Consider the following 121,896-nt stretch of genomic DNA (forward strand, 5'->3'; position numbering starts at 1 on the left):
AAATTAAAAAAAGAGTCAAAGAGAGAAATAATAAATAAAACAGTAATAAATAAATAAAAGAGTAAAATAGCAGTTATTGTGTTCATCAGTCTAACAGCCTCAGGGAAGAAGCTGGACCTCAGCCGTGAGGATCTGGTTTTAATGCTCCTCAGACTTCTCCCCGAGGGCAGGGGAACAAACAGTCCATGGCAGGGTGGGAGGGGTCTTTTATAATCCCAGAAGCCCTGCTCCTGCAGCGATTGTTGTAGATCTCACCAACAGATGTGAGACTACATCCAATGATTTTTCCAGCCGATTTGACAATGCGTTGCAGGGCTTCCTGTCCTGGACAGAGCAGTTGCCATACCACACCATGATGGACTGTGTCAAAACACTCTCCACCCCACATCTATAAAAAGAGATGAGGGCTTGGAGGCCAAGTCCGGCAACCTTGAGTTTCCTCAAGAAGTAGAGGCGTTGGTGGGCCTTTTTAATAACGCTGGCTGTGTTTGTAGACCAGGTGAGGCTGTCTGTAATATGTAAACCGAGGTATTTGAGGCTAGACACCATCTCCACGGCTAAGCCCTTAATGTAAGGTGGGGGAGGAGGGTGGCTGCCCTTCCTAAAGTCCACGATCAGCTCCTTCGTCTTTGCCACATTTAAACAAAGGTTGTTTTTCTTACACCATGCCTCCAGATGTTGTACCTCCTGTCTGTATTCTGACTCGTCATCATGGGAGATTAAACCCACTACAGCCGTGTCATCTGCAAACTTCACAATATGACAACCTGGGCGAGTAGCCGAGCAGTCATACGTCAGCAGCGTGTACAGCAGGGGGCTCAGGACACATCCCTGAGGAGAGCCCGTATGGAGAGTCACTGGTGAGGAGGAGATCCTTACAGACTGACCGTCTTCAGTTGGTTCAGAACGCTGCTGCAAGGCTGATAACTAAATCCCCCAAATTCACCCATGTCACTCCTCTACTAATCCAGCTGCACTGGCTGCCCATTTATTACAGGGTGCATTTTAAAATTCTGGCTTTAACCTATCAAGCCCTACATGACCAGGCACCTGAATACATCAGGGATCTCCTACAGCTCTACGTGCCCAGCAGGTTCCTGAGATCGAGTCATCAAGATCTGCTGGTTGTTAAACCAACACGGCTGAAAACTAAGGGGGACAGAGCCTTTGCAGCAGAGGCTCCTGTCCTCTGGAACTCCTTCCTCTAAGCCTGAGATCTGTGGACTCCATGACCTCTTTTAAAAAGCAGCTAAAAACACATCTTTTTAAACTTGCTTTTACTTAGTTTTATTTGTTTTTATTCTCTCTGTATTACTGTTATTTAGTGTTTTATCTTATTGTTAAGCACTTTGTGATTTTTATCTTGAAAGGTGCTATATAAATAAACATTTACTTTACATACAGACTGTTTCCTGTTTGTGAGGAAATCCAGTATCCAGTTACACAGTGATGGTTTCAGTCCAAGCAGAGCCAGTTTGTTTACAAGAGTTTGTGGCATGATGGTATTAAAAGCCGAGCTAAAGTCCAGAAAGAGGAGCCTGGCATACGTGTCCTGCTTCTCCAGGTGGGTGAGAGCCTGATGAATGATAGTTGCTACTGCATCAGACGTAGTCCTGTTATTCCTGTACACATACTGGTGTGGGTCCACACTAGTACTGATGGTGTCCCTGATGTGTGTCATTACCAGTCTCTCAAAGCATTTCATAACTATGGGTGTTAACGCCACAGGGCGGTAGTCATTAATGCAGGTCACAGTATGAGTCTTGGGTACAGGAATAATGGTGGCTGTCTTGAGGCATGATGGTACTGCAGCCTGGAGGAGGGAGATGTTAAACATGTCTGTCAGCGCAGGTGTCAGCTGGTATGCTGCGTCCCTTAAGACTAGCCCAGAAACACCATCAGGACCAGCTGCTTTCCGTGGGTCTATCCGCAGCAGAAGCTTTCTCACCTCATCAGGAGACACGCTGAGTGGAGATTCACCCGGTGGTAGGGTGAGCCTGGTGCAGGGGGGGTGTTAGGATCCTCAAAGCGTGCATAAAAAGTGTTCAGGGAATCAGGTAAGGAAGGGTCTGCTGAGGACACCTTCACCTTCTGCGCTGTGTTCAAGATGGATTTTATACCCTTCCACATGCTCCTTGCGTTGTTAGAGGAGATGGTTCCCTGTACATCCCTTGCAAAGTTGGCTTTGGCTTTTGTAATTCCCGCATCCAGATCCCTTCTGGCAGCCTTCAATGCATTTTTGTCCCCTGACCGAACAGCAGCATCCTGCGCCTTCAGGAGTACACGAACATTTTTATCCAGCCACGGTTTTTGGTTGGGGTAGGTGGTAACAGTTCTGGTAACAGAAACATCATCAGCACATTTACTGATAAAGCTCATAACAGTAGATGCATATTCCTCCAGATTAACTGCTCCATTGTATGTTGCTGCATCTTTAAAAAGCTGCCAGTTTGTGCGTTCAAAACAATCCTGTAACATGTCAGCTGCGTCCCTGGGCCACCCTGTGATCTCTTCTCCTGCAGCTTTTAGGTGCATCCCTTCTCCAGCACACCTGAATGACATGAATGCCCCGTTACCAGGCCTCTGCATAGATGAATAACATGTGGAGGAGGGGATTCAGGTAGCTCCGTGAAGAACGGGAGCCCCCATTCATTTGACCACAAATCATCCACATCCACAAGTACACTGCCGGCTAGGAGGAGCGTATGAAGGCCTTTAGTTCAGCAGGTCCAGTTCCCACGTTGCCCTCTCCTCCGCCACGCCTCCGCCACCCAACAGATGTGCTGAAGCAACCCAGCATCCAGCAGACATGGGAACACGCTCACGGTAATCAGCTGATAGGTAAAAATGACGGGTTGTCGCTCTCTCTGCGTCCTCCCCAGTATGATTATAAACACACTAACTTCATGACCTTTCATGCTACAGCTAACGTGGTTAGCATGTAGACTCTTTTAAACCGCTGTGCAACATGTGAAATCATTATTAGAAAGTTTTCAGTGCGCGTGCATTGTATGGTAAAAAAAAAGAGTTGCTGTTGAGAACTTGTTTATCAATTCAACACAGAAGGCTGCAGTTTGTTTTGCCTAAGTTTTGAATTTATCACAAATACCAAACTTTTCCTTTTTGTGTAAAAGCGGGAAAACTGAAATGTCGTTGGAAAACCGTGGCTGGTCATCAGTGTTAAGGTCAAGACTTAGAATGACTCATTTTTCTCCCAATAATTTCAAATAATTTCAAATAATAATTTGAACACTTTTAGAGTGAAAACATGGAGATGCCCAGGCCAACTACCAGCAACGTAAGTCCTTTTTTCATAGCTATTTACTACGTATCACCTGACCAGGGACCAAAGTTTGTACAGCAAACTGCCACAATATGACGGTGAGGTTACGGTTCTTCAGTCATTGCATGCCTCTACGGGTCCACTTTGGGGTCCTGGCGCTGTCCTGGTGACCATTCGTGACCTCCACTGGGGTCTACCGGTCATGGCCACCTGACCAGGAGCATTCAGCACCGCATACCTCAACAGCTGACCCTGATGATACTTTAAAAGATTTCGACTGCAGACTTTAAACCCTGTCGGTGATAAGGTTTAAAGTTAACCGTTAACAGGTGGTTAACAGTTTGACTGTTAACCACCTGTTAACCAAACTGCTGGCTCCTTGTCTGACCCCAGGCATATGTCTTGTCCCGATCTGTTCGTTTTCATGAAAAATGCCACCAGTTGAAGTTTTCCTTGCCCCCCTGGCTCTGGGGGCTCATGTGAATCGTCTTTAAACAACCGTGTTGTTATTGACACTATAATAAACTTGAATTTACTCCAGCACATGAAGGTGTTTACTCCAACACATGAAGGTGTTTACTCCAACAAATGATGGTGTTTACTCCAACACATGAAGGTGTTTACTCCAGCACATGAAGGTGTTTACTCCAACACATGAAGGTGTTTACGCCAACACATGATGGTGTTTACTCCAGCACATGAAGGTGTTTACTCCAACACATGAAGGTGTTTACTCCAACACATGAAGGTGTTTACTCCAACACATGATGGTGTTTACTCCAACACATGAAGGTGTTTACTCCAACACATGATGGTGTTTACTCCAGCACATGAAGGTGTTTACTCCAACACATGATGGTGTTTACTCCAGCACATGATGGTGTTTACTCCAACACATGAAGGTGTTTACTCCAGCACATGAAGGTGTTTACTCCAGCACATGAAGGTGTTTACTCCAGCACATGAAGGTGTTTACTCCAACAAATGATGGTGTTTACTCCAACACATGAAGGTGTTTACTCCAGCACATGAAGGTGTTTACTCCAACACATGAAGGTGTTTACTCCAACACATGATGGTGTTTACTCCAGCACATGATGATGTTTACTCCAGCACATGATGGTGTTTACTCCAGCACATGAAGGTGTTTACTCCAACACATGATGATGTTTACTCCAGCACATGATGATGTTTACTCCAGCACATGATGATGTTTACTCCAGCACATGATGATGTTTACTCCAGCACATGATGATGTTTACTCCAGCACATGATGGTGTTTACTCCAGCACATGAAGGTGTTTACTCCAACACATGATGGTGTTTACTAAGCACATGAAGGTGTTTACTCCAGCACATGATGGTGTTTACTCCAACAGATGAAGGTGTTTACTCCAGCACATGATGATGTTTACTCCAGCACATGATGGTGTTTACTCCAGAGGGATATTGCACGAAACCAGTGGTGTAGTCTAGTTTTTTCTAGTGGGTATACTCTGATCTTTCCTCACCCGGCTTCGCATGCACCCCCAACCTGAACCAACATCTGCCCCACACCACCCCTCCCAGAGCAACAGCTGCTCTAAAACAGCCCCACACAAGAACCACCATGGTCATTAATGCATAAAGTAAACAAATCACTAAGATTCTGAAAGACTGGTTATGAATTATCGAAATGTAGATAAGTAACACAAGACGTTGTAATGGTCATTAGCAGTTGGACTTTATTTAACCATTTAACAACCAGTGACAAGACAAGTTTCAGATAAAGAAAGTGAATAAATAAACAATACACTTGTACAAAAAGGTTTCAGCAATTAATTGCAAAAGATGGTGCAAAAAACACAAATAAACTTCTCTGAAGAAACCATGTTCTCCTCCCAAATCCCTTTACTATTCCTCCCTCTGTCCACTTCAGTAAAGGCAAGTCTGTTAGATAAAGAGTAACAGACACACTCTGTAGAAACACTGCTGCTAAAAAACCCAAAAGTAACAGCTCATTTTCAGCTAACTTTGTATCACTACAAACAGTAGTATTATAAAAATGTAAACAGTCTTTAAATAAAATAAACAATACTCATACAAAGTTTCAGCAATTAAGTGCATAAAAAATGGGTACATTCTGGGATCCTAAAGGGACACGTCTGCAACACCAATCAAGTGTGGGGCTTAATTCAGATGGCACTAGGGGTCTTGCAATGTGTCAAAACAACATGTCGAACACCAATAAAACATTAAACCAACATCAACACTTTTTTCTCTGTTTAAAGCATCAAACCCATCAGGTTCCTGCCATGACATTTGCTTTAACGTTCAGTTTGATAAAGTGGCCTGTGAGAAAAATGCTGCAAAGTCAAACTCCTCCCAAATCCCTTTAACATTCTTAACTGCTGTAAACCTCAGTAAAAGGAGCAGTCTGTTAAGATATCCCACATAACAGACATTCTGTCGAAGCATTGCTGTTGCTGTTAAAAAAACAAGAATAACAGCAAATTTTTAACTAGCTATTTTGTTGCACTGCAAACGGCACAACCTGGAGGCAAACAAAAACATTGATAATTAATTTAACACAAATAATTTAACACATTAAAACGTATCTATATTAATGTTAGGACCTGCTTAACAGGCCATAATCTACTAATGAACTGTTCACTATCTTCAAACATGGGTTTTAAAAAATGCCTGAAAAGTTGACTAAAGGAGACAAAAATCCCACTATTTCAATAGCTTAATGTCACAATACATCAAACATATGAGTCATTTAATGGTTTACACCATATCTTAATTAATGGACCTTTATGATGTCAACAAATTCTTTTATGTTTCAATAGCATTTCTCTGAATGGGATATTAACATTTTAATATAACATTAACTTTGCAACTCAACTCAACTTTATTTATAAAGCGTTTTAAAACAACTACAGCTGCAACAAAGTGCTGTACACATCCGCTAAATGGTATCAAATAAAATAAATAAATAAAACACATTTTAACAGCCTAAAATCTAGGTTAAAATTAACCTAACTTTCCGTTTCTCCATTCTAACCAAGCATGTCTGTTTTTAAATTCTCTTGCCTGACTCTCACTCCACAGGGCTGGCCAGGTTGAGTTCTCGTCTACAACACACATGAACGTAGGTTTACATTAGCAGCCGCACCTCGTAACTTCAGCTAAACCTGCCAGTTAGCTAGTTTTACATGAATTCAAATGTGTCAATCATTTGTTGTAAGAATAGTGGTACTGATAACTATTAATATTATATGCACGGGTTGGTTTTCACTTACCAAGTAAGACGCTGTCAGCAGGCTCCGCTTCTCCGATATCAGATGAAGTTGTGGCTCCAACCTCCTCACGTTCAGACTCCTTTTCCAAAGAGTTAGCATTAGCTGCTGCAGCTGTAGTGTCCCCAGAAGCGGCAGTATTATTAGAGCACACACCCGACTTGCTGAAACACTGAAGTAGTGTTGTTTGGCTTTGTTTTCTTTTCATTTTTTTTTCTCTCCTTCTCCACTAGCATTGGTTCAACATTTATTAACAAACGGTATGGCGCCTGTCATACAATTTCCCTCCTTCCATTAGTGTCGAGTCCGCTTCGTCACGCTTGACGGAAGCCCCTATGGTCCAAACTTGTTCACTTCGTAAAGCAGTGACAGCAGGAAGGAAAGTGAACGTTATGTGACAAATACCCGCTGATACGTATCTTTGCGCATTTTTCAGCGGTTATATGGAAATTTGTGACATTTTCTAGTGGGTATACGGCGTATACCTGCGTATCACGTAGACTACACCACTGCACGAAACCAAGATAAGGGATTAAGCCGGGATATGTTGGTTATCCTGGCTGAATTTAGCCCTAAATCAGTTGCATGAAAGCAGCTCAAACTAATCCCGGCCAAGTTACTGTGGTGATTTATCCGCTGCAGCTAGCCTGCTCCAGACCAGGCTAACTGCTCAGGCTAAGATTAATCCTAGTGAGTCACCTGCATGTCCAACGTCAATTCTATGAGGAATTAATGTGTTTTACAGCATGTCCATGTTCTTCCTAAGTATGGCGCGTCATTTTAATCATCCAGTATTAAAATATTACATATAAAGTCACTGTACATTTAATCGAAATCTGTTCGTAATCGCAACAGCCTTTTTATATGGATTCGAGTTGTAGTATTATTATTCTATTCTGTTCTACAGTCATTTAGCAGACGCTTATCCAAAGTGACTTACATTTGAGAGTAAGAACAACACAAGCATGAATTCAAACAAGATGGGACGTCATAATTAAGTGTTAGACCGCTTTTGAGTCCAGTTGGACCCAGGTGCTGTCGTGTAGTGCTAGTGCAGTGCATATAATTTTTTTTTTAGTCATTTTATTTAAATACAGGATCACGATTTCATCACACAATATCAACTTGGTCATAAGTGCATGATTTCATCAGGCCAAGTGTTATATGGCTATGCTAATGAAGACTGCTCGTCAAAGTGCTGTCAGAGGTTTTATAAATATGTGTTTTATTGCATTAATTGAGATTACAAAACACAGCGGATGAGGTTACAAAGGTGTATTCAAAGAAATCCGTGACGAGGGCAATGTAGAATATTCAGGTCCAACTCCCCTTCACCTGTTCCCTCTTCATAATGGCTTGCCCTTTTTCGGAGGATGTGCTGGACGAGGAAGCCCGCATCCTCAGAAGAGCATTCAGACGTGAACGAGTCTTCAGGGACAGCTCACATCCCCTGGCCTTTGGAGATGACTATGTCATTGAGAGATACAGATTTTCGGTTACTGGATTTCCAGGTCCAGTTTTCTGAGTGTCCGGTGTGTAATCTCAAGATCCAGCTCCATTTCTTGGAGCTTGCTCTTTTTGAGTCAGCTTTTAACATCTGCCAGCTCTCTCTCTCTCTCCAGGTGCCCTGAATAAAGCGTTCTGACAGTTTGTGAGGTCTGTAAAGGAAATGTCAATTAGCATAGCAGGATTTGTGCATAACGTAGATGTACTTTAGCCAATACTCACAATGTTACCAGGCCGCTTAGGAGACTGTGCAGCATCCGGGTCCTGCTACACATTTTCTATTAGCACCACATCACTGACTTCATATCCTTCATGGAATAAATAAGCATGCCAATCCCATAAAATTGACATGCCTCAAGCCTTCTGGACTCCACTGACACAGCCTCCTCATCTGCAGATGTGCATTCTGCAGCTGCAGATGTGCCTTCCCCCTGCCGTATACATGTAGCGAGAGGACTTGGATTAAGATTTCACAGAACATACCAAGCCTGTGATTTCGAGACACTGTACTAACTGGATCATCTTCTGGTGGCTCCAAAAGCGTAATTGTGTTCCCAGACACTGCAAGGTTATCCAAAGTCAGACACTATATTATATTTGATTGTGTTCCATGTGCAGTAGAATTGCAGTACTTTGTGTACCTTGTATGAAGCGGACAGTTTCTGTGGCTGGGACAGAGTCAGTTATTGTCCCTCCCTGGATCCCCTCCATCACTGGCCTCCCTTTATTTAAATGGAGTGCCAGTTCCTCTGCTGGAGTCCCATCCTGGCTTGGTGGGCCGCCCCCTGTGCCAGTTTATAGGCCTTTTTTTAACTGCTACAATCATACAGACATTGAACATGTCAGCAGACACCTCATCTATTCACCTCATTTGTTCACGGTTATCTACTTTGGAGTCACTTACCAGCCTACAAAATGTTCTTATATTTAATTTTTTCTTGCTGCCAGGTCCTTTTATGGCCAGACAGGTTTGTCCTTTATGAAGGACAGAAAGATAAAATAGATAAAAACATTACATGAGGAAAATAGATTAAATGACACATTGTGGATAATTGTTTGCACCTAATCATACTCTACATTTCCTGAGTAACATGCACCTGCTTGTCACTCTTAAAGTATACAACAGTTAGTGGATTTGAAAAGTAACTCCTTTAATTGTAGCCTAATTATGACAGTTCCAGTGGAGCACTGTTTATTAATTGTACAGTTTTTGACTACTTGCGCATTGAGCCGGTCGGCTATTGTCTGCCAGACTCTCTCGCGTTCTTTACTTATGGCATTGGTATTGCTTTTTTTTCTCATAATATCCTTAACTTCGTCAGAGAACTCCGTCAGGAGCTCTTGTTCAGCGGCCGTGACGTAGGACGCGCGACTTTTATCCATTTCCCCATCGGTGATTCTGTGAGCGATCACGAGGTCTGCTTCAGTAAGCTGTGCACACGCACTTATCCCAACTATCTTCACCTGGCTTAACCTAGCCGTACCTTCTCATCCTGGCTCAGCAAACGTGCAATCAATTAAGCCAGGATAGGCCGCGCAAGCTAGGTCAAGCTGGGCTTGTTTAATTATCCTGGATTTCTTTATTCTGGTTTCGTGCAATACCCCTCTGTTGTGGGAAAGTGCTTCTCACTACCTGCTGCCATTCTTCTAGTGGATTGAGGGTTGGTATGATTTGGTAGTGACCCACAGAAAGGGCCTGGTCTTTAAAGACGGTTTTTATTTTCTTTTTTATTAAAGATATTTTAAATTAAGGCAGTGTGATTTAGTTGGTGTGCTGCCTTATTTTATTGTTCTAACATAATTTTATTTCTTTCTTTTAGTGGCCTGAGAGCTGGGGGTGGTGGTGCCTCCTCGGTGTTGGTCTCCTTCCTGGTGGGACTTCCTCCCTCCTCCTCTGAATGCTGCTCAGTGTGCCTGTGTGGTGTGATTATAGTGTTGTGTGGTAGTGTGCATGCTTTGCTTGGGGTGGCTTTTCCTTGGATTCTCGCACCTCGTTTCAGCCCACCTGTCCCTGGTAAGCCTCAGCTCTATTTTTATTTGTTTTTAACAGTTTGTTTTGTTTAAATAAAGATTGTGTTAATTTCACTGGATGCTTGTCTCTCACCTCATTAGTGTAACGAACCTGATTGCCTTGTTGGAATAAATATTAATAATCTCTGGGTGACAGTCCCAGGCAGCGTTGTCAGACTTTTTTAGTTTAACTGAAGTTCACTACTCCCCCAGTCTTGCCACACCTTGAATGTTGAAGAATTATTGTAAGATTTTTTTATATTAAAGAGACAATAAATTTTACACTTGCTACATATTTATTAAAGAAAACAGTTTGTTAGCATGACCTTTATGGGCTAAAAGTATATGAACCTTGTGGATTGCAGGTTAATTTTAAAATGAGTGACATGTTCTCCATCACATCACAATCAGATGTGAGTGGATGTCTTTTTTTTTTCTCCTTTTTAAAAATTAAACAAGGGAGCTCAAAGTTTCACAAGACATGTAGAAGTAGCTCATAAATCCTAGATCATAAATCAGGGCAATTTCTGAAGACCTGAGCAAACTTATCACATTTACACAGGCTGATGAAGGAAATTTATGATCATTTATTGTCCTTAGGAGTATTTGATGAATAAAAATTCCTCCTATAAGAAGGTCTGTAACACAAAGCTACTAAAGGATTTGGGGTTACTGCCACATCTAATGGCCTCTCCCTGTTGGCTAACACTAAAGTTCACGAGTCCCTTGAACAACAACAGTGCACATTGGCAACTCCAATAATTAATAATTAAATAATAAATAATATGTTGCTTAATCAGTTCTGTTTGCCGGATGTTTTGCTTTTATTTGGCATTGTCTTGACTTTAATTTCTTTTCCTTAAGAGACCCGTTTACTGTAGAGGACTGATAGTCATACGTGGGTCATCATGAAACTGTGTCTCACTTGAAATGTATATAAATGGTTTTATTATAATCAAAATATGTACATATTGAACCAGAAGCTGCTTTGTTGTCTTTTTTTCATGTGTAATCGTGTAAATGTTGCACAATGAGACTTATAAGCAGCTGTAAGAAGAGGACGGTGGTTGTGGTTATGCTAATTAACGTAATGCAACAAGTCTTCTTGCTCAAAGTGAGCTGCAAACATGAAATATGATCCACTGCCTTCAAAGGTAAACCACGTTAACCACTCATCCCTCTCATTGTTTGTTTATCTCATTTCCGATAAATGTCTTCTAAAACTTTTCGAAGCTAAAAGACTTTGTAATACATTTGAATATAAAACCTAGCTTTTCCTTACTTGTACAGGGACATAAATTCTCTAACTTGAACACGTTTTTAAAAACTTGTATCTCCATGTGTGTAAGTGCATCAACAATTACAGGTAAAAGTTAAAAGTATGGATTCGTTCTGAAAAAAACGTTCAGGTTGACAAGAACCAAACTTTTGTCCTACATTTTAAAGGTTGTTCAGTTTATGGATAAATAAAATGTTAAAGAACTCTTGGCAGAATGAGTGAATAGTAGAGACACGATCTTCCATCTCGGGACGGAAACCTTTGAGTAACCGTAAACAGACTCATCTTTAGGGAGTCACGCTGGCCTTGGTCAGGAAGGTCGTAGCGGTACTTTTTACAACAGTACAGGTGATATAAAAATAGAACACACACAATAAGTAATATATATAGTATCTGGTCTGACAGGGTGAGTATGTAAACATGTAAAGACAGTTTCCTTGTGTTCATTGTAAAGTCTGACAGCAGACTGCGGTATCTCCTTCATACAGCGAGGATGCATCAGACTCACTGAAGCTGCTCTCCAGAGCAGACAGGGAGTCCTGCAGGGGTGGGACTCATGGTCCAGCATGGAGGTTCATTCACTACGTCCTGCACTCCAGAGAACAGCCCAGGACAGAGCTGGACTTCCTGATGATTTTGTCCAGCTTCTTCCTGTCTGATGCTGCTGCTCCAGCAGACCTCACATCTCAGGATGGCTGATGCCACCACAGAGAGAAGGTCCTCAGGAGACCCCCCCTTCACTCCAAAAGACCGCTGACTCCTCAGAAGATAGACCTGCTCTGACCCTTCCTGTACAGTGCATGCATGTTGTGAGTCCAGTGTTTTGTTGAGGGGAACACCACGTATTCTTTCAATGTCCGTTCCCATGTTCACTGGTGAGGGACAGCAGACCAGCGTCTCCAAAAATTCACCTTGGTTTTCCCTGCATTTATCAGAAGGTGGTTTTGCTCACATCAGTCCACAAAGTTCTGTGTCAGACCTCTACTACATGGTCTCCTCAGTGATCGGTCATCTGAGACATGTTACGTTGAGGTAAACCCACCACTGCTGCCAAAGATAGTTTCAATTAGTGGTTTGAGATGAAGGAATTACCATTGCATGATATCTGAACGTTTACCATCATCTGGAGTTGTTTTAAGGGAATTTGTGTAGTTTTTCTTTAAACCATGTCCAGATGAAGAAAATAAGACTTCAAGTGATGTTCATCTACCTACAGAGTTGACTGACCAATCAGAGGTTAGGAGGTACCAAACAAAATGTTTTCAACCTGATGGTGGTGCTTGAATTTGTTTTAGTGTGAATGTATTTGTTAAGACGAAATAGGCAGAAACTTCCGGGGAGCGTCTCACCACGTGGCTCGAGTAGCTTCACCTGTTGGACTTCTGGTACTGACATAGACCATTGTTTCTTATTCTGATAACTGCTGATATCCAAAGTGTACGTGGCTACAAATAAATTGGCTCAATCAATAAAGCCTTGAATGTTGAATTAAAGTAAGATTTCCATATTAAATGAGACAATAAATTTTACACTTGCTACATGTTTATTAAAGAAAACAGTTTGTTAGCATGACCTTTATGGGCTAAAAGTATATGAACCTCGTGGATTGCAGGTTAATTTTAAAATGAGTGACATGTTCTCCATCACATCACAATCAGATGTGAGTGGATGTCTTTTTTTTCTCCTTTTTAAAAAATTAAACAAGGGAGCTCCAAAAGCTTCACAAGACATGTAGAATTAACTCATAAATCCTAGATCATAAATCGGGGCAATTTCTGAAGACCTGAGCAAACTTCTCACATTTACACAGGCTGTTTGCAGATGAAGGAAATTCATGATCATTTATTGTCCTAATGAGTATTTGATGAATAAAAATCCCTCCTATAGGAAGGTCTGTAACACAAGGCTACTAAAGGATTTGGGGTTACTGCTACATCTAATGGCCTCTCCCTGTTGGCTAACACTAATGTTCACAAGTCCCTTGAACAACAACAGTGCACATTGGCAGCGCTGTGAGTATAAACTTATCTTTATTTTCTAAAGATGATGTTTAGAAGCCAAAATAATTCTGGAAAAGTTGAATGTATACATGTCTGGAGAAGTTAATACACTGCCGTTCAGCACAACAGTCTCCTATTGGTTCAGCATGGTGGTGGTAATATCATGGTGTGGGCCAACTTTTTAAAATGATAATAAAAAAGTACACAACTAGTACCTCTAATATTTTCTATTTTTAGCCTATTTTAGGTCTGTCTTTTATATTTGCTGACTTCAAAATTTTGTACAGAGGCAGCAGAAACAACACCTTTGGGCCAACCACAAGCGCATTTCCTCTGGAGTCTACCCGAGTGGAAAGTTTCTTACTGGTGGGTTGAAAGATCCACTACCTTTGCAACCACAGCCACACTGCCTCTTTCACACCATTGACACCTCTTTTTTTTATTTTTTTATCTTGATAAAACGTGACACAGTACCTCCGTCTGTTTAGAAGCCTCTTATCGTGATTTGAGGAGCAGCTGTGGTGAACCTCCAATATCATTGTCTCCAGGGGAATATCGAGTCACCATGAGGACCGCTCACATCCTTCTGCTCTGCATCCTGGGAGCTGCACTGTTGGCTGCAATCAACTGCCACAGTAAGATTATTTTGGATTATGTAGTTTAGATGGAGGAGGCACCTTTTAAACCAGCCTAACGATGATCAATGCTCTTTTATTCAGCTGGAAGTGGTCCTGATAATTGTTGCTTCCAGTTCTACCCGAGAAGATTGAACAAAACCCTCATCAAATCCTATTACCTGACTCATTACAGCTGCTTCAAGCCTGGAGTCATGTAAGCTCTTCAGACTGGGTTTACCTCAGTCTCATCTTGTCCAATTCAATGATTCAATAAGTCTAATAAGTACTACTAAGTATGACTTAATGCATCACAATTCATGAACATATTTAATTGTTTTGTAGCTGTATTTTATTTTAAAATGAAAATATAAAGTCTGATAATGAGTTTAATGTTTGACTTTGTGTCTCTGTCTCAGTTTTGTTACAAAGAAATCAGGTTGTCACATCTGTGTGGATCCGACTCTGTCCTGGGTCGAGAACATCATGAAGTTCGTGGATGAGAGCTCCTTTTAAACGGGTGACCTGCTCATCCTGAAGACGTCTTCATCAGTAAAAATTAAACCAGAATGTTGTTTCCTTTCTTTTTAATTTTGCTTTAATATGTTTTTTTATGCTCATTATCCAACAGTATAAACCTTGTTGCAATAAAGTTTGTAGTTTTAAATGTTTGATTTATTTCATCTGAAATTCTGTAAATGTCAAAATATAATTAATTTTGAGATTTGAGTTTGAATAAAAACAATGTCTATATTTGTTGTGGCTTAGGTTTTTTCCTTTTTCTTTCATAAGGAAAATTTTATTTTTTAAAAAAATGGAGCTAATTATAAAAACATTTAATACAAAGATAAATTCTAATTTAAATTAACTTTTTAGTCATGACTTTCAATGAGGTGCAAAGGTTTTAATTCATCCCTCTTCTTTATATTTTGCCAAGAAAACTGGAAAACGTTACAGAAATGATTGAAAAATGTTCAATCTTTTTTTTGTTCTCAGTCCAGATTATTACACTCTGCTTCAGTTGTGTGGAGTTCCCAGCTCTAGGACGATTCCTCCCTCCATCAGAGGGATGAATCAGATTATTTGTATAAAACAAATTGATTATTATAATGCTGATTAGATGTAGATCAGGACATTATTTCACACATACAAAAAAAAAACAAAAATCTTGCTGCCCCCTGGTGGTCACATGACTGCATTACATAACCATCTGAATTTCAGGGATTTCCTGCATTGGCCTACAGTGAATGGTAAAACAGGTGAATCTGGTGGAATCCAGTAAAAGTGTCAATAACTGTATATCTATTTTTTTTCCAAATGAAATCCTGACATTGGAGAAAACAGCATTTTAAACTATAACAACAAAGAGATTAAAGAATGCATTTTTAATGGGAGTAAAGGGAACATTTTTGGCCATGAAGGTCACCACAGGGAGTTTCTGAAATTATATGAATGCATTGAAATCAGTTTGTTGTTAGTATTTGACAGATGCAATCACCACCAAAACCTCATCCCTGTCAAATTAATTATATAGAAAATAATTCATGTTTCTTATTTGTTTTTTAAATGAATAATCAAGTAAACTGGCATTTAAAGGTTAAAATAGCTGAAAACTAATAAACGTTTAAGTAGGTCTGAAGTTGTTCAAGGGATTTATAAAAGAAAAACAGAAGAAAATAAAGAGGTTTGAAGCAGAAGGTTATTTGTAACTTGAAGTCATGCAGTTTCTGTATTGTGGTGTGATCTTAATCCAGGTTGAAACACTTCATACAAACTACAAATGGGATTTAAAACCACTTTTTCAAGGATTTATGACAGCAAGCCTAAAAGTTTTTGGTTTATAGCAAGTTGATAAAGACAGATGAATGTGGTTAAATACAGAGGTGTTGATAAGGTCGTGGTTGAGCGCCTTGCATGGCAGCTTCCGCTATCAGTGTGTGAATGTGTGTGTGAATGTGTGTGTGTGAATGTGTGTGTGAATGTGATGCATGATGTAAAGCACTTTGGGTATCATTTCCAGGTACAGTAAAGCGCTATATAAATAAGGACCATTTACCATAAGAGGTAGAACATGGTAAAATAAAATAGTCACCGTTAAGCTTTACAAGCTGAACTATGGTGTAAAGTCTGGTGTTCATTGTGAGGTTTGGAAGTTTGGATAAAAACAAGTAAGACTGAACAAACCTGAAAACATTTAATCAAATGACATGTTTGAAATGGTAAAATCTTTTTTCTACAAAAATAGTCATGTCTAAAATGTGATTTTGATCATTTAACTATCTCTGTGAGAACAGTGTGGATTCTGTTTATGTGACACATTCTGTAGACGTCCTAGTTTGTGGTTAAAAGGTAATTTTTTACATCTCTGCAGAATGCATCCGGAGGTGTGATCAGATTCATCTATTTTTAAAATATTAGAGATGTGACGGTTTATTCTGCAGCACTCGTGCATGTCACACAGTCTGTCTTCAGCAGCGACAGAGTGAAGGACCAGATCATGCTGTGGCTTTTCCATGTGGGTGTGGTTCTGCTGAACATTGCGTGGATCTCCTTCTTTCTGACACCAGGTCCTCTCTCAGGTGAGAACAAATGAAGGAGCTTTGGTGTTTTCATTTCAGTGACACAAAATGTCTCGGTAACACTTTACAATACTGGACGCAAAATTTGCTTCGTTACTAGGGAACACCTTGGGGCTGAATCAGGAAGTAATGGGTAGTTAACCAGTACTTACTGGTACCCACAAAAACCAGACTTATTAAGGCACAAAAGAGAAATTCTTCATGTGAGTACTGGATTACTCTGCCTCGTTGAGTGAACAGCTCATTAAGTCAAAAACCTGTTTCCTGGTGGTTTTGGAAGCCCTTGTAAGGATGAAAAGCAGTACCATTTATTCTTGTACTGCTGTGTCATCTTACCTTTACTTGTTCATCACTTACTAATAAGTCATTACTTAATCACTGACTGGTCATTATCTGTTATACTGTTTGCCTTCATAAAAAAGTCAAACATAATACCAAGTACTTAGTGAGGAACGCATCATGAACTAATTAGTACCTGACCAGTAACTACTACTTTTGTGGCATTTTTTCTATATTGAAAATAAAAATTTGATCTCTTTCTAACCAAAAGGTATTATACCTATGTTAGATACCATTTTTATCATAAGGCTTTATGCATATAGCTACCTAACATGTGCAAACCATTCAAAATGATAACTGCAGAAGAAGAGACAGTATTTATTACACAAAATGTACCTTAAAGTTAGACACAAACACACAAGCAAGCATTTCCCCCAATAAATGGAAACTATCGTTTCCATATATTTTAAACTTTGTACTGTTTTTGCATATCTCGTGAAGCATATGTCCAAGTGCACCATTCTTGTGAGATTTGGCCACCCAATGTGTCCACTCTATTGAGGCAAGCTGTTTCTTCAAGCTGTTCTCTGTTCGATTGCCAGGCAGTCTCCAGACCTGGGATTTGTAGGTAGACCACTCACAGTCAATGTTCTTTGTATGGGCACCTGTTTCTGCGTTTACAAATGACCGGCTGTGGTTTACTGAATAGTGAACATATCCACTATTAGCCAGTGCCGTCATCTAAACCCTCCATTGATCTGAGATGATAGTGGTCCCTTGGCAATCATAACACCTTATGACTGGGATCAAGTGCCACCAGGACTGTTTTCTGACTAGCCTCAGAATGGGCCGCCTTCTCATGCCTGTTATGCCTAGCATTCCAAAGACCCATGTTCGCCTCCTCTTACACTGATTTGCAACGACATTAGAACATGACATCTGAAATAACATTATCTGGTTACAATAGTGTTGAGGAATCTGACCTCTGATGCTGATTTTTTTGCCTAATTGACCACTGCAGAGCTTCGGTCTGAAAGCACTTAAGCTATCAGTAAAGTGTGTGTGTAAGTCTTGTAAATTAAATACAGTGTCCTAAAGAAACACTTCACGGTAAATAAAATACATCATATCAGCATAAATCAACTAGTATTCATCAGTGCTGCTATAACACTTAAACTTATAGCATGCACATGTTAGCTTAAAGTAATCTGAAGTTAACAGTCATACGGTTAGCTGCTAAATCGCGATCATGCTAACGGGTAGAAATGGGCATTTTAAAGAGTGCAAACATACACATGAGCGGGACAACACTAGCAGAAAGAGTAAGTTACATTTAAAAATTAATCTTGTCTCAGGATAAACACAACTTACATCGTCAGTGGCAGCTGTACCGCTGGAAACATGTCGAAGGTAGAACGTGAAGAAAAGGAAGAGGACGTGCATAAGCCGTCTTCAAAATAAAATGCCTACTTCAAATTAAAGGTATGAATACATGAACATTTATAATTGGAAGAATTCATAACAAATTGCATAAAGCTGTTTAATACTTTAAGCAATAAGATTTTTTTTTTTGTAAGATCTTAAGCCTCATGTCTTGTAAAGAGGCAACCATAGGAAAACGTAATGGAACCATTCAAGAAAGTGGGTTAAACTCAGGTTTTTTATTTTAGAAAGAGATTAAGTCATTTTTAGGCTACATTCACACAGTGCAATTTGTTTCAGTCGTCTTTCATATTATTTACATGTGGCCTCTATTAGACTTCAGTATGAACCGTACACTGTCCTGAAGCTACCCACATACACAGAGGAACATGTGACGTCACATGCAGCACACTGTGTCCATCGAAATCCTACATCACACACTGTGGACAAGTAGTAACATCACATCACATTTCTATACTTGGTAAATTTGTAAATGACTATTTTTTGGGACGTTTTGATCATGATCATTCAGAATGTTAAAACTGAAAAGTTAATTTTTCAAAAGTGATGTGTTTGATTTACTGTTAAGGGATATTTCTATTGAAATACATATTCCAAAGATTAATAAAACAGCTGGTAGAGTCCTGACTAATTACAGGTGAGAACTTTGATAGTGGTCATGGGTGTAATGGCAACCACTGAAAGATTATGGAAGAAAGAATTTATTTGAGTGGTCAACATGACTGGAAAAGTGCTATACATGTATAGTATATTTACCAAAAAGTATTTTTAATTGAGGGGAAAAAAGCTAACTTTTTAAATAATTGACCATATTGGGTGGAAAAAGAAAATATCTTAAGAAATGGGCTTGTAAAAATGTTGGAATTCTTAAGTGCCCTGTAGCTAATGATCATGAAGGTGCACAAAAGTAGTAGGTACTGGTCAGGTACTGATTAGTTAATGCTTCGTTCCTCAGTAAGTACTTGGTATGATGTTTAACTTTACAATAATGTACACAAAAGTAGTAGGTACTGGTCAGGTACTGATTAGTTAATGCTTCGTTCCTCAGTAAGTACTTGGTATGATGTTTAACTTTACAATAATGTACACAAAAGTAGTAGGTACTGGTCAGGTAATGATTAGTTAATGCTTCGTTCCTCAGTAAGTACTTGGTATGATGTTTAACTTTACAATAATGTACACAAAAGTAGTAGGTACTGGTCAGGTACTGATTAGTTAATGATACGTTCCTCACTAAGTACTTGGTATTATGTTTGACTTTTTTATGAAGGTAAACAGTATAACAGATAATGACCAGTCAATGATTAAGTAATGACTTATTACTTAGTAAGCGATGAACAAGTAAAGTTAAGATGACACAGCAGTACAAGAATATATAAATGGTACTGCTTTTCATCCTTACAAAGGCTTCCAAAACCACCAGGAAACAAGTTTTTGACTAAATGAGCTGTTCACTCAACGAGTCAGAGTAATCCAGTACTCACATGAAGACTTTCTCTTTTGTTCCTTAATAAGCCTGGTTTTTGTGGGTACCAGTAAGTACTGGTTAACTACCCATTACTTCCTGATTTGCCTGTAAGGCGTTCACTAGTAACGAAGCAAATAATTAACCAGTAGTTCCCTAATAAGCCTGGTCGTTGTGGGAACCAGTAAGTACTGGTTAACTACCCATTACTTCCTGATTCGCCCCCAAGGCGTTCCCTAGTAACGAAGCAAATTTTGAGTCCAGTATTGTATCGAGATTCCTTGTTTCTCTGTTGCAATTTGTTGATGTGAAATGTGACAAAAACTATAATAAAAATAAATGAATGTAGCAGCTTCCTGATGGTGAGGTCATGTCTTTCCGTTTACAGTACTTGTAACGAGAAGAAGCCGCAGCTCTGATGAGGAAACGCTGTTAGCTGAATTTTGCATTAATTCTCCATCTGATAAGAACCGGACACCAACCGATTCTCCATCTGATAAGACCAGGACACCAACCGATTCTCCATCTGATAAGACCAGGACACCAACCGATTCTCCATCTGATAAGAACAGGACACCAACCGATTCTCCATCTGATAAGAACAGGACACCAACCGATTCTCCATCTGATAAGACCAGGACACCAACCGATTCTCCATCTGATAAGAACAGGACACCAACCGATTCTCCATCTGATAAGACCAGGACACCAACCGATTCTCCATCTGATATGACCAGGACACCAACCGATTCTCCATCTGATAAAAACAGGACACCAACCTCAAAGACCATCAAAATATTTAACTGTAAACTTTGTTTTATTAATTTATTTCTCCTGTGAACAGAGATTTCATGAACTTATTTTCTTATAAAAGCTAAAATTCTTATCAAATGTGGAATTACTGTAAATGAGAGGAAACTAGATTAAGATTAATGTTATATCAATATTATTTCATTAAGCATTAATGTAACAGTTATCATTAGTACTACTACTGATAACAGTTTAGACTTTATTTTTCTTCTTCTATGTTCCTTCTGTCAGAAAATTGATCAACTATAAAAATTCGCAAAACTCTAAAAATGAGTCTTTAGTATTTATAGCAGTAAGATTATCTTGGATTATGTAGTTTAGATGGAGGAGGCACCTTTTAAACCAGCCTAACGATGATCAATGCTCTTTTATTCAGATGGAAGTGGTTCAGTTGGTCCTGACAAAATATAATTAATTTTGAGATTTGATCTTGAATAAAAACTATGTTTATGTTTCTTGTGGCTTAAGTTTTTTCCTTTTTCTTTTTTAAGGAAAATTAGTTTTCTTTTTAAAAAAAACAAACTGATTTGAAGCTAATTATAAAAACGTTTGACATAAAGATAAATTCTAATTTAAATGAACTTTTTAGTCATGACTTTCAATGAGGTGCAAAGGTTTTAATCCATCCCTCTTCTTTATGTTTTGCCAGGAAAACTGGAAAAGTTACAGAAATGATTGAAAAATGAAAATGAATATGGGATAAATGGCAAAAACAAATGGTGTAATTTTGTGTTTTATTAATCTTTTTTTTTGTTCTCCGTCCAGATTATTACACTCTGCTTCAGTTGTGTGGAGTTCCCAGCTCTAGGAGGATTCCTCCCTCCATCAGAGGGATGAATCAGATTATTTGTATGTAACAAATAAATTAATATAATGCTGATTAGATGTAGATCAGGACATTATTTCACACATACAAAAAAAAAAAACAAGAATCTTGTTGCCCCCTGGTGGTCACATGACTGCATTACATAACCATCTGAATTTCAGGGATTTCCTGCATCGGCCTACAGTGAATGGTAAAACAGTTGAATCTGGTGGAATCCAATAAAAGTTTCAATAACTGTATGTCTATTTTTTTTCCAAATGAAATCCTGACATTAGAGAAAACAGCATTTTAAACTATAACAACAAGGAGATTAAAGTATGCATTTTTAATGAGAGTCAGTGGAACATTTTTGGCCATGAAGGTCACCACAGGGAGTATCTGAAATTATATGAATGCATTAAAATCAGTTTGTTGTTAATATTTGACAGATGCAATCACCACCAAAACCTCATCCCTGTCAAATTAATTATATAGAAAATAATTCATGTTTCTTATGTGTTTTTTAAATGAATAATCAAGTAAACTGGCATTTAAAGGTTAAAATAGCTGAAAACTAATAAATGTATAAGTAGGTCTGAAGTTGTTCAAGAGATTTATAAAAGAAAAACAGAAGAAAATAAAGAGGTTTGAAGCAGAAGGTCGTTTGTAACATGAAGTCATGCAGTTTCCGTATTGTGGTGTGATCTTAATCCAGGTTGAAACACTTCATACAAACTACAAATGGTGATTTAAAACCACTTTTTCAAGGATTTATGACAGCAAGCCTGAAAGTTTTTGGTTTATAACAAGTTGATAAAAACAGATGAATGTGGTTAAACACAGAGGTGTTGATACGAGGTAGAATATGGTAAAATAAAATAGTCACCTTTAAGCTTTAGAAGCTGAACTTAGAAGATGTCCTGGTAGTTTGTAGCTAAAAGGTCATTTTTACATCACTGCCTGATGCAGCCGGAGGTTTGATCAGATTAATCTATTTTTTTTTAAAATGTAGACATGTGATGTTTTTTTCCTGCAGCTCTCATACAAGTCACACAGTCCGTCTTCTATTTAAATGAGCAGTTGTACCAAATTGATAATAATATATGTATATACCATACCATGGTCACTTACGAAAGAAATAAATATTAAATAAATTATTAATGCGTTAATGTTGTTTTTTACCATTAAAATCATATGTTTTCACAAGAAGCAGCTGAGTGGACAATTTCGTTGTGACGTGTTGCCAAGGTAACCGGCTCTGACACAGAACCTGGAGCTCAGTCGGCTGCAAACGTGACACAAACATTTAAGAGGGCGGCTGCAGCTCTTACAGCTTGTGTGTGTTCAGAGAATGATGCGACATTTTGTTTCAAACAGTCAAAGTCCACAGATAGTTTCCTAAATCATTTTTAATTGCAAGAAATATTATCCATCATTTACTCTGATCATTAAATGTGTATCAAACAAGTAAGTCTATCCTAAATCGTTTTTATAATGTTATCCACCATTCACTCTGTATCAAGTATGTAAGTAAGGTAATCAAGACAGAAAGACAGGTGACAACCTGTTTAAAATTAAATACAACATTGCAGTTGATGATGACATTTCATAAAGATACTGGCACGTCCATCATAGTGTTTGAAGGACAGAGATTTAACGTTTGTGGACCCTGACCACTGCTGGTTGGGACATTACAGGACGACAAAGTCTTGCTCCATTCTTGTCTCTCCTGGACTGACGGAGTCCAATAAGACTGCAAGTTGCTTTCACAGCGATGCGCATCACAGACATGATCTGGCGTGTCTGCAGCCTGGTGTCTGAGTTTCTGTTGCCATGGTTACCAACCACCGTTTAGTCAGGGCAATAATTTGAAACAATAAGTCTATTTGACCAGAACTTCTTTCATAGGTGTCCATTATCACTTTTTAATGGACACCTTTCAGCTAATCAGTATCGAGTATTCAGCCAGACCATGGTATAACGCACTTTAAAAGAAAGTGTCTTCCATCAGGCTTTTGTGTCCCTGATGGTGTATCCACACTGTCCTTAATGTGTCACTCACCCTGACCAGAGGTGGGCGGGCCTGTATTTACATCTCTGTAGAAGAGAGACTACACAAAGTCTTTCTTTATAATCATATTTTGCAAATGTTCCCATAAAGGGATTATTTTCTGTTTTTTAAAGCCCATTTTATCAGCTGAAGTTGATGAAAATGAATCAGAAGATGAGCCGTGTGGAGCTGTCGTGTTTTTTTGCTCGTGAAGTTGCTTCCTCGTGTGTTGTGCTGCTGACTGCGTGAGGTGGAGTTTTTCTTCATCCATGGCTTGTGGGCACGTTTTCTGTTTGTATGGGACGTTTATGATGTTTATTATTTCTTTAGGGGAATAAATCGGACGGCGTTCAACAACATAGCCGTCCTACAGGCGGCTGATATTGGCTGCTGCGGTGCTTGTTGCTGGATGAGCTCCAGCTGATTACCACGCCTGCTGACCGTCTTCCTGATTGCTGCTGCTTTGCTTTCTGTTGATTGTTTTATTTCCGGGCTGTCTCGCTGTTGTTCCCAATGGATGCTGGGCCATTTAGCCTTTTGTTTTGATGCAGAGTTTCCTGTTAGAGGACTATAGCTGCTGTGTGTTTAGGGCCACAAAGATCTGAGGGGTATTGCACAAAACCAAGATAAGGGATTAAGCCGGGATATGTTGGTTATCCTGGCTGAATTTAGCCCTAAGTCGGTTGCATGAAAGCAGCTCAAACTAAACCCGGCCAAGTTACTGTGGTGATTTATCCGCTGCAGCTAGCCTGCTCCAGACCAGGCTAACTGCTCAGGCTAAGATTAATCCTAGCGAGTCACCTGCATGTCCAACGTCAATTCTGTGAGGAATTAATGTGTTTTACAGCATGTCCATGGTCTTCCTAAGTATGGCGCGTCATTTTAATCATCCAGTATTAAAATATTACATATACAGTCACTGTACATTTAATCGAAATCTGTTCGTAATAGCAACAGCCTTTTTATATGGATTCGAGTTGCAGTATTATTACTCAGGCCAAGTGTTATATGGCTATGCTAATGAAGACTGCTCATCAAAGTGCTGTCAGAGGTTTTATAAATATGTGTTTTATTGCATTAATTGAGATTACAAAACACAGCGGATGAGGTTACAAAGGTGTATTCAAAGAAATCCGTGACGAGGGCAATGTAGAATATATAGGTCCAACTCCCCTTCACCTGTTCCCTCTTCATAATGGCTTGCCCTTTTTCGGAGGATGTGCTGGACGAGGAAGCCCGCATCCTCAGAAGAGCATTCAGACGTGAACGAGTCTTCAGGGACAGGTCACATCCCCCGGCCTTTGGAGATGACTATGTCATTGAGAGATACAGATTTTCGGTTACTGGATTTCCTGGTCCAGTTTTCTGAGTGTCCGCCGTTTAATCTCAAGATCCAGCTCCATTTCTTGGAGCTTGCTCTTTTTGAGTCAGCTTTATACATTTGCCAGCTCTCTCTCTCTCTCCAGGTGCCCTGAATAAAGCGTTCTGACAGTTTGTGAGGTCTGTAAAGGAAATGTCAATTAGCACAGCAGGATTTGTGCATAACGTAGATGTACTTTAGCCAATACTCACAATGTTACCAGGTCGCTTAGGAGACTGTGCAGCATCCGGGTCCTGCTACACATTTTCTAGTAGCACCACATCACTGACTTCATATCCTTCATGGAATAAATAAGCAGGTCAGTCCCATAAAATTGACATGCCTCTAGCCTTCTGGACTCCACTGACACAGTCTCCTCATCTGCAGACGTGCATTCTGCAGCTGCAGATGTGCCTTCCCCCTGCCGTATACATGCAGCGAGAGGACTTGGATTAAGATTTCACAGAACATACCAAGCCTGTGATTTCGAGACACTGTACTAACCGGATCATCTTCTGGTGGCTCCAAAAGTGTAATTGTGTTCCCAGACACTGCAAGGTTATCCAAAGTCAGACACTATATTATATTTGATTGTGTTCCATGTGCAGTAGAATTGCAGTACGTGATGTACCTTGTATGAAGCAGACATTAGGCTACAATTAAAGGAGTTACTTTTCAAATCCACTAACTGTTGTATACTTTAAGAGTGACAAGCAGGTGCGTGTTACTCAGGAAATGTAGAGTATGATTAGGTGCAAACAATTATCCACAATGTGTCATTTAATCTATTTTCCTCATGTAACGTTTTTATCTATTTGATCTTTCTGTCCTTCATAAAGGACAAACCTGTCTGGCCATAAAGGGACCTGGCAGCAAGAAAAAATTAAATATAAGAACATTTTGTAGGCTGGTAAGTGACTCCAAAGTAGATAACCGTGAACAAATGAGGTGAATAGATGAGGTGTCTGCTGACATGTTCAATGTCTGTATGATTGTAGCAGTTGAAAAAAAGGCCTATAAACTGGCACAGGAGGCGGCCCACCAAGCCAGGATGTGACTCCAGCAGAGGAACTGGCCTCCATTTAAATAAAGGGAGGCCAGTGATGGAGGGGATCCAGGGAGGGACAATAACTGACTCTGTCCCAGCCACAGAAACTGTGTGTGTGTGTGTGTGTGTGTGTGTGTGTGTGTGTGTGTGTGTGTGTGTGTGTGTGTGTGTGTGTGCGTGTCCGAGACTCTGTGTGTGTGTGTGTGTGTGTGTGTGTGAAATAATGTCCTGATCTACATCTAATCAGCATTATAATAATCATTTGTTACATACAAATAATCTGATTCATCCCTCTGATGGAGGGAGGAATCCTCCTAGAGCTGGGAACTCCACACAACTGAAGCAGAGTGTAATAATCTGGACGGAGAAAAAAAAAAAGATGAATAAAACAATAAATTACACCATCTGTTTTTGCCATTTATCCCATATTCATTTTCATTTTTCAATCATTTCTGTGACTTTTTCCAGTTTTCCTGGCAAAATATAAAGAAGAGGGATGGATTAAAACCTTTCCACCTCATTGAAAGTCATGACTAAAAAGTTCATTTAAATTAGAATTTATCTTTATATTAAACGTTTTTATAATTAGCTTCACATCTTTTTTTTTTTTTTTTTAGAAAAGTTTTTTCCTTGTAAAAGAAAAAGGAAAAAACTTAAGCCACAACAAATATAGACATCATTTTTATTCAAGCTCAAATCTCAAAATTAATTATATTTTGACATTTAGAGAAATTCAGATGAGAAAAGTCAAACTACAAATTTAAAACTACAAACTTTATTGCAACAAGGTTTATACTGTTATATAACAGCATAATAAAAAAAAACATTATAAAGCAAAATTAAAAAGAAAGGAGACAACATTCTGATTTAATTTTTACTGATGAAGAAGTCTTCATGATGAGCAGGTCACCCGTTTAAAAGGAGCTCTCATCCACGAACCTCATGATGTTCTCGACCCAGGACAGACGCGGATCCACACAGAGGTGACGACTTGATTTCTTTGTAACAAAACTGAGACAGAGACGCAAAGTCAAACATTAAAGTCATTATCAGACTTTATATTTTCATGGCTCCAGACTTGGGGCAGCGGTGATCAGTTATGCGATAGGATTTGATGAGGTTTTTGTTCAATCTTCTCGGGTAGAACTAGAAGCAACAGTCATCAGGATTAATTTCATCTGAATAAAAGAGCATTGATCATCGTTAGGCTGGTTTAAAAGGTGCCTCCTCCATCTAAACTACATAATCCAAAATAATCTTACAGTCGCAGTTGACTGCAGCCAACAGTGCAGCTCCCAGGATGCAGAGCAGAAGGATGTGAGCGGTCCTCATGGTGACTCGATATTCCCCTGGAGACAATGATACTGGAGGTTCACCACAGCTGCTCCTCAAATCGTGATAAGAGGCTTCTAAACAGACGGAGGTACTGTGTCACGTTTATCAAGATAAAAAAAAAAAAAAAAGAGGTGTCAATGGTGTGAAAGAGGCAGCCACCCTCCTCCCCCACCTTACATTAAGGGCTTAGCCGTGGAGATGGTGTCTAGCCTCAAATACCTCGGTTTACATATTACAGACAGCCTCACCTGGTCTACAAACACAGCCAGCGTTATTAAGAAGGCCCACCAACTCCTCTACTTCTTGAGGAAACTCAAGGTTGCCGGACTTGGCCTCCAAGCCCTCATCTCTTTTTATAGATGTGGGGGGTGGAGAGTGTTTTGACACAGTCCATCATGGTGTGGTATGGCAACTGCTCTGTCCAGGGCAGGAAGCCCTGCAACGCATTGTCAAATCGGCTGGAAAAATCATTGGGTGTAGTCTCACATCTGTTGGTGAGATCTACAACAATCGCTGCAGGAGCAGGGCTTCTGGGATTATAAAAGACCCCTCCTACCGTGCCATGGACTGTTTGTCCCCCTGCCCTCGGGGAGAAGTCTGAGGAGCATTAAAACCAGATCCTCACGGCTGAGGTCCAGCTTCTTCCCTGAGGCTGTTAGACTGATGAACACAATAAGTGCTATTTTACTCTTTTATTTATTTATTACTGTTTTATTTATTATTTCTCTCCTGCACTTTTTTTTTTTTTTTTATTTATTTCACTGGCCCTCGAGTTCTTAATTTCGTTCTGTCATGTTTATGCTGGAATGACAATAAAGCACCTTGAACCTTGAACCTTGAACCTTGATAGTGGACCTCGAGGACCAGACTTGGGCACCCCAGCTCTAAACTAAATGTCCAAAATGTTGGATAGAGCAAGGTATTCTGGGAAATTAAGTGCTGTCTTATAATTATCCACACTGTTAAAGTTTGTATAATTATCTGTTTTGTTTTAATTTAAATAAATTTGTAGTTAAAAAAAAGCCTATTTACTATCTTAAAGTATTAGAGCCATAGAATCTGTATGTCATACTCTGTATGAGATTCATCTTGTACACATATGTAATAAATACTTCTTTCTTAAATATACCTCAATTATGTGTCATGAATTTATTTGAATTTAATTGCAGTTCTGCTTCTTGTTTTTATCTAAATTCAAATTTAAAATTCAAATTCAAATCCAAGAATAGAAATTCTAAATTCCATTTGGGACTTTGTACAAGCCTGGTTGTTTCCATCACATCTTCACCCCACCACCTGGATGTGAAATGGAAACTCAAACACTTTTCTACCATAAAACACCATGAGGGAATGTTTGAGATCAGGTAACCACGATGAGTCTATATGATCCAGATCTGCCATCAAAGAATCAGATCATATAGAAAGTGTCTCTGTGCTGTTTGATCAATAAGTTTCAGCTTCAACATCTTCAAGAATAACATTTAATTATCATTTCAGATAATTACAACAAAACTAGGTTGGCACAATAGCTCCACTTTTAAACATTAAATAATAAATAGAAACCCAATAAGAACGAGTAGAATACATGATGGTACTTTAAAAGCATTTCATACACACATGTAAACACAAGTTAAGTTAAATGCACAGCATTAAAAACAAGTTAAAGTAACATGAAACCATTTTAAAATGAGCAGTTTTGCACACATGATGTTAAACACAAACGTTAAGCTGAGTTTTAACATGTTTTTACTAAATTCTCTGTTTTTTTTACAGTTCTGACTGTTGTGTAAAAGATGTGGCAGTCCTGGTTTGGATTGTTCGGTAATGTCGGCCTGACCGCAGTTCAAGCGCACGGTGAGCAGATGAGTCCTCCAGGATCTTCCTCACCGTTCTGAGGCGGCGTGAGGTGAAGGTCTCATCCAGAGCAGTGTCTCTGTAAAGCCTGCTGATGTCTGCAGACGGAGGCCAGCAGATGTTCAGAGGGTCTTTGTGCTTCATGTGTGCAGCTGTGCTCTTCATCATCGCGGCGGGTTGAATCCCTGGTTTAGGGTCTGGGAGCAGGTTTGGTGCAGGAGTGTGTTCAGGGGACGGCGGTGCTGCTGAAGCTGCCTGGGATGTGTTGACGTCCACCATCAGGAGCTCTGAGGAAAGTGGAAATGAGAAGAAAGATGTAAATTCTCAGGATTTATAAAAACAGAGTTTACAAACTTTTAACCAACATAATGTTGAATTTAACTTCAATACAACTTTATTTCAGTTTGGCATCTTTTTTTTTTAAACAGGAGTTTGTTTCCTCACCGTTTTATCCAGCTGGAGTCTGGTGGATGTCCAGTCAGAGTCATAACCTAAAGTCCAAAAACAACCATGAATATTTTCTACAATGTCACATAAATTCATTTAAATAGACTTGATGGTGTTATCTTTAGCTCATCGTGACTTGGACTTACTTCATGTTCTTTTCTTAACAGCTGCTGTCATCTGGCTGGAAACTCTTCATCGCCATGGAAACCTTGGATGTACAACAGGAAGTTTGTCTCTGTGGTCCACCTTGCTTGTCCTTCAGGCCGACGGCTGTGTGTCATCTCAGTCATGATCACCTCAGTGAAACGAAGAAGTCAAAGAAGAAAAACTGTGTCAGTGGCTCTGACAGTAAATGAACAACATTTCCAGCTAGCATACACACTTTCTCTACAGTTTAATCTGAGATTATTGTAGGACACGTTCAGGACAGAATGGCTAACTCACCTTTTTCACACATCGTGTGAATCCTGGTTCCACCTTCTGTCATGTGGACGGATGTAAAGGAGACAGACTGGAACCAGGATTCACACGTCGGTGGAACCATTTCTGGTCCTCTGGACTGGATCACATGGGTCACCAACTCAAGCTCTGTGGACGTCCACTCAGAATCATGACCTAAAGCAAAAAACAGTCAGGAATATTTTCTACAATGTCACATAAAATCATTTAAATAAAGTTTGTAATGTTAAACCAGAAGGCCTTACTTCACACGGTGTCTCTGTCCCTCTTTGGGTCTGGACTTCTCTCTTCTTCCAGCAAAGAGGCTCAACAAAGAGTCTTTTACTGGCCTTTTTGCACATTTTGTGTCCAGCAGTAACTCAGGTGGTAAAGCTGGTCCTCTATTCATGTCTGGGTTGAGGAGGAATCAGGTCTAGATGATCAGGTCATGCCTCCTCAGCGTAGCATTGGGTCCTCTTCCTACTACACTCACGTCATCAGTAGATTTTACATTATAACATCAACAGGCCTGGTGCAAGGCTCAGGCTCTGACAACCCTTACAGATGCAAGTTTTCAAAAGTTGATCCAGGGACCAGATGAAGGAAAGCCCTGCTGCAAGACCTACCTGAGGCTCACCAGTCCTGTAAGACTCAAAAGGTTAAACATAGAAATATACATGTATACAAATGAAGAAATAATTATCTCCAGATGGAAAACAGTCACATCTGGAGAAGCAACATTCAGCCCCTTCCTGTTGCTTAAGTTCATGACTGATGGTTTATGCAACTAAAGTTGTCCAATCTAACGTTGTCAGATCCTGCAGCATGAAGGAGTTGACAAGTTTAGTCAGAGTTGCTGCCATCGTCCCACCTCGGTCTCTTCACAGTGAGGTCAATGACGTCACACCTGCTCTTCAAGCCAGAGGTTGAGGGAGTCGAGTCTGGAAAGGACTGCTCCTCTCCAGGGCTCTCCTCACAGCTCTCCCTCGGCCTCTTTGCAGAGGGCCGATCCCCGTCGCTGTCCTCCCTGCTCCTCTTTTGGGAGGAGCTAGGGACGGAAGCTGAGGAATCAGAGTCCTCTGCAAAGCTCTCCTGAAGATCCCAGAGGCCAAAAGGAGAGATCCTTCCTAAACAAACCACAAACTGTGGCCCGTCAGGAAGGTCTCCCTCTGGGGGTGCGATGAGCTGTTGAGGAGGATGAGGAGGAAACTCAGGTGGAATATGGTCGTCATCTTCCTCAGAGTACATGCTGCTGTACCCAGAGTCCTCAGAAACACTTTCATTACTATCTGTCCACTCTGAACTATCAGTCACCTCATCATACTCCTCAGCATCAGATTGCTCAGAATCCGATTGCTCAGCATCAGACTGCTCAGCATCGGATTGCTCAGCATCGGACTGCTCAGCATCAGATTCCTCACTAGTTGAGAATAGGGGGACACCATCAAGATCAGGAAACTGAGCAATAGCAAAGGGGTCACCTGCATTTCCATCGACGATCACCAGCACAGGGACTCCGAGGAAGTCGTCTGTGAGGAAGAAAGTCCAGGTATGGAAGTTTCTCTCTCAAATTACAGGTTTTAAAGTCATACATTTCTTTTACTAAAACATGAAATGCAAAACTACTTAATAGTAGACTGACTTCTTAAAATCAACTGTTTACAACTAACTCATGTAATTATATAGTCACCCCAACTAGAATTTCATTAATGGAGACCCAACCACAACCAACCCACTACATCCATCAGTTAATCCCAACCAGTGGTGGCGAAAGCAGTTTTACTACATGATCCACGCAGTTACAAATACTTCTAGGGATAGAAAAGATGCTCCATTTAAGGAGAATGGCTCATTTTTCATCTGAAAGTTTACCGTGATTACGCTTTCGCCACAAAAACACTATTTTTTCTCCAAACAGGGTGTAAATCATATGAGAGACAGAAACAACATGAATTTGTAGCTTTAAACAAAGCACACACAACCTTTGTAAACTCAGCTGATTGGTGGTTGGAGTTGACGTTCAGAACTTTAGGCTCCGTTCAAAACGTCACGTTCTGAATTTTAAACTTTTAAAAAAATCCCATTGTTGCTATGGTGACCAAAAAATGTGTCTTCACTGCATTTTTACACACACTAAATAAATAAAAACATGAAAGACTGAACACAGTTCACGCTCTCTTTTCAAAACAACTGACTTTTTAAAAAACATCCGGACAACGCGATCAAAATTCCCGGGAAATGCAATTTTTACCCGGGAAAGCGCCATTAATTTCCCGCGAATTTTAATTTGCACAAACTAACCCTTCATTTATACACCCAAAACAAACTGTCATCAATTTGTTGTTTCTATAACACTAAAGAAAAATTTACCCCATCTTTAAATTTAACGGTTTAACATATTTTGGTTAATAAACAATTTTAAAGAAACTATTATTGCAAAGAAAAAACAAACATGATTTACTTACCTTCCAGGAGGCGGTCCTCCCGGGAAGACGACATCCTTTCTCGCTTCGGTTCCTGTCACAGGTCCACCAACTACTGCCGGTTCCTCTGATCCACCAGCTATTCAAACGGTCCGCCGGTCCTCTCTGATCCACCAGGTACAGGCGGTCCGCCGGTCTCTTTGATCCACCAGGTACAGGCGGTCCGCCGGTCTCTCTGATCCACCAGGCGGTCCGCCGGTCCTCTTTGATCCACCAAGTACAGGCGGTCCGCCGGTCTCTCTGATCCACCAGCTATTCAAACGGTCCGCCGGTCTCTCTGATCCACCAAGTCTTCCAGCAGGTCCGGCCGCTCTCTCTTGTCTCGCGCTGATATCAGGGTGCTCTTAAGTTCTCAGGTTTTGTCCACTCTCACCTCAAGTGAAAAGGGGGATTTAAAACTGCCCGCGCGCCTTTTATAGCAGCTGGAACGTTCTGTTTCCATGACGATCTGCTTTTAAATAATATTGATTAACGCTGCGTAAGTAGGCTGCTTGATAACAGCGCCATGAATAAATGAATGACTAAATAAATAACAGCAATAACTATCCAGGAAACACAGCTCTGCACCTGAAGCATGAAACACAGGTAGCAGCCAGCGCTTGCCCCACCATCTTCAGTCAGACCTTGAAGGTGTTAAAACAAAGTTACATAATAATAATAATAATATAATATAATAATATAATAATAATAATAATAATAATAATAATAATAATAATAATAATAATAATAAAATAATAATAATAATGATAATAATAATAATATAATAATAATAATAATAATAATAATGCAGAAACCACGAGCCATGAGAACATTTCCCTGTATGCGGGCAAACATATCTTAATGTTGTAGTCTTTTCACTGCCTTTGGTTTGATGGTGTCGCTTAGGAAACAAAATGGCAATGGGCCATCTTTTGTAAAATGCTCTGAAGACATGGGGTGTGTCCCAATTCAGGGTCTGCGCACTTCGAAGTGTGCAGACCCTGAATTGGGACACAGCTATAGTTTTGGTTACCATATAAACAGTAGAATCACTCAAAGTAGCATTAGGAGCGAGACGTTTTCAGCGTACAGGCGTCGTGAACGTACAGATACGGAAGCCGATGGGCTCAAACCTCGGGTTGGCTAAGTGGTTATTATTATTTTTTCTTTTTAAAACTTTAAGCCCGACGGACCCGCCGGTGGGTCCAACATGGTTCGGACCACGGTCTGGACCAGTCATGGTCTGGACCAGTCATGGTCCGGACCACTATAATGACAGGTCCGGACCACTATAATGACTGGTCCAGACCATGGTCCGGACCACTATAATGACTGGTCTGAACCATGGTCCGGACACTATAATGACTGGTCCGGACCACTATAATGACTGGTCCAGACCACTATAATGACTGGTCCAGACCGTGGTCCGAACCATGGTCCGGACCACTATAATGACTGGTCCGGACCACTATAATGACTGGTCCAGACCGTGGTCCGAACCATGGTCCGGACCACTATAATGACTGGTCCAGACCGTGGTCCCGACCACTGTAATGACTGGTCACTGCCAAGGTTATTACAAAACTAATGAAAAAACGAAAACTAACTGAAACTATATCGTGTGTTTACAAAACTAAAATTTTAGCAAAAATGTCCTCGTTTTTTGTAAATTTATTTCATACATAAGCCCTCTGGGTTGATATGAAATCTATTTACTTTGCTGGATTTAAGCCAGGTGTCTGCGTCTGCACCTGAAGCTCTGTGACGTCACGTGTCAACAGCGTGTCCGCGCGCCGGCTAGCGTGATGCTACGGAGAAAGTTAGGAGAAAGGGAGGAGAGACCTGTTTGGGATTTCTTTCGTTATGACCATGTCAAAGATAAAGTGCCTTGTAGAAGAAGCAGGTGGTAAAATATGTGGAAGGAAAAACCACAAATCTGAAAATCCATTTGAAAAGCTGCACGAGAAGGTTAATCAGGAGCACCTGGACCAGGTAGCCTCTCTGCCCCCCTCCACGGAAAAAGAAGCTTCAGCCAGGCTGAGCAGCATGGGGAGGGAACGTGAGTCACACACACACTGTCAGTTACACACACACACACACACACACGCACACACAGAGTCTCGGACACTCACACACACACACACACAGTTTCTGTGGCTGGGACAGAGTCAGTTATTGTCCCTCCCTGGATCCCCTCCATCACTGGCCTCCCTTTATTTAAATGGAGTGCCAGTTCCTCTGCTGGAGTCACATCCTGGCTTGGTGGGCCGCCCCCTGTGCCAGTTTATAGGCCTTTTTTTTAACTGCTACAATCATACAGACATTGAACATGTCAGCAGACACCTCATCTATTCACCTCATTTGTTCACGGTTATCTACTTTGGAGTCACTTACCAGCCTACAAAATGTTCTTATATTTAATTTTTTCTTGCTGCCAGGTCCCTTTATGGCCAGACAGGTTTGTCCTTTATGAAGGACAGAAAGATAAAATAGATAAAAACGTTACATGAGGAAAATAGATTAAATGACACATTGTGGATAATTGTTTGCACCTAATCATACTCTACATTTCCTGAGTAACACGCACCTGCTTGTCACTCTTAAAGTATACAACAGTTAGTGGATTTGAAAAGTAACTCCTTTAATTGTAGCCTAATGTCTGCTTCATACAAGGTACATCACGTACTGCAATTCTACTGCACATGGAACACAATCAAATATAATATAGTGTCTGACTTTGGATAACCTTGCAGTGTCTGGGAACACAATTACACTTTTGGAGCCACCAGAAGATGATCGGGTTAGTACAGTGTCTCGAAATCACAGGCTTAGTATGTTCTGTGAAATCTTAATCCGAGTCCTCTCGCTACATGTATACGGCAGGGGGAAGGCACATCTGCAGCTGCAGAATGCACGTCTGCAGATGAGGAGACTGTGTCAGTGGAGTCCAGAAGGCTTGAGGCATGTCAGTTTTATGGGATTGGCCTGCTTATTTTTTCCATGAAGGATATGAAGTCAGTGATGTGGTGCTAATAGAAAATGTGTAGCAGGACCCGGATGCTGCACAGTCTCCTAAGCGGCCTGGTAACATTGTGAGTATTGGCTAAGGTACATCTACGTTATGCACAAATCCTGCTGTGCTAATTGACATTTCCTTTACAGACCTCACAAACTGTCAGAACGCTTTATTCAGGGCACCTGGAGAGAGAGATAGAGCTGGCAGATGTTAAAAGCTGACTCAAAAAGAGCAAGCTCCAAGGAATGGAGCTGGATCTTGAGATTAAACGCCGGACACTCAGAAAACTGGACCTGGAAATCCAGTAACCGAAAATCTGTATCTCTCAATGACATAGTCATCTCCAAAGGCCAGGGGATGTGACCTGTCCCTGAAGACTCGTTCACATCTGAATGCTCTTCTGAGGATGCGGGCTTCCTAGTCCAGCACATCCTCCGAAAAAGGGCAAGCCATTATGAAGAGGGAACAGGTGAAGGGGAGTTGGACCTATATATTCTACATTGCCCTCGTCACGGATTTCTTTGAATACACCTTTGTAACCTCATCCGCTGTGTTTTGTAATCTCAATTAATGCAATAAAACACATATTTATAAAACCTCTGACAGCACTTTGATGAGCAGTCTTCATTAGCATAGCAATATAACACTTGGCCTGAGTAATAATACTGCAACTCGAATCCATATAAAAAGGCTGTTGCTATTACGAACAGATTTCGATTAAATGTACAGTGACTGTATATGTAATATTTTAATACTGGATGATTAAAATGACGCGCCATACTTAGGAAGACCATGGACATGCTGTAAAACACATTAATTCCTCACAGAATAGACGTTGGACATGCAGGTGACTTGCTAGGATTAATCTTAGCCTTAGCAGTTAGCCTGGTCTGGAGCAGGCTAGCTGCAGCTGATAAATCACCACAGTAACTTGGCCGGGTTTAGTTTGAGCTGCTTTCATGCAACTGACTTAGGGCTAAATTCAGCCAGGATAACCAACATATCCCGGCTTAATCCCTTATCTTGGTTTCGTGCAATACCCCTCAGCACATGAAGGTCTTTACTCCAGCACATGAAGGTGTTTACTCCAGCACATGATGGTGTTTACTCCAGCACATGAAGGTGTTTACTCCAGCACATGAAGGTGTTTACTCCAGCATATGATGGTGTTTACTCCAACACACGAAGGTGTTTACTCCAGCACATGATGGTGTTTACTCCAACACATGAAGGTGTTTCCTCCAGCACATGAAGGTGTTTACTCCAGCACATGAAGGTGTTTACTCCAGCAATACCCCTCAGATCTTTGTGGCCCCAAACACACAGCAGCTATAGTCCTCTAACAGGAAACTCTGCATCAAAACAAAAGGCTAACTGGCCCAGCATCCATTGGGAACAACAGCGAGACAGCCCGGAAATAAAACAATCAACAGAAAGCAAAGCAGCAGCAATCAGGAAGACGGTCAGCAGGCGTGGTAATCAGCTGGAGCTCATCCAGCAACGAGCACCGCAGCAGCCAATATCAGCCGCCTGTAGGACGGCTATGTTGTTGAACGCCGTCCGATTTATTCCCCTAAAGAAATAATAAACATCATAAACGTCCCATACAAACAGAAAACGTGCCCACAAGCCATGGATGAAGAAAAACTCCACCTCACGCAGTCAGCAGCACAACACATGAGGAAGCAACTTCACGAGCAAAAAAACACGACAGCTCCACACGGCTCATCTTCTGATTCATTTTCATCAACTTCAGCTGATAAAATGGGCTTTAAAAGACAGAAAATAATACCTTTATGGGAACATTTGCAAAATATGATTATAAAGAAAGACTTTGTGTAGTCTCTCTTCTACAGAGATGTAAATACAGGCCCCGCCCACCTCTGGTCAGGGTGAGTGACACATTAAGGGCAGTGTGGATACACCATCAGGGACACAAAAGCCTGATGGAAGACACTTTCTTTTAAAGTGCGTCATACCATGGTCTGGCTGAATACTCGATACTGATTAGCTGAAAGGTGTCCATTAAAAAGTGATAATGGACACCTATGAAAGAAGTTCCAGTCAAATAGACTTATTGTGTAAATTATTGCCCTGACTAAACGGTGGTTGGTAACCGTGGCAACAGAAACTCAGACACCGGGCTGCAGACACGCCAGATCATGTCTGTGATGCGCATCGCTGTGAAAGCAACTTGCAGTCTTATTGGACTCCGTCAGTCCAGGAGAGACAAGAATGGAGCAAGACTTTGTCGTCCTGTAATATCCCAACCAGCAGTGGTCAGGGTCCACAAACGTTAAATCTCTCTCCTTCAAACACTATGATGGACATGCCAGTATCTTTATGAAATGTCATGATCAACGGCAATGTTGTATTTAATTTTAAACAGGTTGTCACCTGTCTTTCTGTCTTGATTACCTTACTTACATACTTGATACAGAGTAAATGGTGGATAACATTATAAAAACCATTTAGGATAGACTTACTTGTTTGATACACATTTAATGATCAGAGTAAATGATGGATAATATTTCTTGCAATTAAAAATGATTTAGGAAACTATCTGTGGACTTTGACTGTTTGAAACAAAATGTTGCATCATTCTCTGGACACACACAAGCTGTAAGAGCTGCAGCCGCCCTCTGAAATGTTTGTGTCACGTCTGCAGCCGACCGAGCTCCAGGTTCTGTGTCAGAGCCGGTTACCTTGGCAACGCGTCACAACGAAATTGTCCGCTCAGCCACTTCTTGTGAAAACGTATGATTTTAAAGGTAAAAAACAACATTAACGCATTAATAATTTATTTAATATTTATTTCTTTCTTAAGTGACCATGGTATGGTATATACATATATTATTATCAATTTATTGTTGGTACAACTGCTCATTTAAATAGAAGACGGACTGTGTGACTTGTATGAGAGCTGCAGGAAAAAAACACCACATGTCTACATTTTAAAAAAAAATAGATTAATCTGATCAAACCTCCAGCTGCATCAGGCAGTGATGTAAAAATGACCTTTTAGCTACAAACTACCAGGACATCTTCTAAGTTCAGCTTGTAAAGCTTAACGGTGACTATTTTATTTTACCATGTTCTACCTCTTATCAACACCTCTGTATTTAACCACATTCATCTGCCTTTATCAACTTGCTATAAACCAAAAACTTTTAGGCTTGCTGTCATAAATCCTTGAAAAAGTGGTTTTAAATCCCATTTGTAGTTTGTATGAAGTGTTTCAACCTGGATTAAGATCACACCACAATACAGAAACTGCATGACTTCAAGTTACAAACGACCTTCTGCTTCAAACCTCTTTATTTTCTTTTGTTTTTCTTTTATATATCCCTTGAACAACTTCAGACCTACTTAAACATTTATTAGTTTTAAGCTATTTTAACATTTAAATGCCAGTTTACTTGATTATTCATTTAAAAAACACATAAGAAACATGAATTACTTTCTATATAATTAATTTGACAGGGATGAGGCTTTGGTGGTGATTGCATCTGTCAAATATTAACAACAAACTGATTTTAATGCATTCATATAATTTCAGATACTCCCTGTGGTGACCTTCATGGCCAAAAATGTTCCACTGACTCTCATTAAAAATGCATACTTTAATCTCCTTGTTGTTATAGTTTAAAATGCTGTTTTCTCTAATGTCAGGATTTCATTTGGAAGAAAAATAGATATACAGTTATTGACACTTTTATTGGATTCCACCAGATTCAACTGTTTTACCATTCACTGTAGGCCAATGGTTATGTAATGCAGTCATGTGACCACCAGGGAGCAACAAGATTCTCTTTTTTTGTTGTTTTTTTTGTTGTTTTTTTTTTTTTTTTTTTGTATGTGTGAAATAATGTCCTGATCTACATCTAATCAGCATTATATTAATTTATTTGTTACATACTGTTGTGGAATTTTATTATCAAAGATCACACACTAAGTGAGAATCAAACAAAGTATTTTTATTAAGAGCTGATCAGCAATGGGAGTCACACAGTCAAACAGCTTTGACTGAGCGAGTCCGTAACCACAGTGTACCTGTTAGAGCTTCTGAAGGGGTCAGTTATTTTGAGTGACAGCGTTACTTTCCCCTTTTGGAGGTCTCCATTAGCATAGCGAACAAAGATAAACCAACAATGTTATTTGTGGGTCCTTATTTGCTGTAAAAAGGATCTCTTCTAAGTTTAAAATCTTCTTCTACTTTCCTCAGTCCTTCATCACTTCCTGTAGTCATGTTTGCTCTAAACCATGACAATATCATAATCCGTGTCCTAAATTTCCGCAAGTGTAACACCTTTCTCCCTCTTCAGTCTTTCTCTTGCTATTTTGCCATCCACCCCGTCCTCTCTGTCCTCCTTTTGTGGTCTTAATTATATTAGTCCAGACTATTGTACGAGTCCATTTAATTGTTATACTTTGAAGTAGGTTTGTCACTCTAAGGTGAAGTGCATCATTTCCTGGGGTAAAACAGCTGTGCTGGAAAAAATCTTCGTGGGGAGAATCAAAAATGATGCCGAGTCAAACTGTCTTTTACAAATTTATTATAGCAAAGAGGAATAAAAAATACATGCAGTCAGACATGCAGAGAGAGCTCTCTGACAAACAAGGAAGTGTCACAAAGTTATATAGGTTTCTGATTACGCCTTTACCAACTGTCATCATCATCATCATGACTTGATGGAGATATCTATCAATAGCTGTTGCTAGGGGCAACGTAGAGAGAGTTCTTCGTAAAACGGAACTATTTGGAGAGAGTTTTACATAAAATGAAACTAGACAAGCTTTGAGACAGCAGATGACCTTTTCGCCTTACTTTCACCCTGCTAGTAGACGGAAAAAGGGGAAGCTGGAAGAGAACTGGCCAGCATCTGTAAGTGTCATGGATGTGGTGTATGGATCCAAGGAGTAAGCTTTTGGAGAATGACAAAGAACAGTTTATTGAAAGGTGCAGATGAGGTTGGCAGGGTTCACTGAACGGACGGGCTGGAGCGGGCAGACAGGGTTTTCCAAGATGCAGGCGAGGCACGGACTGGTTCTTTGGAAGAGAGACGTCAACAGGTTAGTCACAGGAAGACACAACAGAATCTGATAACGTGTACGACTGGTTACCACGATGAGTAGTATAATCCAGCGATGACTGGAGGTCCGGGTGAGGTTTATATGGAGATGATAATGATGCCTTGATGTCCTCCAGCTGCGCTGTCCTGATAGCAGTGATTGGTGATCCAAATATGGTCAGCAGGAAGCAGGGAATGGAAGTGAGCGTGAGCCATGACAGAGCCCCCCCCTCAAGGGGAGCCCCCGGGCGACCCAGCAGCCCGACGACGATGAAAATCCCGGACGAGGTCAGCGTCCAGAAGGTAGGAGCGAGGGACCCAGGACCGCTCCTCCGGGCCATACCCCTCCCAATCCACCAGGTACTGCAGACCCCGGCCCCGGCGGCGGACATCCAGGAGACGACGGACAGAAAAGGCCGGGTCACCGTCAATGACCCGGGCGGGCGGAGGGGGTCTGGAAGGGGGGACCAAAGGACTGGAGGAAACAGGCTTGAGCTGGGAGACGTGGAAGACAGGATGGATACGCATGGACCGGGGCAGGCGCAGCTTCATGACAGCAGGGCTCCGCACCTCCAAGATCTCAAAGGGCCCGAGGTACCTGGGGGACAGTTTACGGGACTCAGTCCGCAGGGGGATGTTACGAGAGGACAGCCAGACCTGCTGACCAACCCGATACGCAGGCGCGGGAACCCTGCGCCGATCCGCACCACGGCGGTTCCTGTCCTCGGTCCGCCCAAGGGCCGTCCTGGCAGCGCGCCAAAGCCGGCGACAGCGCCCCAGATGACGCTGCACGGAGGGAACAGCAAGGTCCGCCTCCTGGTCCGGGAAGAGCGGAGGTTGGTACCCCAGAGAAGCTTCGAAGGGGGAGAGACCTGTGGCCGAGGAGACATGGGAATTGTGAGCATACTCCACCCAGCAAAGGTGACTGCTCCAGGCGGAGGGGTTGTCAGCAGCCACGCAGCGCAGGGCGGACTCCAACTCCTGGTTCAGGCGTTCGGCCTGACCGTTTGTCTGCGGATGAAATCCAGAGCTCAGACTGACTGTCGCCCCCAGCTCAGAGCAGAACGCCTTCCAGACCCGGGACACGAACTGGGGACCTCGGTCGGAAACAATGTCCAGAGGAATGCCATGGAGACGGAATACATGGTTGGACACGATGCCAGCGGTTTCTAAAGCTGAGGGCAGCTTGGGCAATGCCACAAAGTGAGCCGCTTTGGAAAACCGGTCTATGATGGTGAGAATGGTTGTGTTACCTTGGGACGGAGGGAGTCCAGTAACAAAATCCAGAGCGATATGGGACCAGGGCCGCCCAGGAATGGGGAGTGGTCGAAGGAGTCCTGCGGGAGCTTGGTAGGATGTTTTTCCCCGGGCACAGACTGGACAAGCCCCCACGAACTCCCGGACGTCCTTTTCTAGGGTCGGCCACCAGAACCTCCGCCTGATGAGGGTTGCTGTGCGGGCCCGGCCAGAATGGCACGCCACACGGGATGAGTGACCCCACTGCAGGACCTGGGAACGGACATTGTCGGGCACAAAAAGTTTGTTAGGTGGACCGGTACCTGGGTCCGGATGCGCTCGCTGGGCTTCCCGGACGTTCTGTTCAACTTCCCAGGTGACGGCGGCTATTACACAGGATGCAGGTATGATTGGTTCAGGATCCGGGGACGGGCCTCCGGAGCCGAACTGGCGTGACAGAGTGTCTGGCTTTACATTCTTGGTACCTGGCCTGTAGGTCAAAGAGAAATTAAAACGTCCAAAAAACAATGCCCACCTGGCCTGACGTGCATTCAGCCGTTTGGCCGACTGAATGTATTCAAGATTGCGGTGATCGGTCCAAACTATGAATGGCTGAGCTGCCCCCTCCAGCCAGTGGCGCCATTCATCCAACGCTAATTTTACGGCCAGCAGCTCACGGTCCCCAACATCGTAATTGCGTTCCGCAGGGGTGAGGCGCCGGGAGAAGAAGGCGCACGGATGTAATTCGCCAGTTAGATCCGATCGCTGTGACAGAACCGCCCCTACCCCAGTATCCGATGCGTCCACCTCGACCACGAACTGCCGGGATGGGTCAGGCTGCGTGAGAATCGGAGCTGAGGCAAACCGCGCCTTCAACTCCCTGAAAGCGGTATCGGCGGGGTCCGACCAGCAAAACGGCTTTTTTGGAGAGGTCAAACCAGTGAGAGGGGCTGCCACCAGGCTAAAGTTCTTAATGAAACGGCGATAGAAGTTGGCAAATCCCAGAAAGCGCTGCAGAGATTTAACGGAGTCCGGTGTGGGCCAGTCCAACACTGCTCGAACCTTCGCCTGGTCTGTCTGCATCTGCCCGCTCGTGAATACGTAACCCAGGAAGCTGACTGTGTCTGTGTGGAACTCGCACTTTTCCGCCTTCACATAAAGTTTATTCTCGAGGAGTCTTTGGAGCACTAGGCGGACGTGTTTCTCATGCTCTGACTGGGTCTTGGAATATATAAGAATGTCGTCCAGGTAAACGAAAACGAACCGGTTGAGAAAGTCTCTGAGTACGTCGTTTATAAGGGCTTGGAAAACCCCTGGAGCGTTGGTTAAACCAAAAGGCATGACAAGATACTCGAAATGGCCCAGCGGGGTCTTGAAGGCGGTTTTCCACTCGTCGCCCTCCTTAACACGGACCAGGTAGTAGGCGTTCCGGAGGTCAAGCTTGGTAAAGATGGTGGAGCCAAGAAGAGCCTCAAACGCGGAGTCGATCAGGGGGAGAGGGTAAGTATTGCGGACGGTGATCTTATTCAGGGGTCGGTAGTCGATGCAGGGACGGAGGGTCTTATCCTTTTTAGTGACAAAAAAGAAACCAGCAGCTAGCGGTGAGGATGAGTGTCGAATTATCCCCGCATCCAGGGACTCCTGGATGTACTTCTCCATAGTGTCTCGTTCCGGCCCGGAGATGTTGTACAGCCTACTGTTGGGCAGAGAGGAGCCGGGCAGGAGCTCTATGGCGCAATCGTATGGTCTGTGGGGAGGCAGAGACGACGCTTTTTGTTTGCTGAAAACCTCGGCAAGGTCGTGGTAAGCGGCCGGGACTGAAGTGAGATCTGGAACTGCCGTACTGCTAGAGTCTGTGTCTGCTGGGGGAACGGCTGATCTAAGACAGGCCCGGTGACATTCTTCACTCCATCCCATGATGGAGCCGGAGGTCCAATTAATTTGGGGATTATGGAGAGACAGCCAAGGGTGACCGAGCACCAGCGGGGAGTGGGGTGCTGAAATAAGCTTGAACTCAATTAATTCTGTGTGGTTTCCAGAGAGCTTCAATTTCACGGGAACGGTGGTGTGAGTTACCTGGGCGAGGGTGCGACCATCCAGGGCTTTGGCAGTTATGGGCTGCGGCAGCAGCACCTGGGGAATCCGGGCTTCTTCTGCCAAACGTGCGTCCAGAAAGCTATCCTCTGCACCCGAGTCGATGAGGGCCTGCACGGAGTGAGACTGACCGGAAAGGGTTATTGTGGCCGGAATCAGGGTCTTGGTTTGGGTTCGGCCCATCAGAATCCCGACCTGTACTGATGGGCCTGGTCTTTTGGCCGGATGGGACAGGAGATTCTGAAGTGTCCTACTTCCCCACAGTACAAGCACGCACCTGCTTGTAGCCTTTTCTGCCTTTCCATCGGGGTCAGATGTGTGCTACCCACCTGCATGGGTTCGGCGGCTGAAGAGGGGAAGGTCGGGGTTGGTTCGGGCGGTGTGAATGAACCCCGCCCTAGGAACGGGCCTTGGTATGGGGTCCGTCGTTCGCGGAACCTCTCCCGGAGGCGATTATCCAAACGTATGGCTAGATTTATCAACTCGTCCAGAGTTGTCGGTAGATCCAGAGTGGCCAGCTCGTCCTTCATGGTATCTGTGAGACATTGCAAAAAATGATCCATTAAGGCTGCAGAGTTCCATCCAGCGTCAGCAGCCAGCGTCCTGAACTCCACTGACAGTTCTGCCACGCTCCGATCTCCCTGCCGTAGAGACATCAGGCGTTTGGCCGCCTCACGGCCCCGAACTGGGCCGTCGAAAACCTTTAATAATTCGGTGGTGAAGACCTGATGAGAGAGAGTGTGGAGGGGCGTGGTCTCCAGGAATGCCTCCGCCCATGTTAGTGCCCTGGAAGTTAGTAGGCCAATGATATACGATACCTTCGATCGATCTGATGCGTACGTCTGTGGTTTTTGATCAAAGACGAGTGAGCACTGGAGTAGGAATCCCCTACACTTCCCCAACTCGCCCGAGAAAGGTTTAGGATCCGGGATGTGGACTTCACGTGCTGGCGTGGGAGGAGTCGGCGCCGGGACGGGTTGAGAGGCTGTGGAGGCTAAGAGCTGAGATGGCTGATTAAACAGGGCAGATAATGATCGGGAGAGATCGTCTAATTGTTTTTGTAGGACGAGTTGTCCTTCTCCCAGAGATCGGAGTACCTGAGAGTGTTGACCCAGTAGATTTCCTTGTGCGGATACGGCGTGATGAAGATCGCTTCCGGGTTCGGTCTTTCTGGCGGCTTGCTCCGAGGGATCCATGGTTTGGCTGGATTATTCTGTCATGGATGTGGTGTATGGATCCAAGGAGTAAGCTTTTGGAGAATGACAAAGAACAGTTTATTGAAAGGTGCAGATGAGGTTGGCAGGGTTCACTGAACGGACGGGCTGGAGCGGGCAGACAGGGTTTTCCAAGATGCAGGCGAGGCACGGACTGGTTCTTTGGAAGAGAGACGTCAACAGGTTAGTCACAGGAAGACACAACAGAATCTGATAACGTGTACGACTGGTTACCACGATGAGTAGTATAATCCAGCGATGACTGGAGGTCCGGGTGAGGTTTATATGGAGATGATAATGATGCCTTGATGTCCTCCAGCTGCGCTGTCCTGATAGCAGTGATTGGTGATCCAAATATGGTCAGCAGGAAGCAGGGAATGGAAGTGAGCGTGAGCCATGACAGTAAGTTTCTTTTTAGTGTGAAGAGGCCACATGATAAAAAGCCACATGATCATCATATCCTAAGCATTACAATTATGTTTTCAAATTATGACAGCTCTAATAAAATTTAGGCCAAGCTCACACAATAATTTTCATCACACAGCACTTTGTTCATTTTTACTTACATATATCATGCTGCACAAAAATTATTTGAATAATTTGTGAAACCATATGCAGTGAATTTATTTCATATTTTATCCAATATCCCCCTTGTTGAGACATGGCAAGGCCCATGGCTCAATATGGCTGACATTTGTGACCATCGTAAAAAGAAAGTTAAGTAATGCTATAGGATGAAATTGACAGCTAACTTCGTGAAAAGGAGGAGGTTCAGATGAAGGAGGCTGTAAACCTGGGCTGCCGTGGGAACCTGCTGGGGGAGGATAGAGCACTGCGTTCAGCTCAAGGTCATCCTCCTGTTCCTTGATCATGAACTCCATTTCTCCCTTATTCTTTGTCTGTTGCCTTTACTTTAATGTCTATAATCAACAGGTGCATAATGGAATACGTAATTTATCAACAAAAGGACCCTATGTATTGAAATATCTTACATTACCCCAGGAAAGAGTAAAATTATTCATAAAACATTAAAATTCTTGTATGCTTGAATCCTGAAGTTGCCTGTTCTGGCATCCCCCTGTGAAAACAATCTTCATCAGCACAAGTACACGTGTACATGGTGATAATTTTCTCCACCTGTAAGAGTTTATCCCAAAATGTCATAAGGGTCAAAGTCATGTTTGATTTTAAAATGCACATACACATATTTTACAAAAGAGATTAGGTGTAGATGTCTCCTCTTCCTGTAAACAGATTATCAGTCCTGCTTTTCATGAAAATAAATGTGTGTAACTGTTAATGGCACCAGAATTAACAACATTATAAAACACAGCAATCAGCCTTTTGTGGAAGCAATCCTGGATAAAATCCTGCTGAAAGAAAAGTTAATTTAATATCAGTCCATCAGTTGTCTGTCTTCAGGTCAGAGTCAGAAAACTTTGTCAAAGTCACTTCAGTAGTTCTGCGCAGAAAGGCCAAATCAGAGCAGGTCAATTTTCCTGCATTCATGAGGATCCTTAAAGTTCATTTTAAAATTGTTTGGAAAACATTAATTGTTTTGGAGATTGTTATTAATGCTTTCAACTCCAAGATGGTATGGACGTAAACCCAATTTAAATTTCTTTTAATGTGTCCAGCATCAGCTAAATTTGCTCGAGCAGCGCTTTTCTCTTTTAGTCTTTTACAAATCCCCTTTTTTTCATTATCATTATTTTTATAAGAGAATCAGTTTAAAATATCCATGGATATCAGACCAATATGAAATAGGTTTTATTGTCTTCCGTTATCTCAGTATTCATTTTATAGTGCATTTTCTTGTTTTAATGTAGAGCTAACAATGACCTAAAAGTAATTTTACCTGCCTCAACATTTGTTTTTTTTTAGTGTTTAAGGTTTTCGTTGTTTTACTAAAAATAATTTGCGCACAGTTAGGTGTGATGACAGTTAAAACAGGAGCTCCTTTAATTTAATTTAAATTTCATTTATACAGCTGCATTTTCTTTAGGTCTTAGGAAATTCCCTCTAAGCAATTTATTTATTGATTCATCTGTTTTCAGACAGATGTCAGATTCTTAGTTTGCTCTACTGAAAAATAAATCTAGTATGCCTTCAGTTTGTATCTTTAAAACTCTTTCAGATTCAGTTCTTGTTCAATATAAATTATAGATACAGTACCAAGAGTGTTAAAACGTTAACTTAAGCCATTTGTTAAAAAAAAAATTTTAAAAGTCAGGACCCAGAGACACACGAACAGTCTTGGTGCAAATCACGCACACACTTAAAGTTCTCAGGAAATCAGGGGACTTGCAGTTTGCATCACCACAGAGAACCAAGCAGGGAAACTGCCGTTCGGTATTTACATAAATGCACATAAGGATCAGTATGTTGGCATTTGCACCTCTGGCAGGAAGGTTTTACTCACTCTCACTGCTTCAGCTGTAGGAATGAGAGAGATACCATCTTATCAGATCCTGGGTCAACGGTTAGACGGTAATCTGGAGAAAATATAAATTCATGTGTCAGTGAGTAACAATTAGGATGTGTCTGAAGGGATTAAAATAAATAAAACATTATTTTCATCTGGTTTTACTCATTTCTCTTTCTTTTAAAAACAATGAGTCGATCAGTGTTGGAGAACTGAGGAAAGGTTGTTGCCACCAGCTCACTAAACATGTTCTGTTCTTTTTTAAATCATGAAAACAAAACAAGACAGGGTTAGTAGCTCATCATGTCATGTTGTCATGTCGTCAGTAGCAAGCAGGTACTTCGTTGCAGTGAGCGTGCATGTGTTTGTTCATGTAAATGTGTGTGTACATGTATGTGTGTCTAGTTCCAGCTGTGAACTAGTCTTTTGTGTGTGAAATGTCTAGAAGTGAAGCTTACTTCTGTTTACTCTTTAGCACTTTCTTTCCATAAAAAGATGTAGATCTGTTTAACTTCAATATAGGATTTTGAATCAAATCATTAATTATTTGTGATATGAAACCAGAACAATCTCACCATCATTATGTTAACTGGTCACATGACTGCTTCCATCCCTGAGTCAGCTCTGCCGTGGATCAGTCAGGTGGCAAACCGCCTTTTGATTTTTTATGGCCAATGACCCTTCTCACCACATGGATGTTCTCTCTCTGGTCAGTAGAACCGGATGGTTTTCCAACCTCGGGCCCCCAGCACCCACCTCTCTGTTCGCCCCTCAAAGCCCAGCGGCCACGCCACCTCGGAGCTGGTTGAAGAGCTCTTGTTCTGGTTTGTCCTCTGAATAAACACATGATCAGGAGCGTTGTGGAGGATGGTGTTCTACCATCCAAAAACAGATGTTTACACGTCCATCAAACATCTGGTTTCAGTCTTCTGTCTCTTTGAAACTCGAAGCAGAGGAAACGTTGGAGTATCTTCTGTCTTTGTTTTTTGAATCATGTAGAGCATCAGGTGGAGCTGGTAGGAGTGGGCATCAGTATCAGTTCGTAGGACATGGTGGTGATAGAAAGTTTATATACATATATATACACATATATATATATACACATATATATATATATCAGTGGGTCTCTGCTGACTTTTATCCTGGCGGAAGAACTGAGTCGGGTCAGGTGTGCAGCCTGTGAGCTTCAGGAGAGAGTGTCTCCGACAGAGATGGAGGGAGGGGGAAAAGAAGAAAAAGGAAAATAGGGTTAATATTTATCCTACACAGTGTGTGTGTTTGTGTCTGAGGGAAGTTGCAAATGTTTTCTCTCAGAGATTTGATTGTGCTAAAAATAAATTCTCCCATGTATGTGTGTGTATAAGCAAAAGCATTCTTCATTGCAAGCAAAGTGTTGTTCAGATTTAATAGATCTCATTTCCTTTAAGGTAAAAATTGTTCACGTTTGACAAGTTTAAAAGAAAACACAAAATAAGTAGAAAGAAAGCAATAAAATTAAAGTATTGTGATGAAGGTGTCCATAAGAAAAGAATGAGATTCTTATAAAAATATTTTATAATGCAAATACAAGTCAGCTGAGACTCAAAAACTATAGTTTTTCAGATAGACTTATGGATAAAATGTTCTATTTTTCTTTCCAAACAGACAACCAGCTTTTACAACCCAAAAGTGTCCTTGTGTGTATTAAGTATTCTGGAGCAGAGCAAAACATTTCCTCAGCCTGATCAGATCATTTTTCATTATCTGGATCTTTTCCATGCGTAAATTTAGCATCTCCTTCTAATTTAGTTTTTACTGTTAAAAGTACCCATTTTATTTCTTCATGAGATTTCTCAATCCTACTTAAACTGTTAGACAGAGCTTCGTTATTACCAGCAACGTGTCCTCTCTCTCCGCTGCTTCGGAATGTGAGAGAATCTCCAGCCACACACTCACACACACTCACACACTCTTTGCTTTGACCCTTTTTTCTTTGTTTTTGCTATCTTCTTATTTGGTTTCATTATTCTTTCCTTTTATGCTTCAGTAATTCACTTATTTTATTTATTATATAAAATATCACAATGCTTTATGCAAAATCACCTCCTTCTGAGCTGCTGCTGTCCGGTTCTAGAATAGGACAGCGGAGTAAGCTTGAGGGTTAATCCCACACTTTCAGGTTTTCTACACACAATTTTTATATATATTTTCTTCCCACAATTATTGTTGTAATTATATATTTATATTAATGTTTATATTTATATTTATAAATTATTATTCATAAGACATTAGACAAACATAAAACATACAATGGGGTACCCCAAAACTAGAAAGGGACTCGAACCCTTTTTTACTCACAGGAGGACTCCAACCTCCTGCGGTGACGACTTTAACCTCACTATCAAAGGGGACTCTTACCTCCTGCGGTGAGGACTGGCACCTCACTTTTCCAGGGACTGGAACCCTGTTACTTGTAGGGGACTGGCACCCCTATCCTTAAAGGGACTGAAATACCCTTTTATTTATTTATTTTTTTCCTTGTTACATATTGGGGAGTCCCATTCACCCTCCTTCTCCTTAACAGCTGTGTTTCCCATTATGCAACTAGGACGTCTCCTGTTGGATTTTTCTTCTTCGAGTAGCCCACACTCAGGCACAAAAATTGACTAAAACGCCTATTATTACCACCGAAGTTTTAACTTAAGTGCCGGACTAACCCTACCCTACCGCAGTAGAGTAGATCTACCTTGCTTTCACAAGATAGTGGGACCCTACCCTATTTTCATAAGATAGTGAGAAAAGGGTGGTAAATGGGAGTCCGATATGAAAACTTCTCACCGTGTGTGATTCTGGGTGCTGCTCCACACGCAGACTTCGTTCTGGATATCAGTGGTGCCTGAACGGAGTCCCTCCTCCGTCCCCTGACGGTTAAGGCTGACCCAGGGGCTGAAGTATCCTCCAGGATGAGCAATCACGGGTTCTGGTCCTCCGGTCAGTCACTCAAGATATCCTGTTCGTGACGCCAAGATTGTTGTGGAATTTTATTATCAAAGATCACACACTAAGTGAGAATCAAACAAAGTATTTTTATTAAGAGCTGATCAGCAATGGGAGTCACACAGTCAAACAGCTTTGACTGAGCGAGTCCGCAGAAACACACATGGGCTTGGTTAATATAGACTCGCATGACGTGATGGCATCAAGGTCGTTGGTTGCAAATCTTCAGTACATTGTCTGCAAACCCTGCACAGCCTGGTACAATGTTTTCTAAAGACTGTTATCAACATCTGTGATGGGGAGGAGAGCTCACTAAATATTATCTGGGTACAAGTTGTTCTCCTCCCCAGTGAAACAAAAGTCATGGTTTTTAATAATACAAAAGGTAAATTATAGAGTATAAGGGCTATGTGTATAAATTTTCCATTACAATACAAATAATCTGATTCATCCCTCTGATGGAGGGAGGAATCCTCCTAGAGCTGGGAACTCCACACAACTGAAGCAGAGTGTAATAATCTGGACGGAGAACACAAAAAAGATGAATAAAACAATAAATTACACCATCTGTTTTTGCCATTTATCCCATATTCATTTTCATTTTTCAATCATTTCTGTAACTTTTTCCAGTTTTCCTGGCAAAATATAAAGAAGAGGGATGGATTAAAACCTTTGCACCTCATTGAAAGTCATGACTAAAAGTTAATTTACATTAGAATTTATCGTTATATTAAATGTTTTAATAATTTCTCCAAATCTGTTTTTTTATTATTATTTTTTTTAGAAAAGTAATTTTCCTTATAAAAGAAAAAACAAAAAACTTAAGCCACAACAAACATAGACATCGATTTTATTAAAGAACAAATCTCAAAATTAATTATATTTTGACATTTACAGAATTTCAGATGAGAAAAATCAAACATTTAAAAGTACAAACTTTATTGCAACAAGGTTTATATTGTTGGATAATGAGCATAATAAAAAAAAAAACACGTTAAAGCAAAATTAAAAAGAAAGGAAACAACATTCTGATTTCATTTTTACTGATGAAGAAGTCTTTGTGATGAGCAGGTCACCCGTTTAAAAGGAGCTCTCATCCACGAACCCCATGATGTTCTCGACCCAGGACAGAGTCGGATCCACACAGATGTGTCGACCTGATTTCTTTGTAACAAAACTGAGACAGAGACGCAAAGTCAAACATTAAACTCATTATCAGACTTTATATTTCATTTTAAAATAAAATGCAGCTACAAAACAATTAAATATGTTCATGAATTGTGATGCATTAAGTCATATTTAGTAGTACTTATTAGACTTATTGAATCATTGAATTGGACATGCTGAGACTGAGGTAAACCCAGTCTGAAGAGCTTACATGACTCCAGACTTGGCGCAGCGGTGATCAGTTATGTTATAGGATTTGATGATGTTTTTGTTCAATTTTCTCGGATAGAACGTGAAGCAACAATCATCAGGACCAACTGAACCATTTCCATCTGAATAAATGAGCATTGATCATCGTTAGGATGGTTTAAAAGGTGCCTCCTCCATCTAAACTACAGAATCCAAAATAATCTTACTGCTATAAATACTAAAGACTCATTTATAGAGTTTTGAAAATATTATAGTTGATATTATAGAATCGGTTTGTGTCTGGTTCTTATCAGATGGAGAATCGGTTGGTGTCCTGGTCTTATCAGATGGAGAATCGGTTGGTGTCCTGGTCTTATTAGATGGAGAATCGGTTGGTATCTATAATACATCCATGGTTATAGCAGCACTGATGAATACTAGTTGATTTATGCTGATATGATGTATTTTATTTACCGTGAAGTGTTTCTTTAGGACACTGTATTTAATTTACAAGACTTACACACACACTTTACTGATAGCTTAAGTGCTTTCAGACCGAAGCCCTGCAGTGGTCAATTAGGTAAAAAAATCAGCATCAGAGGTCCGATTCCTCAACACTATTGTAACCAGATAATGTTATTTCGGATGTCATGTTTTAATGTCGTTGCAAATCAGTATAATCTAACAACTTTCTCTTCATTTAAAAGAAAAAATGTGACCACACTTTGGTTTTGTGATCTAAAAGTGGAATGATAATATCTTGTAAAGATGTTTATAAGTGATTTTTTATACATTGTTTTTGTACTTTTTAACTCTGATATTTACACAGCCAATTAAATGATCTAATAGTATATCCAATTATATGATATTTCTTTGTTTTTACAAGTAAATACAAAGAACTTTGTGAATTTGTGGACAATATTAAACTTACTTTTACTACCATGCTTTCTTATTTTGAACAGTATGGTCGGGGAAGATTTGGACGAATCTGGAGGAGGCGAACATGGGTCTTTGGAATGCTAGGCATAACAGGCATGAGAAGGCAGCCCATTCTGAGGCTAGTCAGAAAACAGTCCTGGTGGCACTTGATCCCAGTCATAAGGTGTTATGATTGCCAAGGGACCACTATCATCTCAGATCAATGGGGGGTTTAGATGACGGCACTGGCTAATAGTGGGTATGTTCACTATTCAGTAAACCACAGCCGGTCATTTGTAAACGCAGAAACAGGTGCCCATACAAAGAGCATTGACTGTGAGTGGTCTACCTACAAATCCCAGGTCTGGAGACTGCCTGGCAATCGAACAGAGAACACCTTGAAGAAACAGCTTGCCTCAATAGAGTGGACACATTGGGTGGCCATATCTCACAAGAATGGTGCACTTGGACATATGCTTCACGAGATATGCAAACAGTACAAAGTTTAAAATATATGGAAACAATAGTTTCCATTTATTGGGGGAAATGCGTGTGTGTGTCTAACTTTAAGATACATTTTGTGTAATAAATACCGTCTCTTCTTCTGCAGTTGTTATCAATTTTGAATGGTTTGCACATGTTAGATAGCTATATGCATAAAGCCTTATGATAAAAATGGTATCTAACATAGGTATAATACCTTTGGTTAGAAAGAGATCAAATTGTTATTTTCAATATAGAAAAAATGCCACAAAAGTAGTAGTTACTGGTCAGGTACTGATTAGTTAATGATGCGTTCCTCACTAAGTACTTGGTATTATGTTTGACTTTTTTATGAAGGCAAACAGTATAACAGATAATGACCAGTCAATGATTAAGTAATGACTTATTACTTAGTAAGCGATGAACAAGTAAAGTTAAGATGACACAGCAGTACAAGAATAAATAAATGGTACTGCTTTTCATCCTTACAAAGGCTTCCAAAACCACCAGGAAACAGGTTTTTGACTAAATGAGCTGTTCACTCAACGAGTCAGAGTAATCCAGTACTCACATGAAGAATTTCTCTTTTGTTCCTTAAAAAGCCTGGTTTTTGTGGGTACCAGTAAGTACTGGTTAACTACCCATTACTTCCTGATTTGCCTGTAAGGCGTTCACTAGTAACGAAGCAAATTTTGAGTCCAGTATTGTAAAGTGTTACCGAGACATTTTGTGTCACTGAAATTAAAAGACCAAAGCTCCTTCATTTGTTCTCACCTGAGAGAGGACCTGGTGTCAGAAAGAAGGAGATCCACGCAATGTTCAGCAGAACCACACCCACATGGAAAAGCCACCGCATGATCTGGTCCTTCACTCTGTCGCTGCTGAAGACAGACTGTGTGACATGCACGAGTGCTGCAGAATAAACCGTCACATCTCTAATAATTTAAAATAGATTAATGTGATCACACCTTCGGCTGCATTCTGCAGAGTTGTAAAAAATTACCTTTTAACCTCAAACTAGGACGTCTACAGAATGTGTCACATAAACAGAATCCACACTGTTCTCACAGAGATAGTTAAATGATCAAAATCACATTTTAGACATGACTATTTTTGTAAAAAAAAAAAGATTTTACCATTTCAAACATGTCATTTGATTAAATGTTTTCAGGTTTGTTCAGTCATACTTGTTTTTATCCAAACATCCAAACCTCGCAATGAACACCAGACTTTACACCATAGTTCAGCTTGTAAAGCTTAACGGTGACTATTTTATTTTACCATGTTCTACCTCTTATGGTAAATGGTCCTTATTTATATAGAGCTTTACTGTACCTGGAACGATACCCAAAGAGCTTTACATCATGCATCACATTCACACATTCACACACACATTCACACACACACACACACACACACACACACACACACACACACATTCACACACTGATAGCGGAAGCTGCCATGCAAGGTGCTCAACCATGACCTTATCAACACCTCTGTATTTAACCACATTCATCTGTCTTCATCAACTTGCTATAAACCAAAAGCTTTTAGGCTTGCTGTCATAAATCCTTGAAAAAGTGGTTTTAAATCCCATTTGTAGTTTGTATGAAGTGTTTCAACCTGGATGAAGATCACACCACAATACAGAAACTGCATGACTTCAAGTTACAAACGACCTTCTGCTTCAAACCTCTTTATTTTCTTCTGATTTTCTTTTATAAATCCCTCGAACAACTTCAGACCTACTTATACATTTATTAGTTTTCAGCTATTTTAACATTTAAATGCCAGTTTACTTGATTATTCATTTAAAAAACACATAAGAAACATGAATTATTTTCTATATAATTAATTTGACAGGGATGAGGCTTTGGTGGTGATTGCATCTGTCAAATATTAACAACAAACTGGTTTTAATGCATTCATATAATTTCAGATACTCCCTGTGGTGACCTTCATGGCCAAAAATGTTCCACTGACTCTCATTAAAAATGCATACTTTAATCTCCTTGTTGTTATAGTTTAAAATGCTGTTTTCTCTAATGTCGGGATTTCATTTAGAAGAAAAATAGATATACAGTTATTGACACTTTTACTGGATTCCACCAGATTCAACTGTTTTACCATTCACTGTAGGTCGATGCAGGAAATCCCTGCAATTCAGATGGTTATGTAATGCAGTCATGTGACCACCAGGGGGCAACAAGATTCTTGTTTTTTTTTTTGTATGTGTGAAATAATGTCCTGATCTACATCTAATCAGCATTATAATAATCAATTTGTTACATATAAATAATCTAATTAATCCCTCTGATGGAGGAGGAATCCTCCTAGAGCTGGGAACTCCACACAACTGAAGCAGAGTGTAATAATCTGGACGGAGAACAAAAAAAAGATGAATAAAACAATAAATTACACCATCTGTTTTTGCCATTTATCCCATATTCATTTTCATTTTTCAATCATTTCTGTAACTTTTTCCAGTTTTCCTGGCAAAATATAAAGAAGAGGGATGGATTAAAACCTTTACACCTCATTGAAAGTCATGACTAAAAAGTTCATTTAAATTAGAATTTATCTTTATGTCAAATGTTTTTATAATTAGCTTCAAATCTGTTTTTTTAGAAAAGTAATTTTCCTTATAAAAGAAACAAGAAAACTTAAGCCGCGACAAACATAAACAGTTTTTATTTTAAGGTTTATACTGTTGGATAATGAGCATAATAATAAAAAAAACATGTTAAAGCAAAATTAAAAGAAAGGAAACAACATTCTGATTTAATTTTTACTGATGAAGACGTCTTCGTGATGAGCAGGTCACCCGTTTAAAAGGAGCTCTCATCCACGAACTTCATGATGTTCTCGACCCAGGACAGAGTCGGAGCCACACAGATCTGACGACCTGATTTCTTTGTAACAAAACTGAGACAGAGACACAAAGTCAAACATTAAACTCATTATCAGACTTTATATTTTCATTTTAAAATAAAATACAGCTACAAAACAATTAAATATGTTCATGAATTGTGATGCATTAAGTCATACTTAGTAGTACTTATTAGACTTATTGAATCATTGAATTGGACATGCTGAGACTGAGGTAAACCCAGTCTGAAGAGCTTACATGACTCCAGACTTGGCGCAGCGGTGATCAGTCATGTGATAGGATTTGATGAAGTTTTTAATGAATATTTTAAAAATAAATTAATCTGATCACACCTTCAGATGCATCCTGCAGAGATGTAAAAATACCTTTTAACCACAAACTAGGACGTCTACAGAATGTGTCACATAAACAGAATCCACACTGTTCTCACAGAGATAGTTAACTGATCAAAACCACATTTTAGACCATGGTTATTTTTGTAAAAAAAAAGATTTTACCATTTCAAACATGTCATTTGCTTATGTAACCGGGTGGTTTTACTCCAGGGTAATTATGGCGGTGTGTTTTCCGACCCTATGCGTGGTCATGAAGGCATCACGGGCCTTACTTCTGCTTCCGTTTCTCCACTTAGGCTCATCAGGGAGAGTATAAACAGGTGTGGTAGCTAGACAGTCTTCCTCTCTCTACCTTTGGGTAAATGGTCTTTATTTATATAGTGCTTTACTGTACCTGGAACGATACCCAAAGTGCTTTACATCATGCATCACATTCACACATTCACACACACATTCACACACTGATGGTGGAAGCTGCCATGCAAGGCGCTCAACCACGACCTTATCAACACCTCTGTGTTAAACCACCTACATATGTCTTTATTAACTTGCTATAAACCAAAAGCTTTTAGGCTTGCTGTCACTTTTATTGGATTCCACCAGATTCAACTGTTTTACCATTCACTGTAGGCCGATGCAGGAAATCCCTGCATTTCAGATGGTTATGTACTGCAGTCATGTGACCACCAGGGGGCAACAAGACTCTTTTTTTTTGTGTGTGTTTGTGTGTGTGTGTGTGTGGGTGTACTTACCCCAAAACTGGGGACATTTTTCAGAATACACACCAGTAGACTGGGGACGGCTTTTCAATTGGGGACAAAATTCACCGTCCCCATTTGGTTTTCATTATAATCATGTTCTACAGGCTCTAACATGCATTTCTGTCTAAAAATGGCTGCAGTCCCCCAAGATAACTTTTTTCAGATTTAGTGTGTGAGTGTGTGAGCTGCCCCCCCCCCCCCCCCCCCCCCCCCCCCCCCCCCCCCTCAATCTGTGTATAATTCTGCCCCTAGTGGATGTGTATGGAACTACGTCATCATGTCCCCGATTTCCCTATAAACAATCTGATAAAAGTGTGTCACTTTTCCTTGCGGAATATAACTTATCTGTTGGAATAGAATAGAATAGAAAGCTTTATTGTTTATCAGTATAGGCTGGAAGACTAGCTATGAGTAAAAAATAGAGAGAGCAAGTGTATAGAGGAAAGGTAGAGAGAGAGAAGAAGTTACCACCTGATGTTGTGCTACACCTGGCATGGGCAACCTATACCACAAAGGGCGGGTGTGGCTGCAGGTTTTTGTTCCAACCAGCCAAGAGTACACAGTTTGACCAATCAGCTGTCTGAAGACTGACATCAGTTGCTTGAATCAGTCAAGTCTGGTGTGCTACACGCAACGTCCTCCCTGCTTTTACTTTTGCCTGAATAAAATGAGTCAAGTAAGTCACGGCTGCTTCTTTGAACGATACCACAGAGAGGCGGGCAGGCACAGAGCTGATTGGCAAAAGGAAAAGAAAGACAAGTGTCCAGGGGCCATTTCATGAAGGAGGTTCAACAAACTCTGAGTATGTATGTTAACTCTGAGTTGAAAAACCCTGAGATTAAAAACTCTGAGTTTCCTGTTTCAACACAGCTGATTAGCTTTAGTTCTGTTGACTCTGAGTATGTTCACTCAAGCCATCATCAATCGAGCCCCGATTCCATGAATCACCATGGCAACAGACGCTGAAACAAAGAGGCTCCACCTACTTTTCTCTTAAAATGCCGTCAAATAGTGAGTTTGAACCACAGGTTTACAGCTGAGAAACAAAAAAGTCAAACAGCTGCAGGACAGAAAGGTGAGGAGTAGGAGGTGGGAGCACATTTCTGTTCCACACAGAGCAGAGCTTTATTATTTAATTACTCTGAATAATACTAGGCTACGTACACGTGAAAACTGGTAAAACATTGAACTTAAAATGTATTTTCATACAGATGTAAAAGCACCTAAAACGAAATATATAATTAAAAATAACATTATGGTAGTACTTCATTTTAATAACATTTGACACACTAAAGTAGCTGAATATCACCAATAAATGCCCTCACATCCTTTATTATAGTGTGTGGTTATGAATGGATCGTATCTATTATTGGATCAATATGAAAAACGAATGGAATAAAATGTTTTTTTTTTTCCTGTAAGAAATAAAGAACAAATGCAGTGTGAATAATTTGTAGTTCATTTATTTGACTGCTCTTATACATAGACCGTATGGTGTAATATAATGAAGACTCATCATAATCTCAATTTAAAAATCTGGTCTGTCTCAAACCGTCCACGACATAAATGTCCCTGTGAAGTGATTCAGCCTCCTGTTGTCTGATCCTCGTTAAAAGATAATCAAATTTAACATACCTAGAAGATGAACAATTTAACAAAAACACATTTTTAGAACAAAGAGGGGGAAGTGAATGCTAAATGCTCACAGTCCACCACTCATTTCAATATGCCCAACATGCCTGTGGGTCCCCCACAGAATGAATGAGGAAGTGAAGCAGCGTGTCTGCTCTGGAAAGGGGATGAGTCACAGACAAACTCGGGGTTTCTGAATAAAACCTGCTTCCGACCAGGTTATGTTCACAGACTAAGTTACCGCGGTAACAGACTCCGAGTATGAGATACCTCACTTTATGAAATAGGCTCAGCTTACTCCTTAACTTACCCCTATCTCGGGGTTAACTTACCGCCCTTATTGAAAAGGATAACTCAGGGTTTAACTCATTTCAGGCTTACTCAGAGTTTCCACATAACCTGCTTCATGAAACGGGCCCCAGGACATTAAGGCCATAACCATGATTCCCAGACCATGACAGATGTGCATGAGGGATACAACAGATGAAGTAGATGTGATAAGTAAACGTAAACAGGTTAAGAGCATCATACCATGTACATAGTCCAGATGGGACTCTCTTTCATCTGTTCTCTCCTGTTTGTGGGCTGGGAAAAGAGCTTTTAGTCCAGCTTACATTTGTGGTGGCAGGTGATATGCAATACCACAGTACATATCATACTGGGGACTACTGAGGTCTTGTGATATCATGAGGATTTGATATTGTTACATCCCTACATAAGTCATCACAAAAGCTCATCATTTCTCATTCCAAGTTCATTTGAGCTAAGGTCTATATGATAAGCTCTGTTTTGACTTTAAGCTTGTAGGTTTGATTCCCATGCTGACAGAAATGGCACCACCAGCAGTGGCCCCTATGGTACTCTCAAAGCCATCCCTTCCTTTAGTCACATACATTACAAAAGATATCACATAACAGTATTGTCCCTTACTTCCAGATGTGCACTTGAGAGAGGCAGACTCCAGCCTGCCTGTTATGAGCCAATTAAAGATCCATATTCAAAATCATACAATTAAACATTGACATAATTATTAGTACTGCGCAACGATTAAAATTTTTAATCGCGATTAATCGCATCGTTACGCGCAAAATGTCTCTTTCCTTTAAAACAGGGGTAGCCAACGTTGGTCCTCGAGGGCACCAATCCAGCTGGTTTTCCAGATTTCCCTGCTCCAGCACACCTGACTCAAATTAAATGGATCCAACAGCCTATAAGGATCTCCACAATGACTTGTTAGTTTAAGTCAGGTGTGTTGGAGCACGGAAATCTGGAAAACCTGCCGGATTGGTGCCCTCGAGGACCGATGTTGGCTACCCCTGCTTTAAAAGAAGGCCTACAGTTATATAAAGAAAATGCAGTAAGTTTTGGTTTACAAACACGACTTCAGGGGATTCTAACCTGCAACTCTGGCGCTGCAAGTGTCTCTCTGGATCTTCCACAATGCCTCTAAATACGTGGCTAAAATATTTTTTTAAAATCTATCTTTCTTGTCATTAGGCTGGAAACCATGGACTTTTTTTCCTTTCTTTTACATCATTTTCCACAAATATCTACATTCCTTAGAAGAAAGTCTGTCTATCCTCTTTTTTTTTTATAAAGGTTTTATGTTTTCCTTTATTTTAAAACCTTAAAATGGAAATAAAAATGTGGTTCTTCAAAAATAACAAATATCCTATGGTGGCTCTTCATTAAAAATATATATTAAGTTTCCTTTTTGAAAAGTCTGGTAACATTTGCGTCTCTAAAGGAGTTTTATTTAGCTGTCTGAGGGAAAAATGGCTCTTTGGATTGGAAAGGCTGCAGATCCCTGAACTAAACACATAAACAGGTTTAGCAGCAGTTTTCTCTTTAAACACCAACAGTCAAAATATTTCTTCATATATAAAACCACATATTTATGAGAAAGAAGGATGAAATGTTCAGGATTTACTAACTAAAAGGTAAAAAGTCAGCAGGATGAATTTAAAGCTGTGAAGCTGCTTCCTTCTAAACACAGAAGGAACAATATGTGATGAATATCAGCATCAGGTGAACAGACAGAAAGCAGGATGAGAATCTCACAGCTTCTAGATGGTGAGGAGAGAGAAATATTCACAATATGCACAATGACTTGCATCCATGCACCTTCACTGCTTCATTATCCAGGTTTCTGGATATAATTTCTCTAAACTTTCATTTTCAGCCTCCGCTACCGGGAGTTAAGGGTTAACATCTTGTTTCCGGGGTCAGGTCTGTAGATGTAACTATAAACATGTGTGGTATCCACAAAAAGTCCAGAATCTCAGCTACCAGCTCAGTAAAACCATTTCTATCACCAACAAACACGGTTAAGACAACAAACAATTTAAAGACACAACACAAAGATCGAAAAATATGTAAACACAAATTATGTCTCCCCACCCTATGGCATGAACACAAACAAACGGCTCCTCTACTGAAAGCTCACATCTCACAGATTCCACAGCTGGAAGTTTCATCTCGCTATGACCAAGATTCACCAAACCAGAGGCAGAAGACCTGATTTATGCTTCACGTTTGTATTAGTCAGAAAGCATGTCTTACCTTTGCTGTCTTGCATAAATTAAAACCGCATTTATTAAAAAAATTAATAATAAAAAAAAGTTTCCCATCCAAAAATCACGATGTTCTGTCCATCTGCATGTATTTTGACAAAGAGAAACGTCGGTTCTTTTTTTCTTCTTCTTGTTCCAGACAGAAAACATCTCTTTATTTTAATAAACCCGCTATCTCCCGATCACGTCAGACGCACCGCTGCAGCAGGGAAGGGAGACATGGACGCTGTGTTTCTGTCATCAAAGCCAGCGGCCAGAAAAAAAAATAAAAAATAAAAAAAAAAATTAACTCACGATTAAAAAATTAACGGCGTTAATTAAGCGTTGCCTTAACGCGCAATTAACGCGTTAACATGCCCAGCACTAATAATTATATTTTCTACTATACTACTATACATATATATAGTATAGTATAGTGTTTTATCTGCATTTTCCTCTTAAAGGCGATCATCTCTTGGTTACTACTTGGTTTGATCCAAAAGGTATGCAAGCCTAGCCTCTCATGGTTTAACTACTGCAGCAGTCTGGACAACAACAACTCGCTTTATCTTATTCTTCTACTACTACATACTCTATCTCTCTCTCTCTCTGTCTATCTATCTATCAATCGATCTATCTATCGATCTATCTATCGATAGCTATAACATATCTCGGAATCACCCCTCCCTGTCGTCCATACTTGGTTTGATCCAAATGGTACGCAGCAGAGCCTCTCGTGGCTTCCTTCGTGCAGTCGGAGTCAACACGACAATGACAGGTAATGAACTAAGTTATGTTTGACTGAAGTGATTGTAGACCTGTAGCGCCATTGTATAACGTAGTCAAATTAAAATGAGCGAGTTATTCATAATATTTACCGGCCAAAAACAATAATTATTCCTCCTGTTGCTCATCTGGATAGCTTAACTAGCCTTCTGTTTTGCTAGCTAGAGTTAGCTGAACTTTAAATGTGTAGCACCCTCATGATTGCCAGGTCCGCGGTTTTCCCGCGGAACTGGTCTACTCTGTAAGTGTTGCTGCCGGTAAGAAAATGTCGGCGAGTTGGGAGGGTTCTCATTGCCTGGGAAGCATGTGTTCCTGCATGTGGGCTGTGCAGATGTAGCCTCTTTAGCACGTATGAACCCATTACTTTAAATGTTGGCATGTAGACGCTGTAAGAGACTTTGATTACTAGAAATGAGCATTATGGGGGTATTTTATGGATTTGTTAAGCATGTTTAAACATTTGAACGTTTAGATTATACTCCTGAACAAATTGTGACAACTATATATTGTATGTTACCCAGGTGAATGTGAATAGTTAGTTTGTCCGTGGTTCTGATTTTGATGAGGCCCATTAATAAAAGTAGATGGAGTTTTGTTATTTACTGTTGAATTAACACTTTTATTGGGTGGTCAGTGGCCCACATAAAACTGTTTCTGAACATTTTCTTAATAGATAATGATGCCTGATGGACTTTATAAAGAGAATCCTTCCAGGAGGGTGCGGATGAAACCGCAGAATGATGAAAGACTGAAAGCTGACAAGGCGGGTCTTAGACAGGTGTATGTGAACTCTTACAAAGGTCAGTCTTTATTTCCCTTGTATTATTTTCCCTACATGTATTAATTGTGCTTAAATATGAGCTTCAGTGTAAGAGATCTACTACTGGCCTGGTTGATACAAGGATAGCATTAGCCTACTTGTTTTCATTTTCTCATAAAGGGCGAGGCATCTTTGCTTCAAAACCTTTCAGCAAAGGAGATTTTGTGCTAGAGTACAGAGGGAAACTACATTCTCCAGACAATCCTCCTGTCATCGAAACATACAGTGAAACTGAAGCAACATATCTCTTTGATTTTCAATGGAAAGGGAAATCTTGGTGGTAAGTAAGGCTGAATATTCAATTTTCCAGTCCAAGTCCCAATTAGGGTTGTCTCTAAGTAATATAATATTGAGTATCTGCTACTATCAACTCTTGGTCCAGTAGTACATATTCCCTATTTTTTACAGTTTGATAGTTAATACATTAAGTATTTTAAAATATCACAACCAATTAATTAATCATTTTATTTTTGGTTATATCAGTCACTGTATCTATGACTCTGTTTTCTGTATGCTTATGATGCATTGTCTTGTTCGTGTTTAGTGTTTTTATTGTACAGGTTTAATAAGATTAAAAACTTGCTCTAGTAATTACTGTGGTGAGCTCAGACAAACTATATCCATTAAGACTTTGTGTTTGTATTTTGATTTGTTAGAATTTTTGATACTTTACGTAGAATGACACTATTCAATTAAATAGGAAATGTTTTTGTTGTGCATTAATCCATTTATTTCTAAATAGTATTGATGCATCTCTGGAGGACCAGTCACTTGGAAGACTGGTGAATGATGAGCACAAAACCCCAAATTGTAAAATGCGACAAATTCAAGTGGATGGCATGCCGCACCTTTGTCTCTTTGCAATCAGAGACATTCTGCCAGGGGAAGAGATTACCTACAATTATGGAGAATCAGATTGGCCTTGGCGCAAACAGGTATGACAAGTGGTTACCCATCTTCTAATTTACAATGTACAAAGAAATGCAACAGATGTCTGTAAATGATCTTTTTTATTCTTCTGATGTTAGGTCCTTAAAATATGCATGCATCTTGCCCAAAAATTATTCACTGGACATCCAACAACCTATTGTGCAAAACTGAATAATTTTTTTTTCGGACTGTAGATTTTGCTTTATTAGAGCAGTGTCCCCAATTTGGTTCAGTTAGAAAGTGTATGTGTGTCAAGTGTCCCCAATTGTAGGTAAGACGTAGATAACAGAGTCTCAGCAGGTTTCATCTCAGAACAACATGTCACCATCATTAATTTCCTGCACAACAACACTCATGGTGTTTCTCCCTTTGTCCAGCTGCAGATTTCCACCTCTTCTGTGGCCACCCCATCACCAGGTGACCACTCAGACACCAGTCATCAGTCGCTGGTTCCTGCCGAACATGTGGAACACTCGTCTTCCAACGTCAATATGGTATGTTACTTTGCAGCAACACAGACAAACGCAGTTCAACTGATTCTGCACTAGTGTATGAGGATGAACAGTATCATTGTCCACAAATCTGGTCCTAATCCGCATAGTCACCTAAATAACCACTTGATCAGTAGCTATATGAGAGCTGTATACTTCAGTGTGCTTCTCTTGCCCAAATAGTGATCGTCTGTGTTGAGTTGTTGCATCAGATGTTGTTGTATTTTTGGTGAAGACATAAAAATACATGAGTGTCCCCAATTTGGTTCAGTTAGAAAGTGTATGTGTGTCAAGTGTCCCCAATTGTAGGTAAGACGTAGATAACAGAGTCTCAGCAGGTTTCATCTCAGAACAACATGTCACCATCATTAATTTCCTGCACAACAACACTCATGGTGTTTCTCCCTTTGTCCAGCTGCAGATTTCCACCTCTTCTGTGGCCACCCCATCACCAGGTGACCACTCAGACACCAGTCATCAGTCGCTGGTTCCTGCCGAACATGTGGAACACTCGTCTTCCAACGTCAATATGGTATGTTACTTTGCAGCAACACAGACAAACGCAGTTCAACTAATTCTGCATTGTGTTAGTTTAATATCATCAAAGTTTACTATAATTAGGAATCAACAACTGCTTGAAATGGGAGTTAAAGTGTCTTTGTTTGACACGTTATTGACACATGTTATTTGATTCTATTGTTTTTCACTCAATTTATTTCAGTCTTTTGAACGCTACATGGCCTCAGAGGAAGAACGCAATGAAATTGAAAGACACCGTACCTTTCTTTTGCGCCAGCGAGAGCTTCTTGATCAACAGCTAGCACAGTTGGATAATGTGAGTATAATATAGGTCTTTACAGGTAGAATTATATCACCATACTTGTTTTTACATTTCTTATTTTAACTACTCCTTCTTTCTTCTTCTGTCTGTCTTGTGAAAGATAAGTCAGTTTTTATTCATTAGCATATGTGGGAAATGGCTATAGTTAAGTCCAGGTATACGACTTATTACTTTGCATGGACAATAACTTCTTATTACTTGGCCTTAATATACATCTGTCACCAACAATATCAGTATCACACAATTTAAATCTTGCTTTGCTACTCACCTCTCCCACACACCTTTTTTCCCGTCTGATAAAGTGAATTAGGTTAAAGGTGGGGAACTCAATTATATACATAGTTTTAATTGCCATTCGTCTTAATTATATGCTCCATTTATTTACTTCTCATTTTGAATATCCAAATTATAAATTTACAGTTTTAATTGCTGTTTCAATGTCTGTTCTAATTACCAGGTTTGTACTTCTCCACCATCCACTACCAAATTCTCAGAAATGAATATTCCCTCTAATCCTGCAGTGAACCATAAGTATAACCCAAGACTAAAGTCTGGACAAAGACAGGTTTGATCTTTTCTTCTCTAATCCTGTTCAATTCAAGGAAAAATGATAAAAAGAAAATCACCTTGAATTTCTTTAGAGTGATTTATCCTTTATGACACAATTCTTGATTCCCCTTTTCACAAAAACAATTCATTATGTTTTCATTTTGTTGGAACGTGCTTGAATCAGGCTCATTCCTGCAATAACATGCGGGCATAACTTTAGAGTAAGGCATTCTTTATTACAGGTTGCAAAAATAAAGGTTACAATAATCCATAAACGCCATCATTTGTTTTTAGAGCAAAGAAGATACTTCAGATGAATCAATGGATGAGAGCAGTTATACTGACTACAGTGATGTTGATTATGTACCTGACACTGATGGAGTTGACTCTGATGTCAGCATGTCTTTGTCCCCTGAAAAACCACGTCAGAGGGTACGATTTTCCCAATTGGTGATGGCGAATAACCCAGACAAAGAAAGCAGCTCAACAGACAGCCCAGACAAAGAAAGTAGCACAAAAAGAAATATAGCAAGTAAGAAGATGGGATCATCATTCATCCCAGAAAAAAAGAAGAAATGGACATTCAGCCCACAGAAAAGGAGGAACGACTGCCACCCTGAGAAAGACAGTAGTTCGATTCTCAGCCCAGAGAAAGACAAAAGTTCAATTAAAGTTCAGTCTACCACAAGTACTCAGGGACGTCGAGTGTATGACAAGAGAAACTACTGCCTTTATTGCTCCAAGCCAACAGCAAAAATCTCCCGACACCTTCAAACTGTTCATTGCAACAAACCAGATGTTGCAAAAGCACTCTTTTATCCACAAAATTCCAAAGAACGGCGAGTTCGGCTGGCCATTCTCAGGAATAGAGGAAACTTTGCTCACAATACAGATGTGGTGAGGAAAGGAAGAGGAGACCTCATTGCACGTTACAGAACAAAAGACATTAGAAATGGGAAAGACTTTATCCACTGTATTCATTGTCAAGGTCTTTACTCAAAAAAAACACTGTGGAAACATATCAAAACATGTGATGAGAAGCCAAGAGAGGATGAACCCAGAGTGGGACGAAAAAGAGTTAGATCCCTCTGTGCTCTGACAACGCCCGTAGGTTTTGAGATAAGTGAAGGCCTGCAGAAAATACTAACACACATGAACTATGATGAAGTGTCAAACGTTGTTCAGAATGATAAATGCATTCTGCAGCTTGGACAATATATGTTCAATAAACTAAAAAATAAAGGGAACAATTATGACGACTATATACGACAGAAGATGAGAGAAGTTGGAAGAATGGTCCTTGTAGCTCAACAAGTTACACCACTGAAGAAAGTGAAGGAGTTCTTCATTCCTAAAAACTTCCCACATGTTATATCTGCAGTGAAAAAGGCAGCAGGATACGATACCAAAACCAACACATACCAAACCCCATCTTTAGCACTCAAGCTTGGCCACAGTCTAAAAAAAATATCCAGTATTGTTGAGAGTGATGCCATGATGATTGGGGATGATGTCACAACAGAATATGCCAAAAGGTACAGAGCTATACATGACAGTAGATGGGAAGAATTCATCTCCTCCGGAGCACTAAACACTCTTAAGGAGGCAAAGTGGAATATGCCACAGGTGTTACCATTTACTCATGACGTGAAGCTCTTGAACTTTTACATGGAAAATGAGCAACGTGTTTCAGAGAGATTGCTGAGAATCTCCCCCACTCCAGAAAACTATGCTGCCCTGGCTAAGGTAACGCTTGCTTTAGCCATTACATTCAACAGACGAAGAGCAGGAGAGGTGTCACGGATGTTACTGACCGCCTTTAAGTCCCGGAGCAAGTCAGCGTTGCATGATGATGTGGCTATCTGCTTGACTCCTTTCGAAAGGAAGATGTGTGAGTACTTTGCAAGAGTGGAGATCCGAGGGAAAAGGGGGAGGATGGTCCCTGTCCTGTTAAAACCATCTATGGTGACTGCTATGGAGCTGTTAGCTGAGATGCGTGAAAACTGCAATGTATCGAGTGAGAATGTATTCATGTTTGGGAGACCAGAAGCCTTGTCAGCCTACAGAGGTGGCGAGTGCCTTCAAAAGTATACCAAGCTCTGCGGTGCCAAACACCCTGAAGCACTGACTTCAACAAAACTTCGAAAACATATTGCAACAATGTCACAGGTCTTGAACCTTGAGGAAAATGAGTCTGACCAACTGGCTGACTTCCTAGGCCATGATATTCGCATCCACCGACAATACTATCGGCTGCCCCAGGGAACTCTGCAGCTTGCTAGAATGAGCAAAGTGCTCCTGGCCATGGAGAGGGGGACTGTGTCGCAGTACAAAGGGATGACGCTGGATGATATCGAAATAGACCCTGAAGGTTTGAGCATGTTCTTAATTTTTGATGTAATTAACATGGGTATGGATACTTGATTTTATATTTCTCTTTTTATAAATTCATCTTGCTCTTTTGCCAGAGAAAGTGCCACAATCCAATGAAGGAGAATCCAGTGACACTTCAGAAGATGAATGTAACAGCAGTGAAATGGAACACATAATGGACACATCTGCATCATCGGCACCATCAGCACCAGCACGTTCTGCTACTCCTCCTATACAAGGTTAAAATTTTCAACATGCAGTGCAAAGAGAATGATGATCATTTTGTCCTTTCTCTTATAACAAGGTGATGAAGGTTGCTATGAAGCTAATCTCTCTCCATACAGAAGTTCAGATTTAGACAGAATGGATATATTTATTTTTGGTGCTACACTTTTTAAACCTTTTACATGCAAAGCAGCATTCAAACTGGAAGACCACTGCTAGAGAGTCCATAACAGCATAATGATGGCTTTTACCTAGCCTGATGCATCAGCCGCTTTCACATTGTTTGACACAAAACAAACACTTCATGGTGATGTCTTACAGTATTATTACATAAAGCTTTAGGTTATTTACATAACCCCGGTTCTCTGAGTAATATGAGCGAGATGTCTCACTATGGGATGCAAGCCTCTCTGCAGCCCTCAGAAGCATTAATCTAATACGCCAACCCTGATTGGCTGATGAATGTGTGAACGTATCCGTCCGCGTCACGTAGTGCCATCTGCCTTAAATAGCTCATGTGGACGGACCAACTCATTCAAGATAAGCACCTCTTCTCACTCGCCCCAGCAAGAAGGGTTGTCTGGTAAGACATCTCGCACTGGACACAAGGCATGTGACCGCGATTCCCCTGACGAGGCAGGGAAAGCCACAAGATCAATAGGAGAACATGAGCCCACCACCTTAGGCACAAAAGCCAGGTTGGGCCTCAAAATCATTCTCACACCGCCCGGGAAAAACTGGGCGCATGTCGGGTGCACCGAAAGCGCATGGATGTTGCTGACCCGCTTAGCTGACGCCAGAGCTAGCAACAACACCGTCTTGAGGGAGACGTGTTTTACATCTGCCCCCTCCAGTGGCTAAGAGGGAGGACCCTTAAGCCCTTAACCCTCCAGAACCACAGCCAGATCCCACGGTGGTACCAGCGGTCTGGACACAGGAAGGAGCCTGCATGCGCCCTTCATAAAGCGGCAGACCAATGGGTGCTGACTCACCATGTGCTTCTCAAACCCCACATGACAGGCAGCAATAGCTTGCCAAATACACTTTTACCGTGGAGAAGGCTTTCTTCCTGTCAATCAGGTCCTGCAAGAATAACAAAATCACCCCTACCGGGCACTGAAGAGGAACGTGGCTGTGTCTATTGCACCACTCCACGAAGACCCCCCACTTAGAACCATACAGAGATCTAGTGGAGGGGGCTCGAGCACTCTGTATAGTGGAAATCACCCGCTGTGGGAGTCCCACAGCTGACAGACTGAGCCACTCAGGGGCCAAGCCCACAGTGCCAGGCGTTCTGGGTGTGGGTGGAAGACAGTCCCCCTCCCCTGAAGTAACAGGTCCCTGCGTAGTGGGAGTTGCCAAGGCTGAGCATGCAGCAACTGATATATCTCTGCCAGCCAATGCATGGCAGGCCAAAGCGGAGCTATCAATATCAGTGTGTGGCCGTACTCCCTCACTCTGGCCAGAGTGGGGGGTATCAACGCCAGGGGAGGGAATGCATGAATATGCCCGGGCGGCCAGACGTGCGCTAGTGCGTCTACGCCCAGGGGAGCATCCATGCTGCGCAGAGAATAAAACAGAGCGCAGTGCGCATTTTCTCTTGATGCAAACAGATCCACTGTGGCCCAACCGTAACGGGTCCAAATCTGTCCCACAACCTCTGGATGCAGAGTCCATTCCCCGTATACAGGCGCGCCTCTGGACAGTAGGTCCACGCCCGCTGGGGCCAGCACGCTTTTTTCTGTGTTTATCACAAAACCCAGATCGGACAGGTGCTCCACGAGAACATGCGTGTGCGCCCTGGCCTCCTGCTCCGACTGTGCCAGCAGCAGCCAGTCGTCAGGTATGTGGCCAAGCAGATGCCCTGGCTCCTCAGCGGAGCTATTGCCACTTCCTTGCACCGCACGAACACCCGTGGTCTCAGAGAGAGACCGCAAGGAAACACGCGGTACTCGTAGCAAATCCCCTGGAAAGCGAACCTCAGGAATTTTCTGTGAGGAGGGTAGATAGGGATGTGGAAATACGCGTCCTTTAGGTCGACAGAAGTGAACCAATAGTTCTGTCGCACAAGTGATGCGTGTGTGAGCATCCTGAATTTGTATTTCCGGTAGGGCTGGGCGATATGGCCTAAAAATAAAATCTCCGACTTTTTATAACCAAATCCGATTTCCGATTTTAATCGATTTTTTTTCTTTTCTTTCACAAAACATAAATAGACTTATTAAAAACATTTATTTGTTTATATAGATGAATGCCAGCAAAAATTAAGCATATAATGTCATAGCTTTTCCACCATATAAACAACGTACATAGAAATATGAGACACAATGCATCCGTGATCTCTTTCCTTCTGGATCCTTATCGTACAGGATCCACTGCAGAAATAATTCCCCTGATGAAGGTTGTCTTAACTAGGGTTTGTGAGTTAAGTTCACTTTGCATCTCATAGAGAACAGCATTTCTCACTGCAGTTATACGCACAGCTAAATCCCAGGCATGAGTGAAGGGTCACTTCACTGAAAATCTGTCAGACAAACACCGTTCTGGTGTGGAGTGAGGGCTAAGTCTGCTGCTAACTAACTGTAAAAAAAATCCAGATTTTCATAAAAATAAATCTCCTGAAAACAGAAAATTCGATTTATCGATTTTATCGATTAATCGCCCAGCCCTAATTTCCGGAGATATCTGTTCAGAGCACGAAGATCCAGGATAGGGCGAATCCCGTTTGGGGACCAGAAAATACCTGGAGTAATACCCGCTCTGACACTGTGCAGGAGGTACAACACAAATCGCTCCCTTGTTTAACAAGGAGCTGATTTCCCACTGTAAAACGTGGGCTGACTCCCCTCGAGCCTGGGAATGCAAAATGCCGGCAAAATGAGGGGGAACGGTGGCGAACTGCAACCTGTATCCCCTCAAAATCGTCCTTAACACCCAGGGTGGGGCTGCGTGTGCGGCCCACCTCTCCCACCTGAGGGAGGGAGGAGGCGCACCCTGCAGCCCGTCCACCATAGTAGGCTCCATCTGTGATACGGTAGCGCCCTCCCTCGCTGAAACAGCGAAATGGTTCCGGGACTGCGCCGTGCATCCACGTCCGAGGTGACAGCGCAGTGACGGGTGCACCGCTGCCGCTGTCCCGGGAGGGGCAACCGCCCTCCACCGGGACAGCGGCAGGCGCCGCCACAGCGCTGTTCATGATTTTGGCTTTTTTTATTAGCTGCGCCATCGGCCTTTGGCCTGGATGCTGCAGCGGGGGGACACATTTTAATTTTTTCAAACTTAATGTGTGTGTGTGCGTGCTTGTGGACGTTTGAGAGGGGCAACCGCCAAAACCTCTGCTGACAAATGTCCGTTCCTCTCCCCATGCTCTGGCACGGTCCGTGGCAGCTGGGAGACGGGGGCGAGAGATATCCCCGGGAGCACGCTTGGAAGCCAAACAGGTGGAGCTAGAGAACGAGGAACATCTAGCTGAACTGGCGAGATGCAGGGCTGTCAGGCCGCCCGTTTCTTCTTCCTGGCCTGGAAGTTAGCAGCTTGTGCGGGCGGAGCCGGCGGGGCTGCAACAGAGGCCGAGGGCTTCTTAGACCAGCCGGCCCGACCGGGTGGAGGAGGCTGGGCAGGCTGGGGCCTTGGCTGTTTGGGTATTTTGAAATGTGAAACCTGAGAAACAGCTGGCGTGAAGGTTTTGCGCTGCACAGGCGGAGAGGGAGTAGGAGGTTTCCGAGGGAGGCAGAGCTTGAGAGCTTCATCCTCCTCCTTCTTGGCTTCACAACGCCGTTGCATCGAAGCCAATGCAGAGCCAAAAATCCCCTCCAGGACAGTGGGCATGTCCAGCATGTCATCCTTCTCCCTATTCGACAGGTTGGCAAAGGTTCAGCCACCAAGCCCGTTCCTGCAGCACCATAGTTCCCAAACGCTCTGCCTGTGGCCTGAACCGCACAGCGTTGGACGCGGAGACATAGGTCGGTGATGACCGGAATCTCCTCCCACGTTGCTGGGTCCTGTGTTTGTCCAAAATCCTCGCACAATTCGGCTTGGTAAGCAGTGAGCAGGGAGAGGACATCAAGTGCCCGGGCCGAAAGCGCCGCTGCCTTATAAGCCTTCTCAGTCAGGGCCGACTGAAAACGGTCAGATTTAGACGGCAGGCTGGGACTCCTGGAGGACACTGCAGACAGCCGGGGGTAGAGGTGGTCTGCAACAGGTGGCTCCATCGGGGGCATGCGGAGCAAGCCCAGGCTCTCCAACGCCTCACAATCGAGGGACGAGGCCCCGGGAATCGGGCTCCTGCTGCTGTAAGGACGGTCCTTCCATGAATGTGTCACTTCATCCAGCAGCTCTGGGAAGACGGGGAGACGTTGCTTCATTGCACTTTTGGCCAAGGGCAATCTCTTCCCTTTGTAGTGGGATCTGGTGGTCTCAGCTACAACTGCGGGCCAGAGGATGGCCAGTCGGGCGGCCGCACGTTTACACACGTCAAGCATGTCCGAGCTGGGGAGGGGAGAAGCTGGTGTGCCACTCTCATCTTCATCCCGAGAAGCAACGGAGGCCGCATGCTGTGCAGCATGGGTAGGAGTGATGAAGACGTCGTCCTCCTCTTCATCCTCGGAAATGAGGAGGTTTGAGGCGACATCTTCTTCTTCCCCGTAGTCCAAGTCCAGGACGTCTTCCTACGGCGGAGAATCAGTGGCTACGTCGAGCTGGGAGCCCCAGCTGGCGCCAGCCTGCGATACCACCACCGCGGCAGCTCCCTTCTCCTCCTCCTCCTCTTCGACCTCAGCACCGGCGGAGGGGAGATAGGGGTCCTGCCCAGACAGGCTAACCTGGCGGGCTAGCCGTCTGCGGAGACTCTTCGTGGTGAACACCGAGTAGTGTTGACACGAGCTGGGAACATTGATGGCCAGTCGGGCATGTTGTAGCCGCAGGCAACTCGAGCAGACCTGGTGTGGGTCTCTGCTCGATATCTTGTTCCTGCAGTGACAGGGACGAGCCCCAGAGTCTCCGAGCCCTCTGGTGTGTGGGGTTTTAGCCTCCATTCCTCGCGAGCTGGTGTGCAGGCAGGGAGTAGAGGCAGCTAGCTGGTGTGCTAACCGTGGGGAGGCCGAGAAATTAGCTGGTGTGCTAACACTCGGTGCTCGAGACGCCGTGGTGGGGCGACAAGGATAGTGCGACCGAACCGTGGAGGGGCAAGGAAGCACTATGGTATGGTGTGACCAAAGAGCCAAGAGTCCAAGCTAGGTAGCGCTCGGTGACCAAAGCCAAAGGATCAGCCTGTGAGCAGTTGAGCTAACTAGCCGTGGACGCAAGATATGCTCCGAGTGAGAAGAGGTTTTTGAATGAGTTGGTCCATCCGCATGAGCTATTTAAGGAAGATGGCACTACGTGATGCGGACGGATACGTTCACACGTTCATCAGCCAATCAGGGTTGGCGTAATGAGATTAATGCTTCTGAGGGCTGCAGAGAGGCTTGCATCCCATAGTGAGACATCGAGCGGAATATTATGAAAGAGAACTGAATTTATTCTTTTCTTCACAGAACCAGCAGAAAAACGTGGCAGACGCAAATGGGAAGCAGGAGAAGTTTGTTCTGTGGAGAAACATCTGATGAAATTCATCAGAACATTCACAGTTCCTGCCAAGCGCGACTGCATGCTATGCCTGCAAAATGAACCAGAGACACTGAAGGGACGAACATGGACAGATGTAAAAAACTATGTGAGAAATAGAATCACTGCACTGAAGAGGCAGACAAGCACTTAAATAATACTACATGTCTTCTATCTACAATGTTAAGGTAAGGTAAGCTAGACAATGTTCAGTTTGGAAGTTGTGGAAGGTTAGGTAGGTTTTATTATTCATTTTTATTATTCATTGCCTCATTTTTATAGATTTGACTAACCAAGTCATTTGTTATGTACTAAATATAAGAAGAAAGAAATATGTTGGTAGAAACAGTTCTGGAAGTTCTGGAAGCTCAATGTTGTCCTCAGCTTCAATATGAAATGAAAATGAATTAAAGATCAGTGAGGCTGCAACAAATGTCCTTCTCTGCGTGTGCTCATGTCAAAGAAAACGTAATGCCCATTTAGTGTTAAGTTCCAACAAAAAATGTTAACAAAAGAAATTAATCTGTGCCTCTCCTTCTGTGGTTTAAAAAACAGCCTATCCAGGTGTATTCTGGTCCATTACCAATGCTCTAATGTAATGTAATCGTATAGAATAGAATAACGTCGAATAATACTTTATTGATCCCCATGGGAACTTGCATCCCAGTAGGAAATTGCATATATAAAATTCAAATAAATCAATTCAGAATAATCTAATCCAAATACTAACTAAACAATACCAAATTCTAATAATATATAAATAGCTCAAACACCCTGGCTTGCAAAAGACCCCAAAGATTACTTCTGTCAGAATCTGTGTTTAGCCCAAGTCCCCAAAGTTTTCCTAAATGAGATTTGTCCCCAAAGGTCAGGTTAAAAGTCAGATGGGGAAAAAACTTGCTTTAATCCAAAATATCAAGTGATTTTGGTAATGAGGGCATCCTTGCACATCTGAAAATGGTGGGAGCTTCTCTCTAAACCATTCAGAAAGTGGTGTCCCCAAAAGTAGGGAGTTCTGTCATATGACCCCAAAAGTGGCCTAAGTAGGTATGTGTGTGTGTGTGTGAAATAATGTCCTGATCTACATCTAATCAGCATTATAATAATCAATTTGTTGCATACAAATAATTTGATTCATCCCTCTGATGGAGGGAGGAATCCTCCTAGAGCTGGGAACTCCACACAACTGAAGCAGAGTGTAATAATCTGGACGGAGAACACAAAAAAGATGATAAATAAAAAAAAAATTACACCATCTGTTTTTGCCACTTATCCCATATTCATTTTCATTTTTCAATCATTTCTGTAACTTTTTTCAGTTTTCCTGGCAAAATATAAAGAAGAGGGATGGATTAAAACCTTTACACCTCATTGAAAGTCATGACTAAAAGGTAATTTAAATTAGAATTTATCTTTATATCAAATGTTTTTATAATTAGCTTCAAATCACAGTTTGTTTGTTTTTTTTTAAGAAAAGTCATTTTCCTCAAAAAAGAAAAAAGAAAACTTAAGCCGCGACAAATATACACATCGTTTTTATTCAAGATCAAATCTTAAAATTAATTATATTTTGACATTTACAGAAATTCAGATGAGAAAAATCAAACATTTAAAACTACAAACTTTATTGCAACAAGGTTTATATTGTTGGATAATGAGCATAATAAAAAAAACATGTTAAAGCAAAATTAAAAAGAAAGGAAACAACATTCTGATTTAATTTTTACTGATGAAGAAGTCTTCAGGATGAGCAGGTCACCCTTTTAAAAGGAGTTCTCATCCACGAACCTCATGATGTTCTTGACCCAGGACAGAGTTGGATCCACACAGATGTGTCTACCTCTAATTGTAACAAAACTGAGACAGAGACACAAAGTCAAACACTAAACTCATTATCAGACTTTATATTTCATTTTAAAATAAAATACAGCTGAAAAACAATGAAATATGTTCATGAATTGTGATGCATTAAGTCATACTTAGTAGTACTTATTAGACTTATTGAATCATTGAATTGGACATGCTGAGACTGAGGTAAACCCAGTCTGAAGAGCTTACATGACTCCAGACTTGGCGCAGCGGTGATCAGTTATGTTATAGGATTTGATGATGTTTTTGTTCAATTTTCTCGGATAGAACGTGAAGCAACAATCATCAGGACCAACTGAACCATTTCCATCTGAATAAATGAGCATTGATCATCGTTAGGATGGTTTAAAAGGTGCCTCCTCCATCTAAACTACATAATCCAAAATAATCTTACTGCTATAAATACTAAAGACTCATTTATAGAGTTTTGAAAATATTATAGTTGATATTATAGAATCGGTTTGTGTCTGGTTCTTATCAGATGGAGAATCGGTTGGTGTCCTGGTCTTATCAGATGGAGAATCGGTTGGTGTCCTGGTCTTATTAGATGGAGAATCGGTTGGTATCTATAATACATCCATGGTTATAGCAGCACTGATGAATACTAGTTGATTTATGCTGATATGATGTATTTTATTTACCGTGAAGTGTTTCTTTAGGACACTGTATTTAATTTACAAGACTTACACACACACTTTACTGATAGCTTAAGTGCTTTCAGACCAAAGCCCTGCAGTGGTCAATTAGGTAAAAAAATCAGCATCAGAGGTCCGATTCCTCAACACTATTGTAACCAGATAATGTTATTTCGGATGTCATGTTTTAATGTCGTTGCAAATCAGTATAATCTAACAACTTTCTCTTCATTTAAAAGAAAAAATGTGACCACACTTTGGTTTTGTGATCTAAAAGTGGAATGATAATATCTTGTAAAGATGTTTATAAGTGATTTTTTATACATTGTTTTTGTACTTTTTAACTCTGATATTTACACAGCCAATTAAATGATCTAATAGTATATCCAATTATATGATATTTCTGTGTTTTTACAAGTAAATACAAAGAACTTTGTGAATTTGTGGACAATATTAAACTTTCTTTTACTACCATGTTTTCTTATTTTGAACAGTATGGTCGGGGAAGATTTGGACGAATCTGGAGGAGGCGAACATGGGTCTTTGGAATGCTAGGCATAACAGGCATGAGAAGGGAGCCCATTCTGAGGCTAGTCAGAAAACAGTCCTGGTGGCACTTGATCCCAGTCATAAGGTGTTATGATTGCCAAGGGACCACTATCATCTCAGATCAATGGGGGGTTTAGATGACGGCACTGGCTAATAGTGGGTATGTTCACTATTCAGTAAACCACAGCCGGTCATTTGTAAACGCAGAAACAGGTGCCCATACAAAGAGCATTGACTGTGAGTGGTCTACCTACAAATCCCAGGTCTGGAGACTGCCTGGCAATCGAACAGAGAACACCTTGAAGAAACAGCTTGCCTCAATAGAGTGGACACATTGGGTGGCCATATCTCACAAGAATGGTGCACTTGGACATATGCTTCACGAGATATGCAAACAGTACAAAGTTTAAAATATATGGAAACAATAGTTTCCATTTATTGGGGGAAATGCTTGCATATGTGTGTGCGTGTGTGTGTCTAACTTTAAGGTACATTTTGTGTAATAAATACCGTCTCTTCTTCTGCAGTTGTTATCAATTTTGAATGGTTTGCACATGTTAGATAGCTATATGCATAAAGCCTTATGATAAAAATGGTATCTAACATAGGTATAATACCTTTGGTTAGAAAGAGATCAAATTGTTATTTTCAATATAGAAAAAATGCCACAAAAGTAGTAGTTACTGGTCAGGTACTGATTAGTTAATGATGCGTTCCTCACTAAGTACTTGGTATTATGTTTGACTTTTTTATGAAGGCAAACAGTATAACAGATAATGACCAGTCAATGATTAAGTAATGACTTATTACTTAGTAAGCGATGAACAAGTAAAGTTAAGATGACACAGCAGTACAAGAATAAATAAATGGTACTGCTTTTCATCCTTACAAAGGCTTCCAAAACCACCAGGAAACAGGTTTTTGACTAAATGAGCTGTTCACTCAACGAGTCAGAGTAATCCAGTACTCACATGAAGAATTTCTCTTTTGTTCCTTAAAAAGCCTGGTTTTTGTGGGTACCAGTAAGTACTGGTTAACTACCCATTACTTCCTGATTTGCCTGTAAGGCGTTCACTAGTAACGAAGCAAATTTTGAGTCCAGTATTGTAAAGTGTTACCGAGACATTTTGTGTCACTGAAATTAAAAGACCAAAGCTCCTTCATTTGTTCTCACCTGAGAGAGGACCTGGTGTCAGAAAGAAGGAGATCCACGCAATGTTCAGCAGAACCACACCCACATGGAAAAGCCACCGCATGATCTGGTCCTTCACTCTGTCGCTGCTGAAGACAGACTGTGTGACATGCACGAGTGCTGCAGAATAAACCGTCACATCTCTAATAATTTAAAAATAGATTAATGTGATCACACCTTCGGCTGCATTCTGCAGAGTTGTAAAAAATTACCTTTTAACCTCAAACTAGGACGTCTACAGAATGTGTCACATAAACAGAATCCACACTGTTCTCACAGAGATAGTTAAATGATCAAAATCACATTTTAGACATGACTATTTTTGTAAAAAAAAAAAGATTTTACCATTTCAAACATGTCATTTGATTAAATGTTTTCAGGTTTGTTCAGTCATACTTGTTTTTATCCAAACATCCAAACCTCGCAATGAACACCAGACTTTACACCATAGTTCAGCTTGTAAAGCTTAACGGTGACTATTTTATTTTACCATGTTCTACCTCTTATGGTAAATGGTCCTTATTTATATAGAGCTTTACTGTACCTGGAACGATACCCAAAGAGCTTTACATCATGCATCACATTCACACATTCACACACACATTCACACACACACACACACACACACACACACACACACACACACACACACACACACACACACACACACACACATTCACACACTGATAGCGGAAGCTGCCATGCAAGGTGCTCAACCATGACCTTATCAACACCTCTGTATTTAACCACATTCATCTGTCTTCATCAACTTGCTATAAACCAAAAGCTTTTAGGCTTGCTGTCATAAATCCTTGAAAAAGTGGTTTTAAATCCCATTTGTAGTTTGTATGAAGTGTTTCAACCTGGATGAAGATCACACCACAATACAGAAACTGCATGACTTCAAGTTACAAACGACCTTCTGCTTCAAACCTCTTTATTTTCTTCTGATTTTCTTTTATAAATCCCTCGAACAACTTCAGACCTACTTATACATTTATTAGTTTTCAGCTATTTTAACATTTAAATGCCAGTTTACTTGATTATTCATTTAAAAAACACATAAGAAACATGAATTATTTTCTATATAATTAATTTGACAGGGATGAGGCTTTGGTGGTGATTGCATCTGTCAAATATTAACAAACTGGTTTTAATGCATTCATATAATTTCAGATACTCCCTGTGGTGACCTTCATGGCCAAAAATGTTCCACTGACTCTCATTAAAAATGCATACTTTAATCTCCTTGTTGTTATAGTTTAAAATGCTGTTTTCTCTAATGTCGGGATTTCATTTAGAAGAAAAATAGATATACAGTTATTGACACTTTTACTGGATTCCACCAGATTCAACTGTTTTACCATTCACTGTAGGTCGATGCAGGAAATCCCTGCAATTCAGATGGTTATGTAATGCAGTCATGTGACCACCAGGGGGCAACAAGATTCTTGTTTTTTTTTTTGTATGTGTGAAATAATGTCCTGATCTACATCTAATCAGCATTATAATAATCAATTTGTTGCATACAAATAATCTGATTCATCCCTCTGATGGAGGGAGGAATCCTCCTAGAGCTGGAAACTCCACACAACTGAAGGAGAGTGTAATAATCTGGACGGAGAACAAAAAAAAAAAAAAAACTGATTATTAAAACAAAAAAAATTACATCATCTGTTTTTGCCATTTATCCCATATTCATTTTCATTTTTCAATCATTTCTGTAACTTTTTCCAGTTTTCCTGGCAAAATATAAAGAAGAGGGATGGATTAAAACCTTTACACCTCATTGAAAGTCATGACTAAAAAGTTCATTTAAATTAGAATTTATCTTAATGTCAAATGTTTTTATAATTAGCTTCAAATCTGTTTTTTTAGAAAAGTAATTTTCCTTATAAAAGAAACAAGAAAACTTAAGCCGCGACAAACATAAACAGTTTTTATTCAAGATCAAATCTTAAAATTAATTATATTTTGACATTTACAGAAATTCAGATGAGAAAAATCAAACATTTAAAACTACAAACTTTATTGCAACAAGGTTTATACTGTTGGATAATGAGCATAATAATAAAAAAAACATGTTAAAGCAAAATTAAAAGAAAGGAAACAACATTCTGATTTAATTTTTACTGATGAAGACGTCTTCGTGATGAGCAGGTCACCCGTTTAAAAGGAGCTCTCATCCACGAACTTCATGATGTTCTCGACCCAGGACAGAGTCGGAGCCACACAGATCTGACGACCTGATTTCTTTGTAACAAAACTGAGACAGAGACACAAAGTCAAACATTAAACTCATTATCAGACTTTATATTTTCATTTTAAAATAAAATACAGCTACAAAACAATTAAATATGTTCATGAATTGTGATGCATTAAGTCATACTTAGTAGTACTTATTAGACTTATTGAATCATTGAATTGGACATGCTGAGACTGAGGTAAACCCAGTCTGAAGAGCTTACATGACTCCAGACTTGGCGCAGCGGTGATCAGTCATGTGATAGGATTTGATGAAGTTTTTAATGAATATTTTAAAAATAAATTAATCTGATCACACCTTCAGATGCATCCTGCAGAGATGTAAAAATACCTTTTAACCACAAACTAGGACGTCTACAGAATGTGTCACATAAACAGAATCCACACTGTTCTAACAGAGATTGTTAACTGATCAAAACCACATTTTAGACCATGGTTATGTTTGTAAAAAAAAAGATTTTACCATTTCAAACATGTCATTTGCTTATGTAACCGGGTGGTTTTACTCCAGGGTAATTATGGCGGTGTGTTTTCCGACCCTATGCGTGGTCATGAAGGCATCACGGGCCTTACTTCTGCTTCCGTTTCTCCACTTAGGCTCATCAGGGAGAGTATAAACAGGTGTGGTAGCTAGACAGTCTTCCTCTCTCTACCTTTGGGTAAATGGTCTTTATTTATATAGTGCTTTACTGTACCTGGAACGATACCCAAAGTGCTTTACATCATGCATCACATTCACACATTCACACACACATTCACACACTGATGGTGGAAGCTGCCATGCAAGGCGCTCAACCACGACCTTATCAACACCTCTGTGTTAAACCACCTACATATGTCTTTATTAACTTGCTATAAACCAAAAGCTTTTAGGCTTGCTGTCACTTTTATTGGATTCCACCAGATTCAACTGTTTTACCATTCACTGTAGGCCGATGCAGGAAATCCCTGCATTTCAGATGGTTATGTACTGCAGTCATGTGACCACCAGGGGGCGACAAGACTCTTTTTTTTTGTGTGTGTTTGTGTGTGTGTGTGTGTGTGTGTGTGTGAAATAATGTCCTGATCTACATCTAATCAGCATTATAATAATCAATTTGTTGCATACAAATAATCTGATTCATCCCTCTGATGGAGGGAGGAATCCTCCTAGAGCCGGGAACTCCACACAACTGAAGCAGAGTGTAATAATCTGGACGGAGAACAAAAAAAAGATGAATAAAACAATAAATTACACCATCTGTTTTTGCCATTTATCCCATATTCATTTTCATTTTTCAATCATTTCTGTAACTTTTTCCAGTTTTCCTGGCAAAATATAAAGAAGAGGGATGGATTAAAACCTTTGCACCTCATTGAAAGTCATGACTAAAAACACTGAAAAAACTGATTTTAACTCCTAGTATATGTTACATTATTTAATCAAGTTAAATTCTTAAAATATAATGTGTTAATCAAGTCTTCTAATAATATTTAATTAAATCCAGACTATACTGTCCGTGATTTAAACAAGCCAGTTTTACTTAATTAAAAGCAACAAGAAAAATATATGGTCAACAAAACCTTCCTGTTTGCTCAGAACCACAGCCGCCATTTTGCATTTGTGCGCGGTACTTTTTCTTTCTCCTGGGACTTGGACTTGCAGCATTTGGAATGCACTCTGGATTTCGGTAAGAAGATATTTGCTTATCGTTTGTTTGTCATGTTTTTCGATCAGCACTGTCATATATACCCTTCCAAACACGTTTAGCAGCTCACGTTTCAATGTAATGGGGAGTTCCGGTTATTTGATGTGTGCTCTGATGTTAGCTAGCTTAGTTTAATTTAAAGGTGGGTGACTTCAAATCCATCATGGCTACAAGACATAGGTACACGCTAGTTAAAAAGACTTATCAGCCGCAAGTATTGACTGGTACCTTCAAAAACACGTCATGTGAAACTGCTGCTGAGTCAGTACAACCGTTGCGCAGGACCGGGGATAACTGCTATACAGCGGCTGCAGCATGTGAGCGCCAGAAGAGGCTCCTTCATGTCGCAAGCTGACGGCGCCATCTAAAACGCTGTTTTTTAATCGCAAGCCGTTTTGGACGCCGTTCAAGTACTGACGAAATGTGATATAGATGGCTTGCGATACTGTTTCCACGTCTTCCGCCGTACAGCATATGGCGCTTTCTAATATTATAATGTTCTTAACTTAACTCCACGCAGAAATAACCACAGAAGTTTATTGCAGCAGAAGACACATTTGACATATTGGATGCTGAAGCACACTCAGTTTATTGAGCAGTAAGCTGTGATGCCACCAGCAGCAAGTGTCTGATACCCACTTTGATAGATTACTTATTAATTTTTTTTTTTTTTTTTTTTTTTTTTTTTTGTTAAACATTTTCCTCTGGTGATGGTGTGGATTTCATTATTAATATTGTACTTGTTAATGTTGTTGATGATAAATAATTATAAAAAATGTAATTTAAATGTAAGTTATTTGTTTTTGTGCTTTTTAACAGTTTTTAATCTAAACTTGATACGATGAAGACTTGGGACATATTTGGTAAGTATGCAACATTTATGTAAAAATATTTTAAATAATTTTCTGGTCATTTTTCTGGCATAGTTATTAACATGAAGCATGCATTCGTAGACCTGTTGTACAAATGTTTTGTCAAATACCAATGTAATTAAAACTTAACAGATTGCATTTGTCATAACATTAAGGCAGAATAAATGAAAAAATGGACAATGTTGTACCCAAAGTAACTCTAAAAACATTCCCTCTAAAATCCAATGTTTTCTTCTTCCTTTCTTTGTTCTTCCTTTCTTTGTTGTTTGTCAAGTTCATGTGGCAGTGTAAAGACTGTGGTGCTGAAGTGTTGAGGCGATCAGAAATTCTTAAACATTACAGACTAAAACATAGTCATTGGGGGCATGGCCATCATATCAAGTGCATATATCCAGATTGTCCATGCACAGTTAAGACTTGGAATGCACTTCTAATTCACCTATCAAGGAATCATAGGGAAACTGATCAACACTCTGACATATTTGCTACTTTTATCTGTCATCTGTGCGGGTGTGGTGAACTTGGTACGGAACGTGATTATTTTGTCCACATATTCCATCATTTGAAAAACAATGAGACGGTAACCTGTATGTTTAAGGGCTGTGAATTCAAAACCAATATATACAGTACTTTCAAGTCGCACAAAAGTCGGAAGCATAGTTGTTATTCCTTGGTTGATTTTAAGGATGATGTTGTTCAAGGAAATATTTCTGCTGGAACTGATGATCTAGGTGTGTCAAACAGTGAGGAAATTTGTGATAATAGCCAGACAGACCACCTTGATTTAAATGTCTCACAGGATGAGCCACACATAATAGAAAAAAAACTTGCAGCTGTGTTATTAAAACTTGAAAATATTTTTCATGTTCCAAGTGCTGCAGTTAATGAATTTCTAGAAGAACTTCAGTACTTGTTGAGCACAGCATCTTTGTGTAGTACAACAAATGTTATACATGAGACACTGAGTAGCTACAACCTGCAAGTAGACCAGTCAATTATTAATGACCTTGCATCTACTATATGTACATCTAATCCAGTGTATAAGTTAATTGGTAAAGACTCTTCTTTGGCAACATCATTCAAGCGCAGGAAATTCTACAAAGAAAATTTCAAATTTGTGAAGGACCCTGCAATATGTTCCAATATTAAAGTTTCTGCAACAGCTCTTCACAAATTACAACATTCTTAACAAAGCTTTAGATAATCATCTTAAATCAGAGGGTAGTGGAGAAGAGGCAGTATACAAGTCTTACCGAGATGGTTCTTTTTTTAAAAAAAACAGTTTTCTGTCAGGGAGCGAGTTGCGAGTGTTGTTGAATTTGTATGTTGATGATTTCGAGATTTACAATCCCCTTGGCACATCTCGTAAAAAGCACAAAATCTGTGCGGTTTACTGGAATCTCTGCAATTTACCACCAGGTTGCCATTCTACATTGTCTTCTATTTATTTGGCTCTGCTCTGCAGATCTGAAGATGTGAAGAGCTATGGATATGAAAAGGTCCTAGAGCCCTTGTTGAAGGATCTTGTGGCTTTGGAAAATCAAGGTGTTTTTGTTGCACAGCTTGGGGATTTTGTCAAGGGCACAATACAGTGTGTAATAGCTGACAATCTGGGAGCGCATGGAATTGCAGGATTTATTGAAAGTTTTACAAGTGAATATATTTGCCGGTTTTGTGTGGCTCAGAAGTCTGAAATTCAGCAGATGGATGTAAGTTCAGGTGCATTTGCTCTAAGATGCAAAGAAATGCATGAGTTGCATGTAAGGTCAGCACAGAGCAATGGAAAACCTTGTTATGGTGTTAAAAGGCCATGTGTTTTCTCTGCTCATCTTTCACATTTCAACGTTTGCTCTGGCTATCCCCCAGACATTGCACACGATATCCTTGAAGGCATATTACCAGTTGAGCTGGCACAGTGCCTAAAAATGTTGATTTCAAAAAAGTATTTCACTCTTGACTTTCTCAATGAGTCCATTCAGAAATTTCCCTACAAATGGTCAGACAAGGGTAACTGTCCTCATGCTATTCCAAAAACATTCACGCAGAGGAAAAGCATTGGAGGAAATGCGCATGAAAATTGGAGTCTGTTGCGATTTCTTCCATTTTTGGTAGGACACTTTGTGCCTTCAGATGAACCAGCCTGGCAGGTCATTTTGGACCTCAAGGATATTGTTGAACTGGTGGTTGCACCAGTGCACACAGCTCAATCAATCGCTTTCCTTGAAGCCAAAATTTGTGACCACAGATGTAGGTTGCAAGAGGTCTTCCCAGGTATACAGTTGTTGCCAAAACACCATTTTGTGGAACATTATCCACAGATGATCACCTTTTTTGGTCCTCTGGTTGGAATGTGGACATTGAGGTTCGAGGCAAAACACAGTTTTTTTAAGCAGGTAGTTCGTCACACACGCTGCTTTAAAAACATCCTTTTGTCCTTGGCAGTGAAGCATCAGTTTATGATGGCATATCACTTGGAGTCAGACACAACTGAAAGCTCAAGCTTGGATGTCTCAGCTGTATCAACAGTCTCTGTTGATGTTTTGCATCAGAATGTACAGAAGGCTCTGAAGCTGAAATATTCTGATATTACTCATGTTCAGCTCACTAGGAATGCATCCGTCAGTGGTGTGAACTATAGAGAAGGTATGATTGTCATTCGCGGATCTGCGTGTGGCTTGCCAGAATTTGGTGAAGTTATCCAGATCATTGTGGTGGAGAAGAGTTTGAGTTTCATTATTAAGGAGTTGGATGGTTGGTACAAGGAGCATTTTAGGGCTTTTGAGTTATGTCACACATCACCAGTGTCCCTCATTGAACTTGGTGCCTTAGTCGACCCATACCCTTTGGCAGATTACAGGATTGGAGGCCGGCGAATGGTGGCACTTAAAAGATTCATAAATTTACAAGGTTAGATCATGATGATTGTCATGAGTTCAAACAGAAATGCATTAAATATGGCAACAGGAGGGGTGCCTAAAATGTTAGCATGAAGACAAATGTTTAGTAAAGGTAGAATTCTATTTGACAATTTTCTGGTGGGAGTTATAGAGACTTCCAACATCTCAGGAGTGCTGGTTTGTAAAACAGCACCCTCGTGTTGCCATTTATTACAGAATTGTGCATGTTCTCAAATACTTATAACAACCATAATAAAAATTAACGTTCAAACTGTAATTTTAGATAAACCGGTAATATTCAAAAAACTGCCACATTCTTAAGTACAAAAAAACTATTCTGTTCCACTGTTGCTTAAAACTCAAAGAAAGTAATAAATTGTGGTTTAACTGTTCAGTTGTGTGTTCCAGCTTTTCTAAAAAAATATTAAAAACACCAATACCAAATTTCACTGTTATATTTTTTCTGTTTCAACAATCAGATTAAAGAATGGTGCTGCATCCAAAGGTGAGAGTCATCGTTGAGGACGACGACTTCAGAAGACTGGATTTTTCATCCGGATTTCCAGCAACTTTGACAGAGTTGCACAATATAATTCGTGAAACATTTGGGATTGAAAGACACTTTCGTATTCAGTTTAAGGATCCTGACTTTAATGATGAGTTCATGAACATTACCTCAGTTCAAGAGATCCAAGACAGAGGTACTTTGAAATTGGTATACACTCTGAATGACATTGATTCATCTCCATCTTCTGCAAAACCAGCAAGCAGCCAAGGACCTCCCAGTGTGACCTCAGTCTCCTCATCAGACTCAGAAAGCACAATCATTCTGCAGCATTCGGACAGTGAACTGAGAACACATCCATGGCCACGGGAATTCCCTATTCCACGCTTCCCATACAATGTAGAGGTGCAGCTTCAACGTGGAAATGAAACCTTCAGAGAAACTGGCACAAAGCTGAATATCACACCAGGCTTGAAGTCTGAGATCCTCGAGAAGCTAGCTGAGGAGATTTTCCAGTATACGGCGTATCCTCAAAATTATCAAATAGATGAAGTAGCGGCAGCACTCATCAGAAAACTCCCGTGTTTGAAAGAGCTCTCTGCTTGTGGTTACTATGGCTGGATGATTAGCCTGAAATATAAAATGGCAAATTATAGGACCAAAATGCGAAATATTGGCTGCCCAGAAGTGACAGTAAATGCTTTAAAAAATAAATCAAGAGATGAATGCCTTCCAGCCAAAAATGTAAAGAAAGCCAGAAAGTCTGAAGTCAACTATTGTCCATTGAACCCTGTTGGAGAAACGGATGAAAGCCTAGAAAATGTGAGAGTTGAACTTTTGAATGATGTCCGGCAACGGAACAATACATCATGTGTACGAGAGAAAATGTCAAGAACATTCTCCTACAGAAGAAAAGAGGTGGTGCAGGGAAATCCAGCCGTTGAAGAGTTTAAAGCCAGGTGGCCTGCACTTTTCCACATTGATGGGGTAAGTACACAATAGTGTACCTCTTCACATTATGTTGAGTGTTTTTTTGTGTTTAGGAGAACTAATACTTGGCACAATATTTGCAGAATAGCAGCTACAAATTATCTTTGTACTTTGTCTTCTATGTGTACCAGATAAATGCTGAATTTCAGCGCATAACAACGATCCCACTTGAGACAACCTTCATGGCATGGCTGGATAGTTACACACCTCTGCTGACATCTGTGTTTGCAAAGAAGGGAGGTGTTTCTGGACAGAACCTAGCAAAACATCTGGAGATCTTGCAAAAAGTATGTGTATATAGCAACGTAGGTCTTAAGAGTCACGTTAAGATATTAATGACACATTTTTATCATGACTTTATCATAACTTTTGATTAGTTCTTACTTCACAACCACTCCTGACTCTGCATGCACACACACCATCATGTAGATATGGCAGCAAAACAAAGCCAGTGGCAGAGCTACAGCATGTGCACTGTATGTACAGCAATGTTTATCACTGTGGATTTTCACATCATTATTGTTCTTATTCTTGGTGTGCACAGCCCTTGAGGCTTGCAAGGTAAAGATGAATTTTGATGTCTTAATCAAAGCAATAATGCCTTGTGGCCTCATAAGCATGCTATGGAAATTTTTACAATTTTTAAATATGCTTGGCTATTGTTTAATGGATTTCATCTCTTTGTCATTTTACACAGGCTACAAGTGACGCCAACTGCAAAAGGGAAGCTGTCCTCAAAACATTGTGCCTCTACCTTGGTGAAGATCCTGGACAGCTAATTCGGGAGTACATGGTCAGTGGATTCACATTTTATTGTCACAAATCTTACTGAATCTTATAAAAATGTTGAAATAACATTTTCACCTTCAGAAATTTGTTGGTATGTGACCATGATGATTTCTTGTCAACACTATGCCATATTAGGTTAAATAAATTACATAAATAAATGTTTCCTTTTTTCTCAATCTTTTGCAGGACATCGAAGGAGACGATATCCTCAGAGACATGCAGAGGAACTCCATGGCTGTATATGTCATCAACAAGGAAGGTGGAGAGCCTTGGAATTTTGATGACATAGGCATTTATCTTGAAGGAGTGATCATCCTGGACAATATTGGCTCTGTAGCGCAAGCTTGCGCATTGCTTCTGGGAGTCATCTATGCACTGAACTTGTCTTACCCCAAGGAGCTGAAATACTACTATGAGTTCATTCAGAAAGTCCTCATGCAAATGGAGGGTGGAAAACTTTCCGCCAGAGTTCTTGGACTGAAGAACAAAATCTGTGTCTTGTAGGACTGTGGTTTTTCTGTTATTTGTTTATCTACCTTGTTGTTGCTTTTTGACAGGTATTGGTGAGTATGCAGGAAATGCAGCCATTTAAGAAAAAGTTCACTGAGAGAATGATCAGAAAAATCCAAGAGGCATGGCTGTTTTCATTCTTTCCTCCACACAGCCATTCAGAAGCCTTTGCCTTTGTTTTGGATCTAGCTCTATTAAGAATTCCACATAATTCTCATTTTGTTTGTTAGGTTTACAGCTTGCAGTGTATGGCAATCTCAGAAATCCTGCAGTGACAGAATAGTTTTATCGATGCTGTCCCATACTTTCTAGATTAGATTATCTTCTTTATGTGGTACTAGACAGTAACATTTTTGATGAAGGATTGTTCTTTCTGGACTGTACTGGCTCTGGAGCCAAAGCTTGTGTTGTTGATACTACCTAGTATGTTCTGAAATTTCTTACAAAAGTACACTAATTCATAAAAAGTTCTTGCAAATGGGTGGTGGAAATTGTTCCTCCAAAGTTCTTTAGGAGAATGTTCTTGACAATCAAAATGTTAAAAGACATGTTAAAAGACAGCAAATGTGAATGCTGATAATGTGCCAAAGTTTTTATTCAGTGTATTGTGTCAGAATTCATAACATGTACAAACATGTAACAATATTTTTTTCTATTTGTGATCAAATTGTGATCACAGTTTATGTTTTGACAAATGTAAACAAATTTGTTTTAATAAAGTTGTGAATTGAGCTAACATGTTTTAAATATGTGGAACAAAGCAATTTAATTGAATTTAAGATACAATAATAAATTAAATAACCCTAATATAAATTACACAAAGAATTTTAGTAAATTCAAAATGGGTTTAGTTAGAATTACTAAGGAAATAAGGATAACATTCACACAAAAAAATGTGCTATAACAGCTTATATAATTTATTTAAAAATTACTCAAAAATATTAAGTACAGCCAACTTAAAAAATATATCTAGATTCAGATATATATGATGCTTGCAACCACTTTCAATATTAAAATTAAGTAAATTGAACAAAACATTTTTTTCAGTGCACAGGATTAGACACTTCAGCAAACCTAATGAGCTTTTGCATTTTATTTACGCACATAAACAACCCCAGTGACATTAAGGCAGGATGCCCTGCTGGGTCATCCTGAGTGATTGGGTAATTCTGTGTGTAACTGGTTAATTTTGCACAGACAAGCTCAATTTCGCACACCACACTACTAATCATTGCACTGGACTATATTATTTGCTGGCTATTCTCACTTCTTACTGTGTATAGCTAAATACCTCCTTGTATAAGTTTTTTGTAGATATCGAAATTTTTTATACTGTTGTTTCTTTTTTATTTTGCTACCTTTAGAAGCACAACTGCTAAATGACTGTTCCGCTGCAACACCTAAATTTCCCAACTTGGGATGAATAAAGTACTTCTATCTATCATCTATCTATCTATCTATACCATGCTTCATTTGTTTTCACACCTACAGTTCAGCAAATACTCCAATTAACTTCTTTTTTTCAAAAAAAAAATCCTTTCTAAATAAATGTAACTGTGTAGTTGCTGTCTTTTTAAATTTTAATTAAAGCATTTGACACTGTAAACAATATTTTACCAGCCAAACTCACTCATTTTAACTCCTGTGAAAAAGCCATTAAATTAATTCAATCGTACCAAGCAGACAGCGGTGTGTAGTAACCAACAGTGTCAAATCTCCATACCGGAAATGCCCAGCAGGAGTCCCACAAGGTTCCATACTCAGACCAGTTTTATTCTCCATATACATCATGGACTTACCAAATGTAAGCAGTAACGTTAAGCTCCAAATGTATGCTGATGATGCCGTCATTTTTACACCTGCAAAAAACCTCCTCACATCAACATCTGAAATCCACAGCTGGCTCAGTAAATCTTGTCTACCATTAAACACTAAAATAACACATGCATGATGTTCAGCAAAGAACCCCCAAAAATTTCTCATTCAGTTGTGTTCATTCAGTTGAGAGGTTCGAACTGGAGGAGTGGTGGCCTTTCTGTGTGGAGTTTGCATATTCTCCTGGTGTAGGTTCTCTCCAGGTACTTCAGCTTCCTCCCACCGTCCAAAGACATGCATGTTAGGTTAACTGGTCACTTTAAATTCTCCCTGAGCGTGAATGGTTGTTTGTCCCTCTGTGTTGGCTCTGCAATGGACTGGTGGCCCGCCCAGGGTGTACCTGCCTCTCACCTGCTAGATGCTGGGTTGGGCTCCAGCTTCCCCGCAACCCTTAATGGACGAAGAGCTACAGATCTTGTTATGTGTGGGATATATATGACACTGAACCCCACGTTGCCTCCTGATGTGATTATGGGATATAGATGTGTGTGATAGGTGAAAAGCACTTACTATAATAACAAGAGAAATCTGTGTGTGTGTGTGTGTGCATGTGACATGTAGTGTAAAAGCACTTTGAGTGGTCAACATAAGTACAGTCCATTCACCTTTTAGGTTTTGTGATAGATACAGTTTGTCTGGATAACGGGAGCTTTCAGATTGGAGCTCCACGATTAATCAACTCTAAACTTAAACTTTTCATGACTGCACTACCATCAACACAAAATCAAGTTTCAGTGTCAAGTTTCAGCTTCAACTTCCTTCCTTCTTTGCCGCTGCATGATCAGACTGTGAACCTCCTCCTAAATAAAGGGCTGCACATCGTCTGAATGAACACAGTTTGCACGACTGAGAACTTGAAAGTGGTTGGATCTAGATCCGTGATGGTCCTCTTCGTCATCGGTCAGATGCTTTTCTTGACTCTTCTTCTCCACGCAGCTGAAGAAAGTGAGTTCAGTCTCTGATTTCTTTACAAATTACACTGTACATACAGTATGTTTTACATGTGACAAAGCTGCTTTTAGATCAAACATATGCCTTACTTTAATGTTAAACTTCAGTCAGTTCATGAATGGAGGAATATGTGTTGTGTTTTAGGCTAATTATGAAGCTTTTTAGCAAAATTACGGCAGTCTCATGTGAATTTAGACACTAATGTGGAACGTTTTCTGTGCTCCTAAAATTTCACAGTAATTCACAACAACTCATGACCTTAGCTCAGGAATGTTTTAGACCATCAAGACGGGGTTGTTGATGAAAAACAATGGCAAACACTGCTCATGTTTAGCCATAAGAAGACTTTGCAACCTGTTTGGTGATTTTGTTTTGCTCTCGCATCACTGATGGTAAACTTCTGTTTCCAAAGACAATGAATGGAGGACACATTCGACCCCTAAACCCGACAGATCTGTGCGTTTTGGGGAGTTCTGCCTTCGCATTCCTGATGATTATTCTCAGACCAGCTCCAAACCCAATACAAAGCAAACCCAGACACAGCCAAGTGAACCAGTCAAGCAGGAAACGACAACACCTGATCATCCAAAACCGGAGCCTATTGAGTCCATGGGAAAAAAGAGACCCTCTCCCTACATTACCGATTCGGAACCAGCAATGTTCCCCCCTGATCACACTGATCAGTGTGAGTCTTTTTTTTTTTCTCAATGAAATCATTTTCTCCAGTTTCACAGTGCAAAGTTACCTTAGGCAAAAGCTGTATTTCAGTTATACTGAATACTTGTTAAAAATAGTTTGACATACATTGATTTCAGTTATAATAATTTTTTTAAACTTTAAAAGTGTTAGAAGTTAAAATATTTAGGCATAACATTGATCTTAAAATGAAAGTCAGACCAGTATTTTTAATATAGTATTAATATGTACATACTATACTAGAGCTCATCTTTTTAAAATATATTCTTTTATGTTGTGACATTTTAATTCTGGGCATTTTCAAGCCGATGGATGTCGCTGCACAGACAAGAATAAGAAGCGTCCCACTGAGACTTCTCAAGTCCGAGCCCGGGTGAAATGGCTTCCCAGTGAAACTTGCAGTTCAACTGAGTATATGTAAGTACGTGTTAAAGTCCTGACAGAGTTTCAAGTAAATAAATGACTTTTTGGTGTGATTTTGCTGGTGGAGATGGGACTAAATAGGTGCTCATCTGGAATTTAAATAAAGACTCTCTGGCAAAAACTAAAAAAAAAATAAAAAAAATCAAAGTACAGATCAAACACCCACAATGCTTTTCATGGTTGTAATTCAGTAGAAGAAGCAGCTGTTCTAAATAGAAACAAAGCTTGAAAAGGAAAAGAACAACATCTGAGACGGACACCCAGAAAAGGAAAATGGAGACATCTGTACGACCGCAATTAATTTAATCTCTGGGATTATTTCAGATATTCTAACCAGGAAAACACCCATCAGTCGGAGTTTATTGTTAGTTAAATTTCCACTTACTTTTCCCCCTTTGGTGTTTTCTATGTGAAAATCAAAAACAGCTAAATAAACCTGACAGATGTAAGCATACCACAGACCTTTAACATAATATAAACACAATTCTAAAATAGTCAGGATGCTGTGTAAAATGTACAGTGATTTATGAATTTCACCAACACATATTTTATTCCCAGTAGAACATAAACAACATGTCAGATGTTGAAACTGAGACATGGAAAATATGAGCTCATTTTGAGTTTGATGGCAGCAACACATCTGTAAAACGTTGGAACAATGGCAACAAAAGGCTGGAAAAGCAACTATACATCAAAAACATGTGGAGGAGCGTTTGACAAGTAATCAGGTTATATGGCAACAGGTCAGTAAAATGAGCATTTCAGAGAGGCAGAGTCCCTCAGATGTAAAAAGGGCTTACCAATCTGAGACAAAATGTGTGTTAATATTGTGAAACAATTTCAGAAAATGTTTCTCAATGTAAAATTGCAAGGACTTTAAATATTCCACCACCTACAGTTTATAATTTCATCAAAAAGATAGAATCAGAGGAATCTCTGTGCGTATGGGACAAGGCCAAAGGTCAGACTGGATGCTGGTGATCTGTGTGTCCTCAGGCAGCACTGCATTAAAACCAGACATGATTCTCTTCTGGAAATCACTGCTTGGAGTTAAACTCTATCATACACAGAAGAAGCCATTTGTGAACATGATGAGAAACTCTTTTGTCCAAAGCTCGTTAAAAATGAACTGAGCCAAAGTGAAAAAACAGTCAGATGAATAGAATTTGAAATATTCTATGGAAATCATTCATGGTACATCCTATAGACCAGGGGTGTAGAACTCCTAGTTCAAGGTCTGAATACGATCTCAAGTGGGCCAGACCAGTAAAATAACGGCATAATAATGTACAAATAATAAAAAACGCCACATTATTGCCCCCTTGTTTTAGTACAAACAAGTACAAGTACATTGAATTTAACTGTTCTATTAGAAAACACACACACACACACACACACACACACACACACACACATATATATATAAAGTCTCCCTTTCAACATGAAATTGGTTCTCTATGTTCAATCATCAGTTAAATACTGTTTTTTTGTATAAACCCAGTTTAACTTCAACCCTTTAAAGTTCTACCAAGAAAAAGTGGGAAGAAATAGTCTTTATTTAATGCTTTAACAAAATGTAATAAATAAATAAATAAACAAAAATAGATAACAAAAAGTATGTTTTTATATTTACCCTTCATTACCATGTGATATATCAAAAATATTGTAGTGTAAAGGGTATCCACCAGGGGAAAGAAGACAAGTATCAGATTGTGTTCAACAGGGTTTTGAATAAAGTTTTTACAATAAAGTGATGCACAAGTTTTCAGAAAGTGTAAAGTATCAAATATGATAGATACAGCATTAAACTGTTGAGAGTGATGAGCACATTAATTGTTAACTTGAAGTTTTTTTACTTTAAACTTGTGCAAACAGTGTGAAATTAAAATGATCATTAACCTTGTTTTGCAGAGAGATTTTGGAAGACGGGAGGGAGGTTTGTGTGTCTAAGTTCAGCTTCCTGACATACATCGATAATTTGATTTGGTAAGTGTGCACCACTCGTTGTGAAATACTGTATCTTTAATCTTCTGCAGCTCTGAACAGAATTATCAGAACATACTGATCCAAGTGAGCAAAGTGTCATTGCACTAGAACGGCTAATCTCGCAGTTAATGCGTGGGTTGTTAAAATCAGAAGCGTAATCCATTTCCTCTCTGATAAGACTCTTTGCACATCCTGGATGAAAATTTCCTGTAAGTCTTTTTGTTGATAAGAGTGCATGTCTCATCGCACCCACAGGTCTTTGTCTGGACTTGCAATTGAACCAGGCAGCGCTAAATTGCCTATAGCCAAAATCACAGAAACACGAGACTATTTAATAGACTCATCTGAAAATGTCCGCAGTAAGTTCTACCATAACAACGTCACTTAACATGATGACAAAACTCTGGTGCATTTTTAAATGATTTATCTTGTTTGGATTCACAGCACGTTGCATTCCCTTCATCTCAGTCAGCTGGGATACGTTTGATCCAAAGACAGTACAATCTATGGATGTGTTGATGCAAGCTATTCCTTGTCCTCCTCATTTTTGGTAAGACTCCAACTACAGTATAATTATTTGTTCCTTCTGTTCCTTTTAAATTTGTCTTGTTTTGTTTTTATTTTCTTTCTTCTGTTTCGTTGCGCTCTGTTTGGGCTGATATCACCTATTACTCCCTCGAAGTTTAATCAAGCTCAAAATCGTTCTTGGGTTTTCACAGGCATTTATTGTAGGACAGTGTCTTCCACATGACGTTAAATCATCCTTGGTTGCCTCAATTATGCCGTCAGAATAAATACGAATTTAAATAAACTTCAAGCAAAAAGAAAGGGCTTACATAAATAAAACAGAGATTCACAAGACATAATAAAAAGCAAACTTTGCCTTAAAATAAAATTGAAGACTTAACTGGCATCACAGTTGCATGACATTTAAATGATGAACCAACTAACAATGAAAAATCAAGTAAAATATTTTACCTCATTGGCTGCATTTATTTAAAGGGAATAAAGATAATATTTACAGCTTCTTTTTAGAAAAAGGACTTATTTCCATCTTCTTGGCACAACCTTTGTGACTTGTCTCTTGCAGATATCACATGTACAGCGCCTCATGTGGCTCTTGGAGTGCATCAAATTAAACTTATCCCCCGAGCAACAATGTGGATAAGTGGAACAAAAAAATGGTTCCCCCTTTCTTTTATACATTTTTATCCAAATAAATGACATACTATTACATGGATTTACTGAAAAATGAACCACTTATTTATTATTGAACATTTATTAACTACTATTTGTATTTGTTACTGACTGAATGAATTTCTGACTGAATATGAAAAGGATTAATTGAATATATGACAGTTGCCTCTGACGACAGCTACACCACCAACAGATAAAGCAAACACAAATTACAACAAAGACTTGATAAAGTTCTAAAATAGCTCATTTTTCTAACAAAATATTAAATGTTTGCTCGGTAAACGGTAATGTGTTTTGTTTTTCGTTGAGTGTTGTTCAGGTCATGCGATATGATGCTGTAACCACTTCGTGAGATTTATGATATTTAAGCCTACACTGTAAAAAAAAGTTGAGTGAACTAAAACAGTAATAGGTTGAAAATATCTCCGAGATTGTTTAAGCAACATCTGTTCACAAGTTGCCTAAACTTGATTTCATTAGTGAATCTGAATAGTAATGTCAAGTTTGTCCAACTTAATACTTTTATTTTGATTCAAACTCTTAACGTACGTACGGCACCATTTTTATTGTTGTTGAGTTTACTTAAAAATGCTTTGCAGCTGGTTTCTGTGCCAGTGGTTCCCAAACTTTTTAAACCCCAAATCTCAGCTTGTCTTGCGCATCAGTTATATTTAGTTTGATTTCACTAGGCTGGCTGGGCATCACACTTATTCACCGTATGTCCTGCTAATCCAGCTAAATAAAAAAAGACCTCAACATTTAGTTGATCCATTTCCCTATATGTCAGTTAACATGGTGAAAATTACTTCCTATGCAGAGAATAGATTTACATTAGATATATGGAAATATAAAGCTAATTGAAACTTAATGTAATGAAATTTGAAACTCCTCTCAGCTTAGAAACCATATTTTCCAGTGTTAATCATCATGCAGCAAAGCAGCCAATCAGGATGACTTTGCCTGAGCCTGTGATTGGTTGAAATTGTGGCACATTTGTAGTGCTGCAGAGAATGAGGGAGAAGATCAATAAAACTGAGGGAAAGTTTTATTGTTGTGATTTTACTTTGAAAGGAGCAAACAGAATTAATGTTTGTTTGCTCCAATTAAGTTATTCTTAAGCTATTTCTATTCTCACTTATTTAAATACAGTGTTTATGGATCCTGTCCCAGCAGCTCTATGCAAGAAGCAGGGTAAATTCTGGACAGGTCACCAGTCCATTGCAGGGCCAACAAACAGTTATTTACACTGAAGGTCCAAGACTTGAACCTGTGAGGCAACATTGTTAACCACCACACCACCACGCAGCCTGGGAAATCTGTATTTAGGAATAAAAATACCACTTTGGGTCCAGTCTGCCTTTCATTTGGTCTACCTATAGTCAAATGACTTGAAGTCACTTTTGAGGCAGTTTGAAAGGTGTTCATGAACCTGCACCCACTGCTCAGCCAAGTTTTAAAGAACAGATTGTAAGCTGATATAAACGATTGTGGCTATTAAACAGTCTGAGGAGATGTTGTTCTTAATGAATAAGATCAGTTTTCGGGGGTATTTGAATTCTTGGCTGCACTGTGGTGTGACGGTTTTAAAGTTTTTGGTTTGGAGCCTCGGCCTTTCTGTGTGGAGTTTTCTCAACTTCTAAAGAATGACTAGTGAGGCAACACACTGTAAAGCATTTTTGAGTAAACTCCACAAAAACAAAATCGTGTTGTGTTAACCTACATTAAGGAGTTTAAAATCTAAATTGAAATATTAAGTTTGACCATGTTGACACTACTATTCTGATTTATCAAGTTGAGGCAACTTGTAAAGAAAAAAAAATAGAAGGTTCTCGTTTGAGTGACCCTCTTAATTCAGATTCACACAACTCAAAGTTTTTTGAGTTAGTTGCCTTTCTTTTTTAAGTGAACTCAACTTTTTACAGTGTAATTTGTGCTTTTTTATTTATCAGTAAAATGCATAATAATGATCGTATGAATTTAACTCAAGTCCTTATGCAGAAGAACAGTGGACGGAGATTAAAATGCACAATGTAAAGGAAAATGTAGAAGAAAAAAAGTATTGGTTGTGGAGCGCAGACCAGAAAATTACCACATTGAGCAGGATGTTAATCAAGATGTTAAAGAACAAATTCACCATAAGATGTTACAGTGCATGAAATAATGTAATAAAGTGCATTTATAAAACTGCACAAAGCCCATGTGGTGATTTTATAGCATGTAGTCCAGTTTCATAGAATTTCAAAGTTCTCTGTGCTGTTTTGTTTGTTTTGTCTTGTTTAATTTATTTGTGTTTTATAAGTATTTCTTTTTAGTAAAAAGTTGAAAACTGTCAGACAATATCGAGTTAAACCAGACTTAAAATTGGCTATCTTACACAGCAGGTTTGTTTTGCAGGCTTATATCTGTGACTTTTTTTAGTTTGGTAAGATAAAATCTGTGTCTCTTACAACTAGTAACAAAAGACATGAACATGTAAGGTTTGTAGAGCCTTAAAAATTTAGTCATTTAACCATTTTTGAGCTTAATGACTTTGCATCCATGCCCAAGATTTTGGTCTCATTTGTCAATTTTTGAGCCTTTATAGTGAAACTGCCATGTTTGATGCTCTGGACCAATGAAGCATTCACACATTGTGGTGTAAGAGTGTTAGATGGGGATAAGCAGTGTAAAGAAAACATATAACTTAACTGCCTTTTATTCCATTTGCTCACAGCATAAACCTGAAAGACAAAACTAGTTTTTGCCTGGACCTCCCTGAACTGTTGACTGTGCTTCTGAAACTGGAAAAGCCCCGACATCATGATGGCAACAATGACAGCACCCCCGAAGCCAGTTTGTCTTTTTTTTTTTTTCAAATACTTCCATGAAATCGGAGGCTTAACCTTAAACTAAGTTTATTGTTTTCCATCCAACAGCCACGACCTCACAAATGTTTCATTTATTACTCTTTAAGAATGACAAAAAACAAGAGTTTGACATTTTTGCCTGAAAAACATGAGGATAATTTATTGTTTGTTGCAGCTCCCTGCATTAGAAACAATACAAACATTGTGAATGTATTATTTTTATATTTTTCAAGTTGATCAAGGATGTCGCTGTCAAGAAACAGCAGAGATACATCCCAGCACACACTCCCAAAGCCAAAAAATACGTGTTTGGCCGTCCAGTGAAGTATGCAGTTCAAATGAATTCATGTAAGTGCTGCTCTGTTTTGTGAGAGAATTAACTGATTTATAACTGTGGTTCCCAAACTTTTCCCCCCAAGATAACATACGATGGTGTTCACCTTTTAATATTTGTCTGTTACTTTGAGTTGCCATTTAAATTTTTGAGGCTGGTTTTACGAAAGTGTTCAAGACTGTCAAAATGAATCTCAACTGTTTCCGTGTGATAAGAGCTAGTTTACCTGTAAAGGCTGCTTAGTCGTACGAGCATGTAATGATTTTATCACACCTCATATTGTGTAACTGTTTGGGGTTAAGTGAGTTTATCAGCAGTGACACCTCTTATGTCGTTATATCAACAAGTGTAAGTATAAAAGGATGAATTTGAATTTTTCAGCTGAGCTGCAATGAATCTAATAAATATTATTGTATTAAGCTTTATATATATGTGTGTGTGTGTGTGTGTGTGTGTGTGTGTGTATGGTATATAGAAAGTTTTCATTTATGAAATTAGTTTTTAATGGTGTTAATGACCTTGCTTCATATGTAATTAGACATATGTTGAAATGTATAAGTGCAGGAGCCACTACGAAGGTAGCAACTCATGGACACTAATCCAGGGAGTTAAATCTTATTTCTTATTTAGAGGTCCACAGTTTTGGATCATCCTGCCAATATATAGAAATAAAAAAAACAACCTAAAGTTTTTAGCTCTCTGGTGAAACAGTGACTGTTGTCACTGAGTTATATGGGACATACTTATAACGCTTGTGTCATTAGATATTTGTTTTTCTTTTTTTTTTCTCTTTACTTTAAATTTTATTGGGTTTCATTTTTTATTTCTGTTGTGTAGTGAACACGTAAAAACTTTCCAACTTGTCTGGAAATAGGATTGGTGGTACTGTTATTGTAGAGCAACTCTAAAAAGACTTCACAGTTTTGGTCTGAACACTTTGTTCCCATTTAACTCTAACTAAATAAATAAATAACTAAGCTAAATCTTGGGGCGGCGTGGCTCAGCAAGGAAGAGTGGTTGTCTCGTAACCCGAGGGTTGCTGGTTCGGACCTCGGCCAAGTTGGGTTCATGTCGAAGTGTCCTTGGGCAAGACACCGAACCCCTAATTGCTCCTGATGGGTCGTGGTCGAGCGCCTTGCATTGCAGCTTCCGCCATCAATGGGTGAATGTGATGTATAATGTAAAGCTCTTTGGGTATAATTCCAGGTACAGTAAAGCGCTATATAAAGACAGACCATTTACCACTTTACCATTTGTTTTTCAGTGAAACGCTGGAGGACGGCAGAGAGCTTTGTGTGACTGCATCCAGCCTTATCAAATACTTTGATATTTAGTAAGTAGGTCTCTGCTCTGTTTTGAAATATTCTGAAATGAACATTTTTATTTACAATTTAAAAAAAGGAAATAGAATCAACATTCATTTTGCAGCTAAAAAATCTCCTTAAACAGTATTAACAGCACCTACTCTGATAGGACAGATGTAGACAGAAAACAACTACAGCTTGAAGAGGAATGAATCAAATAACAATGAGCAAAATGCGCAGTGTCTGTCTTTATAATGATAATGATTTTACCTTTGGTATAATCGTTATACAGAAGCTGACAGCCAACTAAATTGTGCCCTGCTCTTAGCTGCTACATTAGCACCATTTCTTTTCTTTCTTCATAATACTATAATGGCTGCCGGCCTCTCAGTGTAAATGCCCGGTGTATCCAAACTTATGGCCAGCAGAGGCACAGTCACCAACATAGAGAAGCTTGGCCTCTCCAATGCTAATTGTTACGGGTCCCCCAAAAAAGGATGAACCATGGCAACATTAGATTTCCTGGTCTCTTCAATCTGGAAAACACAGGTAAAATGTACGCAGGAATGAAGACAGAAGCACGTATTTCTCATCCCGTATTTCCTCTGAATTTATTACAGTGTCAAAGAACATAGCATAAACATCCACTATTTCCCTTGCATGAGTGTCTCCATTTTTTTAATGTCCATAACAAAATGAGAAGTCCTTGTTTTGCCTTGAAGCACATAGTTCAGATTTCTTTTCTCACAAACCTTCATCACAGTCTAATCCAAAATAAAACACAATTATCTCTGTGCAATTATCTTTATCAGCAGCTTTGCTGGTTCCTCCACAATAGCAATGTGGTTAGAGCTACAAGTTACAATGTATTTACAACTTCATGGCTTTGCAAACCCAAATAATGCAGTTCTTGAACAGATCTGCCAATGACTGACACTAAGAGGTTGCACGGGACATACCAGTTTAGAACCGAACTAATTAATTCAAAGAGTCAAAACAGATTCACACACCTCTCAAACTTATTAACAACATAAAGAACAATAATTCGCAACACATTGTCAAGTATTCAGGGGCCAAGCAGTTAAATCATGCTTATTATTGTAAACAGTAATGCTAATGCTGTGCACAGAGGTTCACAGGAGTGTCAATGCAGCGTGATGCTGGACACGTGAAAACTGCTACCTTTTACAGCGGCCGTGACATGTGACTCTTTTCATCCATAGTTTTTGACTCATCATTTAACACTGCAATTTGCTATTAACGCTGTAAATAATATCAATACATAAGGTCTAACTTCAATAGACAGTTTTTTGTAGTTTTAACACAGTACTGACCTGGAAAACACAGGTAAAATATGAGCAGGAATGAAGACAGAACCACGTATTTCTCATCCCATATTTCCTCTGAGGGGAGGGGGGAAGTCCCTCACCTTAAGGAAACGGTGTGCAACACTGGTATGCGTCATTGGTTCCGCCCTTCAATTCCCCATAGATTATCACCATTTCACGATATGAAATATGTAATTAAAATAAGGGAATTAAAAACAAAAGCACAAATACAAAAGGGGCTGCACATTTTAAGGTTACCACACTAACACCAGCAGCTTGCTAACGTATAGTAGAGGGGAGTATTTATTCCAGTAGGTCACCAGTCTAGAAGAGCTAGTTAAACATCTGGGACAATAAACCACTCAATGAGTCTCAGCCAGTAGAAGCCAGTATCTGAGTGTTGGCTTAACATTAATCAGATCAGTAGCTTGCTTTGGGATGGATATTGCCCGCTGTATGTAGCCAAGGTGGTGAGCGGTTTTATTTTAGGCCTTTTCACCGTACCTTACACCTAGAGGCACAGGCCCTACGTATACAGTGTTCTTTCTTTGGTTATGTATTGATTTTTGGAATACTTGCTTACCCATACTGCTACTACTGAATCTAAAATATCTGCTTTATGTATTAAGTTTCCTTGTTAAGACAGTGTTTCAGGCTTTAACGGGTGGACAAATCGTGATCGTATTTATTTATCTAAATTGGTTTCATCACATGTGTTATGAACATTGTCAACATGTTGTTTTGTATCATAACCTGCTTATGAAAAAAGAGAGACTTCCAAATTCTGCTACATGTCATGGCAGTAAAAAGAAATATATTTCCATAAGTCACATTTTTCTTGACAACAATTTGAAACAAAGTGCCCCACAGAGGCCAGTCGAGTTAATAAGAACTGACCTGTAATCAAAATCAATGATGATCATTATTGTTTTAAAAAAAATTGATGTCCGTTTTCTACTGTGTACATCAGACTTGAAGTTTCTTTTGTGCTAATTAAACAACCATTACTGCCTACTGCATGACATGCATGCTGTTTCATATTCAAATATGTGTGGAGACTCCATGGAGACTAGATGTTATAGATCTTTTTTCAATGACAACTTTAGCATTGTAGATTCGAAAGAATTTCATAGATTTAAATAAACAGGTATTTAGGTGGCTAAGTGCTCTAGTAAAAGCAGTCCAGCCACACTGAAGGTCTGTGGTCCCTTATGTGGCTAAAACAAATGCGCTCTCCACCATCCTTACAGTGATGAACTCGCTGATGCACAGACGACGCCAAAATACGAAAAGAATGAAAATAATGAAAATAATGAAAAGAATGATGCACTTTCCTTGGATGAGGCAGTCCATTTCAACACGGGTGAGTTTTAACAGTATTAACCAAACAATTTTCTTTAAACTTAAAATCAGATACATTAACTGCTTTCTACGTTTTATTTCATGCTTTAATGACAACATTTAAAGTTAACAAGGATTCTTTTATATCAGATGTCTTTGCTGCAAAGCTTTAATTCATGAAACACAAAGCTGATCCTCACAGTGAGACACTGCTCATAAAACTGAATTTTAAAATGCTTCAACATAAAAGCCAACATGAGGTTAATCTTACAGAAACGCCTTGCCACTGTCCTTTTGAAAACTGGAACCTGATTGAATCTAGTGATGTAAAAAGCCTCTGGGTGCTTTTAAAACCTGGCTGTCCCAACATATTCCAGTAAGCTTCCCACTTCTTTAACAACTTTTAAATTTATGATAAAGTTATTGTATCAGTGAAACCGTGTTTCATATTATTAATAGTAACCTTTTTGCTCTCACAGAGTCATCATGAAAGATGAAAGAAAATTCTGTTTGGATTCTTCACAACCAAAATTCAGAGATCTGCTGGAGAAGTGGGACATGTAAGAAGAAGAAGAACCACGTGTGATGCTCGAGGTGGTTGACGCTATCATACAATGATAGCTTGCTTTGAATCTTAATCTCCTGCTTGTACTCTTTCAGTAATAAATGTTTGGCTAACTGATCAACAATCACTGCTGAGTTTTTCAGTTTGTTTCAGCAAAGATTTGAGGTGCCACTAGTGCAGCAGGCAACTGGGTAAATGTCAGGAAAATACGAGGATATCTGAACTTTATTTGGGGATGATCAGAGTCTCATGCTGTGATTAAATCAAAAGGTGTGTCAACCAAGTATAATATTAAGGGTGTGCACAATTAGATTTGTTTGTTTTTCAGCTGAACTGTGCAGGTTATAGGTCACATTATTGGTTTTAGTTTTTGAATATTTTATACTGGTTTCATAACATCATAAAGACCTGGCAGTTTAACAGGGATGTGATTTTACATCCACTGTAAGTCAAGTTAGATAGAGAGAGCTCACCTTGTTACCTACTAACACAATGTGACTTCATCAGCTTAGGTCTGAAAACACCATTTTTTAAAACCAAGTTCCAAAGTAAATAAATCTGAAAATGCCACAGTTTCATTTTCCTATTTACAATAACACTTTAACACTTTTTCCTGAGCTGATGCTCATTGCCCCATCTCTCCCTTAACCCACATGCACACGCCACACTAAAACACTGAAACAAAGCTCGGTGCATGCCGTTTCTTCTGGTGTATTTCTGTGGCAGCGTTGGAGCGCCACTTGCAGGCCTAACATATGTATTACAGCATTTTGAGTGTTTTTTTTTTTTTTTTTTTGTGGACACATGTACAGGAGCTGCTGAAATAGATTTAAATATCCAGGTATCCAGGTGGCTAAGTCTTCTAGTAAAAAGCAGTCTAGCCACTCTGAAGGTCTGTGGTCCCTTATGTGGCTAAAACAAATGTGCTCTCCACCATGCTTGGCTGGGTGATATATCAACTGTACTTGATGAATCCCAAGAAGTTTTACATGCGTTTTATAAAATGGCTATATCGTGAACATCAAGTAAAAATGTTCTTCTTTTAAGCCGTCTTCATGTGATTTTCCTCATGATTTGGCTTCTCTTACAGCAGACAGTACGCTTCCCCGTCCATCCAGAAAAGCTGTATTTGAGTAAGGAGGTAGCACACTGGGCTGCGGCCATTAAATATGGCACTTCTTCTTCTTCTTTGTTCCTTTCATGGGTCAAACATCAGCTATACTACTCAACACTGCTCCCACAGTTTCCAGTGGTACTACTCCGATCGCTCCGCCCTGAAAACTGTCCAAAATATGCACGTAAATTACGCAGAAGATCTTTAGTGTACGGCATAAATTTCTGTTCCTAGAAAGCAACTATTATTTTTATTTATTTTAGCTCTTTATTAAATGTATTATTCCTACATTATTACACAGTTATATAATAAATAAAGACTTAAAAAGCAGCCTGTGCTGTAATCTGAAGTGTTCTTTTACATCCAAAGTTTGGAAGGGTTTAGGGATTCCCACTCTTGGTTAGACATATGCTTTTTTTAGACGCTTAAATATAACAGGAAGATCATTTATTAATATTAATTTCTAATGCTTTGTAAGGGATCCTCTGTAGCAATGTCTCCGTTTAGTCTGGAAAAGAAAATGGAAAGTAGAAAAGGATGGATTTGCTTCACTGCTGCTCTCTGCTTCTTTGTTAAAATGCCCGGAGCAGCTTCCACAGTTTGTTTTAGGTCAGAGTTTATCTTAAATGTGCTTTAGTTAACTTTGTTGATCACCAGTCATTGTTCTTGGTAGATTTCTAAAGTTTTCAGAATTTTTTCTGAGCAAAGTTTTTTGAAGAAGGTGATAAGTTGCAGCTGAATGCATGAAACCACACCCGCTATTTTAAATAGTTTTTATTGGCAGATTCATTAGCTTTGCATCTGTTTGTACATAAACTCTGGCCTGTGTGAGCACAGACTGTCTACATGCCAGGTGTGCAACTACTGCCACATTTTTTGTTATTTTACACATCATTTCATTTAAATTTCGCTCTTTGTTCAGCTTTACTTTACTTCACTCTGCTTAGGCAATAGCTCATAAATGACGCAGCACACGCTAAAGTAAGCATGAAGCTAATTCATGTATGATACTGTATGTCATTTAACAGTGTTCACGGGGAATGTACCAGAAGAAATACTTGCCTGACTTGGCTGGTGTTTAGCTCCACTGGTTGAGCAGCTGGTCGACATGCAGAGGCTGCAGCTTCTCAAACAGCCGGCCTGGATGCACACCACCCCCTGTCCTGTCTCTCTGACTTTACTGGAGCCCAAGAAATATTTTCTGTTGCTTTTACTAACTGTTTCATCACCGTTCACACATTGATTAGATTTAGATATTTAAAAAAAATGGTTAGAGTAAAAAACATCATGGTTTGTATTAAAACAGTCTCATCAATGTTCTAGAGAAGCTCAGGCGTATCTTTTGAAGCTGTTTTCATCATTCATTCATAAAAGCCATCTCCATTTTCTTCCTCCATCTGTCACAGCTGGAGCTAATCTCAGCTCGCTGGCTTTTCAGATCCTCCAGATGTTTCTCCAGGTGGTTTGAGGCATCCACAGTATCCTCAAAGTCCCGCAGCAGGACCCTGTTCCCCAGGAGTCCACAACGCTCCTTCAGCTTCCTGTTGTCTCGCTGCAGGCTGTTTCGTGCCTGCTTGGTCCGGGTCAGGAGGTCTTTCTTCCTGGCCACCATGGCCTCCACCTTAGCCAGTTGCTCTCGCTTGGCCTGGACCTCCATCTGGCTCCAGTAGAGCTTCTCTTTTATGTTTGAAAGGACCTGATAGCAGCAAAGAAACCAACTTTGACCATTAAGTATCTTGTATATTTAGTAAAACAGATAGAGAAATTAGATTTTTGACTCAAATCTGTAGCTGTGGATTCACCAACCCACCTCCAAGCAGACGCTGATCTTCTTCTGCAGCTTGAGTGATTCCTCGTTTTCCTTTTCGGCCAGTTTTTTCTGCTCTAGCTTCTTAGCCTGCAGCTGCTCAAACTGGATCTGCAAGGGGTCACGGCCGTGCTCTTCTTCTTCGCGAAGCTCTGCTTCCAGCCTGCCAATCTTAAACACCAGCTTGAAATGCTTGAGACGCATCTTGATCAGTTCATCCTGCCGAAGCTGCTCTGCTTTCAGGACCGCATCCACTTTGGCCTGAGCTGCTTCTTTACCCAGGCGACGGCTTAGCGCTGACACAGCAGCATCCCGCTTCAGCTCCACCAGCGCTCGCCATTCATTCTCCACCTGTGGACGCAGAGGAGGAAAAACGATCTCTTCCAGGCTTTCCAATTATATTTTTGTTTAAATTTGTTGTGTTTTTGTTGCTCTTTAGAGTGCAAAGAGCAGTGTAACCCGAGTTCAGTATGCATGCCACCTCTGCTCAGCTCTATTCATGGCATAAGTGAATCCCTTGTGCTTTATTTTTCATAGAGATACTGAGATCCTGGAAAGCTCTTTCAACCCAGTCTAGTTGCAAACGTGCAATGTAACATCAATAACTGCTGTTAGTTAGTGTAGAATAATATGAATACTCACAGAATAATAGTTCTTTCACATCTTCACATCATCTTTCACATTTTTTACATCGGTTACAGACTGAGGGAAGTTGTGCCACTAGATGTCACAGGACTCGAGCGCAGCGGGATTTAAAGTCCTAAAGGTTTTCTTTGTAACATGTGTTTGTAGTCACGTAACATGTATGTTAGATTATTTATATTCTGCTATCAAATGAAAATACTCTATTATGTGTTAAGTGGACCAGACCAGTAAAATAAGAGTTTAATGACCTATAAAAAATGAAAACTCCCCAAAAAAATAAGAAAAATGAGAAAATAAGTTTCAACAATATCTTGTCTTAGTTAATATTTACATATTATGTTTTTATTAAATAAAACATATATTAACATATCAAATAAATTACATTTTATAATTTATATATTAGATTTTTTTTTATTAATCTTAACTTGATATGAAAATATTTCCTATAAATATACATTTTAATTTAGATTCATCTATTTTTATGCTATGACTTGACTTTTCATGTATTTATTTTACATATTTACACCTTACACTTTTACTTATTTACATGCATTACAACTTACAGATCACAGTGGATCTACAAAATCACCAAACAATTACTCACAGGTCTCTGGAACTGAATAATCCAGTATTTCACATTATAATTTAAGTAATTTGTAAAGAGCTATGTACATATGCAGATATCTATGGATGTGGAAATGTACATACATGGCCTGACCTTACTCACCTCATAATACAAACTGAAATCAGATCCATAAAGTAAGAAAGATATACCAAATATAAGTTATCCCCCTGCCTTGGAAATGTTTTATGTTTAAACTTAAGAAAAAAGCTACCTCACAATGATAAATTAGAAATTATTGCTAGTTATTTTTGCATTTATATTTGTGTCTTTTTATATTATTTTATATGCTTTAAATGCTTCTTCTGCATGCCGCTGCAATGCTTTTAATATTTTAAACTGTCTCATACATGAAATGTGCTATACAAAAAACCTGCCTTTAAAAAATGATTAATTAGTATTTAAACCTTTTAACATTTTCCAAACTCATTGCATGGGCTAGATTGGACCCTCTGGTGGGCTAGACCAGACCTTTGACACCTCTGATTTAGAGCAGCTAAGTAGAATCAATCCATGGTAATTCCAGTTTAATGAAACAGAAAATAACTATATGGTGGAAACACCACAACATAAACATGTCATTGCCCCAGAAGCTTGTAACGTCATCTTGGTCTGTTGATGACAAAATGTGAACAGCATGATGAAGAGGACTGTTTAGATACAAACTGTCATTGAACCAGAACATTTTGTGGTTGATTCATGGTTCAGACACTTTTTTTGCAGTTGTTAGAGAACAACGTGTTCTTCAATAAATTCTTAAACACTGAACAGTTGAACATCTGTGTTTGAAAGTTTAGAGAAAGTCAAATTAAGATAATTTGCCAAGGTTACAGTGCATTTTAGGTTCAATCCAAACATAAAGAAAGCCATATATCCCTAACTTTATGTGAGTAGTGTTTATGTTCATACAATACAGTTAAACTTTCATTAAGTTTAAAAGTTATTGTGATGTTGTAATTGTAAGCATGAAACACAAAACTACAAATCAATATTTGCAGTCTTTTTAAATGAATATTAAAGAGGATTTAGTTTCTAACCATGTGTTTAAATAAAGCCCATTTTCTTCTCTTTAAGTACTTTTATTACAAAGACACCAACCCTGTCCAGCTTCTCCTGGGACTGTAAGCTCAGCTCTTCTGCCTGCTGCTGCGCTGACTCTGAATCAGCAGCGAGTTGCTGCCTCAGATCATTCAGGATACTGATGCACTTCTTATATTCCTGCAGCTGCTCTGTCTCTGGCTTCTCCTCCAGCTGGCTGTCGCCTCTGGCCTTCTTGCTGAGGAAGTCTGCCAGCTTCAGCTGCAGCTGCCTGTTTTGTTGGCTGACTTTATCTCTCTCCTCGCATAGCTCCTGAAAGAGCTGTATGGACTCTTCATATCGGCTATCTTCTTTATCTGCAGCTGCAGCAGTGGCCTCCCTTTCCTTCTCACATGCAGGACTCTGGGTCTCAAGATTTAACCTTGAAGGTTCACCATCACCACTGCTGTCAACCTCAAAAACAACACTCTGATCACGTGACAGAAGTGGTTCATTGACTTCATGTGTCTTCACGTCCAAGTTTTCTTTTTTCGGCTCTTCTTCATAATCTGACAGCACTAGTTCTTCTTTTTCATTGCCATCAACAAATGTATCCTCCTCTAATGTCTCCTTCTTAGTGTCATGTATGTTATTTTCTTCGTGCTGTGGCTCTCTGTCCATTTTAATTACAATAAAAAGTATTACTACTAATACTAAAGTATTACTAAAGAAATTTTAAATTAATCTTGAGCTAAAAAGCTCGCGCAGTTCTGTAGTCAAGAAAACTGTTCGTTTAGTTTCCGTTGTCCTGGAAACTGGCTTCAGGAGCCAATCACAAGCGCTCTGCACCCATTTCTTTATGAATATTAACAAGCGGGATGTGCGCGGCTCGCGCTGTGAGGCACGCTTTGCGCAGGCGCGAATTTCTGCCTCTCACAACAAGAAGCAGCAGTCAGGCAAGATGGCCGACCTGGGGAAGAAGTACTGCGTTAACTGCCTTGCAGATGTTACAAATCTGCGACTTCGCTGCACCGAGTGTCCCGATATCGAGCTGTGCCCGGAGTGCTTCTCAGCGGGCGCGGAAATCGGTAACCACCGGAGATGGCACGGCTACCAGCAGGTCGACGGCGGTCGGTTCTCTCTCTGGGGTCCCGAGGCAGAGGGAGGATGGACTAGCAGGGAAGAGCAGTCGCTTCTCGATGCTATCGAGCAATATGGATTTGGAAACTGGGTACATCATTTTATTAAGTTTCTTAACTTACCTTTTATCAAATTTCTGTGTAGTTTAGCTGTTATGTGTGTAAAAAGAAAACAGTCTGTGATTAAGTGACTGTAGGAGAGAAAATGACAGGTGAGCTACTTTGACACAGTTGTAAGATTTAAACTACAAAACATTTAAAGCCATCAGAAAACTGCTATGTTATTTTTAAAACTCCAAAAACCAGGAGAACAGACCTGAAAATGGACTATCCTGGTGAGAATGCACCTTAATTAGGCTTTCCAACAAAGTATAATACCACACCATTTATGTTATTAAATGGGAGGACAAAAAAACACATTTCCTGACTTTTTGTCAAGTATATATAAGAAATTGACAAAGTGGAGAGTGGAGAGGATAATCTCCCTTTTGACTAGATACAAAAGGAAAACCTTTATCAGAAGGGTGCTGAGGACAGGAAACCATGGTCAATAAACACTATAACTCTAAGCCAGGGATATCTGCAGAGAACAGAAAAAATGAACACGTCAGTGACAACGTCATATGTAGAAAAGAATGAGCAAAGAAAGGAACACTGAATATCTTCAGAAAAACTGTTCACTTAAGTGAATAAATTGTGATCAGAAGATAGCTGAAGGCCTCTCATGTATTTTGTCCAGTGTGTTCACACCGTTTATGTGTATTGGACATATTTGGCCAGTTTCACTCAGACCACAGATGGAATAGGCATCCACTGGTCTCTAAGTGTCTTTAAATATTTTTTTGAAAACTTATTACACACACACACCCTTTGCTCATATCATAACTTTGTCTCGTGAGAGTTCATGCAAGCTTTTAACTAATTTAAATAATGTTAATGAGGTGCGTGCTGATTGGCCGCAGGGAGGCCAGAGTCGGAAGAGGAGCTGGCCCAGTGCATACACACTGCGTCCGACTCAAAAACATAAACAGCTTAGTGATTGCGAGCAAACCTGACTGAGCAGCAGCTTACAGAATTCAGCCATTTATGTTTGAACCAGCTTGAGAGTGAAGATATGCCTCTACACTACACACCAGCCTCTGTAATACTGACAGTTCACCAGTTTTAGCCTCTTACTGGAGGCTCAGCTCTGCCCAGTTACCAGTAAGATCTGGCCATAGAGATGACATCCTTCACGGCTCCCGTTTTACATACATGATGTAAAAAATGTCAGAGAAATAAAAAGTTTGTGTTCTGGTTCAATGATAAAATCCGACTACATGATGGTCACCTTGTTAGATTAAATGACCACATGATCACAACTGCCGTGTCGTGGTAGCAAGACTAGCAAAGGTACAACTACAACTGTGACCACACATCATTCATGACAAACATCAATCATGAATATAGCCGTGTTGTGTGGTAGCAGGCGTGAAAAATAAGAAATAAGTCATTTACAAACATTTACTTGGCAGAGCACTTCACCCCACTTATAAAAAAGAAAACACGGGGATCATTTGTACATTACAGGGGGATAAACTTAGGCTTTTCCTTTAGCATTAGCGTTAGCATTAGCTGCGTCAGCTTAACACGTCTCAGACACAGTAAAGCATGACTTTATATCAGTAGCGACTTACCGATTGCATCGATGCAGCTCAAAGTTGGAATTGCTCCCTTTTCCAACCGCAGGGTTGATGCCATCTTCACCTGAAATTGTCCCAACATTCAGGCTTATTCAAATAGCCTCCTGTGATGACGAAATCCCAGGAGCAAATTAAAATGACATGCTAATGAGATTTTACCCTTGTTGGCGGTTCTGCTGTGAACAAAGAAAAGCTTGACCATTTTCAAAAGAAAGGCTTTCAGGGAAGTTAACACTTCAGTCCAACACCAATACACGTTTTAACTTCAAAAAGTCCAATTTCCAGGTGATGTCTCCTTTAAAGGTTGGCAGGAAATTGGGTAACATAACAACATGTAAAAATGTTGCAGTGCATCCATGGAAATGGATACATGGAAATTGAAGTCTGGGACTTTCGCCTGTCCTAAAGGTGCAGCTCTAACTTTAAATCCATTAAGTACTCAGAGCACACCTCAGGCAGTTTATCATTTGGTGGGTGGCAAGGCCCACAAGCAACCATCTCACCTCACCTGGTTACAGTTAAAGACCTGTGGCAGCAGACAGGAGAGGCTATGAGAGGCCTGGTGAATATGACAGAGTGGGCAGCCAGAGCCAGAAGGCCACTGATCATAAGACAGGCCAGGCAGGTTTGATCCTGTGTTCTTTACGTCTGATGTCGAGGCTTAATATTTAAATTTTTATCTACAATTTCTTGAACATTTAGTTCATGCACAATTAGTCTTAGAAAAGAAAGAAAAGAGTGAACATTGTTGTTGTAGTTGTTGCTTAGCAACCCTCTTATGTCTTGTCTTTCAGGAGGACATGGCCGCTCATGTCGGAGCCTCCCGAACTCCTCAGGAAGTCATGGAACATTACGTCACCATGTACATACATGGTAACCTCGGCAAAGCTTGCATTCCTGACAATATTCCAAACCGGGTGACCGACCACACCTGTCCGAGCGGAGGCCCCCTTTCACCCAGTCTCACCACCCCCCTTCCCCCACTGGATATAAGCCTGGTGGAGCAGCAGCAGCTCGGCTACATGCCGCTACGTGATGACTATGAAATTGAGTACGACCAGGATGCAGAGAAGCTCATCAGCGGGCTGTCTGTCAACTATGATGATGAAGATGTGGAAATTGAGATGAAGCGCGCCCACGTCGACATGTACGTGCGCAAGCTCAGAGAACGGCAGCGGCGTAAGAACATCGCCCGGGACTACAACCTGGTGCCGGTGTTCCTCGGCAGAGACAAGAAGGACAAAGAGAAGGACAAACCTGGAGGTTTGGGAGTTGTAGTTGCATCTGTCACTGCGGGTGGAGCGGGCGTTGGAGGTGGCGCAATTGGATCGGGTTCCACGACGGGGGTGGGATCAGGCCCCATTCCAAATACGTCCAAAAGAAAGATTACCAAGGAGGAGAAGGAGCAGAGGATCCGGCTGCGGCCGCTCTGCCAGTTCATGGCACATCGGGAATTTGAGGAGTTTTTTGAGAACATGCATAAAGAACGAATGCTGAGGGTCAAGGTGCGTGAGCTGCAGCGCTACCGCCGCAACGGCATAACGCGTCTGGAGGAGTCCACCGAATACGAAGCTGCGCGCCACAAACGGGAGAAACGCAAGGAGAACAAGAGCGTGGTCAACTCCAAGCGCAGCAGCTCAGGAGGAGGCGGGCTCAGCTCCGGGATGGGACTTGGAGGCGGAGCTGGAGGAGGAGGAGGTGTTGTTGGGGGACTTGGGGTTGGTGGGATCAAAGAAGAGGGCAAAGATGGCGAGTTTGCCGCCATTGAGAACCTGACGGGCTTTGAGCTGCTATCTGATCGGGAGAAGATTCTGTGTAACTCTCTCAACCTGAGCCCCACGCGCTACCTGACTGTCAAAACCATCATTATCAAAGACCACCTGCAGAAACGGCAAGGCATCCCGGCCAAGAGCCGACTGCCCAGCTACCTGGACAAGGTCCTCAAGAAGCGCATCCTTAACTTCCTCACAGAGAGCGGCTGGATATCCAGAGACGCCTCGTAGCCGTCTGTTTTTAAGTCGGGAATAATAAGCCGACGATTGCTGGTAGCTGATAAGCTATCTGCTCCTGAGGCAGGACAGAACTTCTGGCTTTCAGCATTTTGTGTCTTTTTTTTAATTGTTTTTTGTTTTTTTTCAGGGCTAACTTTGTCAATATGTACATTACAAAAAAAGAGAAATGACCCAGTGGGAAAAAAGTATATTTTCATACCAAGTCTAGAAACAAATCAAAGCCTCTATTTTTGCATTGAAAAGGGATGGGGGGGGGGGGCTTCTGCTTTCCACTGCTGTCGTCAATAATTTGACAGTACAATAAGGACAATGTTTGTGCAAATGAGTTGTTAACATGTCTCCTGAAGATGTCTTTGTGGAAAAAGTCCTAGAAATTCAAGCAGCTAAAGCAGGGATCCCCAACTCCGGTCCTCGACAGCTTTTAAATGTTTCTCTGCTGCAGCACACCTGAATCAAAAAAAATGGTTTCCCAGCAGCTTGTCGTCATGCTTTGAATCTGAATCAGGGGTGTTGAAGCAGGGAAGCATCTAAAACCTGCAGGACAGCGGTCCTTGATGAGCCGAGTTGGAAATCCTAGCACTGAAGCCATTTCCTGCTGAAAAGAAAGATGTTCTAAACGTGGTATTTTTGAGTAAATGTTTCTCAAAAAAACAAACAATGTAGTTTCTCCCCCACCCCCACTCCAGTTTCTAAATGGTCAGGTTTGGTGTTTAGGACCAAGGTTAAAGCTGCGCATGGGAACTTTCAAGCTAAAGGTCTCTGCCAGGAGACTAAAAACCTGTTTCCTATCAACTAGCTTAGCATAGATTCTCACAGAAGGCTTGGTTAACAGGTTAATCATTCAGCTAAGCTAATTATACCCACTGATTATCACCAAAATATCACCACTGACATGTACGCTTGTTAATAGGTTGGAAGAAATGTCGTGAGAATTGCCAAAGAATGTGCTAAAAGTTGGTGACATTGGCGTCCACTAGAGGGCGCTGCTGAGTTTATTCTTATTTAACGAAAGATCCACTTCTTGGTTTAATAACGTAATTTAAAAGATAGTGATTTCTTATTTAAAAAGAAAAGGTATATAAAAGCAAAAATTCAGATTATGTGTCGATGGAAGCGTTTGTGTTGGTAAAAGCCTTTAACAGTCTGTATTAGCATTTTCATCAGATTTTTCAAGATAATTCGTAAATTTGGCCTAAAACCTTAACTTTTCTATAAATATGATGCGGCTTATTGCACAACATTAAAATGACTCATGAAAAACTGAATGTCTGCTTTCATTTAGCAGTGATTTGTAACTAAGGCTTCCCTGATGGTGTCAAACCAGTAAAGTCCTTTTTTTAAGGTCCGGTGTGAAACTGAACAGCATTACCATTACGTTCATTGTCCTGCTTTGTATGTCTTTTTTCTTTTGCAAGCTGAGCTGGAACCCTTGTGCTGGTGAAATGTGAAGGGCTTCATGGGTTCAGCTGTCAGGAAGGCAGGCGAATGTGAGCCGATGCTGGCATATCTTTCTTCATGGAAACATTTGGGGGTTTAAATGCAGGTTTTTGACTCTATGAGCTCTTCAGGGGTCACTTTAAAAAAGAGCTTTGATTTTTTTGTGTTATTGTCCATCAGGACATCTAAAATCCCCTTTAATTCATCAGCCAGTCTATGAAAGGATCCTGTTACACGTTAAAAACATTCTGCATATGTGAATAAAAATAACATTTGGACGATCAAATGTGAATTAATCCAGGCCAGAAATGAGGCCCCAACAAGTGCACTTTTCCTCCTGCTTTTGCATCGTTATAACTAAGCTTTATAAACACCTAAATAACAAAAATATTCACGAGCGGATGTGGTTAAAACTCTTCAACAGGAAGTGGGCTCATCCATTTGTTAATATTGTAGTTTCTCTGTTTACCTCTGGGCACATCCTCAGAAAAATGAACCAAGTTGTCATTTTTCCACCTCTGATGTTGGATCCACTCCTGCTAATCAGTTTTCTAGACCATTTTAAGTATCTGAACACATCCTGACTGGACTCTAGGGAGCTTGTGGGGTTTTTTGGTGTAATAAGATGATGTGCATGAAAATTCCCTTTAGACTGTTAAAGAATGTTCCATGAAGGTGTTGCTTGCTTCCGCCTGATGATGAAAAACTTAGCTGGAGCTATTTGAGTTTGTTTGTTTTTCCAGTGGCAGACTTTATTTTTATTTTGCATCGTCCACTGAACGTTCCAGCCTAACTGAGCAAAGTGGGAAAGTATTTTTCATAAAGAGGGTTTTTTGCTTACTTTTGTCACCAAATGTAAATAATTTTTGTGAGATAAATTTGGGGGAGGGAAAGTATAATTAGTAACTTGTTAAATGTATAGTATTTTGTGTTGCTGAAATTTTTATAGCTTTTGTAATAAAAGAATAATTTCGGACTGCAAAGAAGCATTTTCTGTCATGCTGTTGAGTTTTCTTCTTACTGCTGTTTTGCTTCTTTTTTGCTTTGTTGTACAAAAGGTATGTATGGAGATGTATTAAAACGTGCAAATACTTTATAAGTACAAATAGTCCTTTTTTTTCAATAAGTTCATGTAGTTTTTAGGTTTTGGGTGTAGAAATTAACGCTGGTGAAACGGGAACTGTCGGCTTTCAGCGTCGGTCACAAAGAGGGTTTGTAGGATCTGCATGTTAAGCAGCTCACACGGTCACAATGTTTTCCTTCATTTTTTCTAAAGGTAGTCTCATTAGGACACAGTCTCGTTTACATGGGAAACGTGTTTTAGTCAGAGAAAACATCCAGAGCCCCTCTAACAATAAGAAAATAAATCTGAGTTCATTTGAAGGTAAAAAGCAGGTTAGATAAAAAAAAAAAAAAATCACTAAAAACGAGCAAAAGCTCATAAAAATTCAAGAAACAAATTTGAAAGAACTATGAGGAAAATAAAATTTAAAAATGTTACTTTTTAAAAGCTTTTTATATTTGACAACAAAGAAATAAAACCAACTAATTCAAATGAAATGTCTTTTTCTAAGAAGCCAAAGCTTATTAACTCCCACCTTCCTCCATGCCTCAAAAATGACAAGTTATCATTATTAGTTATTATACATCAGTCACATATTAATAAAGCGAAATAGAGCTATGCAATAATAATAATAATAATAATAGAACCCAGTCTATGTTATACCATTAATTTCATGCTAAACAACACATGATGCTATAATGGAGCAGTAAAGGAGCTGTAGTAACAACAGCAACATTAACAAAAGCATGTTATTAATTAAGCTGTATTAAAATCATATTAAACAGCTTTTCACTTGTTGCTGCAGAAATAACATTTAAAAAAGAAAAAAAAAACATCTTAAGTCTCATTAAATGCTCTAATTTGCATAGTGAATAAATTTTAACTGTTTGATGCATCATTAAAAACCACATTCACAATTTTTCACATACAATATTTAACTTGAATGTACAAATTAAATCAAATCAAATTGTATTTATAAAGAATTTTTCATACATGAGGAGCACAAAGTGCTTTACATAATAACAAGCACATAAAAACGTTTGCAAATTAAAAAAAATTTAAAATAATTAAAAACACAACCTACTCTTTTGCTATTCTGTATAAAATAGAAAAAAATGTTTTCTTTTCTGCAGACCTGCTGGTTAAAACACTGGACGGCAGCTTTTACTCATGAATGGTTGCAGAATAAATTTCCTGTGGAAATTTCTTATCAACAAACTGCAAATCAGAGCAAAGCACTTGTGTTTCTCTGTGCATGTCTTGACATGTTGAAGCAGGAAACATCTAAAACCTGCAGGACCGGCCCTCCAGAACTGGTACTGGACATGCCTGAGTTACAGTCTTAGTCCTGGTCCTCATATACCACTGCCCTGCAAGTTTTAGATGTTTCCATCTTTAACCCAACTGGCTGCAATTAATGGCTCATTAACAGGCTTGCAGAGAACTTGATGAGCAGTTCAGTTAATCTAAGCAGGTGTGCTGGAGTTGGAAACATCTAAAACATGTAAGGCAGGGGGTCCCAAGGACCAGGACTGAGAAACAGTCCTAGGATATACTGATAACTGTCTCTGATTACTTAGATATGAACAGTCGTTCGAATGTGATGATTTTGTGGCTGATGTTGTGACCTGTGCACACTGGTCACACTGAAGATTTGCTCTGACTTATCTAAGGTGAGCATACTGAATTTACTCCAAAATATGTGATGCTTTAAAACTTTGGTGAAACCATCATTTTCTGAACACATTTACTAGAAAACTTTTAGCCTGAAAGTAGCACTGTGTAACTTCCTGACCTCTGAGATACGTATTTGACTCGTTTTGATGGCACAGACATTATGTGCATTCTTTGAGCCGCCGTTGGCCTGGGAGACAAGAGTCAACATCAGACGGACTTTCATTGGCCGGACTGAGCTCATAAAATATGCCGCAGTTGAGTAGCGCAGCTTTAAAATGTGTGTGGACGTTAGTCCGACTGAAGTCAAGGTTCACAAAACCAGCAGCAGTCAGTCAAATAAGCCCGGTCTGTACATGCAGCTCCTAACTCAAATGAGCCAGATTATCTGCACAGCTTCATCGCACAAATTCCCCCTTCAGTAACCTAGAGACCATCTGTGTAGTAAATTCAACTTTAGACAAGCAGCACCTGTAAATCCCAGCGTACCTGTAACCATGGTGATTGTGCCGCTGCAGACTGCGTTCCTCTCCTCTGAATGCTAGCATCCTGTATAAAAGTCAGTCACTGATGCAACAAGAATTTCCATCATACTTTATTCTGAAGCGGTGACACATAGATGAAGATCTACACAGTTCTCATACTGGTTTACAGATCCAGCTGTTCATCACTACAGAACCAGTCTGTGTCGGAAAGGCTGAGGCTGGTTTACAGGACCTGATCACATGACCAAGATATTTTACCAAAGCTGCGTCTCAACCTTTGCATCACATCTTCAGTGTTCTTGATTTATTCATGTTAATATTTCGTGTATGGCTCTGAGCACCAGTGTGGAATGACACCAGCAGCAGGACCACTTTGTGAATGGGTTTTGCATCATACAGCTTCATCTAAAGAGGTCATTATGATCCTCTACCGACTTGTCTTCTTCGTTTACTGATTTTTACCTCCTTTGGAAAAGACGCGATGGGCTCAGTCTGTAATCTGGTGACTTTTTATTTAATAATCTGACAATTTCTGAACAAACTCGACTCATATTACTGATGACAAATGGAAATGTCACAAAGAAAATGTCCTGTGCCAAACAATGAGTATTTCCTAAAACCTGGTATTATACTGTCCACATGGAAAGTTCGGTTTAGTTCCCGTCCCTCCTGAGGCACCTCAGGGTGGTGGTAGCGAGCGGACAGGCTGTGGGAAAACTGTCTCCTGAGCAACGATGCTCATCCCCACTTTGTTACACAGGCATCAGTTCTAGGGGGCTTTGACCACACCCACCAATGCCGGCCTGAGAGTGCGACCGTGAAGCTTGTAGCCCACTTTGGTTACTATGGCAACAGTACCAGGCTCTTTGCCCTCAATTGGAGCGTGGAAGAGGGCTTCGTGCTCATAGGGGTCAAACTTCTGGCCATCCGGGTTGAGCTTGACCAGACCGTGCTTGGTAAACACCTTCTGGATCTGGACCTCTGTCATCACCAGACCATCATACAGGTTTTTAAGGTGAGGGTTCTGGCTCGTCACTTCCTCTTTGGGCACGCTCTCTGTGGCCTTCTCCAAAATGTCAGCCACCTCCAGCAGGTCCTTACAAAAGCCCTGAATCCCTGGTGAGAGGAAACATGAATCCATGACAGATCTATAAATAATGAATCATTTAGAAATGGAAGTTTAGTTATTTTAACTTATCTTACAGTTTATGTGCAACAAAAAGAAAATTCAGTTTGTCCTAAACTAATTAGGCACATTATAAGATTTAAACACAGTAAGTACAAGTTTTAATAAGACTGCTTATTCAGACACAAAACAGACTTAGGTTACACTTTTGTGACATCTAAAGGTGGATGTATGCAACTGCAGAATATTTCATTTATTTCTGATGGATTTTGTTCCGATGTTAATTCTGTTAGCATATGAAAAGCAGAAAAGTGAAAAAAGTGTTGTTTTGTTTACCGTATAATTTAGCATCCTCCACCATCCTTTGATTCCTTGTCCTCAGGTTTTCTGTGTCTGCTAAGGCCCTCTTATATTTTTCCTGGGGAAAATGTAGAAATCAACAAGAGAGCTTAATAGAGGACAGGAAAACAAAGCAGTTAACCACATGTCTGCTCACTTCTTTAATAAATCTAATTTTATGGACAAGACCCACCTGTAAACAGAATCCACATATATTGTACATATTTATATGTACACAGAGATTAAACCACAACAGCAAACCTAATAATTAACTACAACTGCAGGCAAGCAATTTATTTGAAATATTGATTAAGTAATAGTAATATTTTTAATTATTATTTTCAAGTGTTTCTGCTATATTATAGCTAAAGTCAGTTAAGAAAAATGTCAAATCTTGCTAGATGAGATGATGGTTAACACATAACATTTACATTTAGCTTGGTTCTTGCCCTTAATACCTGTTTTATTTCTCTGTGTTTACATACAGTTTACTTAATATAGAGGAATTCCCAATAAATGTGGATTCATTCACACATTTTTTCTTGTTGGGGGAGAAAAAACATCAAAGTGTCACATTAAGACTTTAGTAAGTCATGCTCCTATTTGCAAGCCCCTCAATTAAAATCTTAATGTCGTCAGATCAGCATCAGTGTTTACATAAAATTTTCTTCAAGCATGCCAGCTGCACATCCTGACATTTATGAAGTATAAATCTGGGTTTCTATTAGTTTCTACAATTTTTCAGGGAACTGGAAGAGTGTTTATCAGCTGACTGACAGACTGTGGGATTTCCAAAACAACAGGATAAATTTAGCTGGATTATCACACTGACCTGAAGTCAGCTCAAACTTACCGTCATGTCTTTGAGCTGCTCCTCCAGCTGGGTCTTCTCCTCAAGCGGGACTTTCTCTCCGGTGCTCGGTTCAGGCTTGTCTGCCTCCTCCTCTGAGCCTTGACCACTCTTCTGCTGGGTGGCTGTGCATAGCAATTTTGGAGATGCTCTGGATAATGAAAGTCACAATGGTTTGCATTTACACTCCGCAAATTCAAATGATAGTAAACTAAAAGTAATCTTTTAAGCATATATGTCATTGTCTCTACCTACTTTCCTGTTCTTTCTTCACCGTTAAATAATCAGAAACAGTTCAAGTTGTAGAAAAGCCCATAACAGTGTACGTCAACTTATGTCATCACCTCTTTCCAACCAATGGAGCAGCGCGAGGAAATTACGCCCGAGTCCATTCATACAACCTTTATTTAGGTTATTATACAGTACAGTATAGCACGTGGCATCAACACACGCGTGGGTATAATAGTAACTATATTTTATGACATTGTGAAAGGTTAATTTGAACGTTAGCTTAGAATTAGCTGCATTTATCGCTTCACGAACATGTTATGTCATCACCCTCCTGCTTCTATCAATGACATGCCATAAATGTCACATACCACATCGTCAGGAACAAATGTGACCTAAACCATTTCCAAAAGAATAAATACCCATCGCTACGGAATGTTCTTATCATATAAAGGTCAACAGTGAGGTCTTTGGATAAGTTGCTAAAGCTAACGCTGCTAGCGGTTTAAAGAGGAGTCCAGCATTTCCCTAAAAGCCGCATATGAGATGGGAAAGTCCGCAATAAATGCTGCGTACCTTATTAAAGCAGGCGAAGCTACCAGTGAGTAGCTCTGTCTCACAGCTCGTACACACCAGCTCGCCATCTTCCTAATGATAATGGACTGCTAAATCCCTCCTCGTTACACACGCTGACTTGTTGAACAAACGTGATGTCAGGAGCGTGCTGTTTCAACCAATCAAAACCAAGTACGAAGAAACCGTCCCTCCGACAGCCAATCAGATTTATTAATAGGACTATAAGGTTTGACTGAGTTAAAGTCAAAGGTGAATGCTACACATGTGACCAAGGACAGTGTGGTTTTCTCTCTTCTTACCCCTGGTTCTTTTCTTTTTTTCTTTTTTTCTTTTTTTTGCCAACTTATAAAAAAGAAGGTCACTAAATTCCCTGTTTTTTATTTGTGTGTTTGTATTCTTGGATCTATTTAATGGTTTGATGTTCATGGCAAAATAAAACTTAGTCTAATCTAATTCTAATTAGATTAGACTCCTTTACACTGTCCTTAGTCACATGTTTAGCATTCACCTTTGACTTTGACTCAGCCAAACGTTAATCAAATT

The 121,896-nt window shown here is 40.1% G+C and overlaps 7 protein-coding genes and 3 long non-coding RNA genes across 13 annotated transcripts; 5 read left to right on the top strand and 5 right to left on the bottom strand.

The window, feature by feature from the left end:
- Positions 1–9,675: 9,675 nt before the first annotated feature.
- On the top strand, positions 9,676–14,728 carry LOC121639573 (C-C motif chemokine 4-like). 3 transcript variants are annotated; one of them, XM_041984902.1, is made up of 6 exons: positions 9,676–9,735; positions 9,891–10,084; positions 13,647–13,725; positions 13,848–13,994; positions 14,079–14,190; positions 14,393–14,728. In XM_041984902.1, the coding sequence occupies exons 2-6, from the start codon at positions 10,022–10,024 to the stop codon at positions 14,487–14,489; spliced, it is 498 nt and encodes a 165-aa protein (XP_041840836.1). In that variant the 5' UTR covers positions 9,676–9,735; positions 9,891–10,021; the 3' UTR covers positions 14,490–14,728. The 3 variants fall into 3 exon arrangements, with proteins under 3 accessions (XP_041840836.1, XP_041840835.1, XP_041840837.1); XM_041984901.1 differs by having other exon boundaries at positions 9,676–9,731; XM_041984903.1 differs by lacking the exon at positions 9,676–9,735 and having other exon boundaries at positions 9,789–10,084; positions 13,908–13,994.
- Positions 14,729–16,060: 1,332 nt separating this feature from the next.
- On the top strand, positions 16,061–20,960 carry LOC121639330 (myb-like protein V). Its single transcript, XM_041984492.1, has 3 exons — positions 16,061–16,552; positions 20,128–20,544; positions 20,926–20,960. Exons 1-3 carry the CDS (start codon positions 16,471–16,473, stop codon positions 20,958–20,960), a joined length of 534 nt encoding a protein of 177 aa, XP_041840426.1. The 5' UTR covers positions 16,061–16,470.
- Positions 20,961–26,628: 5,668 nt separating this feature from the next.
- Positions 26,629–27,294, bottom strand: LOC121639331 (eotaxin-like). The gene is made up of 3 exons (XM_041984493.1): positions 27,055–27,294; positions 26,883–26,958; positions 26,629–26,827 (listed from the first exon to the last, which is right to left on the bottom strand). The coding sequence occupies exons 1-3, from the start codon at positions 27,142–27,144 to the stop codon at positions 26,727–26,729; spliced, it is 267 nt and encodes an 88-aa protein (XP_041840427.1). The 5' UTR covers positions 27,145–27,294; the 3' UTR covers positions 26,629–26,726.
- Positions 27,295–62,849: 35,555 nt separating this feature from the next.
- Positions 62,850–63,846, top strand: LOC121639592. Its single transcript, XR_006010217.1, has 3 exons — positions 62,850–62,897; positions 63,038–63,197; positions 63,660–63,846. It is a non-coding gene; the product is annotated as an uncharacterized LOC121639592 (long non-coding RNA).
- An 11,606-nt stretch (positions 63,847–75,452) lies between these two features.
- LOC121639581 lies at positions 75,453–76,096 on the bottom strand. Its single transcript, XR_006010205.1, has 2 exons — positions 75,989–76,096; positions 75,453–75,787 (listed from the first exon to the last, which is right to left on the bottom strand). It is a non-coding gene; the product is annotated as an uncharacterized LOC121639581 (long non-coding RNA).
- A 4,087-nt stretch (positions 76,097–80,183) lies between these two features.
- On the bottom strand, positions 80,184–80,702 carry LOC121639589. Its single transcript, XR_006010214.1, has 2 exons — positions 80,644–80,702; positions 80,184–80,441 (listed from the first exon to the last, which is right to left on the bottom strand). It is a non-coding gene; the product is annotated as an uncharacterized LOC121639589 (long non-coding RNA).
- Positions 80,703–91,404: 10,702 nt separating this feature from the next.
- LOC121639542 lies at positions 91,405–104,815 on the top strand. 2 transcript variants are annotated; one of them, XM_041984856.1, is made up of 12 exons: positions 91,405–91,511; positions 91,930–92,202; positions 92,519–92,630; positions 94,548–94,622; positions 94,878–94,981; positions 95,067–95,172; positions 98,533–98,651; positions 98,899–99,013; positions 100,264–100,332; positions 102,882–102,994; positions 103,246–103,348; positions 103,452–104,815. In XM_041984856.1, exons 1-12 carry the CDS (start codon positions 91,448–91,450, stop codon positions 103,534–103,536), a joined length of 1,338 nt encoding a protein of 445 aa, XP_041840790.1. In that variant the 5' UTR covers positions 91,405–91,447; the 3' UTR covers positions 103,537–104,815. The 2 variants fall into 2 exon arrangements, with proteins under 2 accessions (XP_041840790.1, XP_041840791.1); XM_041984857.1 differs by lacking the exons at positions 98,533–98,651; positions 98,899–99,013.
- Positions 104,816–105,438: 623 nt separating this feature from the next.
- On the bottom strand, positions 105,439–109,699 carry ccdc96 (coiled-coil domain containing 96). Its single transcript, XM_041984858.1, has 3 exons — positions 108,824–109,699; positions 106,462–106,809; positions 105,439–106,347 (listed from the first exon to the last, which is right to left on the bottom strand). Exons 1-3 carry the CDS (start codon positions 109,421–109,423, stop codon positions 106,009–106,011), a joined length of 1,287 nt encoding a protein of 428 aa, XP_041840792.1. The 5' UTR covers positions 109,424–109,699; the 3' UTR covers positions 105,439–106,008.
- tada2b (transcriptional adaptor 2B) lies at positions 109,696–116,096 on the top strand. The gene is made up of 2 exons (XM_041984852.1): positions 109,696–109,973; positions 112,358–116,096. Exons 1-2 carry the CDS (start codon positions 109,704–109,706, stop codon positions 113,564–113,566), a joined length of 1,479 nt encoding a protein of 492 aa, XP_041840786.1. The 5' UTR covers positions 109,696–109,703; the 3' UTR covers positions 113,567–116,096.
- Positions 116,097–118,327: 2,231 nt separating this feature from the next.
- On the bottom strand, positions 118,328–121,496 carry grpel1 (GrpE-like 1, mitochondrial). Its single transcript, XM_041984888.1, has 4 exons — positions 121,354–121,496; positions 120,553–120,700; positions 119,697–119,778; positions 118,328–119,350 (listed from the first exon to the last, which is right to left on the bottom strand). The coding sequence occupies exons 1-4, from the start codon at positions 121,419–121,421 to the stop codon at positions 119,004–119,006; spliced, it is 645 nt and encodes a 214-aa protein (XP_041840822.1). The 5' UTR covers positions 121,422–121,496; the 3' UTR covers positions 118,328–119,003.
- Between the last annotated feature and the right edge of the window lie 400 nt (positions 121,497–121,896).

Source organism: Melanotaenia boesemani, chromosome 5 (genome assembly GCF_017639745.1).
Source record: "Melanotaenia boesemani isolate fMelBoe1 chromosome 5, fMelBoe1.pri, whole genome shotgun sequence".
NCBI lineage: Eukaryota > Metazoa > Chordata > Actinopteri > Atheriniformes > Melanotaeniidae > Melanotaenia > Melanotaenia boesemani.

Excerpts from the sequence above, each read along its gene's own strand:
- LOC121639573 (XM_041984902.1), top strand. The coding sequence starts at position 10,022 with ATGCTTTGCTTGGGGTGGCTTTTCCTTGGATTCTCGCACCTCGTTTCA. Across the intron at positions 10,085-13,646 it reads TTTCAGCCCACCTGTCCCTG|AGGCAGCAGAAACAACACCT; the intron begins GTAAGCCTCAGC and ends AATTTTGTACAG. Across the intron at positions 14,191-14,392 it reads TGCTTCAAGCCTGGAGTCAT|TTTTGTTACAAAGAAATCAG; the intron begins GTAAGCTCTTCA and ends TCTCTGTCTCAG.
- LOC121639330 (XM_041984492.1), top strand. The coding sequence starts at position 16,471 with ATGCTGTGGCTTTTCCATGTGGGTGTGGTTCTGCTGAACATTGCGTGG. Across the intron at positions 16,553-20,127 it reads GACACCAGGTCCTCTCTCAG|TACTTGTAACGAGAAGAAGC; the intron begins GTGAGAACAAAT and ends TTCCGTTTACAG. Across the intron at positions 20,545-20,925 it reads GACCATCAAAATATTTAACT|ATGGAAGTGGTTCAGTTGGT; the intron begins GTAAACTTTGTT and ends TCTTTTATTCAG.
- LOC121639331 (XM_041984493.1), bottom strand. The coding sequence starts at position 27,144 with ATGAGGACCGCTCACATCCTTCTGCTCTGCATCCTGGGAGCTGCACTG. Across the intron at positions 26,959-27,054 it reads GTAAGATTATTTTGGATTAT|TTCTACCCGAGAAGATTGAA; the intron begins GTAGTTTAGATG and ends TGTTGCTTCTAG. Across the intron at positions 26,828-26,882 it reads CCGCTGCCCCAAGTCTGGAG|TCAGTTTTGTTACAAAGAAA; the intron begins CCATGAAAATAT and ends TGCGTCTCTGTC.
- LOC121639542 (XM_041984856.1), top strand. The coding sequence starts at position 91,448 with ATGGTCCTCTTCGTCATCGGTCAGATGCTTTTCTTGACTCTTCTTCTC. Across the intron at positions 94,623-94,877 it reads TACATCGATAATTTGATTTG|GTCTTTGTCTGGACTTGCAA; the intron begins GTAAGTGTGCAC and ends TCGCACCCACAG. Across the intron at positions 102,995-103,245 it reads GGCAGTCCATTTCAACACGG|AAACGCCTTGCCACTGTCCT; the intron begins GTGAGTTTTAAC and ends TTAATCTTACAG.
- ccdc96 (XM_041984858.1), bottom strand. The coding sequence starts at position 109,423 with ATGGACAGAGAGCCACAGCACGAAGAAAATAACATACATGACACTAAG. Across the intron at positions 106,810-108,823 it reads CCCAGGAGAAGCTGGACAGG|GTGGAGAATGAATGGCGAGC; the intron begins GTTGGTGTCTTT and ends CTGCGTCCACAG. Across the intron at positions 106,348-106,461 it reads AGATCAGCGTCTGCTTGGAG|GTCCTTTCAAACATAAAAGA; the intron begins GTGGGTTGGTGA and ends TGCTGCTATCAG.
- tada2b (XM_041984852.1), top strand. The coding sequence starts at position 109,704 with ATGGCCGACCTGGGGAAGAAGTACTGCGTTAACTGCCTTGCAGATGTT. Across the intron at positions 109,974-112,357 it reads AATATGGATTTGGAAACTGG|GAGGACATGGCCGCTCATGT; the intron begins GTACATCATTTT and ends CTTGTCTTTCAG.
- grpel1 (XM_041984888.1), bottom strand. The coding sequence starts at position 121,421 with ATGGCGAGCTGGTGTGTACGAGCTGTGAGACAGAGCTACTCACTGGTA. Across the intron at positions 120,701-121,353 it reads GCTTCGCCTGCTTTAATAAG|AGCATCTCCAAAATTGCTAT; the intron begins GTACGCAGCATT and ends TTCATTATCCAG. Across the intron at positions 119,779-120,552 it reads AGCAGCTCAAAGACATGACG|GAAAAATATAAGAGGGCCTT; the intron begins GTAAGTTTGAGC and ends CATTTTCCCCAG.